The 144,179-nt window shown below is 41.1% G+C and overlaps 2 protein-coding genes across 2 annotated transcripts in view; both read right to left on the bottom strand.

Moving 5' to 3' along the window:
* The window catches only part of LOC131271170 (ubiquitin-conjugating enzyme E2-17 kDa-like), a 444-nt gene extending 365 nt beyond the window's left edge, over positions 1-79 (bottom strand). The window contains exon 1 of the mRNA XM_058272558.1: positions 1-79. This exon is cut by the window's left edge and continues 365 nt beyond it. Coding sequence (XP_058128541.1) covers positions 1-79 — 79 coding nt within the window.
* A 38,675-nt stretch (positions 80-38,754) lies between these two features.
* On the bottom strand, positions 38,755-107,707 carry LOC131271169 (tyrosine-protein kinase Dnt-like). The gene is made up of 6 exons (XM_058272557.1): positions 107,599-107,707; positions 40,222-40,588; positions 39,391-40,146; positions 39,090-39,309; positions 38,946-39,022; positions 38,755-38,872 (listed from the first exon to the last, which is right to left on the bottom strand). The coding sequence occupies exons 1-6, from the start codon at positions 107,705-107,707 to the stop codon at positions 38,761-38,763; spliced, it is 1,641 nt and encodes a 546-aa protein (XP_058128540.1). The 3' UTR covers positions 38,755-38,760.
* Positions 107,708-144,179: the final 36,472 nt, after the last annotated feature.

The following is a 144,179-nucleotide window of genomic DNA, read 5'->3' as shown; positions in this document are numbered from 1 at the left end:
GAATTGGACCTGCTGAGCAATGTGCTGGCGGGTCTCTTTGCAACTCTTCTAGTTCCTTGGTAAGCCTTTTCGACGCCATCTTCTGCTTTTCCTTATGCACTTCCGCCGTGCGTGACTGAGGTTCGATAACACTCTGCGCTCTACTACCGAATAATCACTTTTAGGGACTCTTTCCAATCTCGGGATATCTGACCCTGCTGTCCACCTGCTGCTGCCTTCTTGCAGTTGCGTTTGCTCCGCGCTTTGCTCTATTGCGCTATGCTCCACACAGCAAGCTTTACGATGTGGACTGAAGACTTGTATATTCTCGCAGTCACCATATGTTACACTCTGTTCAACAAAAGTTCATCGCAATACACGGATGCACTTTGAAATTCATCACCAGATCAACTAAATGCGACCACAGCAACGACAAAAGTAGCAATCGAATTCTAGATTTACATACGACCAAAAAGTTTTCCACAAACGTACTAGATTGAATAGCAAGAGTGAGATAACAGTATGTCTCACTGTCGGGACGAAGCTGTCACATTTGTTCAGCTTAGGAAATATTATGAAAGTTTTTTCAAGTCAATTTCAAATTCAAACGCTGCTTTAGTACAGTTTTTAGTACAATTATTTTTGATAAAACTCGTTCATAATGCAAATGCTAAGACTTTTAAAAAACTAAAATATTTATCTTATAGTTGAATCCCAATCAGAATACTTCTGTCACCCTATTTGTGGTTGTTTGGCGTTTATAAAGAGCACGCAGAGTACGTTTAAAAACTACTTTCGGTATATTGATTATGATTGAATTGGTTAAGCTCTGAAACATTGTACAATGTGTAAAATACATAAACTTGAGTTTTCACGGTTTAGTCTTTCTTAAATTATCAATTTGCGTCGATTTATCATCGCGGGCGGTTAATAGGCCCGGTTCTGTCTTTTACCGAGTCAGCACTGGATGCAAAGAAGCTGGCTGCTTTCGTGGCGCCCACAAGACAACCAAGAGGTGCGGCGGAATGAATGGAAGTTTGAGTACGATTCCCTTCCATCTTTTTGACTAAAGTTACCACGAATGGAACTGCCAGATTACTACCATTAAATGGTAATTATTATTATTATTGTTATTATTGTCGTCAGAACTCCTGCTCGTTGATTGTTTTCTCCATTCTAGTGTTTTTGGGGTCGTTACGGAAAAGAATGAACCTGTGGTCACAGCTTTGCGCAACCGCTTGCGGTTGCGTTTTTGATCTGTCAAACGAGCACAGCTTTTTGCCAAAAATACTTTAATGTTTGAATATACCACTTATATGAGCATACAATCTCATTAAAATCTACTAGAAGCAATATTTACTGTTGACATATAAAAACGTAAGGGTCTGCGGCAAGAATCAAACTCGTCTGATTTTTTAGTACAGAAACCGCAAGGTTTTGCATCTGCGGTGACAGCCCCTATCTCGCCCATGGGAAAAAACGCAACCGCTTGCGGTTGCGCAAAGCTGTGACCACAGGTTGAGTTGAGTTAATATTTGAGAAACACATTTTTTTCTTTATCCCAAACAATCTTCAAAATTTTTCAATCATAACAGTCAATTGAAATTTAGATGATTGAAATAAATAACGTAAGAATTCCATTTTCTTCATTTTCTATTTGAGTTTTCTTTATAAATTCTGCACAGCGAGAATGCTTAGGAGGTTATACCCGATGGAACGTATTCTTCCGACGTCGCTAAGAAATATTCTTCAAATATCCGGACCACGTTTCTGCAGAAGCTGTCGAGTTGGGGATTCAGAAAACTGCCTTGATCAGCTCACGATTGACAATCATTCTTTATTCTTTCCCAGCATCCATCCATCCACCGGATGGAACCGGCCTTGCGCAAGTCGTTCCTTCCGTTGCACCGGATATGGAAGCGTGCTGTTTATGTTTTTTCACTGCATTTTTCTTTTACATTTTATTGTTTTTTATGCTAATGACTGTTTGACGGCACCGATTTACTTGCCTCTGGTCCAGAATTTGTGTCACGAACCGGGTCACGTTTGTTTGACTTGACTTTTCGCTATTCGCACTTTTGTCTTTGGCAGGGCCAGTTTTGGTGTGGCAGTCGGGAAAATGGCGTCCCGACTAAGAAATGCTCCGTACATGACGATGGAAATAAGCTGGGCAGAATTTAAATATATATGCTCCCGGAAGAGCACAAAACGAAGCAAAAGAAGGCTCCAAAGCAAAAATAAATATAGTCCCGGATGGCGTCGCATGGCGGAAGTACGTTGGAAGGTGGATGCGAGTCCATCACGGGAGGACATATAAAAAAATTGTGATGAACCATTGATTGGATCTACGTCCCTGTCTGTCCCTACCATACCCTTCCCCAACACACTCACTACGTTTTTTCCCTTTGCCTTGGAACTATGTTATGCCGGAACTTACGATCGCGACTCACTTTGCATACTGGAAAAAGAGAGCTGTTTTGCCACCACGTTTTCGCCTCTTTCGTTGGGAAACTCGTCGATGGGAATGCGAAATTTGTGATCGCAATGTTCACGCCATCCTTTCAGGTCCATGGCCGCGGTTTAATCTATGCTGTTTGGGACGTTCGTGATTGACAGTTGAGTTTTTCATCTCCATTCCTTTTGTATTCCGTGCAGTCTTTTTCTAGTTTCTTCCTGTTCTGCACGCACACATAACTCAAATTTCGTGCCTTTCTCACAACATTTTCGATGGGCGCGGACAAACGTGTAGTAAATATGTATTATGGTACATTTGATTTGTTGAAATATTGTTTATCCAAATTTCGTTTTCTACTAGCTGCGATAACAAACCATCATCTTTCACAGTTCAAAGTTTATTTTTTTACTATGCAACATGTAAAGATTGCATTGATTTACTCCTCACTGTATGATGCAGTTTTACTGATGGTGTGTATTTTACGGTCTATTTTTATACTGTGTTTGTCATTTGGATTAGTTTCTTATAAAATGTTTCGAAAATTTATATTTCTTTTCTATATTTCAGGCAGTGCAAAAAGCATTGATTTTACCTTATCATTGATCATTAAGTTTCTATTATTTTCAGTAACAAGTGGATTTAGCTAGGTGAAAAAAAAAACCTTATTTGTTTTCAAAACTGAATCTGCCTCGCATTTTGGAATTAACAATCTAGTTCTAGTTCTAATAAAAGTAAATAATTTACATATTATTAAACATAATTTTAAGCCTCTTCATAATTTCTATACTTGTATTGCTCATAGTACTTGAAATACAAAAAATATGGAGTTGCGATGGGACAGTCTAAACATTGTGTCTTGGTTGATTTCCCGGTGAACCCAGCATCAGCCGCATCGTTTCCCTTCAATATACCTTTCGCAATATATACAACTGACCTCGAGCTGCATTGATTGATATTCATGAAATTATGCACACCCAAACAAACGAAGTGGCTGGAGGAGTACCATCCAAGGGGACAAAAGCATATGTATGTTCATCCTTAGACCATCAATCAGAACCGGATTGGCATCCGGAGTGGGGTGTTGGGAGGAAAATCAGTTTATCCTCCAGCCTGGGATACAAAAGGAGAGAAAAATGATCTTATTCTGTCTCCTACTAAGCGATTCTGCTTGGGGATCGAGGAGAACAAGGTACAGGGATACCGATCAGGTTCATATGTATATTTTCTTATTCTTTTTGTGCTCCTCTTCGTGATCAAATATTTTTTTCTTTAATTTATTCAGTGGCTGATGGCTCATGCAATATGTTTGCATTGTTGTGCTGGCCGTGTTTTCTGCTGCAAGGCTGAAGAACCATTTCTCGAAGTCACATTTATTCATTCAAAGCAGCTCGCTTGTTTGCCCAACTCCACCGACGCGGTGCGGATGGGGGAAAACCAAGAAACGGATAGCTCATTGCAGAGGCGGATCATACTGTAATCAAACTCAGCAGCTGCTTGGGGGCTCCGAGGTTTTAAAGGTTCCATCCTTTTGGCCCTTATTTTTTATTTATTATTTTTATTACCTTGCAAGAAAGTTGCTTGTCTTTTTGAATGTATAATGAGTTTAAACGTGAGAATGATCCAATTAATCTGAATTGTGTTTTGATGCATAAAAAGTATCGTCTTTAAAAAAAAGAGATTGAAGCACTAGCATGAATTAAACAGATTAGAGTAAAGATTTTAATAAAGATGAGGAAAATTCTCAGTATAGTGCGAAGATACCATGGATTACCAAAGGCCTGCACATTTCCTCATGTAGAAGTTCATAGAAAATGATATTCGTGGAAAAAAAAGAATCACGCTTGGAAAGTTATTGATGATTTTGCATGGAATAAGGTTTTGAAAATTAGGATTATGTCATTGAAATTTGTTTAACGGAATATCTTTGAGTTAAGTGTAAGTTTATTCAAATGTGATTCCTCGTTACAAATGTGTTGTTCAATCTGGATTGAAATTTTATCAATTTCAAAGTAAAAAATTGTATGGTTGATATTTTGCATGTTTTTGGAACCTGCAACTAATATTTGCTGGAGGTTCCTAGAACTCTCTATCCGCCTCTGACACATTGACTTTTCTTTGCTGAAAAAATGGTTTGTGAAGGTGGTTCCGATTGTCTTGAAAATGGTAACATTTATCGATCAATTCCTCTCATTCGATTGTACTCATTAGCTCGCTGTAAGGGCTATTATTTATTTATTTATTTATTTATTTATTTATTTATTTATTTATTTATTTATTTATTTATTTATTTATTTATTTATTTATTTATTTATTTATTTATTTATTTATTCATTTATTTATTTATTTATTTATTTATTTATTTATTTATTTATTTATTTATTATTTTATGAAATATTATCTAATAACTCGTTGTGTTTGTGACCGAGAAATAAGTTGTAGTTCAAAGAAAATGAATTTCGATATCGATTCAATTTTAATCATCACAATTTTAGTTACCTCCACTTCCCAAATCTCTCAGCATGATTTTCCTCTCCAACTTCGTTCCACTAATGACAACGGGTTTCCAATGCACACTCTCCACCCTAACTCAGTTACACAATCAATTTTCATCCGAAGATCATCCGTGTGTGCCGTTTCACAAATCATTACCGCATCACGAGCGGAAACGAACTGTTGTGTGGCGGAGCGACATTAAAATAATTTATTGGTCCAGAAAACCTCCTGACTGTGTTCTCTTCTTCACGATCGTCATCGACATCTTAGTCATCGTCGCTTTAAATGGTTATCAGATTTCTCCGGAAAATCCATTGTGGGAAATGCAGGGCAAGGGCTGGACTCTGGTTTTCTGCTCCTGCTCTTGTCAAAGAGAGAAATAGCGCTGATACGATGTCAAAACAAGAACCGTCCATCAGTAGAGCTGTTTTCCAAGGTTTTCAAAACGGCACAAGGCGCCATCGTAATGATCCATTTAACCGAAATTAACTACGATTATGAGAAACGATGATGGCTGGTGCGTGCAAGAAACGTGATGGCTGTGGTGAAATGTATCAAAAGTACTGAGACGCACATGAAAAAAGATTTTTATCGCACCCTCACTGAACGAAGCGAAAAGTGCGAGAAAACATATTTATAGCTTCCCGTCAGTTTATTATCACCGGGAAAAGGGGAGCCAAAGAGCAGCATTAAAAAATATAATAAAAAAAGAAACGCTTGATCAAGAGCGAACACAATAATAAAGAAAACCTTTGATTAGACTCTAGAGCGCTGGGACAAATAGTTTTCCATGGATGCATAAACGTGGTGGCATAAAAATTCCGATCACACACCGTGCTGAATAGTTCCATCTTAAACAACATTTCATCGTTGAACTCCAGGTAGTCTGCCATTCTATTCGTTAGCTGATGATTCCATATCACAAAGATAAAGAGGAAGAGAGTGAGGGTGAAAGAAATAGAAAAACGGAAACAAACGAATTGATCGATGCCGGGGTAATTTTCCTCCTGGCTTGCCATGACTCTAACAGCATCCCGAATTTCAAACCAAGATCGAGCAATTTAACGTGGACCGGAGTGCAACTTCGGACTGAAATGTTTGCACTTTTCCACCGAGCAGTTGTACCTCTGTGCACTGGTGAGGCAATATCCACCTGTTTTCCACCGACATCGGAAATATGTTGGCTCATTGAGGCGATCTATTTCGCTAATGTCAATTCGCAGTTTTTACAACTCGAACCCGAACGACCCGAACGGATACCTGGTGCTTCTGATTGTGCAGCATTGGTTTCTTCGAGGGTTGGGACGATGGGGAAGGTTTCGTTCGCTCCGAAAACTACTTCCGTCTATCGACAATCTACTGGCCCACGCTGACTGGCACATTTCGATTCGCAGTCTTGAAATGGTGATGACAGGGCAGTTGAATGGGTGAAGATAGTGAAAAACGTTTTCCACATGGGGATGAATTATTGCAAGGTTGTCCATGTCCATTCCAACTGCCAATCGTTGGTGGAAATCGTTTGAGAAAGAGTTAAGAAAAAATGAAAATGCTATAACCTGATCAGCACATTTTCAAGCAGACGCAACTCGTTCGGATCGGGAAGATAATTTTCGATACTTGATTTTATCTGTTTACACAAACCTTTATAACTATCGTGATGGGAATCGGTGAAAAATTCGAAAAATACAGTAGAAAAGCGCCGGGGCTCACCACCTCGACGGCGTGGGTTCGAATCCCAACCGAGACCGGACCCTCCCCTGTACGAGAAGGCTGGCTATCCACGTACAACAGGGAAACAAGCCTCGTAAACCCTTAACGGACAGGCATGACCAAGAGGTCGTTACGCCAAGAAGAAGAAGTAGAAATGTCTAAAGAAAATTATGTTTTTTAAGGCTTTCTCTTGTTGTGGAGGGAAAGGAAAAATGATTTCTTGTTGTGAAAAGAATAGAAATTGTAGTGAGCAACTGATTTGTTATGCTGTACTGTACTACACGCTGTCGGTTCGGGCTTAACTGACAACAATGGCGAATCAAATGCAATGGAAAGTATTTTCAAACAAGCCATCGTGCACAATTTGCCACCACCTTCATCGTAAAACAATTTTCGGTACAAATGCTTTCAATAGAAAAGTTATATCCTTAATACTCCATGAAATTGTTCCCAACAGGCGGTATTTCATTTATTTTCCTTAACAGGTGGATGTATTTTTCACCCTCGACTTGACTGACTGAGAACGAACAGAAAAAATATCTACAGAAATTCAGACAGTCAATTCAGTCATAGATTAAACAACAAAAAGGGAACAACAACGTATGGAATTGACGGAATAGTAGAGTGCTATACGTCCCCTTTCTTTTCGTCGCATATCCTCATGAGCCGCATCTAATTCTCAATGGAGATGCAGAATCTTATCAAATATTCATGAAGTAATTGTCTGGTTTTATCAGTTATCCTGACAGGGTTTCGAACCCTCAGTTGCATCCTTGCGTATGAAATTTGCTTAGTTGGAACTAAAGAAGAGGGGAAAAGGACCGTCTGGTGGCGTAGAGTATTAAAACCTACATGAAAACGTCTGTGGGTATCTGTTGTGAATCCTCTCGGATCTTATTTTTTGTTTTCGTAACCTGGCGCTATTTCTTCAATGCCACGACAAGCAACTCGTAGTCAATTTCGTACAATCTGTCAGGACATTTTCGGCACCAGGGGTTCGAGGAGGCGACAAAAGGCTCATGCATAATCGTGTAACTTCACTTTCTCACGATGTTTCCTGTTGACACCCTGCCAACGTTCAGCGAATGAGAAGTCAGTCCGGGGCGGAAGATATTGCGGAAATGATGTGCTTTGATGCTGTGTTTTTTTTATCTTACTCGTATCCTCGATGGGACAAATCCGGGATAAAACTCAAAAGATGAACTATGGATTTGAACTAAATGGAATATTTTTCACTAACTACAAGATGAACCTAAGAAATGACAAAAATATTAGAGTCTCCGTTCTTTTAGGTTCTGAGAAATATCCAGTGAAAGTCCAAATTTGTGAAAATATTGGAAGAAAAATAGAAAAAAATGTATCAAGTTTGAAGGTTTGTAACTTCTATGATAATGATCGGAATTTTACTTCAAGCACCCTTGTGGAAAAGTTTATTATCATGGTTTGAAACTACTGACAAATTGTATGAGATGAAGCTGAATGATATGAAATATTAAGCAATCCTGGAAAATGTTTCCATTTTCCGTTTTTAACCTTGCTCCATTGCTAAGGATTGTAAAAGATTGTATTATGATGCATACCAACTAATAATCTAGTATCTTTTTCAACAAAAAAATGTAAGTTTTTCTGCGCCCAAGCGCGACCTTTACCTTTTTTCATACTTTATATATGAAGCTTATAGTTTACCACCTACTAGGCGTCCCCATCATGTCATCATGTCTAGAAGTTTTCAAAGGATTTCTAAAATTTAGTTGAACAAATCATTTGACATAAATGCCTATACGGAAAACAAAAGTTGTGGATGTCCTAGAAAATTGTTTAGTGGTCTCTGCGTGCGGAATAAACGTGGAAGTTTTTCCAAAGACAAAGAGACAGAACTTATACTCTATGACAGGGATGTCAAACATGCGGCCCGCGGGCCACATGCGGCCCGCAAGAACATTGGGTGCGGCCCGCGACCCCTTTGAAACATTACATCGAAAGAAAGAAGATGACAAATGCGGAGCAATAAGTTAGCTATTATAATTATATACCTTTACTTTTCTAAAATCTTTACCAAAATACACAATAGTGTTGCACTGCAACATATATTTCAATAAACTTGATTTGAATTCGTTAAAATTTGGAAAACGATTGAGCAACAAACCCTCTCTTTTACTCAAAATTGGTAAATTTTATAAGAAGTAATATAATATGAAAAAATGTGAAAATGTAAAACTGTTAAGATAAAACCACATTGATAAGAACATATTTTCATCACTCCAATCAATTATATGGTTTGGCCCGCGAGCCTATTTTGGGAGAAAATGCGGCCCGCGAACCTATTTTGGGAGGAAATGCGGCCCGCAAGGTGAAACGAGTTTGACATCACTGCTCTATGAGGTTGTTAGCTTACGCTTTTGAAAAACTAGTGTAATGCCCTTGACGGATCTAGAGAACATTTAATAATGAGTAATGCATCATACAGTTATTTACTAGTATCGGGTTTAATGGCTATCCGTCTTTAGTTCATCAGTGACGATTCATATATCATCTGGATAAATGTTACGCTCCAAAGCGTTAGGATTTGCAAGGAAATTATGATTAAACTTGAGATAGAGTGAAACGAAAAATTTGTCAAACAGTTGAACAGTTAAAAGCTTAGTTCCTTATACAACATAGTTAAAAAAAAAACAATTTATGTGGCAGAAAATTATACATGTTACTTGAGTTTAGTTGTGTGTGTGGTGCCAAACCAACATTAATGTACAGTGTAGGCTACTTAAAAAATTAATTTATTCCAAATCTGGAGAATTTATCTTGTGAAATATCTCTGCTATTTGGATGAGATTTTTCGAATGCTTGCTACACACTTCGCATGGAATTGATTGAAAACTGGAAGGTTACTAACACTCTGACGTCCGGGTACATCTATAGATGTAATGTCTCCGTTTCAGTCTGCATCCTATCACATCATTTTGGTGTGTTGTCAACGCTGTCTCCTGACACGCATCACAGACAAATATCAAATGTAAACAAATATCAAAAGGAAAGTAAACAAATTTCGCAGGGCACGTTGCTGTTCGTACGTAAATTCTAATAAAGAATGAAAAAGGATAATCAAACAGGGCGGCCAGATACGGAGGAACTAGTGCAAACGCGCCGGTCGTAAAGCGTTGCGACACCGTGAATAGTACGGACGTCAAAGTGTTAAAAGTTATTAAAACATGCTGCTCAAATAAAAAATTACCGGCACAATAGCTGAAGATGGCACATGGCACAAACGCTTAAACACTTATATAAAATTTTCAATAGACTACACATATTGCTTTCGCTTTTCAAACAAACGGCAAAGCAACCGGAGTTTCGAAAAATCCAAGCGTAAAACAGTCGCCATGAACTACCCCATTCTGGTCGATACTAAAAACTTCGGCTAAAAACCGGCTATACTATTGAACCCATCTGCCATCCGTTGAGTTTTTCCGGACCCTAGCTTCGCGAGTATAATAATGGATTCTAACATTGTCCACTCATCCGTAGTGACATGTATTTATTGGAGTTGAAGTTTTTCATTTGCCAAAGTTTCCCATGGGAAAGCGTATAGAAACTCAAACGTCACCCCGAGAACATTCGAACACGAAAAACCGGATGTCCGGTGTGCTCTCAAACGATGTACACTTTACGCTCTAATGAATGTCGTTCCATTTTAAACTTTGAAACCACTCCAGTTCGCTACTACAGTAGCTAACCGGTTTCTATCACTGCACGGGGATTTGAATTTTTGGGTGGCTAATTTATGTGCGTTTTAATAAACTAAAACAATCTCCGGGCAGTGAAATGGACATACTTCCGGGCCTGGCTTTGCGAATGGTCAAAATGAGACGGTTGTAGCACGGAACTGCAATTGATTTCGGATATTTGCATGTTGGAAAGCTGTGGGGCGTTTTAAGTCGGGGACGGAAAATTTCTCAGCCTAGGCAGATGCAGCGGGCGGGTGCTGTTTAGAATATAAAATGAAGGATTTATGAAGCTTCCCCGCTTTCGCAGATTCCGTCCCAGTCTATTATGTAGCCGATGCCGCCGAAAGCAAAGTTTGCGGTTTAGATGTACCTTTTTATTGTGTTGATGAATACATATGCCAACGATCGGAAAATTCATGACCGTTGGAGTGGGGCAAATAGGTTTCTATTTTCCATTTTAACTGTTTTTAATATTTTTCATTTTAACCGAAAAATCTGCCCTTGTGTAAGCTTATAAATGAAAAGTACGAGCGCAACGAAAATCGAATGAAATGAAAGCTTCCCACGAGCGAAACCACATGTTTGGGAAACATTTGCCTCATTATAATTCTCCGGAAGCGAACGGCAGGGAAAACACACAAAAACCGAAAACCTCACACCATACAAGGTCCCTCGACAAGGGACGAACCGTTTTGACGACGGACAGTGTCGATGGAGCCATTTTGTCATTATCGTCCACCGGCTCGGACATTGCAAATCGATTCCCACACTTCACCCTGGGGGGCAAGGAACTGAGGAGGGGCTTTAATGTATCGAATCATTATCAACGCTATGAATACACTACGAATACCAGCTGCATTCTGGTTGGAGGGACGTCGTGTTGGAAAACGAGGGAAACATTTCCAAACAGGGAGCATTTTCGATTTTCCGTCCCGTCGTTTGTCCAGTGGCATCGTTGCCTTGGGTGGGATGGAAATCGAATGAAGCCAGCTGCGGCGGAAGCCAGATTGGCAAGCACGAAGCTGTACATTTTGTATCCGTATCCTTATTTTCCAGCCTTACATATACACACCAACGCACAACCAAACCCTGTGTGGCTGGTGTGCGTAATTTTATTATGCCGATTATTGCATATTTACAATCGCTCGGTGAAATATTATTCACGAACATGTTCGAGATCACGCGGTGGACACTGGCCTGCTCACGTATTGGGAAAACGTTTGCCATTTTCCGTACACCCACGATATTGGGAAAACGATTGCCATTTTCCGTACACCCACGGTATTTAGAGCACGCAACGCACGGGAACACGAAATTCGATTACAATGTTCGGTCGAGCATCATTTTGGGGCAGAAAATGGATCGTCGACGCGAACGCGGGAAAAACAACCAACGTTAAATTGAGTTGAATTTTCATCGAGTTTCCACACCGCAGTGTTAGAGGTGTGAAGTGCAGGTGAATTGAAACAGGCATATCAGAGTATGTTTCCCCTCTGCCTCTCATTCCTCCACAGTTCAACATTAACCAAAGCTATCAGCAGTCAAAACCAGAGAAAGAATGAAACCATCAACGGACGATGGGTTTTTGGAAGCGAATTTGTGACGCGACTAGTGTCCACGTAGATGGCACATGTTGGCACCGATGTTGCAGACGCGGAAAAGTGTATTGCTTTTTCCACCATCGTTTCCATGCCGGGAAAACCCCTTCAGTCGACTTCGGTTTGGCTCGTTGACCAACGGTGGCGTCGGTTTTTGGATGCCAACCGACTTCCATTTTCATCGCGTGGACGCTTCCGAGATGCGAATGAGGACCAATTTCCACATGCTACCGACCATCGGAGTGGAAAAGCGTACGTAGAGTTGAGCGGGAATAACCATAATTAAATACATGTTGCGAATCGATTTAATTTTGCCACCGCCTGCTCGGACGATGCGTTCTTTTGGAATCCTCATCCCTATCACCCCACCCCCCTCACCCCCTCAAACAATGCGACTTCGAAAATGTCCTTTACGCTTCGACTCGTTCCGCAATGGATTGGGAAGACACCGGAACGTGTAGAATGGTTTCGATGGGTGAACCACAGGATTAGGTACATACAAACGCATATCATTATATGTTTGTGTGTGTATGAAGCAAAAAGAAACGATGATAATGATGGTGATGATACCAAATTTGGGGACAGGATCTAGTGAGCCAGTCGTTAATAGTTTGAGAAAGGACAAAACGAATGAATTTTCTTTCGTAGGGCTACAACTTTTACACGAACCGAGGGAAAAGCGCAACAACTTTCTTTGAGTCGTAATGAGGTGAACATTTTTTGTAGTAAATAAAACACAATTACAAGAATTTATAAAAACGGTTTAGGCAAAAGTGGAAACTTTCCCAACTTTAGAATGGGTGTGATAAGTGATTATGGTGCCCGTGGCGCAGCGGTAGCGTGAGGAAACACCACGCCACAGGTGTGGGATCGAATCTCGAGTCTGGCACCCTCCGGTATTACGATCGACTGACCACCGATCTATAATATATCGTCTTGCGGTCACCGAAAATTCTCTTCGGAGAGAGGCCTTGTCCCACTAGGGGATGTCGTGCCACATAAAAAAAATATAATGGAACTGTTTTTGTTTGGTAATCATGATTTCTTGTTTACAAATATATGTAATTATTTTGTTGTTGATGAAACAATTAGTTCTGTATGAAATTTTCTTATTATTTAAACAAGAAGGCGTTTCAACACTTTTGTTAGCTTTCCCTTAACAAGACTATTACTACTCTGAAAATAAGCCTCAATAACTGAAAAAAAATTATTCAAACGTTTGGATCAATACCGGAATAACCGATTAAAAAAAATGTTTCATTGTGGCTCAAAAACATAATATATATGTTTTGATATAATAGTTCAAATATATATCGAGTGTGAAGATGAATGAAGAATTTGTTTTTCAATGGTTTTTTTGAATAAAATATTCCAGTGAAAACGTAGCAAAATTTTGCCAAAAATTTGCATTTAAATGTTTAAAATTGGTATTTAAAATGTTATCAACGCATTCGTGACCAATATTATTAATTGACAGATTAATTGCATCTGAATAGCTGGCCTTGCAAAGTAATTCGGTTGTAAGAATTTGTCAATGGTTTTTTATGTAATGCAACCACCCTCAAAATGATCATTTCACTATGTTACTAAAACAAAAATTAGCACACACATCAAACAAAAGCTATTGTTGATTTTCAAATTATAGACTTGTGTTAAACCAACGTACAGGAATAGTTTTTTGTTCACAGAACCTAACCGTTCAAAAGTGTTGAAATAGTAAAATTCTTTGCTTTATTCTTGATCCGAGGCTGGATGTCAAACTTTGCTAATGTGTTTCAAATGAATGAACTGCATGTCTTTCTTAACATTATCCTCCACTGCTGGCATGAGACGTCTCCTTTATTTTGTTTCATCCCTCTTAAGAGCACCTCCTAAGAGCACACTTTTCATATAAAACGAACATCGTGAATCTCTACTGGCTTCGACACAATAAGGTCGGCTGTTCTTCCAGAATACAACGGAAGAAAAGCTGCACTTTGCATCCTTCGAAAAGGCGTAAAAATTGCGCCGTGCAAACGAAAAGCCCTTTTCATCCAGAGCACGCCACATCCCCCAGATGTATGGAGGGTGAATTAGTGAACGAAGAAAAGCAGGCTTTTATCAAAATTAACCAACATCAGCGTCCTCTATGCAAAGATGCCACCCAAAAAGCAGCATGTAGAAGATGCTCATTTTATGCCATCCTAACCGCAACCCGACGCCCACGCTAGCAAACGCATTTGGAGCGTAAATATTTGTGCAAAAATATTAGTTCGAAACCGAGCCACTGCGCCAAGTGATGCACTCACCTTTTCGAGGTGCATCCGCCTTGCGACTTTCGGCCAGTGTTTCCCGTGCACTCTGCACCGTTTACGCTTAGACGAACTGTTTTCGTATGGAAATATATGTTCAAACTTCTCCCACAAGTGCATCTTTAATCCCCGAGAGTCTTTCAGCGGCATTCACAACGCTCGCTGCCGCTTTGTAGCCAGAATAGCTCACCTACAAGCTTCCTTCTAAAAGCTAGCAAATCGTCAGTGCAGGTGTATTAGATGAAAGACAGTTTGTTTAATACGGTTTAGGGAAGTGAGGTGGTGAAGCGTCTTGAATGGTTGCATCACTGATGGCTGCCGCGCATTTTGTATCGTTTCGTTCGTGAAACAAAAAACGCTAGAAAGAAAAACAAAGTGTCCGGTCAATGCATGGTAGATACAAACTCACATGCAGCTTCGTCTGCTTGGGTGAAAACAAGGCGTCATAAGAAAACCGACAGATACAACCACAACCACTACTACTTCAATTATCGTCATTTTGTTTTATCTATTGAAAAACTACAGTTTTTAATGGAGGAAACGCCACTTCTGGCTCTTTACTTCATTAAACCACGTGCTGTCTTGTTGACAATTTTAAACCACGCCTGATAGGCATCCTTCAAAGCCTCTCCTCTTGCAGAAAACTTTTGCATGTCTATCTGCGCAAACTATAAAACTCATTAACATCAACTTCCCAAATGGAAACTGACTCGTTCTATGCATTTGGGACACAAACTTTAAGCAATTATGCGTCTTATCGGCATCCAGTGCAAAATAACACGAGTTGCTTCTCTTTTATGGATGTTTCATTTTATCTAGTTTCAACACGTTTTGTGATTTGGATGACTCCATCAATCCGTTTCATTCCATAATCCAATGTTGTTTCACCATAAATAAGAGAATCCTTAAAACTCTTGTGGTATGCATCTGCTGCAGTGTCAGGGCAGCTTTACAGCCTTTTACGATGGATAGCATAAGTTGAAACGCGTTGAACGCCTTTGTAAACTCCGTTATCGCGTCTGGAAACCGGAATATGACATCTTGCAATCCTTCATCGCGTTTGTTACCTTCATTAATGATTCTTTAAACTCGAATATGATATTTGTAAACTTCATTATCGCCCTGTCAGATTGGAGGCCGGTTTGTTTTGGGTTTCATAGATGCAAATTGTGTACATATACATATATAGTCAACCATTCGAAAAAGACGTTACTGTTCACAAATTGTATCCACGCTGTGAATCAATTATTTTAAACGATTGAACGGTTCTATTGAATATCTGTTATGGAAATGGTATATTGTGGTATACACAAATCATAGGAGGGCCCATAGAAACGGAAATGTAAGATTTATTCTTACCAATCTAGTAAGCTTAGATGGGCTGCGGTGAAGGTAATTGCAAGTGAGAATTTCAGATTCCGTGATAACAAGCTCAGCGAAGGAGAAACAGGATTAATTTGCCCACTGAGGAGTAGTGAATTGGCCTTTTATTCCCCATTGAAACTGGAAAAGAAGTGTTGGCTCACGTTTACGCCAAACTCGCATATCGAAACTTTAACAATATCGAGATGGTCCTATGTAGCCTTTAAATTTAAATGTAAATGTGATATGCAACTAGTTCCTGTAAATGACCAGTGATTTATCAAATCATCCTTTGAATCCTTGCAGAATATAATAAAAACTATAGTTTGGTCGAAATAGCAAACAACAATGTTTTTCAGTGGTTTGAGATAAACTGATCCTCTGAAAATGTTTTGAACTGTGTATGAAAATGTTTTAAATCTAAGCCCTGCATGATTATTTGCATGGTATGCAACATTTTAGCGTGGGTTGTAGGAATTTATACATAGATCACCACAAAAATGAATAAAATATAAATAGCTTTCTTAGACTAGATGGGGTATCACAGATTTCTCAAAATAAACGCCCTAGTCCCTGCTCTTGCCCTTTGGTGTCCCCACACAGCATACACCTACACGGTAGTGCTACATGGGGGCGGGCGTCTGGCTATCGAGCCGTGGTTCTACTTATTTAGCCCCTATTGGGCCTCGCTCTACGCGATCCTAGCCTAGTGGGGTCACGACCGAACCTGCTCGTTCTCGCTCGATCTTGGGCCGCTGCCCGTACCGCTGCTTGTTCCGTTGCTCGCCGCCTGGCCGCTGCCGTCTGGCGCTAAGCGATGGCTTCCCTCTCGGTGGTCCAGAGCCGCTGGAGCTCGGAACAGATGATTCTTGCTGCATCCTCCAGTCGAACCCAGGCCTCCGTGCTATAGAGCAGGTGTTCGTGCATGTTGTCGGCGGTAACGGTTGCCAGCCCATGTCCAGACAGGAGCCGCTCGCGCACCCCGGCGAAACGGGGGCACTGGAACAGCACGTGTTCCGGCAACTCCTCGGCGTCAGGGCAGGCCGGACAGCCCGGGGATTGGGTAAAATTTTTGGCTGCGAGATACTGGCGGAAAAAGCCGTGCCCCGTCAACACCTTGGACAGGTAGAAGTTTACCCGTCCGTGTTTCCGGGCCATCCACCGCTCTACATCATCCGGTAGCTCCAGCGGACGAAAGCTTTCTTAGACTCGTCTTCGAACAATGAGGGTTCATTCAGAAAGCGGTAGGTTTGTTCGTGGCTTGTTGATTTCATCAAATCCCGTCGTTGCAGTGAAAGCTGCTGTTCATCGTCTTGAGCTGACACCATGCTTGTTTTCACATATGCACCCAGCAGGACCAGTGCCTCCAACGTGTCATTCTTTTCCAGTTTCAATGGGGAATAAAAGGCCAATTCACTACTCCTCAGTGGGCAAATTAATCCTGTTTCTCCTTCGCTGAGCTTGTTATCACGGAATCTGAAATTCTCACTTGCAATTACCTTCACCGCAGCCCATCTAAGCTTACTAGATTGGTAAGAATAAATCTTACATTTCCGTTTCTATGGGTCCTCCTATGATTTGTGTATACCACAATATACCATTTTCATAACAGATATTCAATAGAACCGTTCAATCGTTTAAAATAATTGATTCACAGCGTGGATACAATTTGTGAACAGTAACGTCTTTTTCGAATGGTTGACTATATATGTATATGTACACAATTTGCATCTATGAAACCCAAAACAAACCGGCCTCCAATCTGACAGGGCGATAATGAAGTTTACAAATATCATATTCGAGTTTAAAGAATCATTAATGAAGGTAACAAACGCGATGAAGGATTGCAAGATGTCATATTCCGGTTTCCAGACGCGATAACGGAGTTTACAAAGGCGTTCAACGCGTTTCAACTTATGCTATCCATCGTAAAAGGCTGTAAGGTGAGGATGAAGTTTGAAGATAGCAAACATCTAGCAAGGGTCAGCCGTTTTCCGAAGGACACGAGAACTATTGCCTCCTTTCCCATTTCCTTGTGCGAGTGTTGTCGGATGCATGTTTGACTTCTGCCAACCGGGCACGAACACTTTTCCTAGCCGAAAGTCATCCAGTGGCCGCTCGGGTGGAATTTGAAACCTCAACGGTTAGCTTGGTTTGAAGTGGAAAATGATTTTTTTTCCTGGTGCTACACCGGTTCAGATTTACTGGTTTGGTTGGGCCTTTGCGCAATGCCCTAGTTTAAAAAAAGTGTTAGAGCAAACTATATTATGCACAGCCTCAGGAGGCCAAATGCCCCTCAAAGCTGACGTTGGAAATATTTTTCGGGGGACTTGTTGACCAGGACGAACGAAGAATGCTAAACAAACACCGAAGTGATAGAAGACGCCTCGGAAAAACTGGGTCAACCTAATGAACAAAGATTGCATCAATTGGTGGAACTTCATCTTTTGCGTTAGCTGTTATTTATTTAGCATACATCTCCCCTAAAGTTTGTTTAACATCTCCCCTTGGATAGAGGGACTTCGACGTTCCGAGAGAAATAAATAAAACTACAAGAGGTTGAATTTATCATTATCTCCGATGAACTGGCACTTTAGTCCAACTATCGGTTCTTTATTTATACAAATTTTTTGGCTGTTTTATACCGGTCGGAAAGTATTTGTGATGATTATATAAAATAGTTTTTTTTTAATGTGGCACGACATCCCCTAATGGGACAAGGCCTCTCTCCGAAGAGAGTTTGTTTGACCGAAAGACGGTATATTATAGATCGGTGGTCAGCCGTTCGTAATACCGGAGGGTGCCAGATTCGAGATTCGATCCCACACCTGTGGTGTGGTGTTTCCTCGCGCTACCGCTGCGCCATGGGCACCCCCATATAAAATAGTAGACGATACTATTTCAACATCAACTTATTTTTTAATTGGTTGAAGATATATCGGAAAGATTTCTGGTGCCAGGTTGGTATATAGCCATTTATCTCAATTTTACAAACTAACTTGTTGATCAGCTTGCAAATGCTGATTGATTGGTTAACGCCTGTGTCTTATTCAACGAGTTGGGTGTGATTTGTCTCTCAGTTTTTGGCCCTCAAAACTTGTTGGTTTAATAAATATTTTAGGCATATTTTATTTCAAAAGATTGAACTAAAAAAGTGTGCTAAAAACGCTTGGCAGTCAACGTGTTAAATAGCACGTAAACTGAAGTTGAACTTGTACAAACAATTTTAGTGTTTGTTGAACAAGATACAGCGTAGTTTTCCTATCACCGTTGTCTATTTGAGAATAAATAATAGTTGATTTGATTTTCAATTGACATTTTGGAAGATTTAATTGATGTTTTAAACAATCAGTTAGGGTTTCAATAATATTTTGCACCAAAAATTGGGTAATTTAACGCATGCATCTTCGAATGAGCATTTGTTTTCTTTTTCTTGCTCCGTGTTTGACAATCGATACCATTTTCGATTCTTTTCGAAAAAATATGTTGGTCTTGAGTCAGAGGGAAATTTTTATTACAAAACTAGGTTTTTTAGGAGAGGTACCTGGCCCGTCAGCAGTCCCTTGCTCACCAACCGCCCCTTGGTAGGTTCCATCCCATCCCCGTTACAATTTCTAGGTCTTACTACAGAAGGTAAATTGTGTTGACAATTGCCGAGCGGTAAGCGGGTTCAAATACAAATACAAATTGCGGGATCAAAAATTACGAAATAATCTGACCCGCTCTCTGTTCGACCACTTAACTGAAGTCCCCATCGATATAAATCAGTGATGTCAAACTCGTTTCACCTTGCGGGCCGCATTTCCTCCCAAAATAGGTTCGCGGGCCGCATTTTCTCCCAAAATAGGCTCGCGGGCCAAACCATATAATTGATTGGAGTGATGAAAATATGTTCTTATCAATGTGGTTTTATCTTAACAGTTTTACATTTTCACATTTTATTTTATAAAATTTACCAATTCTGAGTAAAAGAGAGGGTTTGTTGCTCAATCGTTTTCCAAATTTTAACGAATTCAAATCAAGTTTATTGAAATATATGTTGCAGTTCAACACTATTGTGTATTTTGGTAAAGATTTTAGAAAAGTAAAGGTATATAATTACAATAGCTAACTTATTGCTCCGCATTTGTTATCTTCTTTCTTTCGATGTAATGTTTCAAAGGGGTCGCGGGCCGCACCCAATGTTCTTGCGGGCCGCATGTGGCCCGCGGGCCGCATGTTTGACATCCCTGATATAAATGAAAAGCACTGTTATATCGCAAAATGTTACCAAATACCAAACCAAACGCGTCTATCGAACAGATCGGTTATTTGGAGGTTTTTCAAAGACAGGTACTTGAACCGAATTACAGCATATTGTACCAGTTTCTGTGCTTCGCAGCACATGAAACCGGGTACTGCAATCTTTGCAAACGGTTAAATGCTGTCAGTTACTCAGTCAACTGTCAAAATGTGCGTAAATGTGTTTTCAATTGTCGAGTGACAAATAGATTTGCAATAATTTGCGTACCAGGTATTGATTGCAAGCGCATGGTAAATAGTGGTTTGCGATGATGTTTAATGTTTGTTCAAAAGATTTCGGTGAACACATTACCTCTCTGCTATTTTTTACTTTCATTTGGATCGGCTCACGAATAGTAGCGTCGACACGAAACGAAAAAACTGACAGCAAAACTGACATTCGCGCGTGTATTATAAATTAGAGATGGGAAAGATGATTCTTTAAAAAGATCAGGTGCGGTGCAGTTCGCTCAGTGAGATGAACTGAACGCGTGCGGTGATTCTTCCGCACGTCCCAAGAGCGATTTTTCGTCGAATGGGTTATAGATTAAACGACAAATATTGACCTGGTCATTACAACACCGTGAAAAATGGGATATATTGTAAGATATCACATACATTCAGAATATTTTTTACATAAATATTCGATATTAGAATATTTAACAAGAGAATACTTGTTATGTTTATTCATGATATTTCTGGATGTGATTTTAACAACCATAATTAATATCGTTGCCCACCTAAAACAGTAATTCATTCTAAATTATAGCGGTTGATACAATAACCGCTTTTTTTTGCTATCATTTATGTACGAACGAAAGAAAGAATGGTGTAAAGATTTGCCCCACACTTACATAGTAGGAAAGTTGATCAACCGTACGAAGAATCATAACCGCACCTCTGGCGTGCGATTGAGCAGGGCTAGCCAGCTCGTTGATCAATCGAATAAACCAATACCACGCCGCCGGTTGGAGTGTTGTCGTACACATTCATGATCAACCGTAGAACGAATCAATATCGCACCGCTGGCGTGCGGCTATAGCCGGCACGGTAGGTGACCGCACGAGGAATCAATACCGCACGTCTGGCGTGCGATTGAGCAGGGCTAGGGAGCACGGAGAACGATCGTCGTGCGTAGAACCAATACCACTCCGCCAGCGGGTAGCGTATTGTCTTATCCATTCATGATCAACCGTAGAACGAATCAATATCGCACCGCTGGCGTGCGGCTATAGCCGGCACGGTAGGTGACCGCACGTCTGGCGTGCGATTGAGCAGGGCTAGGGAGCACGGAGAACGATCGTCGTGCGTAGAACCAATACCACTCCGCCAGCGGGTAGCGTATTGTCTTATCCATTCATGATCAACCGTAGAACGAATCAATATCGCACCGCTGGCGTGCGGCTATAGCCGGCACGGTAGGTGACCGCACGAGGAATCAATACCGCACGTCTGGCGTGCGGTTGAGCAGGGCTAGGGAGCACGGTGAACGATCGTACGTAGAACCTATACCACACCGCCGGCGGGTGACGTATTGTCTTACACATTCATGATCAACCATAGAACGAATCAATATCGCACCGCTGGCGTACGGCTATAGACGGTAAGGAACCACCCCGGTGGCAAAATGATCATGCTTTCTCGTTCTGTCGGTATCAATTGTCAATTGGACAGATCGAGAGAGCATGCTGATTTTGCCACTAGGGCATCGTCACACAGCTGGCGAGTCGTGATTTTTCCTATGTATGCATAGTCGCGACCATCGGCGTGCGGAAGAATCATTTTGGTTGATTTGAATGTGCGGTACTCGTTCGCTCAGTAGAAAGATCAGAGTGAATCATACAGTTCTGATTCAATTTGCCCATGCCTATTATAAATCTGTTATGTCTCGTGCAAATTAAGCATCAAACTGCAGCTACGCATGATAATCCACATTATTGAGGTTTAAATTACGCTCTCTCTCTCTCTCTCTCTCTCTCGCTCTCGCTCTCTGGCTATATCTATCCCTTTCCATATGTCTCGCCTTGTCATACTTTCCATTTTAGGCTTTCTTTTTCTCACTATGTCTGCCTCTATCTTTACTGTATGTCTCTCTCTTTCTCTCTCACTCTCTCGTTCTACCTCTCCCTATTTCTTTCTCTCACTCTTACACATACTAACAGAACTAAATTCCAGCAATTACGCACAGAAGGATCGGTTTTGCTTAGCAGGCCCATTTTGCTAATTTTGAATTAGTAGCGACATCGAATCAGACTTCGATCGAATGATGGTTACTTTCCGCGCGCGTGTTTGTTGGGCCATGGTCGACCCTCGGAAGGAAAATTATTATATGGGAACTTTTATCAACTGTTTGATTTGGTTGCGTTCGACTAATGTCATGGAAAATGTAAATTTCAACAGTGATACGTCTACGAATGTCTACCGAGACCAGTCCCTACCCTATACAAGAGGACTGACCATCCACGTACCCGAAGGATTACGAAAGAATTTATACACCAATACGAAACGGAAAAAATATTAGTATCTTTCTTACATATCATTTCATTATCTCATCCTTACTTGGGTCCATTTTATTAACGCCACAGTGGTCCAGTCGTTAACAGTTCGAGAAAGGACTAAGCGAATGAATTTTCTTTAGGGCTAGGGCTACAACTTTTCCACGAATCGAGGAAAAATCGCCACAACTTTCTTTGATGCGTAATGAGGTGAACATTTTTTGTAGTAAATAAAACACAATTACAAGAATTTATGGAAACGATTCAGGCAAAAGTGGAAACTTTCTCAACTTTAGAATGGGTGTGACAAGTGGTTATGGTGCACCCAACACACCCATACAAAAACCAATAAATAGCGGAGCAGTAGCCTAACGTTTCTTTTGGTTCTAGGGTTAGATAGTAGGATTTAGAAATTTGAAGAAAGGCGGGAATGGCGAAAAGTCCTAACAGACAAAAACGTAATTTATCGAAACGGTTTGGAACGAAATCTTCAGTCTTACACCCAATCCCGAAACGCTAAAGCCACAATCGCAGAGCCGAGTCTCCAAACTCCATCGTGTGGGCGGTCAAAGCCGAGCCTTTAAACAATCGGAATCGGAAAAACACCATTGGAAATTCCGCCTGTAGCTGAAAAACAAATTCTCGTGCTTTGTTGTCCGTTCCGTCCGGCCCCTCGATGGGTGAATTTACGCTTTTAATAAAATCCAAGTGAATGAATGTATAAATGTAGACTCAAGGGATAGTCAGATTTTCCCTTTTCCTTCCATTTTACTAATTTTCCGTTACTCCTCCTGTCGGTGACCGAATGAAAAGGGAAGAAAATTACCCATTGCGTTGTCGTCCTCCTAGTTGTTGCCGATTGCGAGGGAACCGTTTTCGTGTATGCATAAGCTGCACACTTCAAATTCACACCCGTACCATAATTCATAGAAAATGGGTTTTATCATTAAGTTGTAAAGTATGCAACCGAGGGTTTCCACGTCCACAAGGGTCATGCGTGGATGGAAACGGATAAGGGCGGCAGGGGAGGACAAAACTCGTCAAGGAAAGTCGCCCCCGGACGATTTTAGATACTTCGGGGATTTACGCTCTAACGCCTTTGAACCATCCCCGACGGGATTTGGGTTCTGTGTTTGGATTTTCCTGGGGAATCCGGGTGAAGTTTTGCAATGGAATAAAACCCTCGACGGTTTCACCTCCGTCAAGAAGGTCTGTAGCAATTCATGGGAGAAAAACTTGATTGTAGGGGTTTTTGCTGCTGGGGGAAAAGACTCACCACTGTGAAAACTGCGCCAAACTGCCATCGATGGCTTGAAAGGTAAGCAAGCGTTTGTTAAGATTATGAATTTTAATGTGAGGAATTATTTATTCAAACACTAAACAACCTCATCGTCATGTCTTAGTAGGCGTATTTTCCCTTCTGGAAATTCTCTTGAATTGGAGTGGATAACTTTGGAAAAAAATTCTTACTACATGCTCATCGCTCCGTGCATCACTATCCTTTTTTGGAGGGAGCCTAGCCAACGAAAACTCGCACCTCGAACGAATAGGGAAATCCAACGAATAATTTGCATAATGACTCAAACCAGTTACTGACACCATCGAATCCCTGCGAGGCAAGTGTGTGCCGCCCGTGAAAAGTTCCCAGCGAGAGACTTCAACTACGTAAGTGAAAAACAGAAACGCTGCAATGAGCATGGTGTTTTAGGAAGGACAGGACAAGATACGGAGACGTGGAACTTGCAAGGACTTGGAATAAAGAAAAGTAGGATCATCATCGCCATCATCGCCCTCGTTGGCGTTGGAATCGGGAATCGTCCATAAGAGGATAGCACCATTTTTACGACTGCAACAACTGCTTCATCGGTCCAGTGAGAGGAGTCTTTCGGGGTGTTTTCCGGCTGGAAAAAACAGCAAACGACAAACAGACATTTGCCACGCCAACATGAATCCGGTGTCCCCGCGTGATCGAAGGAGTGAAAAAGAGAATGCTGAGAAAAGATAAAGGGCCAACAACTAATCCTGTGGTAAAGCAACATCTATGGAAAGGTATTCCCTTTTATTCATTCCCCATTTATCTCGGAAAAACTGACTAACAGCAAAACGTGCGCTTTCCGATAGCAACAGCAATAAAAAAAAATTTTAGAGCAAACTTTTATCACTAAACATGTACAGTTTGTGAAAAAAATGCTTGCAAATACACAAAACTGGCTCAGCAGCAGGCAACAAATGCATTTGGTCGTTTTTCATATTTTATCTTTCGCCAACACTCTCCCGCGGGAAATTGGCCATTAAAGCGAACCACATTGCTCCGCATTCGATGTCTTAATTCGAAGCGATCTCCTTTCCCCTGCCGGAATGGAATACATTACCAAGAAAGTGGGGAGGAAAGTTTAGAGCAAACTTACGACTTTCGTAACTTCTGTATGCAGTGACGGTGTATAGAAAAGGACACACAGATAAAACAAATAATTAACACCTGCTGTGAGAAAAGCGGTTATGAAAGTCGTACGATTGCTGTGTTAAATTCGTTAAATGGCTATAAAACAAATTATTGATTTAATGTAATTTATTTTTATTTGACTTTATGTAGCTGACAATCAGACATCGAAAGAAGAATGCGAGATTGATAAGCTGATTACTAGTGCCAAATTCACCAAATCTAAAAAGTATCCTGACAAATACGCTGCCTTAAATCCTTATCTCTGGTAAACATTGAAAATCTTCCAACTTTCAGACGATTGATCGGAAATAAAAATAGAATAAAGATCATAATTAAGATCTTACCGCAAGCAAACAGAAAGAACAACGTCTGAAAACGTGTTGCTTTAAAGTACCGTAACATTCGTGCATTAAATGAACCGAACCGAACTGATCCCAAATTCGATCCTCAGCAGACTGGTTTCTCTACCAAAACGACTATTTTTAAATGAGATAAGTGTTAAACCTCAACATTTTGCACCTCACAGCTCGTTAGAATGTGTACGTTTAACGACCCTTACGAGACAGACTTTATAGGTTAGATTTTTTCGTAATGTGTCCCACTGCAGTGACTTCCAATGAGCTGTAAGACGTGGAGTTATGCTCATGGTTATAGATTAAAATTCCTTCATGATGCTGTGTGTGGGTGAGATTATATAAATGTGATAAAATTATGATATGAAATAAAATTATGATATCTGCCCAACGGGGTTGTATTTTGAATCCTAAATTTGATTTCTTGTTCGTATATCTTGTCAGTCTAATCCCCTTTCCAAATCTTCACCGTAAAATGTCGGGAAATTCGGAAGCCCAACCAATATCCGGTCAACAATCAACGCCTGTTTGACTTCCTGGAAATGTTTTCTCCTCCTGCCGATCAAATTTCGTGGCACTCTATGAATTTTCCAACGGTTTCCACGGAGTTTCCTAAACGCATGGTGAGAAGCATAATTTAATTCGACACCATTAAAAAGCAATTTTCTATACAGGAAAAAGTTGGAAAAATGGGAACACTGAGCCGACTGAAAGTCAAACCCCCTTTGCCTTTGAGAACACCGCCGTGTGCGGAAAGCCGGAGGGATAGGAAATGATTTGAAAGCAACCGAAAAATTCCTTCGCAATCGCTCGGTACTTGGAAGCTCGTCTAGTGGCTGGTGGCAAAAATTGAATTAAAATGTTGACAGAACGTTTTCTCCAAGCCCCGAGTCTTGGCTGTCGGTATTTCGCATTTCCGATAGGAAAAAGATGAAGATCTAGTTTTAAAGGGCTGCAAACAGAAAAAAAGAGGGAAAGTGTAATATTATTTATATTCTCCAGGATCGGTGGAATCTTGTGACAAGGGGGCAGAGCATATTCCGAACACATTGCGATCCGGCACAATGTTGCAAAAAAGCCCCGACATTCGAATAGAGTCACGTTCGGGGTTTCATTTCTTCTTAAGCTATCCAGCCACCAGAAACAAGGGGCATCCTTCGTTTGGCAACGAGGCAATATGTGGAATTTGGCCGAGGACATCAAATGTGTGTGTGTTCAATCATATGTGATACGTAGCCGTCGACCCGGCTAGGTCTTTTCGGAAGAATATTAGTGGACTTTATTGCTTGTAAGCGAGCCGAATCGAAACCAAACGACGGGGGAATCATTTTCCACATTAGGATAATTCATATGTTTTTCCCACAACGAGACCTATACATTTTTGTTGCATGCATAACGCCCCGTATGGATTGTGATTCCAGAGTCGGACCAACTGTTGGAGGCGCTCCAGAAAAAAACCCCTTTTCCGAACGATTTCTTTCTGTTTGTCCAGCATGTCTGTTTCCCAAGGGACCGAAACGTGGAACGTACTAAAAAACAATCATGAGTGTGTGATGACGTCTTCGTTAGGAGCGAATAATAAAACAAGAATGCAACGCAACAGAATGGAGGGAATAGGCAATTTTATTTTCGTTATAGAGGAAAAATCGTCATGTTGCATTGCAAACTATTACTCGGCTTTCTGCCCAACTCGAAGTTCTGTTGAATCGTCAAAATAATGTCAAACATTTGTAAAAAATAATTCAGCTAAACAAAAAATATTCGAAAATATTGATACGTAACGGAAAATTCAAACTATGAAATGAAGGATCCACCTCTACAATCAACTCTTTGAACAAGAGCGCGCACAAAAGGCTCAGAAAAATAACTGAAATGAAATGAAAAAATAGCTTTAAGTTCGAAAAAACTACCCAGAAAATCTTACGTTAAATTTGTATAAGAATATGTTTGACGTCGACGCGTTTCATAGAAACATACACCGTTCAGGTGTATATATTGAATGTCAAACTTATACAACACATATAAAAAAACGATTGCCTTTGTAATGGCAGTAGTATTGACCAAATTGAGTCACGAGGTGAAAGATGTGTTTCTTCCACTCTTTAATAAATTTTTAGTATGCATAATTCAGCTTAAAACATACCGGGGCATTTTACTCCATCAGTGTATCTTGCCCCACTTTCTTCTACATTCCGTTTGGAGTAACACATATTTGCCATCGTGTACCATTTCGCAACCCGGCGTGTATCGATGCCAGATTGTGGTCGAGGTTGGTGTTTGCCGGGAAGGTGTGGGGCATATTCATAAATTGTAAAAAGAGTTCCCATTTTTATTTAAATTTTTCCCTTTCCATCGAGCGCCCGAAATTACCTTGTTGTGAGCAGACATGGATGCTAAAGTTGCCTACCTCGTCTCGTTTTTCTGGAAAATGTGGCCTGAGCTTGAGAAGAAAAATTAAAACTCTTCTCGGTAAGTTCCATATCTTTTCATAGGACGTCCAACAGTGTAGATGATGGGTCGCTCATCCCCACCAAATTATGCATGATCTTTGATCGGGCAATGAATTCCCATTTGAATGAAAATTGAAACACCCTTAACGCAGCTCTGTTTGTTTTTATTTTAATTCGGTGCAGCAATACTTCATCCCCGTTCATGGTAGGGAACCTCGAAAGGCACGTTTCGGGAATCCAGTAAATTTTCGAACTGATCCGCCCACTTTCAGTGGGGGAGGATAATAACCTTTATTAAAGCAGCTCGGGAAACGAATCCTTCCGTTATCGGTATCTCATCTCGAACGAAGTATTTTCCAAGTTTTCATCAACGTTGCATTAACACGATGAGCTGCGTTACCCTCGGATACGACTTGCCTCTTCCTATAGTCATTTCTCTCACACTTATCCAATGGTTTGGAAATCATAAATCAACTTTAAATTAACGACACCCTTGCCGGGGCTTGAGTTTGCATGATAAAAGGGAGGTCCCATTAAATCCATTGACGGTTGACAGACTTCCGTGTGCTGGACAGGACTTGTATTTTCCATTATCCTTTCGTGCTTCATTCACTCCGGACGATGGTGGTCAATTTTTCACTACAAGCGTCCGTTTATTTGGTGGTGAAGAGACAAATTCTGCAAAATGAAAGCAATCGAACGGAAACTCGTACTAGATTTCCACACTTTCAATCTGATTCGCACCAAAGAGACGTTGCAACACCGTGCACATGCCAGCATCGAGTTTTCCACATCGTTGTCCTGGTGATGATTTTTCACGTGACGCGCTTCCAACGAGTGGAGCGAATAATAAACAAGCAAAACGTCCCGCTGCTACTTTTGGAAAGAGCCGTTGCGATTGCACTGATTCAAGCCGATCTATCCATGACATTAACGAGGAAATGCAAGAACACGTTGAATAGTGAATCCATGTTTCCATCCTGTTCGTGGAAATACCATTAAAAAGCACACAACCGGTGGTACGCTGGACGGAAAAACAGAAGTCATAAATCATCATAACCGGTGATTGAAACATACTTGCAACCAACCGAAAAATCTTCTCCCAATTTTATTTTGTCGCGACGTGAATCGGAGTGATTCATATTTCGTCAAGTGATTAATTTGCGTACGTACCTACATTCCGTCTTCGTCACACCATTAGTATCGTGTCCCGATGCGCTTTATGGATTTTGACAACGCACCTGAGAGAGCATAATTTATGCATCGTGAATCATATGTTGGCGAGAAAATTAAATTTTGATTGAAGTATTTGCAAATGAAATACTAATGACAAAAATTCAGAAGGAAAACGAAGGAGGTTTTGACACACTAAACCAAACAAAATAATTTCTCCTTTCATTAGCTGTATTTCTTTACTATATCTTTGATATGGCTTCAAAACATACTGGATACACGTTTCTTTACTTTTTTACTTTACTTCACTTTTATAAACTAGTAAATGCAAATACATTCATTTGTTTACGATAAAAATAGTAATTGAAACGGCAAAACTTATTTACATGAAGAACATCAATATTGCTTTTCAAAGGAAATATGCTATATACAATGAAAATATATTAAATGAGAAAATAAAATATAGTAATTGTAGTGTGCATAACAATATCGCGATAAGTAGGCTAAGTAAAATTTTATAAATGAAGCAAGCTGTGCATCAGTATATAAAGAAGAAAATGCCAGCTTGCAAGGAAGTTCAATCTTGGTTTTCAACTGGGAAGCATTTCAATAAATATAGAACCCACTATATAATTTAGTGTTTTCCACTTTACAAGATACAAACGTTGTGTGAGAAATTTCAGATGATCTACGTGCGATAGAAGTAAAACCTACACCTTGAGGTTCAGTTTGCTATATTTTTTTTCTCCTGTTAAAACCGATTCATTAGGCTTATCTAGCAATTCGTTTGATTTAGTTCCTGATTTCTTTCACGTTAACCTTTTTTCCGATGCATCCCTCAAAGCCAGAATGTAGACAACTTCGTTACCTATGAGTCCAAGCTTAAATTATGTTGCGATGTTCTTAAATTTTACGCAAAATTATAACGAGAAGAAGGGGAATCAAACAGGATGCAAAGTGCTCAGTTACGCTTTCTTCAAAAACATCCGCTAGCAGGTGTGTTGCATAATCGCGTGAAGAAACTCGCTCAAAACATATCCGCTCTTTGCACAAACGAGTCTTATCTTCCTGCCAAGAAACGCCTGCTAACACCAACGAGTCGTAGCACAGAAGCCATTAGCAGCACAAATAATAGTTTGTTGTCACTAGAGATAAACGGTTCAGGTTAGTAAACTCCTGAACCACAGGATATTGGGAAATCGTTGGTCCGAAATGTGCACAATGACGATGGCCAAGGCATTCGTCCAAGACGACACTTCCGGAATGAACGCCCTCGCCCAATAAATTAAACGTATAGTCTCGTAAGGTTCCTCGTGAAGTATCCTCGTGATTTGATCTGTTTTCCGGTATAACTAGTTCGCCAGAACGCTTTTCCATTTATTCATGCCGGGACCGAGGGCACAAACCAATATTGCAGACTCTCCAAAAATAAATGCTAGACAAATAGCCATAATGAATCAGTAAAGATAGCAGCCAAATGTCCTGACGGTTGCAAACACCCTTTTCCATCCATTTCCTCGGACTCGAGAAAATGTGCCTTGACCCTTTTGGACGACCCGCGTAGCGTAGTAGGGCTAATGAGAGCGCCTGGGGTAAGCCTGGACTAAAATGGCACAAGTTCGGTCCCTTGGTATCGGACATCGGCGTCGTTGTTGTGAAGGCCTTTATATACAAGCCGAACAACTATGCAACTGGCACAGTAGGATATGGTGGCCCTTCAGTTCCGAGGCCAAGCAAACATCATTTCTTCGATGCGTTCGAGGACATCGACAACGTAAATATATCCTTCCTCCCTCGACTGACCAATCGAACCTTAGGGGCCACGATAAACCTACAATTCACCATGCGTAGAAACAATCCCGTTTTGGCGCATCCAGTTATTCGCTTCCGCCCCGGTCCGTTCTAAGGATTTACGAAGAGGCGGCGATCCAAAACGAGGGGCCGAAACATGCTTCTAAATTTAGTCCCTAAGCCAATCCGATGGCCATCGATTTTCGTAGCTAAGGGTAAAACTAATTAGACATTATAAAAGTGTCCCCTGGTCGGATATTTTACAACATCCGCAGAGGAGATTAATATTACCAATTTGAAGAACCATTCGATAGGTTCTTTTCTCGACTGACAACAATTTTGAATTCACCTCTCGTCGTTTTTCGATGGAGGAAAATCGAACCAAAAAAGCACGTACAGGTTCCGTAGAGGGAAGGGTCAGTTCTGATTTTGATATCTTAATCAAGGCCATCAGTAGGACTTCCGTTTTCCTACGTTGAAAAGCGTTAAATAAACAGTGGGGAAACACAAACCGAAAAGAATCGGGATGGTTTTTCCTGTTTCCCCTTGTCGAAGCAATGTTTTCAATGTGGTGTGTTAATACGATTGATCGAATAAATTATCCTTACGTCACCGAACTTTGGAGGGTTGTTGTAAAAGGAGGTTAGCACTCCATTTACGCTCCGTAAAATGGACTGTGCATTTGTTGCGGCCAATAGGTTGGTTGATGATTAGGTTTTCTTTTAGTTTCTCCTCCATCTTATTGTCTTTTGTCCTTTAAGTGGCAATGGCCTTGAATTGCCCATCCGCGCTGATTGATGGCGGTAGGAACCAATACACCGGGGGATGGTCTATTAAAAGGAAGGCCAAACGAATTACTCTTCCGTATTCGCCGAGTTTGTGTGGGTTATGGAAAATTGAAGTGGAGAATTAAGTTGCTAGTAGATAGCAGAGCTCGTTTGTCCTTCTATTAGGATTACGACATTCCTGTATTGAGGGACAGGCCCATCGTTAACATCTGTTACGCTTTAGAGTAGTTCATTAGTTTGTTTGAAAACCTTTTTGCCGGTAGAGAAATGCGAGAGAAGTGATTTCCTAATATGCAATTTTTATTGAACGTTACAACTATAATTTCAAATCATTTTCAAAGTTTACTTTTCGTAGTGAGTTTAAACATTTGTTGAATTTCGTGGGACGCCAGGAATTTTGAATTAAAAAATATTGGAACAAAGCAAAGCCCAATTTGTATAAAATTTTCGGTGTACTAGAAAAGAATTGGGTAGCCTTTATTAAAAACTTTTTTGATTTTCAATCAAAATTAAATACGACAAATCGTACTCAATTACTTATTTGTTTTTTTTTCATTTTCAAAATAATTAACAAACAAAAGGAATAAATCTTAATAACATGTCATGATTATAGCTCCATTTTCTTCGAAATGTTCAAAAAGTTGCGGAAATATAGATGACATCACAAATAGAATCTAGAATAATCATCATCATCATTATTAATCTTATCATTGTCGCCCTCGTCGGTTCTTTCGAATACACGATAACAAAATCCGTGCGCCCGATAGATGTTGTACAAATAAACGATCGGAAATCCCAAACCTTCGGGACGAGTGAGTGTTAAATGTTCTATCTTGCGAAAACCTTCTCCAAGGCGTTAAACCATAGTTTATGGGGGGTTTTGGCGTCCAATGCACAGTAGAATGATAATTCAAGCGAGATTAATGCTTCCATTTTAACATTCCATTACCACGCGTAGGACAATTTAAAAGAATTCCGACAAAATCATCGTATCGCTTGCAAGATTTCGAAGTGCACGATCCGGGAATATATCTTTCCATCGCTTTGATTTCCCGCTTATATTTCTGATGGCGGTTTGCGCCTTTCCACCTCGGTGAACTAATGATCTTCGATTATAGAATTTCTCGTTGGCAATTTCTTGTGCGCTTTTCTCCAGAGATTTCTTGCCTCAGTCTCCTCTCGCATTTAAAATTGCTTCGATTCCAAAGCGAAGCAAAAGGGAATAAACAAGCACTATTCAGAGCAAAAGGGCATCGTAATGACTTCTCCATGGTGGTAAGATGTTTGCACAAACTAGTATTGTGTATGTGTATGTAATGTTTTCGCTGCTCGTATCGTATTTTCTTATCTAATCAATGATCCGTTGAAGTGTGTTCAATGAATAAAAAACGAAAAACACACTCCGCGCAAAGCCACGGTACCTCACACTTTAATTCATTATCGTGTCGTCCGGCGAAAACAAATTTCTGGAAAAATAAACCACGCTTCGGCAGTCGCAACAGAAACATTGAACGATCTTGATACGAGGAAACAGAGTTCCTTAGGAGTAAGGTTCGCATCTTCCACGAGGACTTAGAGCAGAGACTTGGATGTAGATGAAACTTCCATTTTTATTTGCTTTGAGCGGCGAGCTTCAAGAACATCGCTGTTGGGAATTGATCACCGTTGGGAACACTCCCGACATTTAGCGAAACAAGGACAAGGACGGGAAACCGGTACAAACGGACAACGCTTTCCATCTCGACTGTCGGGCAGAATGTTTTCCGGTGAAATCGGCAAAATTGATTCTTCCGGCGCACCATCGGACATGTTCTGTCATCGATAAAGTGGAGTACGATGACAAGGACCAACTGCAGTTGCGGCGATTGGTGCAAAGGTGTTCACCTGTACTCTCGCTTCTGACCCGAACCTTTCCGTTCTTCTGCGTGACATGTCGAGCAGTTGGTCAAGGGAAAACGGCGGCTTGACGCACGGGGCTTCCGGAGACGCAGGAGTACGTTGATGATGATGATGATGATGGCGGTGGTTCGCAATGTGGTTGTGGTTGCGTGTGGAATTGCTGTTCGGGTGTCTCATTTCGTTCGCCCATCAACCGCTGTTGGCATGGAATCGGAATTGGAACCCGTCCGATACTCCATCTACACACATCCTTCCACTTGGCACCCCTCTCATCTTCTTCCCTAGGCTTATAGCAAGGTGCCACTGATTGTGACGGTGATGGGTTCGCCCGGTTCGTTAGTTTGCGTGTAGTTTTCCCGGTAAATAGTGTTGGCATTCGGCACGAAATGATGTTGCACTTGCCGGGCGCTTCCGGGGGGCAGGTAACACCACGCTACACTCCAGCCCCTCTGCCGCATTTGAGGGCTTGGATGTTGTTTTTGCGGTTATATTTTGATTTGTCAAAGGGAACACACGTTTCATTATGTCATCATGGGCGAATTTGTTACTTCCAACACACACATACACTGGGTCAGACTTGTTTTTCTGTTTTTTATGTTTCTATTGCAAAACAAATATGAATAATGTATGGAATATGTTACATATAATAGGAATCAGGCAAGTGGGACTTGTTTTCATGGCGTGACCTCTAGAGACCTCTTCGAAAACGAAACATTAAAATATGCTCTGATGAGGTGTTACATACAAAGTAACTTATCAGCATCGGACACGAATTGCGAAATCTCACTCAGGGAAGGCAACATCATCCATTGGACTCCTGAAAGAAAGAGTCGGAGTAGCAACGTCACCTAAACACCGGGATTGAGAAACTGGGCAGAGCAAGAAGGTCTAATGGATGGGATGATGATCCCCCCTCGATGATGTGGTTTGGGAAAATTAAGACCGCCCCGAAAAGGAAAGAACAATGACGATAACAATAATTATACGCACCGCAGCCGATGATGAAGATGATGATGACACAAACCCAAACCAGGACGTGAAACAGGGCCTTAATCGAAAGAAGGAAGATGATGCCAGTAACCATTACCATATGTTGGAATTAGAAAAAAAGCGATCCTTAACGAGCATACCCTCAAAAGAAAGGGGCGAACTTGAAACAAGAAATGCAAAAAGGGGTTAAGATTCATCCTGGCCTGACTGTATTAATTTTCGGATGCATTTTCCTTTATTATTCGAGGAGCGTGACATATTTTGATGCCAATTGAAGCTGCATAAACCATCCAATGGAAAAGGGAATATATACTCAGTTCTCCGTGCCTGTCATTGCTAAAATAGAGCAACAAAGATTGTGTGTGTGTTTACTTTCAGTGTTATGCCATGTGCCTCTTTCATCCCTCTGGTACCACGCTTGAAAAATCCATCTTTGGTACAGGAAGCAGTAGAAATTTTCCGGTTGAGCCCGGTGCGATGCTGCGTCACGTTTTGAGCACAGCATTGTTTGATGACGAGCTTGAAATGACGCGGAAGAAGAGTTCGTGCGTTCGCCCTACGGTACTCACAAGCTTTTCCCAACGACGAGGAGTTTTGCATAATTTGGTGCACAACAAACCCTTTTTAAGGGGCACGATGTGAGGATGCAGGTATAGCGCCAAGGAAAGATTGAGTTTTCATTGTTTTTCCAAACGTGCAGAAGCGTTGATTGATGCCGGGCACGTTCTAAAAGCCGTTTGATGTTGAACACGCTGACAGGCAGGTGCTGACAAGGGGAGGCCCTTGTAAGGAGTGGCAGTGATCGGGAAAAGTCAACTCGAAGGGTTATAACATCCCATGTTGAGATGAGTGGCACTTCCTTCAAGAGTAGACCTAGACATAAAAGGAATCGGGATACCAATTAGCCCGCGGAAAAAATAGTTACCGCTAATGAAAACTACTTTCAAGAATGGGCTTGAAAAATTACAGTGGGACGTGTGTGTGTGTGTGTGTGTGTGTGTGTGTGTGTACCAGGGAGCTTTAATTTATTTTTATCATTTTAACTACAAACCCAACACGGCACACCAATGCTACAAACATTACCGGTGCCAAGTGCTTTCTTGTGTGCAATTTTCTCAAAAACTCGAAACCTGATAACGATGAGCCTCTGACTTGATAACTTCACTAACTACACTTCAATGTAAGAGCATTCGGGGGAAAAATAATCAAACATAAGCAGACATTTTAATGCTTTACAGGGATGCGATGTTTAATTCTTTCGGCGAATTACTTTAAATAAATGTTGCTCATGCACACGTCGGCGTCGACTGGTTACAAACAGTTTTGATATGGAGATTTATGCAACGACACTGCACGTCATTGTTTGCCTTGCCACCTCGTTTTCCTGCCTAATTCTTCCAACAGTTTTTTCGTCTACCATTTTTATCAACACACTTTAGCTGTGACACTGTTTTTCTTCTCAAGTGTTTGCTCGGTTTCTCTTCTTTCTTGCCTACCTCAACATTTCCGTCAAGTGGTAATAGGACCAGGCTGCAGTGTTTCATAATATTTATAGAATCGGTGAATTCTTTAAAAATATTAAATTCACCGATTAAAAGTATTATTTTTTTTTTTTAAATATAAAATTAAATCAATTCTTTACAACCAATCCTTGTCACGCTTGTTGCGACCTCGCGCATTTCCCTCGCAAAAAATGGTAGTAAGTTTAGTGCCACTTTCCACTGTGATGCCGTGTTGTTGTGGGTTTGTTGTCGTTTTTGCCCTAAGAAGACTCAACGCGAAAAATGTTGCTCCATTAAAACATACCACCACCCAGAAAGTGCAATAAAATGTCTCCCCATGCTCTGGCCAGACCAGGTTGAAATAACCCGGTATGACACAACCGTTAGTTGTGCTTGTTTCACCAGGCGCCAAAAGCTGAGGTATGGAGCGAGGTTTTACATTTAATAATTTATTTATGAACTTAGTTTAGCATAATTGTGTGACCTTCCCCGATCCCTCTTCTCTGTCCCTTGCTCGTTTAGAACCCAGTCGTTGGTCGTTTTCGCGAAGGTGCTAAAAATTTACGCTTCTGGTTGGAAACGAGGAAACATTCAGGGTTTTCGATCGCGTAAAACAATGTTTACCATAATCCATTAGGATAAAGGCTAAATTTTACCGAACACAATTAAAAATTGCTTATTGAATTGTCGATTTTAAACAATATTGCTTTCAAGGAACAACATTTGAGCACAGGGTAAGTTTTGTTACTTTTCGCATTCCTTTTTTAATTGGGAATAACTTCAATTGAAAAACTGCGAAACTAAAAGATACTACTGGTTACCTACGTTTTCATAAAACATGTGTCTGGGCTCTGCATCATAAAGCTTCCGCCAATTTTTACCAGCCTCGTCTATCGGGGAGCATGGTGCTCGTAGAAAAGAGTAACATTATTTTATCGAGAGGATATTGGAACTAAAATGATTGCAAAAGATTTTTTTAGACCAGTAACATCGACGTATATTTTCGATACCCCAACTTCCGACCTGTTCAAAAACAGTTGTCACTGGCTTGTAGTTTTTTTTTGCAGCAGCAGAATCCACTAAGCAACGCAAAGGGATGCCCTTGAGGGTTTGCCCTTCCGCTCGAAGCGTTTCGATATCGATCTCGGAACAATAATATAATTGGTATTAATGCACAGAACCGCCGTTTCGTTTCGATTCCGGTTGTTGCCATGAGGGAGATTGTCCGGATTTCCATCCCCGTGCCAGTTTCCGTTGCCTCCCAGATTTAAGGGGTTGTTGCTCGATGCAGAAGGATAGCTTTTCAGTTCTAGTTTAACTCAAATGGAACCGAACTTCGACGTCGATCAACGCTCATGATGACAACGTCGACGACGACTTCAGCTGCCACCTTTTGCCGATGGTGGTTTTTCAATCGTGTTGGTTGCCAAAGCACCATTTGCATATTTGAATGCTAGTCACTCTTCCACACGGCAGCCACCATTTTATGCGTAAATCGTCGCTTTTGCCGAATCGAACGCACGTTTTCAGAGATCTGAATCAAATGGACTGCGAAAAAACAATGTACAACTACCGTTGCGTTCTGCAACGCTTCGGGAAGAACAGCATAAACGCCATTTATTTCCGATGCCGTTGAGCGTCGCGAGGCAAAAAAACGGGACACTAAATACCGTCTCATATAACAGAGAGTGGAGTGGAGTTTTCGTTCCACATGTTTACTACTGCAACCGGCTGAAAAGCAGGACCCTTCAGAACCCGACACGTCCATGACGATTGAAACGATTGACGTTCAAACCAGCTCCACTTCTGTCATTTACGGACAGCGGGGGAGGAAAAAGAACCGGAAGACCCCGACTCGCAGGTTAGTGCACGATTTAGTCCTTCGATTATACCCTGCGGACGATGGCGGCGAGAATTAGCAATGAATTGGTATATTGCGAATGATCGATCAATTAACAAAGCATTTTCAAGCTGCAGAGAGTATGGGGCTCACTTCTCCCATCACCTTCTCTCACCTGTCCTGGTGCAACTCTTTCTGCTTTAATAAAGCTAATCAGCTGAATGCATCGTACGCAGCTGCGGTTGATGCTAAAAGGATGGCAAATAATGCAAGAAGCAATACGACAGGGTGTGCTTGTCGTGTTTTTTACCTTTTGGATCCTTCACCGAGCGCAAAATGGGAAAACATTTATTTGGGGAAGTGATTGCGATGTTTTGATGCATATTAAATGCACTTCATTGGACTAATATATAAAAGGGAGGTTTAACACACACAGGGTTTGCCTTATACGACATACAGCGTTTGCCTGATTAGGTTTTCTTTCAACTCACTTCCTACCTCCAAGACTGAAGAGTAACATCGGTTTGATTTAGTTTTCATTTATTAATTCGTATTACCAACGCTGAAAGTATCCTAAATCATTGGAATGTGTTGTTATTGTATCATTGGCATGCGATTGACGGAACACTTTGAGGTTTTTACCAACTAACTAAATTATTGATCATATATTTTAAGGGTTACAAGGAAGACAATAAAACGCTGAACATTGACGAAAAGTTGCACATCATATTTACATTCAAACTTATAGACAACATAGGAACATCGCGATATTTCTAAATAATGATAAATAACAGAAACAATACTATTTATTTCTACATTAATTAATACATCTTAAATGCTATTCTATACAAGGCACATTCTTCAAGGGATAAGTTATGTCTTTGGCCATTTTCATTATGTAACCTCCGCAGTCTTGTTTTGTGAACATTCGTGAAGCATTTTCAATAGCGTCAATTAAGCTACCTTCATTATGAACATTGATCCTAGAATTCTCCCAATCGTTAAACATACTGTACACTGGATAGAGAAATAAGGGCGGTACTAGGACCAGTAACAGCTATCATGGCGGAGTTGGGCGATCTGTGTGTTTAATGGTGACGATATGGCGTAAGAAACACGTAGAACCGTTGACCGGAGCTAGCCAATCCCTAGACGTAGAGTGTCAGCTGTGCGTAGAAATCCTGCAGACAGATCTGCAGCTGTTCGAACGAGGGTCGCTCCATCGGTAGCATCGTCCAGCAGTACGCCATTATTTTGAATCTGTAGCGAGAATAGAAAGTTAAGAGTTTTTGAAGACTGATTTAGGGGTCATTTTGGGTAATGTGCAACTTACAGCTCATCTGGACAGTTGATTGGCTGCGCTAACCGATAACCATCAAGCAGATAGTGCTCCATCTCAAACGGATCGACCTATGAGGAAGGAATGCAAATGCTATAAAGCACACCTTTGGGAGGGTTTTGAGTGTGAGGAACCTACCTCTGCGTACGGCTGTCGCGCCAGGGTACACAGTTCCCACATGAGAACACCAAACGCCCACGTGTCGGAAGCTTCGCTGAACTGTTTGTACTGGATCGACTCCAGAGCGAGCCACTTAATCGGTCGGTTTTCGCTGTCCCCGAGGCAGTAGTAGTCGCCGGGAAAGAGATCGCGGGAAAGGGAGTTATCCGCCAACTTCACTCGCAGTTGATCGTCAATTCTGCACAAGCAAGGGAAGAAAGAAAAGTATGATTAGTAAATTGCCCTTGAAGTTTCGATCGTGCTGAGCGATAATACTTACACACAGTTACGGACCGCAATGTCCTTGTGGATCACACCGTGGCTGTGCAGGTGTCCTAGGGCTTGTGCAAGCTGGAGTTGAATCTTGACGATCTGGATCGTGGTCAGCGTTCGGGCCACCGGTTCCTGGAGGAAGATCTTCAGGTTGCGCGAGTTCTCTGGCGCGAGGTAGAGTAGGAATGGTGCCGTATGGTCATCGATCGAGACACCCAGGACAGAGAGGATACCGGGATGTTGTGCACCGTACAAGCTCATGCCTTCGTGTAGGAGCAACAAGACCTGGATTTGGGACGCGTGCGGTCCGACGGTTTTCACCAGCACTTCCTGGCTGTCGTTGTAGCTGCCCCGGTAGACTCTTCCGAAGGTTCCTTCCTGAAGTAGGCTGGAGAGGCGCACCCGGCAGCGTTGTACGGTCAGCTCGGAAATGCGTCGCTGCAGTTCTTCTGGTTCGGCATTCGCGTAGATTCGGGTGCGGGAAAGGGTTGCTATCGTGGGAGCAATAGAAGGTGGTGATAGGATCGACGAGGGGGCCGATGGAGCATGTGTCTGAAGGCGCTGGAAGCTGGAAGTATGGATCGGTTGGGCGTTATGTGGCTTGCGGTGGAATGATCCTCGGGTGCAATACGCAATCAAGATGATGAGTGCCACAAAAATAATCGCCAGAATCCCGCCGATTATGAGCGTGATCAGTCCATTCTGACCGTTGGACGCGTTTTCTAGTAGGTAAGGATCCGGTTGGTTTGCATCTGGATGTTCACTGAGAAACGGGGGAAGAAAAAAGTTCAGTTTCGACGTTCAGTTGTCAAAACACCTTCATGTTCGCACGACTTACCTCATCAAGCAGATCTTCTTTCGGCGAAACACCAACTCTGTTGCGTTTCCTGTGAGTCGATCGAGTGTCACTTCCACCGTTATGGTCACGTCAACCTCGGCCGTTTCTCGTCCACTGCAGCGCAGCCCGATGGCAAACGTTTCGATATGCTCCGGGATTTCACCCTGCTGGGAGATGTTCATCGAGGGCTTCGGCAGAGCGATAGGATCCGGCGAAACGATGTTAATCCGGTAAGGTAGCGGCTTCTTGGCCAGGCTCTGCCAGGTGAATGAGATCTCCTCGACGTCCACCGGAACGGGAACCGTGAAATGAAGAGCATACTCGTTCACCTGACCCTCTCGAATGTAGTAGATTTCCGCGGAAAGTCCTTTGGAAAAGAAGAAGGTTAGATAGGTTAGTGTTGTCATATGCGAACAACCTTTTTAATTACAATGAAACGGATAATAACGATGTTCCTGTAATCCTAGAACCTAACTGCTTCACAGTATGATAAAGCCACACGAAGGAGCAGAAGAGAAATAGAACCACGGGGACAAATCGACAGTGTATTACGGACGGTCTATAATTCAGGATTAATTTAAAAGTGGTTGAGCTCTTGCGCATTAACATTCTTTTCAGCGTTTTCTTTGTTTATCATCTTCGCTGTTTCATTCCAGTTGTAGGGCCATTTCTCTGACACACTAAGGTACTTTGGCGTTTGTAGTGGTCACAAACAATGCTGAATCTGGTTCTGGTGGGAGAAACAAAAAAAATGTGCAAAGATACGACAAACAAGTGGAAATAAAAAATGGTAAAAAATTGCAAGCTAACAAGGACGCAAACACATTATCCACCAATTAAGCATAACAGCGAAAAAATACATATTCCTGTGGGACAAAAAAGGGCGCGTTTGTTAATTTTTCCCCTGGATTTATATCGCCACCGTCCGCCGGCAATTATCGCCAGAGAATTACGAAGCGCTTGTGTACTGTTGCTTAATACGGCAGTAAGCTGCTATAAAATAAATTTTAATTCGCTCAAATTGCATACGTCCTGACCAAACAGATAAACAGTTATGACTACGTCGTCCATTTTTTTACCTGCAGTAAAGTGTAGGAGCTTTTCTACTATTTAGGTACTATTTTCAAATTAAGTCAGTTTATGCAATTATAAGCATTCGCACTTAACGCAAAGGATGTTCTGAGACATCCAAACACGATGAAAGCAAAATATTCTCATCGTCGAAGCGAGACGTTTTTGCGAGGGTTTTTGGCGAGATGAGAATGAAAATACATTAGACACGCACCGTAGCGTGTCATCATCATCATTATCATTGTTGGCAACCTCGTTGTAATCATTTGTTTTCTTCCGGTGCTGCCCCATTTCTACACTCAGTTTTCCACTGCGAGAAACAGCACAGAGAAATAAATCACTGCCAAAACAACGCTGGGACCGGAGGTGAATCTTGGTGACTTCTACATTGGATCATCCCCACCGTCTTCAGCTCTCTCAGTGAGAAGTAAAAAGCTGTGGTGACATTAAATGATGCATAGCATACTGTGAAGACAAGCGTGCCATTTCCAGTTGAACACGAGACTTTTGGACGCCACTTTTCCACCGGGAAAATCGTTCATCACCCGTGATGGTTGTATGTAGAGATACCTAGAGTTTAAAAATTCTACTGGCTATCTCGTTATGGATTTTGGGAATAAATTTGCTTTCAATCGAAGTACGGGAGAGAGGTTTTATCTTTAACAGTTTACCAAGGTCCAATGCCGTCCAATTTACACCACTATCACCTGGGCCCCTTTTTTCGGTGGGAAACTAATGGTGAAGCCATAGGGGAAAAGAAAACAACATAAATCTGATCCCTGGCTCTGGCTGGTTGATCCGTTGATTTATTAAAACCTAACTGCTGAAGAGAAAAGCAACTGCTGCTCCTGTGAAGCTGGTGGCTCCTGCCGAAAAGATAATAATAACAACCAACCAAAAAATTGAGAGATAATCCGATTAAATTGTAATAACAATCCTCCGCACACTGTCTTGCAAAAGGCTGCACACTCGGCTCCTTTCTTCGTTGTTTACGTTATCCCAATTGCATCCCTTCCCAAGTTTGCCGACCGATTAAGGAAGGAACAAGTTGACACTTCAACGACGATTTTACTAAATATGTACTTTATGATTACGCAAAACATAATCGAAATTCAAATTAGAAATAAAATCATTATCACAACTCACTTCGAGCACGAGGTTTAAAACGCGAAAGGTGGCAGATAAAAAAACGAAACAGTAGGAAAACTGACTGAAAACATAGAGACTTGAAATGGGAAAAAAACTTGAATTGTGATACCAGAGATTTTACCCACATTTTATTTTCTGTAGATTGTTAATGAACTATTGCAAATCTTTTGTTTCCTTGATTACGCTTAGTTCTTTATTGATTTTATTCAACACATAAAATATAGAATATCGGGCAAACACTACTTACTGCTTGATTTAATTTATACAAGTTTCAAAAGTAAGTTCATTAATTTCAAAAGACTCCGAAAGTAAACGTATTTCCCTGGAGATTGTGAGGATTTCTTAGTGAGGGAACGGAAAGTTTTATTTCGCTTTTCTGTCTTCGTGTAAACTCTTTGTTCGTTGCGGGTTATATTCATTTTTTTTCTCCTCGTCATTTCATTGTAACGTTAGAAAGGGTTAACTCAAACTTCTGAAAGGTGTGAAGTACGCTATCTTTGTATGCAAATGGCATGATTGTTTTTTGAGATTCGGTAAGTGAAATCTATTAAATTGTGCCTGTTTGCTGCATTTTTCTTGCAGTGTTGCTCTTATTGCTTTCCTTTTGTTGGAAGAAGAGCATTGCTTATAAGTTTTACGCCAGTAGGATTGAATTTCAATTCTATTCTCGGTAACCAACACGCTTCTCTCGTACACACAGGCACGCAGTCATCAAATGCAGGTCAGCGCGATGCCAGGTGCACGGTGGTAAACGGTCCTTCGTCCTGTTAGACGATGTTCCAAATATTTTTCAACAATACTATGTAATACCCCAACAAACAATAGAATAGAAACGGTTCAGCACAGAAATCGAAAGAGAAAAATAGAATGATCTATTCTTTCAATGAAATTTCGTCAAACAATTTGAAACCGATCAAAAAGAAAGATGGAACACAATCAAATAAGGGAACCCGAAAGAGAACTCAAGATGTACAATAATCATGAAAAAATGTTATGGCAAAGACCTCGTTGTGAGGCTTTGGATTAATAGAAAACCAATATATGGTTTGTTTGTAGCTTTTAAGACGCTAGTAGACGAAATATTTTATTTCATAATTCCATTGCTTCTTATTTTCATTTTCATTTTATCGACACCTTTCTGAATTTAGTTTAGTTCCATCGTTTTAGTTCTTGCTCCGAAGAAAGCATAGACAATCATAAACCAACAGTTGGGATTGTTTTTCTTTTATTTCCTCTGAACTATTTACATCACTTTGAAAAACCGTCATTGAATCGTCACCTATTATGATGAGCTAGTCATACCGGGTCTAAGGCTGTGTGTATGTATGTGTGGCCATAGAATTACCAGAATGATTTATTGTAGCAGGTCCAACGACTTTGCGAAGATGGTGTCTTATGTTGTCTTGAAAATGACAGACGATCCGAGACGGATCTTTAAGCGAGGATGGCACACACAAAACTTTCGTCTGTTCCTCCACAGATTTTCCACATTCACACACACAAACACAGAGAAGATGCTGGATGGTGACCACGGAAGTGTACGGAATTCAACACGGTTATTCAACGTGCTTCGCTTTAATTGGAATTAATTGCTTAATTTCCTCAAATCATGGGCGGTGCAAGCTGGGAAGAAAAAAGAAAAATGTCCTACATCCAAGAGAGTAATGGACTGTCAGCAGTTAATTTATTCCGTTCACATAATCGGTGGAGACGACCGTGACCTCACTTCCATCAGACCATCCATGAAAGATAAGATTTTTCGGTGACATTTTCAGCTGAAAACAGAAAGCCAAAAAAAGAAGATTGAAAAGAATTTTTGTTTCCGTTAAGAAAACGGAACTTTTGAGCAAATGTCTCAACGTCTCGAGTTTGTTGGCATTGGCTTTCAAAGCTTGATAAATTTTCCAACGAGCGGACAATGCAAGTGAAAAAAAACCCGACAAACATACCGTACGAAAAATGTTACAGTTTTCGATGAACATGGATGGAATTGACCATAATTTTCCACTTGATATGCATGGTTTGTACGATGATCGGTGATAGGTTTACAGTTCCCTTCTTTTCTGTAGATGGAGGGAAATCCTGCGAACCGAACGTGATCTAAATCACGGAAAGGAATCAAAAAATAAATTTAGCAGCCAAATGGGACGCGAATAGGAGGTACATGAAATGGACGGCATCGACGATAGTGGAGACAATGGAAGGAGCATCTTTTCAATTAATTTCCTCGTTTAATTAATTTCATTCGGAAACAATTGGAACCACACAAAAACAGAATTGGTTTCTGCAAAGGATAGCAGTGGTTGGAAAACGAGAAGGACGACGGAGGAAGAAGCTCGTCCATGTTGGGTTTCCCAGGGAGTCTGTAGGACAAGAAGCGAGGAAGCGAAGATAATGAGATAGGAATAGGATGGACTGCAAATCATTACCACCGATTCACCAATTGTTCTTCAACATTCTAAATCGTCTCAACAACGAAATGAACATCGCAGATCGGATTTTTTAAGTGAAGGATGAGTGCATCCAAAATGTTGCTAAGGGAGCTTACAACTTACTTTTGCTGAACACAACTAGAATCCTGAACCAGAAACACCTGTTGCTGGAAACTCCCTTGTTATTCTTTGGGAGGAAAAATTCGTTTTATTTTTAGCATGTACCATCTTTTTGACTTCAACTCGTCTGTTTTTCAATTTAAAAACAAACTGCGTCTCATGTGTTGAACTGTTAGACCCTAATTAAGTTAAGAATGTGTTTAGGCCTGCTATTTGACCACACACTTTGAATATAATACCGTAAAACCAGGTAATACCGTTTTATTTTTTAAGGTGAATCGGACTGGAGAACAGAATATTACCTTCAGACATGGATCGTCAAACTCTTGGGTATTTAAAAAAGTAAGACCTAGAGTAATTAGAAATAAAGGTCAGACGACAGACACCTACAATCGGAATTTCACAAAACCTATGTTGTTATTGTAACTTTTTTATAGAGTAGTTTTCAATAATGGGAGTGTTAGCCTAAGTAAACTAAACTCAGTATAGTACAACGCATAGAAATAAAGCATTTGGTGTTTCGCCAAAATATCTCCTTAATGTTCCAATGAATGGTCTCGTTTGAATCATTAAAAAATCTTTAATATACTCAAAACCAACCAACGACCTAGATTAGAGCTAATCTTTCCAAACATTATCCTCCAGATAATCGCAATCTGTAGAAAGAAATAAACTTCCGATAAACCCCAAATGAATGCTTGATTAATTGAAGACATTGCGTGACAGGAATATGATTCTTAGGCACCCTTCTTCTTCTCCACAAGATCTGCTCAGCAGTTCACCCCCAAATTTTCAGAAAAAGCCAGATTTGTACGAGGGGAGGACAGTTACAGCTTTGAGGCAGATAATTGCTGCACAAATCGTATACTGAAGGAAGACTGCAAATGATCCTCCAAGGTCCATCGTTTCCTGCTCATTTGGTCCGAAAATCAGCCATCGTTCAGATTGATGGGAAGGTTTTTGCAGTGAAGGGAACTGCGGCACTAATTACAGCCAGTTTTCCCATTCGTTAGTTTCCTGGCGTTGGCGTCTCATTGGGCAATTATACCCACACCATCGGTGGTGGTGGCAGACGATCGGAATATACATATATCCTCTCTATCATTAATTCAACATGCTCCAATTCCGTATTTTCTGGGTTTCTGAGAAAATTGCATCCCACCATTGAGGAGCGTCGCGTGTCCTCCTCCGCTTTCTACACACTTGAAGGAGGAGGACACCTAGGAAAATTGGCTCATAATAATTAAATTAGAATAGACATCGTCAACGACGCTAACGATTGATGACAAAAGGAAAAGCAAGATGAAGACACACACGCGGCTTTTATAGCACTACATAAATAGCAAATTCCATCACCTTTCTATTGCTTCAGTGGCCCTGTCACTAGACGATGTTAATTAAATGCTACACATTTCACTTAGCCTTCCTTCTTCCCTGCAAAGTTGAATCACAAATTCCTTCAAACGAAACAAACGAATGGGGCGGGACAATAAGGTGGGGAAATGGAGTACTCTCTCGTTGGGGAAGAGCATAACATACAATTTTTCTGCAGTGGAGATGAGTGTAAAGTAAAATCATCTTTCATCGAAATTGACAGGAGGCGTGTGTAGGACACGGCTTCTCGTTCATCAGTCAAGCAGGGGCAAAAAAGACTATAGCTTCAGCTGCAAGACGTTAGAGAGAACGCACATTCACGCCAGGAGAAATATCCCGAAATATTTGCAAAACCATAACGCGGGACGATGACATTTTGCTTGACGTTTACATAAAGAAGTGTTGTTTTTCTTCCGTTCCAACGGCGATTATTCAATGGTTTTTCATTTTCTATGTTTTATGATAGAACGATAATTTAAGCTTATTATTGTACAAAATTATGTCGCGCTTGGCGATAACACTAAGTTGGCCGCCGAGAGCCCAACAATTCTGATAGCTATTCTGGGTGGAGCTCTGAGTCGTGTCTGCTAAATTGGATATTTTCTCGCGCCTGGGAACCATGGAAACGATTTCAGGGAAAATGCCCATCAAACGGCCAGCTTCCTTAAGAGGGGACGTGGAATGTAATGCGCTTTGGGAATTAGTTTTCTTCGTCTTGCGATCTGTCGATGTAGCGGTAGTTGGGCAGGAAAGGTTGGAGCATTCGGGCAATGAAAGGGCGTCATTTAGTACATTCAAACGGCAAGTTCGTTCGTCTTCTTGGCCTGAAGAAATAAGCGTCGAAAAATATTCACAATCAGGTCAAATTGGGCTAATAACAATAATGCTGAAGCTTTGCTATTAACAAGAAAAACACGGGATTCCAAAAAGCAAGACTTCTTTTGTTGGAAAATTGTCCACTCGCTGGACTTTCCACACAATGAGCTTCAAATGAGATAATAATAAGTAAATTTCCCGGTACGGCCCAAGATATTGATCGAAGGAAAAATCGATGGAAAAGTTAAATTCAAACTGAGCTGGGAGCATGCGGGCTAAAGTTTAAGATAAAAACATTTGTCCAAAAACGAAGGCACAAAATGGTTTTCACAACAAATTTCATGAAACTTTGTGATGAAGCATTATTTCAGAAGCAAGCATAAGGCTATGTTATTTAGTATTATAAAGATTTGATTCTTTTTGAGAAATACTTAGGCACTTCACTTCTTATTGCTGGTTGGCCTGACGGAAAAATATAAACATATGTACATTCAATGATCAGTTAAAAATTCCATCGTTATTTGAACGCTCAAACAAACCAACATTAATACAGTACGTAAACTCGCAAACTTTCTCGACAAAAAAGGGAACATAAACCCATAATAAATTTGTTAAATCACGCCGCAAACCCAGATGATGATGGACGTATCCAACAAAATCCATCAATTACCTTCTGCTTGCTCTTCGGGGAAGTAAACCAAACGGACAACAAAAATAAAAAAAAGATCCAATAGCGAGTCTACGCAAATTCGATTTAACCACAATCTTCCCTCCCCGCATCACCACCATCGAATTGTTTTCTCGCTTTTAATCCAGCGAATGTCCTTTGGTGTGCTCTGTTCTCTTTGGGCCACACGTGGCCCAATTTCATGGTTCGTTTCCCTTCGTTTGCACACACGTTCCGACAGAGAGATAGAGAGAGTGAGAGTGATTACCATGTGTAAATATTAACTGCTGTTGCCGCCGAAGGGGCACAGAACCTCAGCTAAATACATTTTCATTGATCACTTCGCGGAAAATGTAATTACGCTAGTTCCTTGTCTTTCCTCTTTCCATCCAACGGATGAGATGAATCCGAAAGGGACTCATTTGGAATCTGTGATGTTGTTCGCACCCTCAGCCGAGGAAAAGCGACCTTCCATACAGAACCAAATGGTTGTCGACTATGGTTGGTTTTAATATTAGCCCGTCGCGATGATTAAAGACACCCAGATCAGCGAGTGAGAGGAGGATATGGATCACGGCGAAAGTATGGCAAATGCGAATTTGTTCGCTCCTATAAAATCCAGAGCTGTTACAGAAATCTAAATTTCAAAAACGCAAAATCCGCGCCAAGCCATTGTAAATCCGCGCCAAATATTCAAATCCACGCCAATACGAAAGCAACTCATACAATTATTGATCCAAGGTATTTATTACCAAGTAGCTTATTTCGGAGGTGTAAAAATGTTTAACAAAAAATATTAAGTGAAAAAATCTCTACCTAATCTAATAGCAACCACTAGGTGGTATCAGTGTGGAAATTTAAAAAAAAAGGATCATCTCTTATTTTTCTCCAGTTCATCTAATTTTTTCTGAACATCTGCCTCTTCACTCAGAAGTTTTTCGCGTTGATTCAACATGATTTTAAAGCATGCTACTTGCGGGTTATCGTTTTTCAGTTTCTTCAACTGAGCAGTGATAATATTCGTCAATTCCTCACTTGCTTTTCGTTTCTTTTTAACAATATTACTCTGTTCTTCAAGTTCGGGTTTCTTGCTGCTTGATCGTAAATCTTCTTTCTTCTTTTCTTGTTTTTCTTTTTCAATTTTTTCGTTGTGTGTCTGCCTTGTTAACTGCTTTTAACAATAATTCCTTGGGTGCAATAAACTTTTCTAAATCATTTTTATAAAATTGCATTCCATTGATGATATTTTTTAGATGATTGAACTTTTCGGACATGGATAAACTTTTTTCACGCATAACCAATTTCGAAGACGAGAAGTGAGTGGGAAATGGTGATGGCAATTTTAAACAGTTTCTTCAGCTCATTGACGTCGTGCTGCCGAAAAAGAACAGTATAAAATTCCAAGTCATCATTATAAAGAGGGATTGTATACTTCAAATTTTTTACTGCCACAATTTCTTCGAAAACGCGAACTTTGTCCAGATTAAAATCTACCTTTTACCATGTATGAAACGAGGTGGTAGAACTCGAGGGGAATTTTATTTTGAGGCAAGTATGTTTTTAATTTTACCACATAGTTTTTCATACCTTCTTTAAGAGAGGTTATGACCATTTGTTTCATACTTTGTTAAAGAACTAGGCAAAATTATTTCCTTAACTTTTTTAAATCCGCTCTCCAAACCTAAATGTTTTGTTTCAAAAACATTATCCATCTTGTCTACTTCGTAAACTTTCCCCAACCAAGCCGCCATAAAAGCTTTGATATGTTAATTTGAAAAAGAATGAAATCGTTGGTTTACAGGAATTTGATCAATCTTTCGGTATCGGTGCACACCTCAATAACAAATCGAATTATGGATTTGATACCTTCTATGGATAATATCCTGACAATAGCCTCCTAATGATAACTTAAATTTTTCTTTCCAGAATGAATTAATTTAGCTTTGAATGCAAAAGATCCTCAATGTTAAAAAGTAGAACCTGTGCATTGCCATCGCCATAACATCACCCAACGAGTTTCAACAAATTTTACAAACTTTTTTGGTTTTTCTTTACAACTTTTTGCAAATTCTTCCCACTTGGATGGGACATCAAAATAGTAGTAAACTACCTTTGCTAGCTTAGACACCTCAAACCCAAACTATTTCAAGGCATATTTTACAGCATTGTGAATTATGTGGGCAGGACATGACCCTGTATCAACGAGCTGAAATCCTCTTTCACGTATGAGCTTGCTGTTGATTTTACGCTCCAAGTTTTGGTTTACCTTTGGCCCATCCATGCTTATCATGAAAGGAGGTCTAAAGGAATCTTAGCAGCTTCTAGCCCTTCCAGAATTTTTCCCATAATACTATCAGCTGTTGCTTTACCGAGAAAAGCGGAATCAAGATGGAAGAACATGATCTTCGTCAGATGGCTTGAAAAATGTTAAATTGTTACTTCCATTTCCTGTTGTTTCCTTCGGTCTCATCAAACAACAACGAATAGAATTATCCTCACACATCCTTCAAAAAAAGGTCTCTGAAGAATGGTCCGATTGCGTAATTTACCATATCTGTCATTTTCTGCCGATATAAACTGAACCCCTTCAAATCGTTCAACAAATGTTATCGTTTTTTGCATGCTATGCCCCATAAAAAAATCACCATGTTTTCGCTTTCGCTCTTTAAGGTTTCAATTGTTAGAATGAGATGTTCGTCGATTTTGATTATGGTGATTTGCAGTGACTATTTTTACGCATGACTGACTATCCTGCTATGAGTAATCATTAGGCACAGAAAGCCAAGCTCAGTCACAAGCGTAGGCAGGCCTTGACCGATAACGGTTGTTGTGCCAGTGAAGAAGACGCTGGAACTCCGGAGGACGATTTCCGAAGTTGTTTTCCTTCACAAATTACTAACAGATCAAATTGATGCTCCGTCTCTTCTATCAGAAATCGCTTTCTACGCACCAAGTCGAGCCCTAAGATCTAGATCTTTGTTTCGTTTCTTTTCGTCGTAATGTTTATTGTGCTCGTGATCCTATGCTTCGGATGGCATCCGCGTATAATTTGTCTGCGCAGTCTTTGAACATGAATATGACTGCGGATTCAGTCAATCATCTTTTACATTATGTTCGCGTTTAATTGTTAAGTCTAGTCATAAGATTTATGTAGGCCAGATAAATTAATAAATGAATTTAAAATTGAAAATTAAAATTGATATTGAAATTGAAGAAGAAGAAGAAGAGATTTGCACTGATATAACGATAATTACGATTTTAGAACTTATTTTTATAATTTCCGCAAAATCCGCGCCGATGAAGAGTGAAAACGCGCGAAATCCGCAAAAAACGCAAAATCCGCGAGAAACGCAAAATCCGCGCCAGCTGTAACAGCTCTGAAAATCTCAACGTGACTGCGATATGCTTCAAGAAAGTCTCGACAGGTTCAGCATATGGTGCTCTGATAATTGTTTGTCATTGTGTGTAGAGAAATGTTGTGTCATTAGCTTTACGAGAAGACAGAACCCGATTCTAAAGGATTACAGGCTGAACTCGCGCGTTTTATCACGTAACTTAGAAGTTAAGGATCTCGGTACGTTACTTGACTCTTCTCTTTCGTTTCGAGATCACATCTCGCTTATTATCGACAAAGCATATCGCCAGCTAGGCTTCCTACATCGACTAACCACTGATTTTAGAGATCCTATTTGTTTGAAACAATTATTTGTCGCGCTTGTTCGATCCATACTAGAGTTTAATGTTGTAACTTGGGCGCCACACAATATGACTTGGTCTGCTAGGATCGAAAAAATTCAGCGGAAATTCACTAAGCTGGCAATCAGATGTTTAAGGTGGCGTATGGAGCAACCTCCGGTATACGAAACTAGAAGGCTCCTTCTAGGTCTACAATCTTTAGAGAAGAGGAGGGAAGTGACACAAGCAGTATTTATTGCCAAACTTATATTAGGAGAAATAGACGGGCCATATTTACTAGCTAGAATTAATTTTTATACCTCGGACCATGCACTTCGTCCCCGCCACAACCTCTTAAGACTAGATCTAGCGAGAACGGTCAGGGGCGCCAACGACCCATTTACCTCCATGTGCTCAGCTTTCAATACCTTCTCGCAGTTTTTTGACCTCCATGTATCGTCAGCCGTCTTTAAATCGACGTGTCTTTTTGCAAATGTTTAGTATTGTCGCTTTTGTTACGTGTTCTGTTATATTTAAGCATAGTTTTAAGCATTGCTGAGGCCCCTGCGTGTGCCATGCAATTAGGAAATAAATAAATAAATAAATAAATAAACAGCAGCGTGTGAGGTTAGGATGCAGTCGTTACCCTCATTTACGGCGACTTTCCGTTGTTCTTAGAAAGAGAGGATTCTTCATTTAAAAAGCTAGGACACACCGGAAGTTCCTGTTGGGTTTCAACAAATCAAAGTGATAATTAACAGTTAACATTTATTTTCCCGTCGAATGAACAATGTTTGTTTATACGTGCCGGATGTAATGTTTTGAGAGGAGTTTCCATTTGATTTCGCAGTGACGCTGGTTGACTTATCCATTCGTTACGGTGGACAGTAATTTTCATTCCGCTTTCCCAACTTTCCGCCCTCCACTGGCTCAACTGTGGAGAGAACGAGGGGCCAAAGCCAAAACCATGTTTCTACTTTTTCGATATATTTCTTGAAAGGGACACATGGTATTTGCTTCAGCTTCCATATCGTCCTGCCACCGTCATTCGAATATGAGCTAAACACTCCTATATGTTTTCTATGTGCAATTCATAACGGCCAAATGATAAGTATTAGTTTGCTGTGTAACAAAGGTGATTTTACCATTTCCTCTCCTTCCTGTAGGTATAAAAATACCTCCTGGGTGTGGAGAATCTAGTTGGTACGAGAAAGGTGAAGCGACGGAGTGCAGTCGAAAATGCATTGCGTTTCGCTGAAAATTATAAGTGTGAGTGTATTTGTTCTGCTACGTTTCTAAATTTCCTTTTTGTTTCCATCGGAACGCACCAGAGGGACGGGAAACGGACACAGAATCACTTCAGAGCCGAGGTGAACTCTTGAACGACCTATTTTAAAGCGTTGTGCGGGTCAACTATTTCGAGCTAAAGGGACATACGACGCTCGGGAAACAACGTTCGAGTGGACTCGCTCTTCTGTAGAGGGGTGTTGTAAAGTGTCAAATTTAATGGACTCAACTCTGACTGGGATCGGAAGTGCGTGCAGTTTTGTCTGCCTGCATTTCCCGGAAGTTCTGCCGCGTGAGTGCGTTTTAATGGAAAACCCGGCACCCGGAGTTGGTGGTATTTTTGCCTATTCACCATTTATTCCTCTTGATGCACTTTCGGTTTTTGCGGAGACAAACGGGTGGTTGGATGATTGAAGCGTAGTTAAAGTCTGCAAAATCTCCGGAATCTATGAAGTCAAAGGCAATTGAACAAATAACAAGATTATAAACAACATAGTGCTTTAAGCCAGGTAATCGATGGAGGATCGACAAATATTGAGTTAACGCATCACTGTTCATCTCCACATAGGAAACTCTGCTAGGAAACTGATGAAATGAGCATTGGAATGTTGGAGCATGAGGAAGTTTCCTGAGTGCGCTAGGTGGACAGTCTTCTTCTTTCTTAATCCGACAGTTATAAAACGTCAAAACAAATGGCTTTGGTAGTGCTGTCAAGAGTTTCCTATCAGTTTCCTACAAGTCAGTACAGTTTCCCGTCTGTTGCGGGAACCGAGTTTGTCAGTTTGTCCGGGGAGAGTGCGCTATGTGGAGATGAACAGTCAAACGTTAAGAGTCGAGTACTTTGTTACGAGCCACAAACCCCGCTAGATCGAAAGGATTTCAGAAGTACCGGTTAAATTGGTTTCAATTGGTGACGTAGTTTTGCTTGTTGTGACTTTCCACGTAGTTTTCTATTCGAATGGTCCAAAAATTAACGTACCGGCAAATAATTTGAGAGGAAAAGTTTACAACAATGGGCTTTGATTCGAGTTTTTATAACACCGTAAGTTTTGCGACTGGAAACAGAAACTTTGCACACAAAACCCTTTCATAAAGCACAGTTGAGAAGAACGTTGAATTGAGGTTTTCCCTTAGTTGACCTCGGGGATTAAATAACACTGTGAACCATTTGAGATGCACTCCATAATTCTACCATTTTTGATGCACGCACCAGTTTTCCCCCAAATGGAAACTTCAACCACCAGGTGCGGCGAATGAAAAACAATCAATATTATATTCACGAAAATAATGACCGTCAATTCATTTGACTCATTAATCATAATCGTTGCTTTGTCTCGCAGTATGTGCAATGCACTCAAACTTACACACACACTACTAGTGCATGTCGGGATTATAGTAGACCGTTGTTGTCATTCATTAAACCAATTAAAACCAGACACGCGGGGCGAGAAATTTTACCGAAACTTGATGGTGTGAGATGGGTTTTAATCGACGGCTGAAAGCGATTCGTATTTGTAACAGGCTCATTTTGATGGTCACCCATTGAAGTTTGAGATACCTCTTCAAAAGTGGCGAGGAAAAATCAAGTGAAAGTGTTTTTAAGTAGCTGATGCTTTACCTCTTCAGGTAAAAGCTTTTAAGTGCTTTCATGCCAACACGATTGCACTTGCTGAAACTACGAACTTATCATTTATTATAGCGGCTTTTTCCCACCTATTTAAACGCCATACACATTAACAAGCTCCCCAACTCACATCACCACATTTTAACATAACGTTACGAGCACGAAAGTCCATTGTGTTGCAGGGAGTCAAATTATGAGCGTCAACTAGGTTTTTTAGGCCAGGTACCTGGCCCGTCAGCAGTTCCTGGCTCATCTACCGGTCCATTAAAGGTTCCATGTCGTCCCCGTTACAGTTTCTAGGTCTTTCTGCAGAAGGTATATTGTGTTGACAATTGCCGAGCAGTTAGCAGGTTCAAATACAAATATGAATTGTGGGATCAAAACTAACGAAATAATCTGACCCTCTCCCTGTTCAACCAGTGCCTGGTCTTGGCGCACAGAATTTATCCCTTTAACTGAAGCCCCCATCGACATAAATGTAAAAGCACTGTGTTGTAACTACAACTTTCGGATTTCGAAGAAGTTCGAAGTGAATAATTATTTTAGACTTAGTCAACTGACTCGTCAAAATTAAGTTAATTCATCCGTTTTCCTGATCCTAACCCCCAGTCCCTTTCGGGTTTCCCTTTTATATTCCGTCCCGGGCTCCGGTTCAAACATTTGAACTATATAGTTCTAAACTAATATTAGTCCCGAGTGAGCGTTCCCGTTCTCACTCCTCAATTCTCACGCTATCACGCATGCAGCCCTGTCGTTTTGACACACTGTTATATCGCAAAATGTTACCAAAAAACTAAACGCGTCTATCAAACAGCTCGGTTAATAGGAAATTTTTCAAAGACAGATACTTGTACCGAGTTACAGCATATTGTACCAGTTTCTGTGCTCCACAGCGCATGCCCTGTGGTTGCACCACTTTTTATGCTTAGCTTACATGAACCGCAAAGCAACCTTTGCAAACGGTAAAATCCTATATAATAATTTTCCTTCCGAGGGTCGACCATGGCCCAACAAACACGCGCGCGAAAAGTCATCCATATTCGATCCATGACTGATTCGATGCCGCTACTAATGCAAAATCAGAAAAATGCGCCAGCCAAGCGACATTGTTTGTATGAATGAGAGAAATAAAAAGGGAGAGGTAGAACGAGAGAGAAAGAGAGAGAGAGAGAGAGAGAGAGAGAGAGAGAGAGAGAGAGAGAGAGAGAGAGAGAGAGAGAGAGAGAGAGAGTGAGAGAGAGGGGAAGGGGGGGGGGGGGGTTGGCTGTATGAATGAAAAATATGAAGTGTGAAATAGAATGTCAACACACCTTAAGCTGCGAATTGACGGATGCAATATGTAAATGCAAACAAATAAAATTTGACATTTCTTCCCACAATGACAGTCATTGCAATATTTCTATGCGTATTACATTGCAACATTGCTAACATCCAACTGGGGAGGTTAAGCATCGAAATATTACATTCACTGCCATTTTTGACAGAAATTTCAAATTTCATTGCAGCGAAATATTGAATCCGTCTATCCGCAGCTTTCAAGTCTACGTTGTGCGCAGGCAGTAAGCACGTACATTCCCATGCGCAAAGTAAGCGATGGTTTAAACACGCCACACGCACGCGATGGGATTGCTGCAAACGCACCGGCCGTTGTGAGGATATGCATTGTTCGTCTATTCTGTTCGCAATTCGAACGCGCATCCCAATACATGTTTTTGCGTGCAAGAAACAAACAACATAAACATGCGAGAAGTGTGGATCGCTTTCCGCGGCAGAGTGTTCGGCCAGCCGCTCCGGTATTGCTGTTGTGCGGGTTGGCCGATTTACCTTCCGCGAAACGAAGCGTATGAGAGAGAGATGGGGAACAACTCCTTCTACGAAAAACACAAGGTGGGGGATAGCAAACGGCAGAGTGTGCCGGTCTGCGAGCCGATACTGCGCATTTGACGAATCGTTTCACAAATGGAATCATCCGTCACTACAAGTGAAGTAGAAAAGAACGGCAGAATGTGTAACGAATGCGGAACGAATGCTACGGAGAGAGACGGTTGTGCACTGGAAACATTCGTTTTTCTGTAAGCTCAGGTAGCAAACAATCGAAGTATGTCTCTTTAACTCTTTGCTCTCTCGATGTAATTCTCTTTATCTCTTCTTCTAATTTTTTATCCCTGTTGGAGAAAATTGTCCTTCGCGCTCGAAATAATACGCAAATCGCATTTTAGTTGCTAATGTGTTCGTTCATGCGTAGCAAGCGTTTCAAACCCCGGCAGTGTAACAGGTTACAACTTTCAAGAAGTTTTGAAAAAAGGCTTTCATATAAGGATCATTGTAGCTCATCGTGCTATATTTATTTAGTTGTGTAGTATCTATAAAGTGTGCCAAGGTTTGTGTGGAGTGAGCTTTAGAATATTTGGCAGATTCTTAAGTATATTTAGACACCCAACACACCTCCAACAGCGATCGAGCAATTTTGGCACCCCTCAACATTGATGTTGATGCTATCAACAACATGATCCTGGACCGAATGCCGCTTACTGTTCGTGAGTATCTCTCGGTGGATAAGGTGAAGGATGACGATGGGACCAACCATGATCACCTTGAGCTACCACCAGAGTTTCTACACTCAATGAATCTGAGCGGTATTCCAATGCACCGGCTACGATTGAAGGAAAATGCACCAATTCTTCTTATGCGAAATCTTAATACCGAGCGAGGATTGTGCAATGGGACAAGGCTACAAATTCTCTCTCTGAAGGAGCACTGCATTTTGGCGCGGATCATGACCGGTCGACGGCAAGGAGATCATGTCGTTTTGCCACGCATTTATTGTGACAGTAACGATAGGTCCTTGCCGTTCCAGGTCCGACGGAAGCAATTCCCAGTGCAGCTTTGCCTCGGGATGACTATCAACAAGTCCCAGGGGCAATCCTTGAACCACCTCGGTATTTATCTCCCGCGACCCGTCTTTGCTCACGGCCAGCTTTATGTAGCTCTGTCGCGTGTTACATCACGTAGCAACGTCAAACTCCTCATCCTCGATCCTCAGCACAAGGACGATCATGGATCATATACACGTGACATTGTGTATCGCTCGGTTGTGGAGAATTCTGACCCGGAACGGCGAGTTTAAACACCAGGAGTTGCCACCGTAATGTCGAGCCCTGCAGTAGCGGCAGCTTCATTGGCCATCACATTGAGAAGCGTCAGCACCATTAGCGATAAAGAAAGAACAACCAGCTCGGAAAGGTTTTTAGGAGGTAGTGGTGGGTGTCAATCAGCGGGGGCAACCCGTCTGCTGTATCTCACAGAGTCCGTTCCTCAGGGCGTGGTACCCCTTACCTTGGTAAGGAGCCCGACAGTCCCTCAGGAACATTCCCTTACCCTCTTCAAGGGTCTGGGGGTGCTACAACGTCCGTAAAGAGAGATTTTTGTCCTTTCCAAACCCCCCTAATGATCGCTCCTACACTACGGTGCACATGCGCATAGGGAACCGGGGTACGATCGATCATAAAAAAAATTGCGATAAAGAACATGTCCCAATAGCCCCAAAGAGCGGAACCTTCTTCCAACATTTAGGACGACTTACCGCATCCTAAGGTTAAGGTCTATGGCAAATTAGTTTTAGTGGGTAGATAGTGAGCAAAAGTTAGTCGAAAAATATCTAATTGGATTTTTTTACCTGAAATAAAAATGGGCATCTTCACATGTTCTGATGCTGCACTCATGCTCACTTCACATCGGTTTGATCTCCCTGCGTTTATGAAACGTGTCGGAATATAACTACTGTGATATAGCTTTATCTAATTTTGCAAACTTATTTCTCTTTCGTGTAACTCTATGCAAACTGATAAAGGCACTAGAAGGGCTTCAGGAACAAGATGTCAGTTTGGGCTATTTGATTTTATTTGAACAGCCATAGATTGCCGACGGGCCAGGTACCTGGCCTCAAAAACCTAGTGTTGTTATAACTATAGTGAGTCAGTCAACGGTCAAAATCTGTGCACATTTGTTTTTCGGCCAGCGTGTGAAAAAAAGGTTTACAAAAAAATGTTTTTTGCGTCTCGTGTAAACTAAGCATAACACTCCTACTACGCATGATAATCCGGAAATGGGAATTGCGATGCAAACAGTATTAAAACAATTCAGAGATGCCAATTGCATTGCACCTCCTTCTCTCTCCATGCCATCCGTGCCGCATTCGCTGCAAATTCTGGGGCTCACTATTCCCCACGTATCAGTTTCTCCTTTCTTGCGTTTGTAATGAAGAATTCCTTCCATGTGTGTGACGATTCGCGAAAGGCGCAGTAACGACTCGACGTTCGGCACACTCTGCCGCTTTCTATCCCGCATTTCCTGTGTTTCGCGGAAGGACCGACCCCCATCTCTTGCCTTGTTCGTTTCGCGGAAGGTAAAGCTACCTGTCCGAACAACAGTACTCTCGGATCGGTCGTCCGTCTACTCCGCCGTGGATAGCGGTCCCCACTTCTTGCATTCTTCTTTTGTTTTCTTGTATTCGTAGATCCACAAACACAAGCATTGAGATTAGAATACGAATCGATTGGCTGCGTTATAAGCTAATCCTGTATGCGAGCGTGATTGTTCTCACTTCCTCTCACATAATCGCGAAGTGAACTCGGACATACCGTCCAATGCCGTTGGATTTCTCTCTCTCTCTCTTTTCTCTCTTTTTCTCTGTCTTTCCCTCTGTCTGTCTTTCTCTGTCTTTCTCTCTCTCCCTCTCCCTCTATCTCTCTCTCTCTCTCTCTCTTTTTTTCTCTCTCTCTCTCTCTCCCCCTCTCCATCTTACATTTCCCATTTCACATCTAACATCTACCACCTCCCACCTCCCACCACCCAACACCCACCACCCAGCACCCACCTCCCACAACCCACCTCCCAACTCTCATCTTTCACCTCCTACCAACATACCTCCCATCTCCCATCACAAACCACAAAACTCCTGCCACAAATCACCCATCTCCCATCTCCCATCTCCCATCTCCCATCTCCCATCTCCTATCTCCCATCGCATTCACACTGTCTCTCTCTCATAATCTCTCTCCCTTTTTATTCATCTCTCTCTCTCTTTCGCTCTCTGGCTATATCTATCCCTATCCCTATGCCTCACCTTGTCATACTTTCCATTTTTGTCTCTCTTTTTCCCACTATGACTGCCTCTATCTTTACTGTATGTCTCTCTCTTTCTCTCTCACTTTCTCGTTCCACCTTTCCCTATTTCTTTCTCTCACTCTTACACACACTTAAAACTCAAAATTCCAACAATTGCGCACAGAAGGGTCGGTTTTGTTTAGCAGGCCCAGTTTTCTGATTTTGAATTAGTAGCGACATCGAATCAGACTTCGATCGAATAAGGGTTACTTTTCGCGCGCGTGTTTATTGGGCCATGGTCGACCCTCGGAAGGAAAATTATTATATAGGATATGAAGTTGATATTGTGTCACTGTGATAAGTTGATCGGTTAACCGGTCAGCGTCCAAACGAAAGCAAATACCAGCGACACTGTAGGATGATTGGAAATTTAACCATTTCATGCATTTCAAATGAACTGATTAGAAAAACACATAGCAATGAAAAATGGAAGCAGAATTTGCACTGCATTTGGTTTTTGGAAATACGATTTCGAACATTAATGAAGAGAATCGGGTGAGAGGCGCATAATTTTCCATGGTAACAAAAAAAGTAAATTTAAAAAGGGTTTGGGATAATTAAATGTGTCCAAATCGAACATTGATTTTATTTATACCCTAGACGCTTCTGCTTGGTAGTAGCAGAAAGGGATGCCACCACCAGTAATGGGAACAATAACTTGTCATGCAACATACGAAGTGTGGATGAAGTATTGATTCAAATGGAAGATGTCATGAACGTTTTACAAGTTTACTTTGTCCAAATGAACCTTGTCCAGCAGCGACAAGTCTGTTTAATAAACTTAATAAAACGTCTATAGACGATGGTCCCAAAAACGAGAACGAGAGATTTATGACCAGCACTCGGGCGCCTAATAAGTCTCTCGCGTGGAAATACCTGTTAGAAAGAATCGCGTCTTCTTCCGGGAGCGCCGTTGTTGCCAAACCAACAAAAGACGGCGATTCTAGGGTCCCGGTGGTGACCGATAATCCGATTAATTTAATGAGTTGGGAACGAGAATGCGGATAGGCTCTGAGGCGACCATAAGGTCCCCCTATTTCTGTTGTATCTTGCGTTCTCTCATTGTTCCCTTAAGTTCGACGTAAAAGCGGCACGTCCGCGCTTGTTACTCCACAGGCAATAAATTAGTGTTCTGGTGGGTGTTTAATGCCTATAGCTGGCCCGACGAGCGTTTCTCAAAAGGTCTGCTACTTCTTACTTGGAGCTGCAACCTAAAATAGGTAGAAGAAATCTGACGGAATAAGACTTTTTGTCTAGTATCTCCATCAGCTGGCAGCAGGTTTGAGAAACAGGGCCGAAAATTGAATCTGCATGCCGATCTTCAACGAAAAACAACGTTGTCGATGAGGTTGTTTTAGGTCCCATTTAAGGTAGTCTCCCAGGCATGCAGAATGATGCGGGAATTAGATGAGCGATTCATTGAAGAATGGAATGTGGCGCTTCGGAGAATTTCGTGAAATTTTCGAAAGTGGTACGATTAAGGGGCACAAGATGCATTCCGGTTCGTTTCATGAGACTGCAAGAATAGTTAATATTGCTTCTCTGTTCTCTGATGTTTATTTTAATGGTTGCTACAGACTTTTACGTTATGCGTCGGTGGGGACGACGATGGGGATGCAAGCAACAAGCAACATCGTTCATGGAACAACCAGAAAAAGGGAGTGTAACACGCGCAAGAACTTGCCCCTTTCCAAGAAGCTTGCAATGGCATGTTCTAATGTTCTTTTTGATATTAAACTACATGCAGTTAAACAGTGCATAGGGAATGGGTAAAAAGCTTTTCAACCAGACTGATGGTACTGTGTCGTCTTCATGATGAAAAGTGTTGGTTGTTTGATTTGGTACGTGAAACAATTTCTTATCATTGACTGAGGAGTGGTAGGGGTACACGATTTATTTTCGAGGATTAAAGGAACGCCTTGCTTTGAGATACCTCATCGCCATGGCTGACTAGAAGGCAGGTTGAACAACGTTCACTTCAACTTGTCGAAACTTGTTAAACTGCTCTGCTCACTATCATTTATTGATACCCTTAAGGTAACGCAATCTATGCTTCTACGAAGTACCATTTGCCGTTTGGATCCCCTTTCAAACGAAGATCCATTAGAGAAGAATAGTAATTATTGCTACCGGATAGCAAGGTTCCGCGTTGATATGTGGGCGTCTAAATCTCTCGTCCTTCGTTTAACGAGGTTGGGCTGGTAAACGATAAGTAATAGCAACGGAATGAAAACTTTTACCGAATGCAGTCCGGACCCGGACCTAAGACTTTACGAGGAGTAGGCGATCCTGGTACTTGGATTGATTGATAGAAAAATGAAGTTTACTTATGCCGTTGGACGCATCTACAGCAACCATACGCTTATTTTTCCGGTAGTTTCTGTATCATAATCCCATGCATTTGGCTCACTCTCACTCTCTCTTAGGAAAACGCAAGAACCTCGTCCCGGTTGAGAGATGTCATTAATTTAAATTCCTGACACAATGCGACGATGCTGGCTACCATCATCGACTCCTGGTGCCGTCGCTTATTCCTGAGTGCGTGGCTATACCCTTTTATCTCTGCCAACCGCCGGAAGGATGGCCAGCTGGAGCAACTCGACGCGTCGAAGAATGGAGCAACTTCCGGCAAGTTGATAAAACTCCATCAAACAACGACGGGGACGACGACATTGGTGACCACTACCAACAACACTTTGTTGTGCCTCTTCTCTTTCTCGCTTTAGTTTCCTTCCATCCATAATTTCTCTTGGTATTACACTCCATCCGACGAGATTGCGGGATGAAACGTTCCCGGCGATTCACGTGCAAACGGTAGGAAGTGATTTATGGACATCGAAGACATACACACACAAGTGCACGCCGGTGTCTGTCAAATGGCCGAGAGGTAGTTGTGTCTACTTCCGCTAATAGCAAGTTACGGAGGAGGTTTTGCTGCCTTTGGAAGGCTTCGAAGCGATCGAAATCGAACCGTCCTGGAGGAAATGTTTATTCACCGAAGTTGCATCATTATTCAAGTGATCAGGAGGCGGACGGCTTGGTAAGGTATTTTCAGTGTGACCTGGGTCGATGGGCTTACATATCTGTGTGCATTTAGATAATCAGACAGACTAGCTCTGATATGTTCTTTTTGTCCTACTCTGTTGTTCGATTCCCTTCCTTTATCCGCTGATGAGCATCCGCCAACCAGTTCAGTACTGAACCACGTGGTGCTCACAGTTCGGTAAACCGCCGTCTAATAGTTTTGCAAAATCCACTCCACTCTTCCAGTGAGCGTTTTTTGCCGGTCGATTGGCATTGGGATTCCGATGGATTTTCGTCAAGAGTATCAATACTCTTCTTTCCGTCCATATGCAGGCGACGGAATGGAAAGCTTTTCAACGCGAACTCCGTTTTAGATATGCTAAATGCCTAACGCAATGGAGCGTCGTGGAGGTGAAATGTTTTGAAAACCGAAACGATACGGTTCCCAACTCGAATCGCAGCACATTCAGCTTTCATGAAGCGCTCTTGCACTGAGTGCAATTCATTTTGAGTAGGTAAACCGTGTATTGCTTTAGGTAGTCTTACCATGAGGTATTCACCAAGAACATTCGGACAAATTGTGATGGATAGCAGTTTTTAAATCCCGATCCTAGAATTTGAATTGGAAGAATGTAACGAATGAAAAATGTCACATGGGTAAAAACCGTTTACTGCAATTACAATTGACGGACGCACCATTTTACCCTCCTTTATGGATTTCACCATTTTCATGTTTTCCCCTCTGTTTGTCAGTTGTCCTCCTGATGGATACACAAACAACAAACAATGTGAAAAAAGACCACAACCGACCATGCCATAAACCAACATTTTGTGGCGGACCCTTGACTGACGTTAGGATAGTTTTGTAAATTGTTATTTCGTAACCACAGTAACTCGCCCACGTGACTTGGATTCTGCACACAGTTCCAAACATCAGCTAGGATGCGTCTCTGTTGCTTCTGTTCACCAGTTGACACAAGCGGAGAATCGCATCGCATCTGTGATCTGTGGTTGAGTTTATTTCTGCTTTCCTAGATTCAGTTGTTTGTTTATATTGTACATTTTTCTTCATCCCGTTTCTATCGTGTATTCCTGCGGACTTCGGACATGATTGTTAAAAACAAATTTTGCTGGGTTTCATACCGGTTGATTGCAATCCGCGGCAAAACCTAACAAAAATCGAATTGTCTGTGTTCGTCCTCTTGCTGCAGTTACCATGTTGACAAACGTGACATCCGCTTACCTGTAACGAAAGCAAAAAATAAAAATATTACCCACATCATATAACCAGGCAGCTGAAGTTGGCAACACGAGGTACAAAAATAAAACGGTGGTAAACGGAGTAAACTTGATTTCTCATTTTATTTGCAGTCACTTTTTGTATGCACTGAAGAGAAAGCGTCTTTCAACAGCAGCACAAATCGAATCGCTGCTGGAGCAATAAAATTGAATTACTCACCGAACCGTGAAAAAGCAAAAGCAAATAAATAAAATACTGTTCAGCACGCGAACCTCATGACAGAGGTGAATTAAAGGCTGATCATTTTACGCCTCACCAAAGAAACTTGCTTTATTTGGACACATCCTTGGGCGTCGAGAATAGTCACAACCCGATCCCCGATTTCTTATGGACACCTCTCACTTCCTCCTATGGACACCTCTTCCTTATTGAGAGCATGTGATCACTCGCAACATAAACTTTGCTCCTTCGAGGAAATATTGGAATGGTTGAGGGATCGATGAGTTTTTGTGGTTACAACCTTTCCTTTTTCGGAGAAGAGTGAATTCGGCCTTCGCCAAAGTGTTGCGATCGAGATAAGAAGTTTTGTTTTTGTTTTTGAATTTTCGAGATCGTTACGATATTGAGGATGTTTGGTTTCCACACACCATTTTCTTGATAGAACCTGCAGGCCGGGAAGGGGAGTGCGGGATATTTGATCAGAGCGCAGATCAAATTCAGAACACGACGACAAAGTCAGATCCCCCAGAAAGAATCGGAGACCATCAACGAGAACGCTTTATCATTCGCTTATCAAGGAGCACGACCCTTGAGGAGTTGTTCCGCTTCGCATTCATCGCCGGCGGGGGCTTATGATTTTTCAATTTACGATTGCATGTTATTATTTTCTCGATCTCCTTCTCTCTAGGACCTCCTGTTTCACTTATCTGTTTTTCTTCTCCTTGAGACAATGGAATGGGGACACGCAACCAACGTTTCCCAAACTAACCGACCAAATCGCGATTTGCGAATTCAGTTTCTTAGCACAACGCAGAGGATGAGGAATCCAGCCGACTTGGGGCCACACCCAAGCATGTTATGAATTATAGCATTATTTATTCAGTCTGATGTGATTTCGTGCCTTTGGTGTAGGTAAAACGCGCAGATGTTGTTGGATGGTTGGAAGAAGGCAAACTGTTTCGAGGGACAAGCAGATGTGAAGAATACTACAACACAAGTAGCACAATTCCAGGCTTATTAAAAGTTGAGTGTAAAGTAATGAAGGATTGAATAAAACAAATACGTAACAAACATAACTCAATTAAATTTCATTTCAATAGACAAATGGTTAACAAATGTAGACATTCGTGTCAGTCAAAAGTCGAATTTTGGGAAGAATCCAATTCCATCCGTCTTTATCACAGCTAAGCGAAAGCGAAATTGACGGCATATCATACATTCCCCCAAGCACCGCCTTCTTCATTCGTCATAATCGACGGGCTAAATTCAATATTCTCGAAAAGCTAGACGAGTTTCTCTTCCCAAAAGAGGCCACTTTTCTTTGACACTTAGACAGCGCCGTCATATCGTCAGAAAGATGAAATTGAGAATCGATCACCAATAACACCCGTTGGAAAAATATTAGCATTTGTTTACCTTCATGCAAACCCTCCACTCACGCCGCGGAAACCTGTGACCCCTTGCTCTAATTGGATTGCACTGGTGCTTCTCCAATGCAAATCAAATTAACCTGAAGCGACGGCGTCGTTGTTCCTGCGAAAGGATGCTGTGAACGACACCAGGCAGCATCACGCCGTTTGTGTTCAGACACGCGCTAACACATGCATGACACGTGATTGTAGTTATTGCGTTTCTGTTCCGTCTGTCACCAGACACATTGATAGTTTGGCATTTATTCTCTCCGGTGGTGTTTTCAATCCCGCAATCAACTACTTCTGCTCGGAACTCAGAGTTCTTTAAGGGGTGAATTTTTAAAGACCTTTCTCTACGGCCGAACAGAGAAAGCAGCAGTAATGCCAATAATGGCCGAGGCCGCCCTCCGTCTCCGTTTATCAGAGGTATTGAGGACGTGTGACAGTTTTAAATTGATATTTTAGTCTCCCTCTCTTGAGGGAGCTTCCAACAAGCGGTACCATGTTCTAAATACGGTTAACTCCTGGTGGAAGCGATAACAAGCCAGATTCATCCAGGCGGATGAGATAACTTTTTTTCTGAAATTCTTCAAAACGAGCTTCTTGTATATTTTCGTGGAGTTAAGAGACGTAATCATCAGTTCACAGAATATGCAAAACTGACAAAAGATTTATTGCAAACGCGTGTCACTTTTGCCCCTGTTCCGCTAGGAGTGATGTGGGGTGTACGACATTGCACCACTGCACAACTGAGGCTCATGTCGGTCCCAGTAGACCTCCTGGCGAAGGTTCGTCGGAGTGCGTCAATGCGCAGACCTCAAGGATGTTTTCTCAACCCAACCTCCAACCGTATCCGTTGTCTGGACGACATCGTGTTTTACTTGATGCTGGTCGTCCTTCACTTACTCTGACAACTGAGAAGATGTATTTAAATCTGATATGAAACCCAATCAGAGCATGGTCCAGGGTCTTGAGGTCTTGACGGGAATCGCTGGGATTGAGGTACACTCTGGTACAATCTTATGGCGGTGCCACTACTGGTTAAAGAGAGCACTCTTTATTGGTATGGCGGTGCAGGAATCACTTTGGATACTCTTTTGCTTCGTTGGAAAATATAAGGAGCTTCCCAACTATTGCCCAGCTGAAAGATGATGATTCCTGGAATCATGCTCTGAAATGTGTTCATCCTCGAGACAGTAGTTAAATCGGACAACCGGGGAAAGGGTTTTCGGTGATGGATGGCGCGCGGAGCAATAAATATTATTTTAACCGTCATATTCCTTGTCTTCCTTAACTAGGTACGGTGGCGGCTCCGATGTGGTTCCTCCTTCTATAAAATATCAGCGTGGTTTCAAAACCGCATTATTGCAATCAACTCAAGCAAAACGAAGGCAAAAATCAGGGAGAATAGAGTGTTGGATTTTGCTCTGTTCCAATTTGCACCAATAAGCTGCCCTTCATTTTCCTTCTCTGCCAAGAGGGAATCTTTTCTAATAAATTGGTCTACTTTTTATTCGACTTGACTTGTCTGATTGTCGCCTTTTATCTTTACATTTCTGTTTACGTGAAAGTAAATTCGTTTTATTGGGAGCAGGTTTTTGTCAACATCTTATTCCGGTTACGAGTGATAGGATTTCCTGCCCTTGATTTTTAATTTGAGCGGGTCACGGAATTTACCGGTAAAAGTCGCAATGTTTGCCGTTTAATTATGCAGCGATTTAAAGGTAGGAACAAATTAAATGTTGTTGAAATATTAAACTTTTTGTAATCCAAAAAACGCATTCTTAGAAAGATTAAAAATATATTCCTAATTTTCTCTATGTAATAAAAAATATCTAATGGATATTGCATCCTGGAGGGGGGGGTACAGTGCTGTGTGAACTCCGATGTTCCTGACATCCCATGAGAAATTCGAAAGCTGAGTTTTGATCATGATATAATCGATTGCATTTGTGTTTGCTCGCACCAATGCTAACCTCGGTCATATCTTAAGCGACGGCTAGACACAGCTGTAATCGCACGAATACGGGAAACTCCATATGAAAAAAACGGATTTCGTTCCCGCTATGTTTAAAAAACGCGAAACTACGACCTGGCGGGAACGGACGCATTTGCTTAATTGAAACGTTTCATGAAAAGTTTCATTCGCTTGCTACAACAACGTCGGTATGGGCAACGTATATGGATGCGGCCGATGTTGTTGGAGAGAAACCAAAATGCGAGTAGTCTTCTACGCAAAATTTTGGAGGAGGAACTCAACAACACCATTCATAAACTTTATATTAGATGATGATTCACAATTCCACTTTTACCTGCCGCCAATTAGGATCACGTAACCAAACTAAAACGTGAACAAAGCTTCACTTTGACAGATCGGACGAATAAGCTCGTTCCCGCTGGATATTCTGTCGAATCTGGCCTACTTTTTCCCGTTCCCGCCACCGGGAATTCCAGCTACGTTTAAACAGCGGTTTACATATCTGCATCCTTCGCGCCGCGTTATATCGTCAGGCGAAACTTCAACAGGATCATCAAAAATATGTCTTCGGTAGAATTTTTACACTTATTTCTACTATATTATCGCCGGGAAGATATACAATAAGCTGCATGCAGCTATGGCCATCATTGGCGCATCACTTCGTTGGCCATGCTAAAACGGTTTTGGAGACCACGAGAGTTAGCTTTTTGCTTATTTATATTTAGAATCTGGCTGCTTTGCCGGTTCCAGCACAACTTCGACTTAAAAGTATTTGTTTTGTCACGCTTTCTTCAATCGTCTTTAGGAAATACAAGCACGCTGTTTCTTCTCGTGCTCTGGTACCGATCGTCTTCGTCTCTTGATCATCGGCTCTTCGCCAAGAGGATGGTGGTTGATTGTGGTAGCCATAAATATTGTTGACTTTAGTTGAATACTCCACGCTACCAACAATTGAGCAAAATTGCTTCTGGCCGCGGGCAGTTGCTGGTAGAGCCACATCAAAAGATGATTCTTCAAACAGACTGCGAAGTCTGCCTTTTTGCTACGTCGGACTTTTGGCAGAAGAAATATATGTTCCCCTTCCATTCGGTGCTCCAGTGTCTCATATGTTGAATCGCCATTTAAAATTTATTTTACCCTCCACACGGTACCAGCTCTACCACTTATGCGAACGGAAATATTTTTTTTTACGATGCTGATCCTCTTTGACCCCTCCAGTCATATAATAAACTATTTTAGCCATATAAGAGAAATTTCATTTGATCGTTTGTTTGGTGCAATAAATTCGAGAAAAAAGTAGTTTTGCACATATTTTTAACCCAGTACAAAAAAATTAATTGGCAAAATGTTGTTTTGTAAACCAGCAATACGAAAAAATCCATTATGTGTTACAGCTATCAATGTACTGTTGAGTTATTCACGATCCTCTACTCGTAGCATCGTTCTACTCGAAATAACTCGTACAATAACTCGTATCTTAACTTGAATGGGTGGATTTTACGACCAGACTCGACACAGAATCGACGAGACCCAGTACTCTAAAGGAAATTGTGCAAATAGTATGCCCCATTACCACGATGTTTTACTGCTTCTTTTCTTTTTTTCCTTTCGATATCCTGTCCCGGAAGCAACAAAGCAAGCCACCGGCTACCAAGTCGCGTTGCAAGGAGACTTGGGAAAACGTGATTTATTTCAAATTAGTTTTCCCTACTTTTCACTCCACAGCCGCACTTTCCTACACGGCTGCATTTTCACTTTCGCGTAGTTTATGCTTTGCTATCTGATCAAGTTGGTCGTAGTTGATCATGAAAACGATTCGCGCGTTTTTTTCCGTTCATTCGGTTTTCTCAAAAAAAAAAAGAAAAATATATGTCTGAGGGAAACACCTGGGTAGAAACGGAGATGACATCGCAAGAGAACCTACACCTCTCCATCATGCGATGCAATCTAGTCTTTTTAAAATATTTATACACTTTCTCGTTTCTCGCCCAGTTTTTGCTCTTATTTTTCAGCAGTTTTCCCTCCCCATAGTTTGGGGGCATTTTATGACAAACCACAGGTGAGAACGGGCTTTTTCCACATGCAGTCGACTCGACACGATTCCGGTGGATTTTCGAAAGGATAAAACTGTCGTAGGATGTTCTGGGAAAATCTGTGCAAACGGGCCGAACCAATTTCACCTCTCTGTCCAAAAATCATAGACAATTCCTACTCCTCACTTCAACTACCATGCTTATTTTCTTCCTTCCTTACGCTCGATAAGCCTATAAAATGGAAAACGGCGTTGGAATCCATCCGAAAACAATCGACCGACCAGCAACGACCGGTAGTCAGGCTCTTTATGGGATGCAATCGTTCCCAAAACTCGCAGCACCGTCTGGCGATAGTGGTTTTTTCGTAGCAGCAACATTTCGTCCTTTTCTAGGCGGACCAAAGCCGTGCACCGTTGTGTCGGTTGCGAGGATTGCCTCATGTTGGTGTGGAATGAGTGCACTCTCCAAGCTCCTATATGTCCTCCATTACCATCTGGACTACGCGATCATAAAAAGCTTGCGGTCGTTCTTTACCGATTGGACTTGTTTGCAGCAGGCGAAGAAAATGCCAATGGTCGTAGTGTGTCTATGCGCGCCAATGCTCGCTTTCGGTCGAGTGTTTTGCTTCACAACCGGAAAGGAACCACCGTAAACGATTGTGTCCCTTTTTGAATCTTTTTTAATTTTGCCTCCCAAAAACTAAAAACAGACAGAGGCGTTCAGAGATTATAGAATGGAGAGTACTAGAAACCACTATACAGTTACATACTAACAGACTGCCCGAGGGGCAGTAGAGCTCATACAATAAGCAAAGTTATTAAGTGTAGTGTGGTTATTTATGACCTTTAGGTGCAATACGTATTACCGCCAATGTGCCACCGTCCGAGTTGAACGTCCGAGGAGGGTTCAGATATAGCCAGAGACTTCCACCGTTTTCTGGCTAGAAAGACCAATCCAGGAATGACACTTGCCAAGGTCTATTTGCCCCGGTGTTGCGGTTTTCGCCAGACACAGATGGGGAGGGAGATCACTACAACAGTCATCGGAAGTCATGACGCGGCGAGTTAAGAACCAACACCACCTGGAGACGACCCTGAGATTTAAAAGACAGTCATCCGGTCGTGGCGGCAAAGCCTTTTCCTATGAGCTGCGTCCAATGGCTGGGGCATTAAAGTGACCACACTCTTTAAAAACCATAAGTCCAGAGAGTTGTAGAGTGGGACGCACAGATCGTATCGCAGGATGGCGATAACCAGATGGTGAATAACGTTCATAAAATGCAGGTGATGAAACGGTCAGAATAGAACAACGGGCCGTCGCCAAAGTTTTGGTACGAGCTGAAAAATTTAATAAACGGACACACGTGCGAAACAAACTCTACTTCCCTGCCAACAAACCATGAAGTGAACTTGGAGCGTGGGGGCTCGAATGCCGGCTTGGTGCTTTCAGCTGCACCAATAATTTTTTTTTTCACGACATCCCCCCACGACGACATTTTTTTCACGATAGTGGGACAAGGACTTTCTCCAAAGAGAGACCGATACCTCGACTACCCGCTTTCATCCAGATAGAAATACATTTCAAACGGAAAGAGTGTTTTCATTCAGTATCTAAAGTTATACAATCTTCTTCTTCTTGGCGTAACAACCTCTTGGTCATGCCTGCCCGTTAAAGACTTACGAGACTTGTTTCCCTGTTGCACGTGGATAGTCAATCCTCTCGTACAGGGGAGGGTCCGGTCTCGGTTGGGATTCGAACCCACGCCGTCGAGGTGGTGAGCGCCCCGGCGCTAATGGGCCGATTATGTAACCGGCGCTACCGCTCGGCTGTCGCGGACCCCCTGTTTTAGATTAATTCCGTCATACTATGAATAGTTGAAAGGGGCTAATATTATAATGTTAATGAAAGATCTTTTTTCCCTACACTCAAGAGCACTGCGCTATAGAATTCCATTTGTTTTAAAAGTTCAAAGTTGAAAACCCGGGTAGATGCTATCATCTCCGTTGCATGTAATGGATTTTGATCATTCGATGGAAATTCGACTGAGGACAAAGATGTTTAAAACAAGAATCTGGAGCGAAATGAATTTCAACTTTCACCAAGGCCATCTTTTTCTAGGTCACAAATGAATCGACACGGGAATCAATCATGGAAACCAATCAATCAGATTCGAAAACGAACCGGTTTCATTGATGGACGAAGAGACAAAAAACAATTACAAATCTTGCTGTATGGCTCAGTATGGGAGAAAGAGTCAGGATGGGAGAAAGTAGATCGTTTTTGATCATAACATAATAGAAAATAAAGTGTTGCAAAAATGTGTCTTTAAATTTTTACTTGCAAATAAGACAAGGAATTGTAATTATTGTCTAGACCAGGGGTCGGCATACATTTCCCTAAAGGGCCAAATGATTCAAAGGAAACTGATACCGCGGGCCGGATACCTTAAACGATGACTGATTTTTTTCAAAGTAGTAACCTTTTCAATGGAGTTTCATTCAAAATGTGGTAAAAGATAAAATATTTGAAATTTTTGCATTAGACTTTTTAAAACATTTTCATTCTTGTTTTTGCTAAATTTTGTTTTTGGATCCCAACATAAAACAGGAACACCTCGTTGAAATCTTCATGTTTGCCAAGAAAACGAACCTGACAAATCCGATAAAAATTGAGATGGGTTTTTTTAATGAACCACTAAAATTTTATTACGGGCCGGATAAAATCAGTTGGCTAGCCGGATCCTGGTCTAGACCAGGGGTCGGCAAAGTCCGGCCCGCGGGCCAAATTCGGCCCGCCAACTGATTTAATCCGGCCCGTAAGAAAATTTTAGTGGTTCATACAAAAACCCCATCTCAACTTTTAACGGATTTGTCAGGTTTGTTTTCTTGCCAAAAATTTGATTAAAATTGTTCAACGAGCTGTTCCTGTTATATGTTTAGATCCAAAATCACAATTCAACAAAACCAAGTATGCAAATGTTTTAAAAAGTATAATGCTAAAATTTATATGACTTTATAACACTTTTTATATAACTTTACTATTTAGAAAGATGATACTCCATTGAAAAGGTTACTACTTTGAAAATATTCAGTCATCGTTTAAGGTATCCGGCCCGCGGTTTCAGTTTCCTTTGAATCATCTGGCCCTTTAGGGAAATGTATGCCGACCCCTGGTCTAGACCGTAATTCATTGAATACACCTTCTAAGACCCTCATCCAATGGTTGATTAAATAAACTCGACTTCAACTGGTTTTAAACAGGAAAACCGATTCATATTTGATTCATGTGCGATGAGAACGCCTTCAACTAATTTCGAATTAAAAGAAAGACCTTCTTGCGGTAGATACCGAAAAGGTGTCGCAGTTCGTTCGAAACGATTTGTTTTTGAGCATGAATAAACACACTTTTACACACCGGAGAAGAACTGCGCAAACCAGCCAAACCAAACCTGCTTAAAAAACCTTCTCTTCTCGCCAACAGTTGACCATTTTTCTTCATGACTATACATGCCATTCTTCCCGTTTTATCGAACCGTTTAGATCAGAACACGAACCAATTTAATGTTGCGCGTCCTGCGTCGCCCGCGTTTGGTTTCTAGTTTTCTTTTACACGAACCCCGCGCCCGTTCCAATGAAGTAATCACTTAAATCGATCTTCGAATTAATAATTTTCTACCGATCATCCTAGGTTCTCTATTCGAGGAGCGAGAAAAAGAGACACGCGGCGACGACGTTCCTGTACCAGCGCCTTGCCTAGGCTGGACAACATCATCATGTAGCTACATCATTTATTCAAAGACACGAGCAAAGAAGTTCCACCGGGTACATTCATCTGAGGGAAACGGACCTCCCTTGGTGAAGCGGCTCTAGGAACGTCATGCGTCGAGTCACCTCGCTGTCCAGTTCTCTCACTTCACTACTGAAAAACATAACAAAACGCTGGGTATAAGGGCATCGGCCACCAATCATTGAAAAACAGAAACCCCGAACCAAAGCAATCTTCCAGGCAAAAATTTCCAGATCCTCGCGAGTAGATTAGAAGAAACCTTAAACAAGATCTATAAACCCTATTTTAACCGATGCGCCTGTTTCCTCGGGACTTTAATTCTTCCTTAATTTTTTATTTTTTTGCTATTCCTTCTAGATCTACGAACATCTTCTACTCGAGACACGATCGTGCCGCGACATTTACAAGAGCAAGGAAATGCATTCCAGAGAACGTGAAAAATAACCTGCTACGGGCAACGAGTCGTTAAACTTCGTAGCGGTAGTTTTGCGGATTTCCCTCAAGAACGTCTTTTCATCTTCATTTCATTTTTTCCATACAATCGTGGTTCTCTCACCGAAGTGCACTTGAATGTCACAAATTCACTAATTTCCATAATGCTTCAATTACGAGATACACCTCTTCCGCTGCCCTCGACTCAGTGCTTGTTGAAAACATCTTACACAGGAGCGAGAAAATATTTCAATTCGACTTGAAGCACCACGAACGACGGGACCAGTAAGTGTTTACACATGAATTTACGAGGTGAATTCCTACAACAACCAATTTTCTTTTTTTCTCCTTGCTCGAGTTACTGTTTATTTGTTTTGCTGTACGTCTTTGCGAGCTTCACGACTTTCGGAGACCTGATGATTTTTTCCGTTTTCGATGATTACGATCGAAGGAAAACAAAAGAGCAAAAACGCCGACAAAATTACTGAACTTGGTGGAAAATGTAATTTGGGGATTTATAGAGAAACCGTGATATTTTACTCCTCAGTTTTGGGATAACTCTCTTCACGAACACACCTAGTGCAAACATCAAACATTGCATGTATTTGCTTGAATTAACTCTATTAATTTTGATGGTGTTGAATTGTCTAGACGACCTTCTGATTTAAACACATTTAGATTCGTAGGTCACAAAGGAAATATAAGCGTGACATATTGGAATGAAATTCTAAGTGTAAGTCACAAATATTTAAAAAAAAAAAGCCCTTTATAGTACAACAGTATTAAAAAAAAACCCCTTAATAGTACAAAACTTCATTTGGATCACCTTGAACTTCAAACTCCGTATTCTAGCAGAAAATCACTCATAAAGAAAGGTAATCAAATGCATGGTTTCAACGTTTCCAAAATGTATGCATTCAGATGAGCACAAATCATTGAATGGCAGAGAGAAATGTGGCACTTACTATGGTCAAATTAGTATCTGAACATCGAGACGCGGAATGTTCGCTTTTCTGAGGAATCCTTAACTGAAATATTCGCTTAAATTCCATTGTTTCATTTGAATTTCATAGTCGAAAGCTAAACTACCGAAATTGGAGGTACTATTTAACTTAATCAATCAACTTCACTCCTGAGTTCTCAACAAACGTCGGTACTTACGGTAAATTACCCACTCCATTCAACAATATGATGTTCGCAAAAAAGGAGCATGTGTGATGTGTACGCATCCTTTGGTCAATAATTAACTTAACCTGTCGAATTTCGCCGTATCGCTCGGAGTGAAATTCCTGCGACAAGACTACTGATGGTTCTAGTAAATAATGGTACTGTTTGCCAGAAGCGCCCAGTTTGCTCGTGTAGCCAGAATCCGTCCGCTTATCTAACAGAGACGTAGGTGCTTGAGTTAATTAGATCAATATACCAGAAACATACCTTTTCAACCGCCAGATTAATACAGTTGGGACCGGAGAAAAGCGATACGATACAACCTGGTTCAAACCTGGGCGACCCAAAACAGAGATGGGAGAGATGTGCTCTTACTTGAAGCAGCCTTAATTGTGCCCCGAAGCTGCCAAAATTCTCGTGGTCCAGTAAATTAGTGTTATCCACAATCAAACCACGCCTAGGACAGAAGAGGCAAGCAGGCGTTGTGGCTACCCGGCAACGGGGAAGATAGGGATATGAAGGCGTTCCCCAAGCAATTAAATCATCAATTTGCCGTCTTGTACACGCAAGCACTTTCCGTGTCGGTTTAACACCTTTACAAGCGATTGAAACGGAAGACGCAGCGCGACGAAAACGGTAGAAGAAAATACTCCTTTTTAGCGTAAAGGTCCAAGGGTAACCAGGTTTTGTCAGGACAGGTCGCTTTGTACAGCTCAAATGATTTGTTGTAGGATGCAAGGGATAAATTATACGAAAATAGAATTGGTGATCAGCATAACGATTTCTGAAAAGCTTAAATGAATGAGTTCAACCAAAAAAGAATTAATAAAACATTTATAAACAACTTCGACGTTCAAAAAAGGATATAATAAATCCACGAATTTACGGATCTTATCACAGAACAAATAGGAAATCGTTGCGATCGATGTTTTCAAACAAATTACCAACCATTTTATGTGATACAGCAAATTTGTAAATAGATTTGTGGACAGCTCGAATTGTGCAGGATGAGTAAACTTGACGCTCCAAGTCTTGGCACGAAACTTAATGGTCGGTGGTGAGGACGTTAATGGACACGTACATCCACAGTAGAATACTCCTAACCTCCAGTCTTCAAACCCCGGTGTGGAGAAAGCGGTAAAAAGTTGTTGGTAATTGAGTTCCCCTCGCGCACTTTATCAATCTTTTTGCTTCATATTTTTCTTTCAACAATTCAGCTTGCGGTAACGCCACCTTTCCTTGAGTGAAGATGACCATATCATTATTTTGCCGAAAGCAGCTCGCCGCCGCCACAAAATTCAACAAAAGGCATAACATTTTGACAGCTTGTTAAGCGTTCGATAGATCACTTCAACCCACCACGACAGGCGTAAGAAAAATGATGAGGTTGAGTGCCGAGAGGATTGTAGAGGGTTGTTGGTGGTTGGCGTGTTGGTCTGCCATGACGGTTGATTTCTTCGGAGGTTATTGGTTTCCGTTTACTAATTTACCAATTGATTAATTTGTACCGACATATTATTGGTAAAACTGTTCCAGCATTTCCTGTTGAAGTAAAACTTGAAGGATTCAAAAACAATTCCGATATCACACACCCGTCATTCATGTACTTTTATGGGTCATTGGAAAAAATATTTCCCATTAAATTATAAAAACAAAACCTGCACAGACTGCTAGGTTCTTCTGGTGATATTCTCTTATTTTACACCCCAAATAGCCAAAATATTGTGTTGTATAGCCAATTTTAGTCTTAAATAGCTTATGGTCCTGAAAGGGTTAACAAATAAGATTTTTTTTCCGTTCGAGCTTCAAAAAAAGGACGCGTTCAAACAGTTTTCGATATGTCGATAGGAAGCCAGTTGATAGTTTTCAGTTGTCCATCTCGCTCGATCAAGGGCACATTAATGCCGGCTTCATCCATCCTTGGATCAAAAAGCGAAAAGGAAAGAAGGACAGAAACATTGTCAGATCCAAGATCTTCGACCTACGCGCTCTGTCAAAAATTTGAGAAATAATGGGCTTCGTAAAATCGATTATGGCTAACCCTCGTTAGCATCCAACATTATCGGAACTCAATCAGAGCCATCGCGTTTTTTTCGTCCTCACGTTATCGTAAGTCGGATCAAGTAGAGGCGCCTCTTCAATAAGTTTGGGGCACGAAAAGACGTAGCCACGGTGTACTTTTATTGACCACACACTCCATCGTTCGATCGCGGATTCGGATTGTACCCGAAACCGTAGCGAGAGACGAAAAGGAAATCTTGAAAAATTCTTATGCATCGTTATGAGCAACCAACGTCAAAACGGTAAACCTAACTCAGATTCCAAATCAGGCCTCATTATGTTTCCTTCAAAAAGGGAAACAATAAGAAAATAATTCATTAATCAATTGCTCAAAGCTTTCCGTCCAGGAAGCATCGTCCAGAAAATCTGGCCCCACTTTTATTGTGCTTCCAACATCGGTTAATTGATTCTGTGAATGTTAAAGTCCAGAGGCATCAGCACCTGTGTGCGTAGAAGATATAATCAACTATACGCCTTATCGGTTGCGGTAATTTCGAAGCAACCACCTTGTCAGAGATGCATCCACTAGATGCCCGGAAATTTGCACACGCTAACCCCAATCCAATAAAACACTACCATGAAATTACCAACCTCGATCAAAATGCCATCAATGTTGTCGTCTCGTGTGCGCATGCAGATGAAAGGTGGTGGCTCAATCAACGCTGCCACCACCATTGGCGAGGTCTTTTGTCCGGTAAGGTGGTGCTATTGAGGAAAGTTATGGAAAATCACTGCACTGAAACCAGAAAGGAATTGCACCCAATCGTCGTCGTTGGCGAAGGTTGCGGTTTGTTGAGGTCATCAGAAACTTGTTTGGGTGAATAAGGGGGAAGGGGACGTAGCAGGCCCAAGGGCTAAAGAGATGAAACCCAATCCTCAGCCTCAACGTTTGGTTAATAGTTTACACGCTACGATGCAGTGCAAGAGAATTACAAACTTCAAGAATGATTAATACGATCCATGAAGTAAAAGCAAGAAAAGTTGGCGTTGTTCGAATGCCATATGGCTTTGCACATAAGGGTACACTCTTTCTCCATTCTTTTCTCGAACCGTCAATTTATGTGGAAATACATGCAGCGTTTATGGCGAACGCTTTCTAAAATTATTTCCATCCTCAGGCAGGGAATGGCGCGTTGACAACGACTTGTCATGGCGATACAGATTTTCGTTTTGGCGTTCGGTTGGCGAAGTAATAGCCGACAACCGAAAGGCGACGATGGCTTGTCGATGTCATGTTCTTTATTTTATTTCCTCCAGCCTTACACCCCAGAATCTCCCTATTGCAACCCTTGCGCATACAAAAGTACTGCACACTAATTTTTGACCAAGAGTGCTATCAGATTAACGTCAGAATGCCGGCATTCTCGACTCACGAAACGACTCGTCAATAATAACAAGTTCGTTCAAGGCCAACGAGTATAACGTCTTCCATACTAGAACCAAAATCCTAATCAACATCGAAAGCAGCCAGGAGGGATATGGAAAATCTAGGCCCGCGTTCCGACAAATGTTTCAGGAAGGAAAAGTGTCGTCTCATGATCCGATGGCGCTAAGCACGCGATTCTCGTGTGTCTATCGCCTACCGACCACCTGAGCCAACTGTATGACGTGACACATCTGGAGGCGGATTTGAGGAACGGTCTGAAACACAAGCGTTTGTGAAGTGTGCTCACATTACACAGCTCATCCGAGAGTGTCTAGATAAGGATCACTCAGGACGTACTCGAAGGACAAGGATACCGCGAAGAGCAAACCATTGGGAGGAGAGTGCGGAAGCGAGAGACTGTTGCTTTTAGTTAATGCTTGTAAACACGCACTGTGGGTGCAAAGGATGATGTGGTGTTGGATCTATTCAACGGATTTCCAGTAAATCGTTAATGTAATGGCACTGAGCAGAAGATTCCACATCGCCAGCCTACCAACGGCATAGGATTTGTAGTACATTCCTGTGGGAATTTCCTATAGAATGAATACCGTCATCGTCAATCGGTTTCGCGACGTTATTCCTTATCATCATTTTCTTTTACTCGACCGTACACAAAAATGTAACCAACTGGTTACATGTAAAAATGTAACCAACTGGACTGATGGCACTGGCATCCAAAGGGAACAAAGAAGGAAAATAAAACTGTATTTAAGCTCCCCTATGCGCTCACAGGAGAACAAAAACGACCTCTAACCTTGTGCTCTCTGATCTCATATGTCCCTTTTCAAAATGGCATCATGTTAGCCTAAAAGGAAAAACGCCGTCGCTGGAACAACTTTGACCAGATTACACCGAGGGCATGATGGCGTTGTTGAAATAAAGACTGACGAACAACCAACAATTTAATCGGAGTGTGAAGCAACCAATACTTGCAGGTACTGAGCCTCATGTGTAGACAGCATCATGGCAGGATAATGGACCTATGAGATCCGACGACTATACAAATAAATAAATTCAAATTCAAATAATAATAGATAGGATAAAGGCAGCAGTAATTAAGTCTCGAGACAAAACGATGTAATTTTTAATGGAATTTGCATAAAAATTGGATGACCCATCCATGACATCAGCTTCCACAACTGGGCCTTGGTATCATTTGGGCCGATCCAAACGATACGATTCAACGTCCTATGAAGGTCTATACTTTTTGTGCTCGTTTGCTTAGCACGAGGATTCGTGAGCAAAAGCAATAGATTTAAAAAGATTCTGTTGAACAGCATTTTATAGGGCGGAGACTTTTAATGGATGGACGATAATTATTTTGCATATACCTTACGTAAACTATGCTCTTCTGCTGTTCATTAAAACAAGTATTCATGAGTTTTGGTTTGAAATATTCCTCCTGCAGATAAATAATTTACGAGAAAAGTGAAGTCTTAAAGGAAAAAAAATCACAAATACAAAATTGGAGGACCTTTTGTGACATAATATTAATCACACCTGATGAGAACTAGTGGATTATTATTTCTCCTTGTACAGAAATACGATATGTTTTCAATGACCGTCCTCGAGACGGACACTTATGTCCTGGTTGTTACCAAATGCGAAATTGCGAGCATTTATTTAATAATTTCGGAAGCGCCCCAATTTACTTCAGTTGCACTAGGCTAACGCTTTGCAGTACCTCAGTTGAATGCATAAACGTTTCCGTCACATGTTCGTGCAGGGTGAGAGGAGAAGCAAAATTACTATTTGTGCAAATTCGCACAGCTGGGATTCTTCTGTGTGCGTGCTACAAGTTGGCATGGTTTTAGGAATAGAAATAATAATCCTTAGTTGCGACAGTACGCATCCTTAAAACAAGATTTAAAAGCTCATCCAGTTCAAGACACGCCATCGTCGTTTCTTCGGCTGGCACCAATCACCTAACCGGGCATTTTCGCAACCTGCACAATGCTCGAACAAACAACCGTTGAACTACCGTGCCGTCGTCGTCGCCTTCGAGGAAGTGGATCCTGTTGGCGCAATGAGGGGGAGAACTGCACTGTGCCCAAAGATATCAGCTGTGCAATCGAGAGATTGAGTCTCATAGCTAAAGTAGTAAGAGGTTGCGCGGCTATGTAGGTCCGTCTGCTTGCATCGTGATGAATGGCCTTTCTTGTCCGTGGACTAACACGTTAATGGGCCTCACCTTCCTTAAGAGCTTCCTCTAACCTCTGCTATAACAGAACAAGTCGGAACCCACCGGACAGACCGTTGATAAGTGCGTAATTACTCACAAAACCACTCATTTTCGACGACGTCGACGGAGACTAACAAGCTCAGAAGATCGGTCGTCGCTTGGTCGGGTGGTTAGCCAAGTTGGAAAAGACGTTGTGAATTACGCCCGGATCTCTTGCAATACGTTGACGAGTGAAAAGAAAGCGCGATCTACGGCCTTAAGAAATGGGTTGAGGTTTGCGTTTTGTTTGGTCTGCTCTTTTCGACCGCAACCCAAGAATGACGCCCGAGGAAAAGCAGCAGCTGAGCAGACCACTGCAAAAAAGTGGAGACGTAAAGAAAGGAGGGCCAATCTTCTGCTGGTGTAACCAAGAAGGTGGGAGAAGTTGTAGAGCCTTCAGCGTAAAAAGGAAATTAATTACGTCTTCAAACGATCTTGGGTTCACCATTATAAATTCAGAAGTCGTAATCATGAATATTGGAGTACGAATTTGTTTGTGGATATTTAAAATTTCCTTTACGCTATTCACTAAATCAATTTCTTTTCCAAAAGCCTTGGGACCAGCAGCATGTAGAGCAGAGACTGTATAAAACAACCAACGCTAATCGCTCGCTTTGATAACGCACGCTTCGATTCATCCCGTTGTTGGAATCAGGCACAGGTGATCGTCAGTCATAATGGAATTAATCTCAAAGAAACATAAGTGGTAAAAAGAATGTATACCTTGCATATCCACCTTGCTTCCGGCCGGTGGCTCTCCTCGGCAGATGGAAGAGAGGATAGAGAAATCAACAGAGCATTGGATGTTTTATTTACGGAGACGAAAACAATGCTACTGATCGATAGTACATTGATGCGCACATTATGCTGAAGTGCTGTTTGTGTAGTTATGTTTTTCATCGTCAGTTTGCATCAATCGCACCCTTTCATTACATGAAGAACGCCCGAGGGTTGAATAAAAAGGCGGACAAAAACAATATAGCCTTATCGCCACTTTCTTCTTTCTGCACGGTTGACGAACAATAGCTTCATTTATAGATTGATTTCGTATGCTTCGACAACAAATCTTTAGCGGAACGTACGTGTTTTCTATTGTTCTCCATGTTTTAACGTGCCGGAAAAATAGATTTTTGATCACGTTGAGCAGATAAGCTTCCCCATAAATCTGAGCATAGTCGATAATTTACAGGTGGAGGTCACACGAAATTCGTTCCGCTTGAAAAGGAAGACTGAAACGACGAATGCACAAATGCAGATTTATTCCGATGCAGACCCTAAAGTGGCATAAACAGAGCCGTACGATCGATTCCGCCACAAAGTGGAACCCTACAGGATAACGAATTGCATTCGAATGCCCTCGTTTCCAAAGATTTCCCAAATTGCTCGATGCTCGATGTTTATTCTAATAATTGAGAAATTAACATATAAGCAATCATGATTTCGCCTTCCTTTGTTATCCAGACTCCAAAAACCAGAAACCCAAAGCAAAGGACGATTATTGGGTGCGAAGAGATGATGCTGGAGGGGGAATCAGGAAGGATCTCTGTATCGTTGCAGCGAAGGTTCTGTTTGAAAACGGGGCGATGTACGTTGGTCCTATTACGGGATTATGCAAAATTCCGGGATGGCGAGGCAGGCTCCACTACTCAGCCCCTGCATCTTGTGTACCGTCAAAAGAAAACTCAAAAGAAAACTACTGTTCTGCATTGATTTACCTTTTCGACGATCCGCTTTTCTTAAAATTTAATTTAGCTATTTACAAAAGTTGCATTTCAATTTCCGTGTTTAAAAATAAACAGTCATATACCTTAACAGGATCCACTATTTCTAACCAACATTCCTTGCTCTTGCTCTTGCTTGCTTGATCTGCATGCTGTAGGTACCATGCTTCGTAAAATCATTTCATTGAGCCGGTTTCTTCAAATAATACTTCTTCTCTATCTCTTAATTAAAATTCGGGACTGCTGTGTGGATTGCCATTTCGGAAACCCAGAAGGATATCTCCAGGCTTCCATAGATCGAAACAGACACTTACCGAATAAGGGACGAAGAACAACGTGCTATGAAGCAGCACGACACCAACAAAGTAGAGTAGAGGACTGCGGGATCAAAAAATAAAATGTAGAAGCTAGAAGGAAACTTCCAAGACGTTGACGATACACAAAACAACAACGATAACAAAAAGAGCAAACGAGTGTCGACCGGCCAGGAGGAGCAGTCCTAATCGATAATCGAACTCAAACCGGGTTATGCATGAGAAAAAAAAACTTGAATCTGTGAAAAAATGGACAAGTGAGAAGACAAGCAGGAAGAGCAATGGCAAGCAGAAGCGCCACCACGGGAACTAGTTTGAATAAGTGAACAGCAACACCAGAAAACGTACCTAGCATGAGTTTGAGATGCCAGCTACACCGCAGGAAGAACAAAAAAGGTGTCGGATATGATTGGCTTAATGCCGGCGGGAGAGCCCTGGAACTGCAGGGAGTTATTTTGTGTCGTATTACGTGATATCTGGTCGTTCAATCGAGACATACTCGGTTGGCCTCCCAAGGTACGATGCAGCAGCATATTGGCCATATGACACAAACATCGTCAGAGAACGCAGGAGGACACTGTGCAGCTAAGGATAAGAGAGCAGCGTTTGTACACATCCACTCATGAAAGGTGATACGCTAGGAACTGTACACCAGCCGGTTTCCTGACTCTCCTACTACACGAAACGTGGGTCTTAGTCCCCGGCGTGTGCAAAAAACTTTAAGGTGATTGACGTTGGTGTCGGAATTCATTTTGTCACCTTTTGTGGGCCGAAATTCAGCCCGGGGGAAGAGTTTTCCTACGTGTTCCTTTTTCCGCTTCGCAAAAAGATAACATAAAAGACGTAGTTCAACTTTCAATGTACACGTTTGTAAGTGACAGAGAATGTGTCAGCACAATCTAATGACTAATTAATGTGACCGGGCCTAATACTGACCTCGTTGGTTCTTGTTGTAATTAAAACTCTCCGAAAGATCTCCAATCAAAATATCTAAGCATTGATGACAAGTCCTAGAAGAGTAAGCATTGCTTAATTCGTCTTACAAGACACGTCGTCTGCTGGTTGTCACCCACCGAAAAAGGTTCGAATCCATAAAAATCTGATTATGTATCTGAAGGGGTTCTCCTCGACTAAAACAGTTGAGAGATGCAGTTTTCCAATCCGTTCGCACGTTTCTCTGCGCTCGACTCGAAGCTGGACGTCCCGTTGAGTGATTTAGAATTACTGCAAAAATTTTCCAAAATCGCTTTTCTTACTGTTAATAGATGCTAGTAGGTGAGATAGGGACGATATTGAAGAAGAAGTGAGTAGTTTTTATCGCTTTCAAACACAATACCGTCTTCGTGGTGACCTTCCACAAAATCCTGCCTTTTCTTCGACGTAAGAAGACCTCCACCGGCTTGGATAAAAGATTTATGGTTGTATGTGTCTCGACTTTTTGATCACAATTCTTGCGTTTTTCCGCATTGCCGGAAATAGGGGCTCTAACGGGCAGATTCGGGGTTTAAAACCGAGTGAACCGTTTCTTCTCGAGCAAGTGGAGCTCAAATAGCGGCAATAGCTAACAGAGCATGAAGTTAGTGGCAGACATAACTGGCCTCGCAGCAGACTATCCAGGGATGAAAAAGGTCGGATACCTCTTCATGCGGAATCCTGAAGCGGAAACGAAGATTGAGGAAGCTTAAAGCTGTTAGCTTTAAAATTTATATCCTTTTTAAGACTCTATCCGAAAGTCTGCGGGAGCTTAACCTGTGTTTATAGGGTTTACGTTCTCGAGTGCCATGCTTGGAAGTTTACCCTTTTCATTCTGTTATTCAATTTCAATATCCTGTGTGAGATATCTGGGTGGAAACAAATTGAAAATATCGCAAATAAACACGAATCAAGCGAAAAAACACGGTCAAGCCACTAACACGAAGAAAAATAATAGATTTACAGATTTATGCGTTTGCTGCGCCTATTAACACCGTCGATTGTTTGTGGGAATACTCGAAAAATGATCCTTGCAAAGAACGCCTCTACAATGGGTTTCCAACCAACTGTCTAGAAATACCGAGAAAAGGTCATCCATTAACACTCAAGCTGAATCGATTCATCTTGTCGATTAACGACCTTGTCTCGCTTTCGTGCGTAAGAAGACACTGACAACGACCCGACGAACACAAATTGTCTCCGGGAAGGATCAACACGGATGGATGAAAACGACACAGTCAGGATCATCGGTGACATCGGAGAGCTTCATCCTGTGACGCATGACGAAGTGGGCCGTTTTCACCTCCGCCTTCGCCTTTGCTTAAAATATATGCTAGGAAGAAAATTCGTTTGTCCTTCGGCGCGTGCGACAGGATTTGTTTGTTTGTCTTATTTCGTTTATTTTATTTATGCTTCATTAAAATCCGTTCCGGTTGCTATTCGTATGCGAGGAAAACGAGAAGGACGAAGTACGAAAATGAAAGCAAGACCGTTTCCCTGCTCAACAGAGCACTGCCGGAAGTCGTGTGTTGACGACGAATTTTGAATTACGGGCGGTTTGTTTTGCAACGGTTGGTTTATTCAGGGAAGGAACTTGGAAAGACGGAACAAAAATGTTCTCGGCGGGAATTTAGGATTGTGCCAGGAAGCAAAAGCCGACACACAAGTCATGGGCGGACCGACACTATCAGCTGCCGTTAAAATAAAGACAGAAGACAATAAGGACTGAGGAGAATATCTTTCCATGAGGTCAATCCCGAGAAGCCATGCACAGTGCAGATAGTAGAAAAGTTTCCGTGCAAGAAAGTGTACCGAACCATGAGAAATATCTTTCGCCGTTGCAACGGAAAGATGCATCCGAAGTCAGGCGAACTGTAAACTTCAACTTGGACGATCGTAACTCTTCTCGTCTGATTTTTACACTCCAACACGCGTCCATGGGCCAGGTGTTACGGTGCTTCATCTCTCCCTCGACTCTTTCCCTACCGTTAAATGCGGGCGTGTATTTGCATATGGAAACAACATGTATGTAAATGAAACATGGCGACACCGGAATTAGATGCCCATGTATGCACAGATGCGTGGGCTAACAATCCTGTCTCCTGGAGTTGCTCAAGGAAGGACGCATTGACAGAAAAGTAATGAATACCAGATGATTCCGGGACACATTCCCCAAAGCGAAACCAGCGTGCCTTGTGTCACAATAACGCCGGTTGATGCTGTTTGACACTTGGTGCTGCTGTCAAGAGATAAGATTGGCTGACATCCCAGTGCCAGTGGGGTGAACTGAACAAAGCTGATTTAAACTCATGAAAAAGAGGAAATATGTCAACATAGGGATAGGAAACGAGTTTTGAATCGTAATATGTAAATTCTACACATCCGATTGAATTATTCCAACTGTCAATTGACTTCTTCGAGTTTTGGATGAAACCGTTCCATAACTAAGCAGATATGGTAAACTGTTTATGGAGCACCTGTCGTTTGGAAATGGCATTTACCAATGATTGCTAAAGTAATTCTGCTTACGAGCGGCCCAACTTATTTGCATTATAAACTGAACTAGATTAACATTGAACTGACATTAACAAAATATTCAAATTGATCGCTAACCCAGCTAATCTTTGTTAAACTCACTCAATAGATTTCATTCTCAATGTTGGAAATCATATTACCTCGCAGCAAAATACTTCAGCCATCTGGTCGAAACAATCAATATGCCATCGTTATAGACTCACATACCTGGAAGTAAAGAAAACAAACAGGAAAGAAAATGTAAGACAACGAGGCATTTAAAGGATTAAAGTGTCGAGTGACAATTCTAAAACCTACTACCAGCACTGGAGAAATCCAAAACAAATAATTTACGGTGCTGCTGCTATTTGTGGGGCTGCAAGCATCAGCTACCCAGCGCCGGACCTTGCCAACTTTAATCAGATTAAAAAGCCTGGTCACGATGAGCACAAAAGATCTTCTAGAAGTAACCGCTTTTTATTTATGTTGTTTGAACAGTCGCCAGCCAGCAACTTGACCCTGTTTGTGCTCACAAAATTCCAGTAGTAATTTTTTTATATGCCTTAACTTCGGCATATAAATTTGCTCGTGTCGCGCAAAATAGAGCAAAACAATTTAAACCCAAATTCTGCAAAAGAAACCGAGAAAAGCTAACAAATCCTTTCACCATGCTCCTACGAAGAGCGGGATAAGAAGGAATATCAATTGTTTGCTGACCGATCGGCGGCGACCACCGCTCACGGGTGTGCTTTATCGATTGTGTATTTAATTTTTCAATTTATTCCCACGAAGGACATGAGATACATCCTTAGTCCGGCCTCTTTTTCTTGGAATATTATCTGCTCCACGAAACATGTCCCCACACAAAAAGAGCACTCACACCCAACAAGACATGCCCGAAGACACCTCTCTGCCAAAAGCGCACGCATCGAAAACAAAAAACATCCAGGAAGGGAAACCAAAAGTGCATAATGATCTGTTTGGATATAAATTTTCGCGAGCTGTGGGCCGTTGTCGTTGTTGTTTCTGGCACCAGCATTGTGTGCGCGTGTAGATGGTAAGACAGTGTGAAGTAAAGGAAAAAAGATGCGTGTAGAAAGAAGCACCGGTCTACGCTTCTGTAGCAATTCCAATTCCTGTGGTGGCTTCTCAATACGAGAGGGAACAAGGAAGAAAAACCTTTAAGAAACGGGAGGAATCTTTTTACCAGAATAACAAATCTACCCTGGAGGGAGGACAAATGTTTTTCTTAAACGAGACACCATAACCGATAAGACCTAATGCAAAACATACATCAAGCAACGGGATCAACGGTTTATCTATCCGTTTACAGTTACGAGTACATGTAATTTACATATTGACCATTGAATACTGTACAACAAGGCAGCACCAGTCCGTGAACACTGAAAATTGTTTAAAGAGGATTAAACACGACACCAGCCCCGATTCTACAAGGCAGAAGAAAAGAAACCTAAGAAAAGATTGTCTGCAACTGATAGGTGGCGGTGCGCGACACCATAAGGCACAAGACAAGAACCTCGCAGAATATCCATCCACCATCTTCACCAGGATCTGCAGCTGCGGGTTCGTGTCCGTTTTCTATTTGGCGTTTAATTGTCTTTTCCTTGCGGTGGGGAGTAACGATCCCCTCGTTAGCCAACGACATCGTGATTTCGACGTTTCTCCCCTACTTCATTAATTTCTTGGGTTTTGTTGTTGGTCTGGAACAAAATCGTGCGAATGCAGCATCATTTAGTCCCTTAATATCGGAGGAGTGCGTCTTTTGCCTTCTCTGGCTAGTAGGAGTTTACCTCCTCCGCTGATGACGCTTAAGGATAAGGTGTTTTACTCCTCTAACACCCAACTTTCAACACCAAACCTAATCTCTTCCACAACATCCACACTCCTGGATAAAGGACAGAATTACTTCTTCTTATTACACATTTGATTGCTCCAAGCTTCCCAGCAGCAGCAGTTTCAGGAGTTGCAAGAACCCAACGGTCGCCTCCTGCTGATGAAGATGAGTGACTATGGTTATAAAATTACCATTTTATCACAACTGACCATAACTTTTACTGCAGTTGCTTCTAAAGTTGCTGGTGACGGCTGCGAGAGGGTGGTGGATTGTAGACAGGGGACTAGAAGGGGATGAAGGGTGAATTTCACTAACCATCTCTGCTGGGCGGCCCTGTCAGCACGTCCTAATTATTCAGCACGAAATTCTTTCGTGCCGTACGTGTTCCTTTTGGGTGAATGATGATGCGACGCAAAGCCATAACTTTTTCTCCGGTCAGTTTCGTTTTATAAGAATGAAAAGTCTATCTCCATACATATTCCAGTTATTTCACTTTTTGTCCTCCCATCGACAGTGACAGTTTTTCCACCATAATGTCTCACTGATGCATTTTGCAGAAAAAAATCCGCGAGGACGCATACTTTTGCCACCAACTTTCACCACCAACCACAGACACCTTCCGCAATGAAAGAGGAGGTGAACAAAAAGTTAGACTTACCATGCAAATAGCGTAGGAATAAAGGGACGGAGAATAGGTAGCGCTTGGGAAAAAACAACCCTTCTACCATTCATTCGAGATCCGAAGAACAAAATGCACAATCAGGAAGTTGTGAGCGGAGGCCGAAAGGACGCATGGTGAGAACGTGCCTACGGACATTCTAGGATAATCAAGGCCCAGCTGTTACAATGAAGCAAAATGTTAGTCTGTTCTTCTCACTTTTTCTCCACAAGGAACGAAACACAATCAAGCGAAAGCGTATGAAAAACTGGAAAAGATGCTGGACCTTCTCGTTTTTTAGTCCGCGTCAAAGTTTGAGCATTTTTTGTTCCGCAACCTTTTCTGACTTTGCTACATATGTTGCTCAGTACCAGGTTGATTAATTAATACCTCAGATGAAATATACAGACGTCTTTAACATTCCTCAACCGAGGGTCAAAATAAAAAAGCAATAACTAGTACACGATTGTCATACACAAACATGAACCATTGGAAACAAGTGACCAAAATTAGGTGAATGATGCATTGATAATTTCTTAAAAAAAAAAACAAAACCCTACAAGACACCGGGCCCCAATGACTAGTTTGGTATATCAACTACCATTTTAAACGTAAGCTCAATTATTTGAGCACATTTCACGACATGAATATACTCCAAAATGGAAAACTTTCCCGTCCGTCGGGACCGAACATTGGACAGTACGCAAAATAGCATTTTCCTGCAGTGAGAAATTCTATTGAAGTGCAATTTTTGAAACAGGCTTTTAAAAACACTAATGGAGAGCTACGGTAAAAAATCATTAGGTGTAAATATTGTGGCTCGAGTTTTCATTCGTTTTTCCCAATTTTCAAACCGATTACGACAGTTTTGCTTGATCTCCAAAAACTCTCCCGAAACCCTTCTCTGGCCCACAAACAAATATTATTATTAACACCTTTTTATTATCTTTTTGGGTGCTAGCGGAAGTCGTTTACAAGATTTTCATCGATATTTCCTTCCCCCGAAACAATGTTACCCCTAGAGCTTTATGAACTGTTTTTATTGCTCAGTGAAGGTATTTGCCCCAAGTGATATGCCCCAAGTTGTCATTTTTCGTTTCGCCAGAATCAATTTCTTTTGGCTCTTTTAAACACGGAAACGGTAAACCTTAACAATGGGCTGCTGTTGCTCGAAAGTAGGTTAAATTTTGAAGTGTACTTTATTCTAAACTTTTTGGAACAAGACATTTCCATTTCGGTGGTAAAAAGATCATCGACCTGAAGCGCACTTATCTTTCTCTTTTTACCGAAAGCATCCAATGGACAGAAAAGTATCTCGCCATGTTCCGTTCGGTCGAGAAATCAGCCAGGAGAAATAAGCCCGGAATATTTGTGGCGTCACCAGACTTTCACGATTTAAGAAGTGCGAACGATGAGTTTATCCGCGGTGAAAAAAAAACGTTACTAGAAAACCTTTTGAACACATCGCAAATACAGAAAGAAAAAAACAGAAGATTACTTCAGATGCAACAAATTTTCGGTTGGGTCTGGTAAAGATAGTTCGTTCCGTTGTCGAAAGTCCGTTGAGAAATAAAGCCTGTTGTACCTCTTCTCAATTCCAGAGACCGTGACCTCCGGAAAAGCCTCAACAAAAACAGAAACGGAGGGAAAACGAAGATTATTACTCTTAATGGTTCGGGTGTTGATGGATTTATCGCTCAACGACGACGATGCATTTTTCTTGGTGTCGTGAGGTTTTGAAATACTCGGATCCGGGATAGTGTACTGTTTAGGATAGAGCTTGGAATGTCTCAAATTGCATCGAAACTGCATCAATCAGTTACATCGGGATCGTATCACTTCCCACCCCAAATCCAATGATACTACATTCCAGCTCTCCCCATGTAAGGGTAGACAACTTCAATTTAAAATTAATCTGACTGACACCAACCGCTCTTCGATGGCTAGGAAATCGTGGGCTTAGTTTTGCTTGGCTTATGACTAATTGTTGTTCACTGGGAAAGAGATAGACAATCGTTTGAAAGTAGGTAGAGTGGAGGATAGGGGGTTTCAGAAAAATCCGTTGACACCGGAAATAAATACCGCTGATGGACAAGTACATGGAGGATGGTGCCATCATCACTGCTTTGTCAAATGCTAGCTTCTAAACGAGCCGGAGGTTCAGAGGGTAAGAATTTAGACAAGATGACTTACTATCCACGTAGCCAAAGGGAAATAGTCTTGTATATCCATTAACGGGCGGGTATGACCAACTCGGTCGTTACGCCAAGGAGAAGAAGTGAACATAAGATGGCGCAAAAAATGTACAAAAGATGTATGGTAACGGCCGTCGACGACAGTCCGGCGCGTGCACTTTCTCACCGGAGTGATCCTGGCGTTCCAAGGCGAATTCCGACCATTCTCAAGGCACACTTTTATGATCTCGTCTGGCCCGAGGCGCCAGTGACATGTAACACTGACTCTTCTGTCCATCCACGTGTTTGCAATAGCGTCAGTGTATGCGACCAGTAACCCCGTGTTTCACTTCGTTCAAATGGTATTTCGGAGGTCCCTGAAGAGGTCGGAGGACAGGCACACGCACAAACAAGCTTCCAGGTCGCCGGACGGAACCCACTCTCAAGCGGAAAAAAGACACGATCTGGTATAAATTTTCCGTTGACTGTTGACGCACTGACGCGGTTTCATGGAGTGTCACCAACAAGAAAATAAAGGGAGTCGGAGGGCAGGAAATAGTACCAACGAAGAAAAAAATAGCGACAAAAACTGGAAAGCTTTCTGTGTCCTTCGTCCTATATCAAACTATCGAGAAAGAGAAAATGAGAAGCTACAAGGACTAGAAGAAAGATAAATGGAAATGCAATGCCTACCCAAAGCCTATATTTCAGCCACGGTCGGTCGTTACTGTTGTCTGAGCGCGCACCGGATACTCTCACATGGCGAAAGGAAAAAAAAGCAATTGGCAGCCGATAAGACAAAAGCAAAAGGTCTCGGGAGTAGTTAAAACGAGGTAAGGGGAAAAATTTGCTATGTTGGAGGCGACAAAGTACGAAACGTATACTCGAACACTAATCATCTGCAATCTCAATTAATGGCTCCATAAATGGTCAGAAAAAACATGAATCTCGACCCTAATGGAAATATTTTTGTGTGAAATAATCTCCAAAACGCGAAAGCAAAAATATAGAAACGGAAAAAGCCCATTTGCGAAACGAACAAAGAATGCAATGCACAGATGCATCCGTACAAAACTCCAGATTCAAAACCTGGGTAAAAAAGATGAAAAATTGTGCATGCTATCTATCCGTCGTTTGGGGTTTCGAAAAGCGTAACACGGTGCTAAGCTTTCCGAAAATCATCACTTCGGGAGAAATACACATATCATTGAAGTATGTTTTACAGCCCAGCAATCGTTCAATTTCACACCCGACATTTACATAAATAGGAAAAAAGGAGTCCTCACGGCGCGATTGGTGTCCATGCGAGATAAAAAGAACAAGAAAAAAGCAAAACCGAAATATACGCCCCAAGGCACCCGACAGCTCTATTATGAAACAGCAAACAAAAACATGGTTCTGTAAAGAGTAATAGACAAATATGGTCCATATGAAACACGTTCGATATGCACTCGATTTCAGTAGGTTTTTTCGGCAAACGCTATTTCGAAACTATATCGAAATGGAATAAAAATAAAAATATAAAAACCATTGCTTTGCTCTCGAAAGTGCATCAATCAAAGTCAAGGGAAATGCATGTTGTAAGGGTAATATAACAAATAAGGCATTCACATAATACTGCATAAACTAATCAAATCTTAAATTATATACGGAAATTTTACTACTCAAGTTCATGTTTGCAGTTCATATTTGCCGTAAACACGGATTCACTCTACGCGCGAAACGTTGTCGAAAAGAGAGATCTTTACCAAATTACGCCACTTAAAAATTATGCTACAAAAGGAGCCAGTGCCAAAAGGATAGCGTTTGCGTATAGTCTTTCAACATATCGACCACGAAGGCGGGGGTTGTGGTTGGCGGTACAGATTGAGGGTTTTAATTTGCCCGAACCAATTTCCCCCACGAAGGGAACACGCGGCATACCAGTGAAATGGCAAGCACGATAAATTGGCGTTCTGCCAAAGAGAGGATACCCAGCCAAAACTATGGCAGCAGATCCATTGGGGATAAACGGTGGAGAAAACGAAGGGAAGAATACGTTCTTCAATAAACACAACGAGGTTTCAGAGAGTTTTTTTACACTGGAGGTGCGCCCAGCCCAAAGCGTTCTTCTCTTATCCGTCGTCGTTTGCCATCATCAATTTCCCGGATCGTTTGCTCGTAAGATCCGGTAGTCACGCGCCCGTGTGTGTGTGTTTTGTGAAATACACAAAATAACCACCAGCTAATTGCATATGTGGTGAAAGAAAGGTAAACCCGTGGAGAGGGTTCCTTCGGTACCGCCGAGCCAAAGGACACCACAACACCAAAGGGGCGAGAAGGTGATGATGAGAAAGAAAATCATCATCGCCGGAAGAAAGAATTGTGGGCAAAGAACGAAACGTGCACACGGCGAAATACTAAACAACAGTAGGGAAAAATACAACAAGAAACGCTTACAATCAACTTGTCGTTTTCTTCTGTCGGGAAGATCGCCTCGCCTTGTAAAGGAAAAGCAAATAGAATAAAAATCAATCCCAAGCGCGGAGCGGGTCGATTTTAACGACCGCGCGCGACGAGACAAACGAATCTCCACAAACTATCGTTTTGTCCAGAAGGCAGAACCCCGCAAGGCACGTTCGTTTCGGGAATGTCTTGGGCCCATGTTTATTTAAAGAACTTTTGGGCATGGCCAGCACAGACACACCTTCTGCTCATCGCTCTGTTCCAAAAACCAAACACAAATAGTTTACTACTGCACCACCGGTGTAAAGGTTATCTCCCACAAGAGGGAACCCCGAGTTTATTGCAGTTTTATAGTTGAGGTAGTTTTCCGCATCCCTGATTGCACGCTAATTGTGCCATGCTTTTCTTTTCAGTAGCTCGTTAATAAACGTCGACCATTTAAAAAAACGAGAGGTTTTAATTTCCAATGCAGTCGTGAAGGGCAAGAATTGGTAAGAAACAAGCGGTACGTATTGCTTCTGTAATCACTTTTTGCAGAAACAAAAATCAAATGACCAATGGAGAAAGATCAACGTGGCATTCCCATTAAGTTTGCCTATGTTATGTGAAAAATTGAGGACTATTTAAAGGATCCGTTACAGAACATTCTATGGCTTCACCTGACCACAAGCCCAAAGCAAGAATCACCCTTTGATGCTAAAACTGCTTCTCATAAGCCGTTGGTCATTAGAAAGTGTTGAGTACAAGTTGTCCTCATCATCAGCTCCATGGTATGCCACCACAAAAATTGCTTTGCACAAACTAAACGATCCCTGCCAGAGGGTGTGTGTTTGAGTGGATTAGTATCTCCAGAACGCAACATCGCGAGGGCTAGCAAGTGACAAGCGGGCCGGATTCCATGGGAAGTTCCTCTTGGCTCACCAATGTTTAGTGGGGACGAGGAAGCTCGCACAACCACTTCCCAACCTCCCAACCGGCTTCGAGGCCCTCGGAACGTGAAATCGAATGTACACAGGGTGTGGTATTGCACACCTGAACGGAAATCTACACCGTGCTGCCGAGGCCAACACTCTGCACTGTCGAGTGTCGAGTGCATGTCTACAACAGCGACCTGATTTTTTGTTCTTCTGATCCGCAGACAAACACAGACCGACGAATGGTGTTCATGGTGTGAACCTTGAATAACTGGTTTAAAAATCCCAGGTATGGTATGACGACACTACTCCGGCCATTTCTCGTAGACTGGACATTCGCGCCAACAATATGCTAGGGCCAGTACTAGCGTGGAATACGCAGATTCTGTTTTTCTGATTCCTCCCATCGTATGGTTCTTTTTTCTGCGCCATTCTATTTGCTTCCTGCATGCTTTTCAAGTGTTCAACTGCAATACGGTAATTCAACGTTCAATTCTTCTTTCGGTCTATGATAACTCGGGCTGGGTTGGCGAGATGAGGCCAGAATAAATAAGTGATCATGCAATAAAAATTATACCATCATGTTACTGCACTTATTGGATCCGTGTATATGTCTATATGTCTGGCCGGGATGTTTGTCTGCACGTCGAAACAAAAGCTCGACTATAGGAGTGAGCGAGAATCTTGTGGAACATCGAAGTCGAAAACTGCATCACCATAACTGCATATCATGACTCCGGCCTTCCGCATGTTCGATGATTTCTCCTTTCTCTCACCCCTCGACTCGCTTAAGCGCCATCAACATATTCTTTGCGACAAACAAGTTCCGCCAGATCTTCCGCACAGTTCGGCTCATCATCGATGGCTTCCTTTTCCGGAGTTCAATAATTTTTCCTGCTGATTTCCCGCACACGGTCAAGTGGTTTTTTATTGAGCATTTCCTGTACGTTGGGAGGGGGTACCCTCCGTTGGCTAACGTTGACAAAGAGTTGACCAGGACGCGAAATTGTGAACAAGGAGGAAGAGCCTGTTATCTGTGATGGGGATGTGTATCCCACACATGGAAATGCAGTTCAACTTTAAGTGGCCGTATTTTTTGTCTTTCTGCTTTGTTTCCATCTGTAGACGCATAGATTCCAGTGTTAGTCTCTTTGTTTCATCAACTGGTAGTTAGGAGTTGTTGCTGCAGCAGAAGAGTTCGCCGCAACTTATTTGCGGCTCAACGAGGAATGAATATACTGAAGGTGGGCGTTTTCCACGCCACGGTGCCATATGCAAATATGCACATCTCCGTTTGTCCGGCAAAAGGCAAAAGCTTCCACAACAAGAGTAAACAACAGACTGTGGGTAGTCCTACCATTACTCGTTTTTAATTTTCTTTTTTTTATCACACAACAGGTTAATACACACAAATTGCATCAGTGCAACCGACGCATGGTCGATTGGACAGCAATCTTCGCTTTTGTGAAGCGGTACAGCCACGCAACAACCACTCACCCATCATCACCCTACCATCCCTCTCCTGCCACGACTAATGAACTTCAACGATGTTCGAGTGAGTTATATCGATGATAATCCGGTTGTGGTGCATCAGATCGGGCGATAAATTTATTTTTCTAGCCAGCAGCAGCAACGGCCGGTTCGATTTTTGCCCGAAAGGATAAATTGAGTTTGCCTCACCAGAGGTAGGAAGGATCTGTTGGCTTTGATTATGCTAATGAATTGTTAATGCCTCGGCCTTTAACGCGGCTATGCCTCTGGCGATATTGGAGGACTAAAAACTAACTAATAGGATTTTTATCATAACGATAATTCGATCGATAGCGATTGTCAACTTAAATCTGACTGTAAACCAGTAGAATGAAAACAAAAACGCATTGTACACTCTATACTTAAAAGTCGTAGTACACACAAACGGCATAACAAACTTGGTTCATGTTTGAATTTCTTCATTGAAACGGTAAGTTTAACTTTCAAACGTCCCTCAAACATACTTCAGGTATTAAAAAATAAAAAGGTTAATGAATTAATGAATCTACATTTCATCTACGGTTTGATTTGATTGTTTATCAATCTAAATAAACAAAATTTCATTTATTTCATAACTATTTCTGCAAATAGAAATCTTACGTGACGAATGATATTCCATGTCCCGAAAACGTCTTGAAACACCATTCCCAGATTTATGTCCATCGAAAGAAAGGACCGATCAACGGGAAATCAGCTGATGCTACTTCATAAACCTCGTTGAGTAATGATTGTTTTCCAGCGTGGGTAAAATTAGTCTGATCAAAATATTCAACCCATTTTTCCATTGGACATTAAAAAAAAAGTTGGACGTAAAATTTTCCCTCCTAATGTAACCAAGTGTATCGTATTTCCAAACCTTTCCCCAGGGAGGAAGAGCGACGAAAGAATGTTTTCATTTCTTCTAATGAATGACTTGTGCGTTTAAGTGTTTGGAAAGAGTTGTTGAAATACCGCTTCGCTTCAAATTATTTAATGATTAGCTGGCGTTGTTTGGAAGGAATAAAGTGAGGAAAAACACATGATTGCCCGCTCGGATGACGCAAATCCACCTGTCTGTCCTGCATAGCACCACCATCTAGTGGAAATAATTGCTAATCGCTTTGAGACAACATCGCCATCGAGCAGGAATACAACAATTTTCCCACCGGGAATTCACACATGGACAGACCACCAGTGGAAGGGTTGCCACGCACACGTTACCTACGCAGAACGAATTGGAAATGACTTTTTTTGTCCCAAAGAATGATTCCCAAGGGCATTTTCCTAGTTTTCCAACACAACATGTCCACCAGTCGACATGATATTACTTAATCGCAGCTATTTCTCGTTCCTTTGATCTGCTCGCCTTCGAACACACAACGCAACGAGAGTCTTTTGGAATTCGATTTTCTACTTGCTTTTTGAAGTTGGAGCTTGATAAATGCTCGACGTATAACGGCATTCAACCATAGAACAGTATGGAGTTGAAAGCAAGCATCTAAAAATACGTTGTATCGTTTTCTTTGATTATTTTGCAAGCTTTGCTTCGCCACGCAATGTATTCTTCTTTGCGGTGATTGACGGCGCAAAATGCAGTCAGAATTTTCCTCCAACCGGAAGACGCTGCTGAGATGATACTATGCACGATTAACAATAAGATAGATGCAGGTGCCTTCGGGTTGTAGAAAAATGCAATGGCCGCTGATTGATGCTGTGAGAAACGGTATTTGCTTTGTTAACGATTCACACGCAAAATACCGCAATATGATATTGGCTTATTCTTTCAAGATTTTCATCAACTAGAATGACTTTTTATAATGTTTAAAAAAAACAGACATAAAAAAATAAATCAATTAACTATCAATTTTAAAATTTGATTCCCCGGAAGCGACGTTTTCGAGTCGACATGTCATGCACTATTAGTAATTGAATTCAGCAGCCATAAAACGGATGCGATACTTCACTTAAGTCCGGCGAGAAGAGAGGAGATGAAATAGTCGCTATTCTAGTTGCTAAATAGTTGTCAAAAAGCTATGTGTAAGCAATTAGGTGTAATTAAAATTGCTCGAGCTTATTGTGTTATCGATCGTATATCATATTAACGATCGGTCATGAAATTCGTTCGGGATACCTTTTTGGACGATCGTCTTTTTGCTATACGATCGATTAGCTTTGACGACTTCGTTCCCAATAAGCCCTTTAGTTTCCCGTTAATCTTTGTCTTTCCATTTCTTGAAACAGCATCCTGTAACGACGGCCAGTGAACAAACCACGGAAACGATGCTTCAAGTATAATGAGGAAATTCTAGCGGCCAGCAGCTTTTTTAGCATTTCTTATTGTAACGAATGTTGCTCTGCGCTTAATTTGTTCTCAAATATTTGCAAACAAACGTAAAAATACTCCATCTAAAGAAAGCCGTAATAGGAGAGTTGATCTATGATTGATGGATCGTAATTTATTATTAATTTTAAAACGCTCACCGTAAAAAGAAGCCTGGTGCATACTAAAGTGTATAAAATTGATCAAGTGTAAAACAAACAGAATACAAATGGCCCAAGCCTTACAAATTAAATAAAACCCATGCACCTACAATGGACATCCGTTACATGGAATAAGGAAACGGGGCGATCCTCGTGAATGCTTCCTTAAGATTATCTAGTGAGGAAGGTAGGGGTTTCGTCAGAGAGATAAGCCGGGCTAAATTAATAAATGTTCACTTTTCATATTCGGTTTTCCACGAGCTGATCCCTTGGTGATCTATTTCTTGTCCTTTTCCTAGGAGTTCTATGTTCGAGATGGAACGCAGCTTTTATTTGTTTCCTTGCTGCCAGTGTAACCGATCTCTTGTTTCGGTGCGTCTCGTTTGCAAACGCAAAACAATTAAAAACAATAACATTTTAATTTATGACGTTATTACATTTTGCTCTTCCGAACCCGGAATTCTGACGGTTGCATGTAGTCTCTCACTTTGCGGTGCTGTATTCTTCTCCTACAGATCCCAAGTAACGAAAGAACGATCATCATCGCAGATTTAAAAGCAAAAAATGTTTCAAGACAGACACTTTTTCTTCAACTTCGGCTCTGGGAATAACATGGAAGAAATAGTGCAACTAAACCATTGAATAATTGAATAAAGATGTCCCTTTTCTCCACGGAACCGCGAAAAAGGAGAGCAAATGCCTCTGAAACTGATCTGAGTAATAAAATCGTACAGATCAACATGCTTGATGCGCAGCTACCAAAAACGAAACTCCGTGAGCCATCCACGTTCAGAGGAAATAAAAACTGGATTGACCCACACGGAAAAGGTCACCAAGGTTTACGCCCGGCCCTGGTCCAGATTATCTTCATGGTGCATTGGAGTGGCGTGGTTGCCCCAGGGATAATGATTTATGGCCCAGGCGGGGTTTCGGTGGTTCGCGGTTAAGGCGAAAGGTTGGAGAACACCGCCGATGTGAGTTGTATATTCCAAAGATTTTTTTTCTACTTCAGAACCAAAAATTTCGTTTAAGAAGAATTCCTAACCCTGCTGGTGGTACGTACGGTTCAAAGAACAATAAAAAAGGAATGCATGGAAACAAAACACAACAACAGAATACTCAAAGTAAGCTCAGGAAAGATAAAAGATTGTATCCTGGGGATACAGTATTTAAACCCATAAATACAAACACTCAAACCAACAGCCAGCCACTAACCTTAACTAACTATCACTGGTATACTTGTGTGGGTTTCGAAAGTTATTTGCAGAATATAAGTTGGGTTATTGTTTAACGAAGGAAAGAAGTTAAACGCACCCCCAACTACTAAATAAATGCCCAAATCCTTTACATCCCTTTTTCCTTGAGAAGATTCATGGATATTTTATCGTATGGAGGGTTTTTTTAGCATTGATTGTAGTTCGTCGAAACGGTTGCGGATTGAACTTTCATTACATAGAATAAGAATTGCTGGACATGGAAACATTGCAAATAAACATCATTCAGTTGTAAAAAACCGGTAAAATAGCCGTTGAACGGATTTTAAATAATTCTACTTCGTTGCTCTTCCCAAATTTATAAAGAACGTTTTCTGATTACTGTCGAAGATTTTCTAACTTTTTTTTCTTAATACATACAAACTGAAACACCGTGTCTATAAAATGTATTTTCTAAACAAGAGACATGAGCCAAGTTGCGTTGACAGACGAGTGCAAAATTCCTGTCGTCTCAATACGATTAGTTCTGGACCAGAAATGACACATCGGTGTAAGAAATGAAAATTTTCTTTCTACTGGACATCCAATTTTGCTGTTTTACGAAACCATGATGAAAAACAAAAACGACACATTATGAATTCAATTCATTGCATATCGATCGATCCGATGGGACTTATAGGGAGTATGGGAATAGATCTGACATTCATCCAGCAACTGACCAGCACATAAGAATAGACAATTGACGTACTTTCCTTTTCAATAACCACATCACGTGGCCTGAGAAAAAGAAATATGTGTGCAAGAGAGGACAGACTTGAAATATCCTATTCCAGCACGTGGTTAATGCGCCCCTGGTGTACAAGAATAACTTCAGAGTGCAGTTGAATCAAGAAACGTGAGAATGTCTTCCATCGCTGCACGCTTTCCACCACCCTGAACTCGTAAAGAAAACAATAAAAACATTACCTTCATTCCAATTCCGAACAGTGAACACACGCCGAAGAAAACAGAAGAGTAACAAAGATTGGAAAATCCATGCAACGCAGAGGCTGACAGAAGGAGACTGGTCAAATATACCTGAGCCACGTATTCCTCGATTTTTATTTACTTTTTGTCAACACATGTATGCACCGTGCACAGAAGATTGTTCCTCTTACACACGCCTCACGGTCCAATTTGCTATCGCATGTTTGGTTTACTGGTTCTGGCCTAAACAAAGATAAAATCATATCTGATCGCGCAGGTCCTGATCCGATCTTCCAAATAACTGTCATAACTATTTGTTTCAACTGGCTTTTAGACGAATTTCTCTGTAGACCTAAACCAATAAAACGAAATTCCCAATCGTCTTAGCTACGTTTTCAGAAGTAGATCATCGTTACAAAGTTAGATGTATGGATGATACACGTATCAACTAGAAAATTTATATCAGAAAACACCGGAGTTCCATATCGTGGACATATGTTCGAACTTCATTAACCATTTGGGAAAACAATATTTAAAATAGTATACAGCAACTAAACACAACAACCCTCTACAGTTGAGTTTTATGAGACTTTTTGAAATCATTCTTCCAACGAAAACACGTTGTGGTATGGCCTCGCACCATCGTACATCATGGCAAGTTAATGGAGAACTCCCCGTGGAAATTTCGTGGAATATGATGGATTCGTGGGTACAGTATACTATTCTAACGTCAGAACAATGTTTCAAACTTAATGGAAAGGTTTCGGCACAAAAACTACTCTTCTGTAGCGGTAGCCGACAATAAGCAGTTATGACATACGGTCGATCATCCCAAAATTGGTCCCCCCGCGGTTTCTAACCCTTCGACAGTTCGTCGCTGGCGATGACTCCAGATATGTGCAGACTAAACCAAATACGAAAAAAGTAATATCTTTCTCCTCAGGATATCCAAAATCAACACATTAAGACTGGGGGCTCGGCACGCCTGTCCGGCATGTTGGTTTTGTTTTTTTTTTCTGGTTATAATAGCCCCAAGACGGCTTCCAAAATATGCTACCAGAGACAGAACGATGGTAAGTGTGGCAAAAGAGTTTCGATTGTTGTCGACAAGTTGTCTATCGACCATGTCAATCTTGAGGGGATGTAGAGGAGACGGATTGGGTATCCGTGGAAGGTTCTCCATCAGTGATGCTTATCCTCCTCCAATAAGAAGTCGTGATGTATTGGAAACGGATTTTCCCTTTCGTTTCCACCGTCATGTTTGGAAGGAAGGTTCGCGTGGGCACAATTGTGTGTGACGTTAGTGTGCCACACTAAACTGACACATTTGTTACGATAATCCGAGACCGAGAATGCGCCGCAGTGATGGAATCTATACCTAGGATCTATACCGTGAAGGAGAGTGCGGTAGGAATTTACGGTTATTTGTACAACACCACAGGTCTTCCTCTTCCAAGAAAAAAACGTCTTAAAGTCTGCCTTTTCGAGGATGATGTGAAGCTTGTCGCACACCACCACCTATGAGGGCTTAATCAACGACTGCAGAAAAATAGAAGCGTATGGCAACAATACCACGTAATGGGAAGGGATCCGTATGTATATCCGCTTCAACAATCCTTCCGATGTCAGAAAAATGACTGACTTTTCTGGGGGGGCCAGAAAAAGAAACAGCAATAAGCTTTGATCCATCTTCCGGCTATAAATGGTTATAAAATGTGATGAGTTATTACACCACAATCACATCTTGAGAGTTGTTATACGTTGTCATTGTTCTTAGTCTTGTTTTCATCGAAATTAAATCGAATGCTGACCAAACTTTAGTAAACAATACGCCTTAGAAACGGGCATCTTCTTTTTTTTCATTCTTTTCCAATATGAATCTCGTAGCAAGTTCTTTTTATTGAAAGCATGGCCTACCACTCAGGAAAGTCATTTTGCGTTTCACAGACATATCCATCACAATTAACAGTTCTTTTGCTGAATTACAGGATCGTCTCTAGAAGCAGAGTGTCTCGGACGCTGATCATAAACTCTAACCACGTACTTCAAGTACACGGATAAAAGATATGTGTTTCAATAAGTGGCGATACACTCTACAATAAAATCTTTATAATAGGTCATATAAATGCTCCGCACTGCGGCGCTGAATACGGCGAAAGATCGACGTCGTCCTTGTTATAAATAGTCCACAACACGACAGAGGCACACACGCATTTGAGATCTTTTTTCTTCTCTGATCGTCGCTCATTGCAGTCGAGTTTTGACCAAAAAGGGTTTATTGTGCCCAGTTTTCCTTCGCTAATGGTATGGTCAGACCACATTTCTCGGCCATTAACGATGACTAAAACAAGCAAGTGTCCCGGTCAAGTCCCATCGGATCGATCGATATGCAATGAATTGAATTCATAATGTGTCGTTTTTGTCTTTCATCATGGTTTCGTAAAACAACAAAATTCGGCAACAGTACCTAAACAGGGTTGCCGGTTGTGAGTTGTAGGACTTGCTCGAAACTCTTGGGAACAGAATAGAATACAAAATAAACTTTGTTGCGAAAAAAATTGGCGCAAATCAGCAGGAACAGCATCAGGGAATTGTATGTCTCCTGCGCTCATTTATGAAAGCCCCAAGAAACAGCTCTCCAACATCTAAAGATGCTTCATTTAACATAAAGAGGAGAGAAAACCATTATGAACGCACCACAAAGGGATGATAATGGAAAGACGGTGGCAACACACAGCCGTTGTGAACGCATTCTTAATTATTCCTGCCACAAACCATTCGCACCGACATGGAATATTCGCAATCGGTACAAACGATCGTTCCGAAGGTCCTCGCTATGGTTGACATCTCGACAATTTGACAGTTCTTCTGTCGTCGCGCCGACATTGGTCAGCATACATTGATTTTTATTTCCAGCATCTATCCTTTGGAGCACTCAAAGAACGTATCGAGACGGGTTTGGGATGAAGGTGGCGATTTGTATGTTTGGAATTTAATTGGGACTGTTCATGGTTTGAATTCGTCAGATTTGTCACTTTTCTTTCGACACTTTTTCTCGTTTTACTAAAAAATTTTCCACGGTTCAAAAGATGGCAAAAGTTTTTATATTGTTTTTCGAAGTCAACCGTCCAATATAACTTTTCCTTTTCCTTATTTTATCATTTCAAAATGACTGGATACTGTACGCTCGTTATCGGAAATTTCTTTCGAACGTACGCCCAACCATTCCACACCACAGTCTGGGTATTCTCGCGAGTGTGAGCGAGCTAGAGAGAGCAAAAGATGTAGCCACGAAGTCAATTGACGACATCATCCCATGCTTCGGTTTTCTTCCACTTTGGCTCCACGATGCCCACGGAATTCCGGAATGTCAAAAATGGCTGTTGTGTGGACGCGCAAATTAAAATTCATACTACGAATTGCTGCGGACATTTTACGAATACAATTCTGATGGTCCTACGACGAGTCAAGTTATGTCACGTGAGGGGAAGTGGGAGTGTGGTGGTAATGCGCAATTAATGGAAGAGGAAGCATCAAACGGAAGGGATGTTCAATTTTTATTGCTTTTCTGACAGTTCAAAGATGCGATAGTGACCACATTGCTGGCATAATCGATTGAAGCTAGATTTTTTGGCTTTTAACCGTAACGTAAAAGAAAATAATATGACACGCTCTGATCATTGGATTTGAGTGTGTGAGATAAGATTTGCTTATCACAGCAGAAGGCGAGGGAAATTGGTACTTGCATGGGAGCATGGTTTGATTTTTTGAGCATTAAAATTGTTTAATCTTCTTCCCAAAATTTATTCCCATCGTCCTAAACCTTACTTAGAACTGTTTGGGTGGCGTGAATATGTTGCTCATGCCTTTCAGGCGCCTTGAAATAAAACACCAGCCTTATCTTACGGGCCAGAGTTCACAAGCTACTGCTTTGATTCGTGATATTTCGAGTGGCACTTGTTGTGTCAACCAACATATTAACGTAAAAATAAAAAGTCCAAACTGTTGAGGTGTTGGATAAAGTAATGAAAAAACAAGTTGATCATACGTTCGATAAGTTCGTGCAAATAACGTAAACATATCCTTCTGCGTTATAGAATGAAAAGTGAGCAAGACGCAAAGGGGTATACTCAAGATATTTAATGTATCCAAATCAACAAAAACATAGTCCATGGTAATAGTGTAACCAAATCAAGACACGGTAATTGGGCGAAGAGAAATTTCAAAACTTTCGTGGGCGTAATGAAATAAACAGTTATGAAAAGGGACAATTTCTTCCGGTATGCCAAGGAATGTGTATGCGTGTGTTCCCATGGGTACAGTGGTAGAAAAGGATGTTGTTGAAATATCATAAAACAAATTTTCGACGATTTTGTGGTGACAATATGTACCTATCGTGACTTCAAAAAAGAACTAAGGATTCAATAAGGGCAAAAAGGTAACAAACACATGAAGTTAACCAGATGGACAGGAAGTGGAGAAAGGTGATTTGGTTACCGGTCCTTCGGTAAAAATAGAGGAAAAAAGGACACATTATTTGCCTCAAAACCCAGCTCATACGGAAGGGGTATCAGTGACGCAGTGATAATCATCGGAATCGCCTTCAGGTCCATGAGGACACACTAGAAACGAAAACGTAGGTTATGAAGCTACGGAGAGACGATTAGGTCAACATTGTACCTGCCCTGCTATGGGTTCTTTCTGTTTGATTGGGTTTGGGGGATTGAGTGTAACCAAAACTTTCCAGGGTCTTGGTGTGTGAAGTGGAAAAAAGGAAACTCGTAACCTGGGCATGATAAACTTCAGGTAAGCGGAAACCGGAGATGGCAATGGAGTGGAAAGGAAGGCGTTGGGACACACATTGATGAAAAGTCCTTTAATTGATTTATCACACACGTAGCCCAAAAAAAGGATACGGGTTTACCTGTTCTACCACATTGCTTCCTAAACCTTTCTCCTCCTTCTGACAGCCCCCGTTTTACCACTCCCCAGGATCTACAAGCCGGATAGATAAGAAAGGAAAATGTGAGAGTTTCCTAAAAAGAAGATTAGAGGATTTTTGTCCCGGTTTGATTGAAGCCGATTGATAGAGAAACCCACGCCGATCGAGTTGATACACCTCCTGGTAGTTTCTCGATATTTTTCAAGCCATTATCTTTCCATCGAATGTTTTGTTGGGTTTAGATTTTTTTTCGTTTACTGTCACCTTACTTTTTTCATAAACCTTTCTTCGTCTGTTATCCCCAATGACACCTATGCACCGGGAAGAAGGAATCGAAAAACAGTTCGGTTCGGTTCGGTCGAAAAAAGCCTCGTCCAGTGCGTTACGATATGCATTGAAGGACGCAAGTAAGGGAAAAACTCTCGCAAAGAAGAGGATAGGTGACGGTAGGAATAGATCCATTAGGAAAATATCCTGGTTTAGACCTAATGAATAGAACTGGATCCAAGGATCAACGGGGGAACGGAGATGAGATGCAAGAGGAAGCGCGTGCTAAAGAGTGATATCTTATTAGCATGCAGAAAAGGATCATGATTAGCATCTAACAAACACGTCATCTTCAATACACATAACCAAAACCAACATTTGAACCAATAGCGAAAGAGGTAGTGACTCAGGCCTTTTTTCGGATGTTGCCTTTTTTTACACAGCCGACAATTTGCTTTCGTTGAAATGGGTTATGTCCTAGCTTTATTCTTTGCCGAAATAATATAATTCTTTTGTTGTGTTATTTCTTAAATTATATATGAATACAATTTACTGACAAGATACCATCCGCTACTAAACAATTACTAGGCAAATTCATTGGTAACCGTGGAATTGTATGAATTGCTTTTCTCATGCAGGAAAATAACTTTATGCGTATGTTAGCAAAAAAGTGAGTGTCAAAGCAAACGTGTCATGATCGGAATGATGCCGAACGCAAATGTGTCTGAGCCTTTTGCTCTACACCAGGGATGTCAAACATGCGGCCCGCGGGCCACATGCGGCCCGCAAGAACATTGGGTGCGGCCCGCGACCCCTTTGAAACATTACATCGAAAGTTTGGATCCTTGAGTATTGGCTTATAGCAAATACCAATATATTTAATGTAAATTTTTTCACGATCTGCGAATTGCAAGAGAACTGAACGAATGTCAATTTAAACAATTTCAATATGAAAGTGATATGCAACTTTGCAGCAAAGGTTTTACACAGATTTTTCTAGACAAGTGGATAAATAGTGTTTATAGAAAACAAACGTGATGAACTACAAGACCATTCCATACAAAATAACAAATGCGGAGCAATAAGTTAGCTATTGTAATTGTATACCTTTACTTTTCTAAAATCATTAACAAAATACACAATAGTGTTGAACTGCAACATATATTTCAATAAACTTGATTTGAATTCGTTAAAATTTGGAAAACGATTGAGCAACAAACCCGCTCTTTTACTCAAAATTTGTCAATTTTATAAGAAGTAATATAATACGAAAAAATGTGAAAATGTAAAACATGATTGACTGTTAAGATAAAACCACATTGATAAGAACATATTTTCATCACTCCAATCAATTATATGGTTTGGCCCGCGAGCCTATTTTGGGAGAAAATGCGGCCCGCGAACCTATTTTGGGAGGAAATGCGGCCCGCGAACCTATTTTGGGAGGAAATGCGGCCCGCAAGGTGAAACGAGTTTGACATCACTGCTCTACACCATCTTTCCTCCATTAAGCAAAGAAAGCATCTTATAACATCCTAGCCCATCCACACCAAGCTAATGGAAGAAGTTGAAATCATTTCCTTGTTCTAGCATGTTTTTGATTTCTACAATACTGAGAAATCGTTTCACTCTTTCAGCACGCGCCCTGGAAACGTCAAACACTCGTCTCCAAAACATGGGGTCGTGAGCTGTCAGAATACCGTTTCTTGACTGAAGAAGTTTATACGATAGGATCCTGATTATGTTTGTTGTAGCGAAGCACTACGCAGCATAGCTAAGTGCCAGTCGCAGTTCTTCAGGTTGACTACTAACCTTAGTTTAAAGACGAAGGTTTGAACCTCGCTGTAACTTTAAAATCTAGGTTAGAGTCTCCAACAACCAACAATCTAACCTACAAGCCAATGGATTGACCATTTTCGAGTGTGACTATAGTTCACAAACAATAGCGTTCACGCCCCGTGCGCCGCTGTTCTAAAGACGAGTTTTTAAAACCATCCAGCACATAAACTCGAACATCCAGCACAACCTCGAATGAATGGAAAAACTCTTACCTAGTAATCTCTGGACTTCGATCTCGTTGAGGTACAGATTAAGATGAGCCTGACCAGATGCCACCAGCAGGGACAGCAATAATCCAACATAAACACATAAATTTGTCATTCTGGCGTGGGGGTTTAAACTCTTTCTTCTTGCTGCCCACCCAATTGCTACCTCAGTTGTCTTCGTCGGCTGCAAACTATTCAACTTCTTTCCTTTCCGTTTTGGCTTTTGTTGAGGTTTTTCTCCGGTATTTTATCCTCTGCTAGCCTTTACTTCCCTTTCCATTCGCGATATGCTTTGTTTTCGGTTCCCGAATTGCTTTTGGTTATTCTTGGTTTCACTTGGTTTTCTTGCTTCGTTTCTTCACTGCCTTCTTTTTACACACTACCTCTACGTTGTATTGCACACTTAACACTTCATCACACTGTGTATTTTTTAACTCTGGAAGATATGACGAATGCCTTACACGTAATACCTAAGAACGGAAAGGAAACTGCCAGACTCAACAAATCAATTAACCGAAGGAAATACACAACACTGGAGGCAATGCAGATTGACGGCGGACGTTTTTCTGATTTCTGACTTCAACTTGAACCACGACGAACTGGACTAATTTGGATCTTCCTGGTAGGAAGGTTACATACTGCACTTCACCAACATCCGTCCAGAATCTTTTCTGGGAATTGATACAACACTTCTATACTTAATTTATCAACACGTTATTCTTGAAATGCAAACAACGCTTCTTCGTTTTGATTTCACTTTGGCACTTTCCACACATTTCCACTTCATAATTGCTGCTATGATTCCACACAAATTTGATTATATCTATCCGTGTTGAAAACACAATCGAATAACCAATGATTTTCTCTCAATTTCTTCCACGAGAAACTGCAAATCTGCAGCAGATGATTGCAGGTTGTGAGTTGCGCTCGACCAGAACAAGATGCACTTCATAAACGGCCAGCTGCGAAAACACAACACTTCGCGACGAAGCAGATCAAAACAAGTTGCACTACGTGCACCACGACGAAATACAAACTCACTTACACGACGGACGAGAGTAAACTGATCGGTGCATGTGCGTTCAATATCGCGGGAGCCGTCAGGGAAAGAGATGGAAAATGTCTCGTGTCGCATTTTCGAAAATACGGGCTTCGGGCGATGTTTTCGCATGCCGGCCTGCTTGCTTGGTTTGTTTTCTATGTTTTATCTATGCTGTCAGTTGGTGTGGCGCGGGAAGAGAGCATGCACATGGAAACTGGATGATTGGATTTTAGGAGGCATGTCTACGTAACATTAACGAAATATAAACCGGAATGTTTGAAAAGTGAAGATGACATGCTTTTGATAATTGCGTTTTAAATTTTGATCCCGCAAATACTCGTATGATAGATGCTTGGTCATCTATCGTGTTTTTTATTCCCATAAAGTGATAGATTTGCTAATCGCATTGATTAAATAATATTGATTTGTTGTTCTCATGGTTTTATTTCTATGAATTGATTATTGTTAGGATATAATTAAATAAATAACACTAATTTTTTTTATTAATTTTAACGTTCCACTTATAAATTATTCTATGTACGCAACTAAATTCATCCTACAGTTTTAGGGCAATTAGTAGTGAATTGTAGAACACTAATAATAATATATAATAATCTAAATGTATCTAGTTTAAACTGTCAAATGTTAAATCGATAGTTACACATTGGAATTTAGAATTGGATAAAAGAAATGAAATATTTTTAGACTCAAAGTAAATGCCATAGGTAACTAATATTAAAATTTATCAGGATGTGGCAATCTGAAGGTGAGATATCTAAGCATACATTTTTGAGCAGCGTCGATGTTAGTTGCAGCCAAACATTAAAGATTGGTAATCTTTTTAGTTGATGTGAAAATACTACTCTTTATAAAAACTACATCAAATTCCGCTCAAATCAATGACATTCTATTAGCTATTGCTATTTAAATGACAAATGACACCGGATACCAGGTGGGTTAATAGTTGAGTAGAAACAAAGTTGCTTCGCATGCATTTCATGTTCAAGGAAAAATGTTATATGATTGTAGTTCGAGGCCTCCATACCATGAACATGCTATTGGATGCAACACATGGTTTTTTTATTTCTTATAAAGCCCACACTAGTGAAAGTGTTTTGTTGGAATTTTTAGTCTTGAGAGAATTTAATGAGAGAGCACCACTAAAAGGGAGTAATAAATTTCATCCATCGCTGTTTTATTTATATCATCCTTCAAGAAATCCAGGCAATGCTAGGAAAGGTTGTGTGGTGATGCTTTCTGCCATCATTTTCACGTGTGGAAAAGCTCACGAAACGTTCCCACTACCATAAGACTCGATATTTGGCTAAAAGCTTTTCCTCCCTTTATCGCTCACGTTGTGCACAATTTGTTGTTGTGCCTGCGTAACAAATGGACACCCATTACTGCCGAACAAAGCTCGATTTTCCTCCATTTACTCCACTGCCGCTTTTCGGTCGCAGACATCAAATTCTCAGCTCCTCTTGAACACTTACAATTTTTCTCATCGAAGAAGCGGCGAGTCAAGTTTGCGCAAAGTTATCTTAGCATATTTGGTGCCCTCCCTGTCTGCCAGCAGCACCTAGCCTCGTTTGCGTTCTGTATTTTTATTTTTTGCCTCCATGACAGAATCCAAATTTTCCAATCTCTAATCTCTTATCTTAATTAATGACTATCACTTTGGTTTTCTAATTTAATTCACTTTCACTACATGTTTTACGTGTATTCTCCCGACCAGTGGCCCACCAACATCGCGCAAAACATAATCATGAATTTGATGATTGAAATACCCGGTGGCCGGCTGTCGGAAGCGAACAGTGCGTGCTTCCCACAAATGAAAGTGAGAAGTTTTTCCTTATAGTTTTTTTTAGTCATCTTCGTACTCTTAGCCTCTCAAGGATAGTCTGAGATAGAAGAACATTGCTTCGATGGACTGGCTGGCTTCATGGTGGTGGTAATTTTGAATGAGGATATGGCTGCGTGTTGAGTGCATTCCACGATATGGACCTTTTTTCTTGGTGTGGAAAATTACGATTACCGAGCATTAACAGTTTCGTGACTTCCTGGAGAAGTCGGAGAGGATCCATAGAGATGTCAATCAAAACCATGGGCATGCGCTTAAGCCCAAAAACTTGGTCAAGGTGAACGCTTTCTTTACTCGAGGAAAAAGAGAGACATTAAATGTGTGTTGTTTTCAGGGGGTTCGTATTTTCCACGAGATATTTTTCCATGCTGGAACGCTGGCCATCAATAAGGTTTGACTTTGACAACGATCAAAATGGCTGTTGGAGTTCTTTTCATGCTGGTTTCTCGCTTGAACTTTTTCTGTCTCTTAAAGAAAATGTCCTCGAGGAACGCACGAGCAACGAACGTCGAACACCGGAAGAGTCAGAATCGAGAGCAAAATTTAGGGAAAGCAATGAAAAACAAGACAAAAAACCTAAAGTTAACCATAATAAGGCAATGTGTGTTGTTACCACCGGTTCATTAAAATTTCAAATATTTGTTAAACGCTGTGGCGCATCGGCTGCGAACCCCACACTTTCAACTGCCATACACGATCTTGTTCCGGTATTTCTTTCGTTATGGGGTTTTCTCCACAAGTTTTGATTTTGTATCCTCTTTAGAAACCGGAGGCGAAAGTAATGCGTGGATTGTGCCACGAATTCAATCAAATGTTTAAGTCAAGGTCGAGAATCAATAAATTAATCGAGAATTAATATGAAAAGGTTTAAAAAACTTGTACCATAAAAATTTATAATATATTATCTTGTACCACTTTTTATATAATTACTATTAAGGACACGGTAAACGAAGCGTAATCGCTGGTTTCTCGTGTATCGTCGATATTGAGACCTAGCGTCATCTTTGCTTTGTTTATGTTTTGCAATTTGGTAAAAATGGCTACATTTCTTGAAGCTACTGCTATTATTTTGTTGTTAATTGTTAAAAATACAAAAACTACTATAAATAATTACGGATGAATGAATTATTGATTCGTTTGTTTACGTTCTGACAAGATTACGCATGCGATTAAAGGTTAGGTGAGCCAAATTTTTTTTTTCAGATTGACCAGCAGAATAACACGATTACGCTAGCGATTACGCTTCGTTTCCCGTCTCCTTTATAAAGGTTAATAATCCATGCAACAGGGTATTACTTTGAAAACATTAAATCATGGTTTAAGGTATCCGGCCCGCGCATTCGGTTTCCTTCCGGCCCTTTTTAGTAATTGTATGCCGAGCCCTGGTTTAAATCGACTGAAACGGTAAAGTAGAACGACAAAGTGGTAGTCATGATGAAAAGGATACAGCGGTCGTGAAAAGTGAAAAGAAACCAAAAATAAAAAATAAAACTCCGACGAGAGCGTAGGTCAATGATCACCCCGTGGACTGCAGCTGTGATGTCCTGGAACATTGACGTATGCAAACGCGTTTATTTTTTACGATCCCGACTTTTCTGGATGATGAGCAGTAAAAACTATGCGGCAGCAACTATGAAAAGAGAAGAATCTTCTTTCACTTAAAATATTTTTATCAAACACATAACATTCTTTGATTTCATTACCGACGCTTCTTTTATAGATTTCGACGCTACAAGTGTACCTCAATTATATTCGATTGCATTTTTATTTTCTAGCTTTTCGCACATAACTTCAGATGGTGTAATGATTAAAGATACTCAATTATTCCACAAAGGATTAAGTTTTACCTAGGAAAAGCTAGCTAGCACCTTCTCGTTCTAAAAATACATAGCCGAAATTGAATAGTCATAAATAAAGTGTCCATGTCTGAGAAGTAGCAAACGTGTGCCCACCAAGAAAATGATGAATCTCCCCAGCCACTCAACAAATAGCAACGATGTCCTCTCGGGTGCATTAAGCGTTTAGCTACCAGGATGGGAACGGAACCAACGAGGGAACGTAGGAGAAAAAGGGGGATCTGTGGACGGAACAAGGCGGAAAAATAAGGCCAAGTAGCACTTCAGGAGACAGGCCAAGCAAACAGTGGCATGAAATGTAAATCAAGGCACCGTGTGTGGTTTCATCAGAGGTGCATCCTTTCCGGTTTGATGGCGACACACTAGGATTTACATCTAGACAGAAAGTATACATTCTTCTTTCTTTCATGTTTTTCTTTCTTGAACAGCAGCAGCTCCAGCTTGTTTAGAGTGCATCCCCTGACGTACGCCGAGTTCGACAAAGTGCAAAGCCTCACGTGCAATAGAAGGAAAACGAAAATGTCGTTGCTGAATAGATTTCATTCGAAAACATCAAAACACATGTTTCCGTTTTATTATGTCTGGAGAAGACCGTCATGCCGGGTAAAAAGAACCGCGCTACTGGATTGACCTACTTTGCATACTAAGGGACATCTGATTAGAAGTGCTAGGTTCAAGAATGTCACATGAACATCATATGAAAATTTGTCTTGGAAACCCTTTCTAATTTGAATTCGTTCAGCAAGCGAGATAAATGCAAATATTTCTCAATCTGGGCAATTGTAAACATTTCGACAAAAACATTTAGAACTGAAAAAAATCCGTTTCCTCCTCGTGTTTTGTGAAGCAATTTTCTACATTCGTTGTGGGCATAAGGCAGAAGCGTTTAACTTCTGTTTTTGAGGAAAAGTTAAATAAACGTTTCCTAGCTCTCGATAACAATCGAATGAAATGAACTCGATCTCAAATCTCAATGGTTCTCTTGGGCTGTTAATTTGAGTCACAAATTGAGGAAAACCCCTCTGGGAAGAAGAATTTCTGGATTGGGGAAAGAAGAAATAAAACATTCACTTTCCACTCCATTCTCCGCTTCACTTGACCCCAAAATTCCCAATCAAACTCGTGATCGACTTAGCAAATTGGATTATCCGTCAAGCAAATCCTTCTTAAGTCACTTCCCACAAGGATTACTTCAACGGGGAAGAGTTTTCCGCCAATTTTGACCAAAGTTTGTATGTTTGAATGATTCCTTACAAGAAACCAGTTCCACCATCGAGTGATTGGGATTCGTTTTAATTGATTTACAGAACACCCTTTGCCTTCAGGCGAGACAAACTGAAAAACTTAAATTTCCTCCCCACTTGAAGAACTCGAGCCAAACAACAAAAGGATTTTTAGTTGTTTTTCCGGACTTTAGGACGATGATAGAATGTCCTTAAGTGTGTTACAAAATGGAATGTGACGTTTCTCCAAATTCTTCCGGGGTTTGTTATGACAACTTCATCGAAATCCGATTGTTATCGGTCCGAGCCGAAGGGATACTGTATTTACAAATTTTCACGGCCTCTTGAGACTAATTGGATCTGGAACACATTTCCTCCAGTGGATCCACCGTGGTTGTGATTGATAATCCAGCGTAAGGTCCTTTGTCATTTGTAGCGAATAGCCACAAAAGAATCAATGAACGCAATGTATTGATGCGGTGGCTTTACTTTTTTGTATTTATGTCTATGACGAGAATAATTTAGATTTCGATAAAAATCATATTGAACTAAAGACATTATTATTGTTTATACCTCACCGGACTAAATGTTATTATTGTTCATAAGGAAATAGTTGTTTTAACTAAGAAAACAAATTACTCATGACTTTCAGCCTTCTGTCCTCTCCTGGATTGCAAGCTCATATTCTATTTTTGCATCCGTCTACATAATGTCCTTCAATTTCTTCGACAAGTGAGATGCACTTCGGAGAATTTCAGGTTTTTTTTATCACACTTTCCAAACACGAATTGTGAGAGTGAAGATTACACAACTATTCAGTTGCAAGCCTCGAGCGAAAGACCTGCAGGCTCGTGCCATTGCCACAACGTATTAAGTGACAGAACATGACGCGGCGACTCGATGCCATCTGCCATCCGTTGGTTGAAGTATTCAAGGGTGATAGAAGGCGATTGAACACACATTGTATCAGGTTTCCTCTGGAGCAGTGAGTGCGTGCGAGAGCTGGAAACCAATTCGTTGCCATTGGCTTTCCGACTCCCTGTCAAACAAGTCAAATTGCATATGCTGTCCGACTAAGTACGACCGTGGGACTTTGTGCCGATTGTGAAGGTGTACTTTTTTCGTTACGCGTGAGAACAAAGCACTCGTGACCCCCTGAAAGATCAAGTTGGAGTTTTTGTCTAGATACAAGAATAAAGTGAATTTTAATGAAAAAAGTGCTTTGTGTCTGCGTATCTGTGCATAAGACAGCTTATTTATCCGAAGGAATGATGGATTACAAATGCTTCAAATAAACCTCTCAAATGGCAGATTTTACATACCAGTTGTCAGGCCTATTCAGGTCAGGTGTCATCCAAAAATTATCGAGGAGTGGAATGTAAAACGTTAACCAATCAGGTGATCCTTTATGACTTAATTTCAAAATATACTTATATAAAACAGAAGTTTCATTGATCATCCTCGTTTTCCTGTGTTAAGAATGGAAGCGACTAGAAACACTATCACCCGATCACCAATCCTCTCCCTTTTGATTGTTTGTGTGGAAAAGTTGCTATTATAACAGCCCGCATTCTGAGGGGAAAACAGGATAAACACATTAGTTTTGTGGGTCTATGTTTCACCAACATTCAGAGCAATGAGTCAGGGCCATGGGTGTCATTGGACACGGTCAGTCCTTTGACACGTGGGTATGTTTGGCTATGCCTGCCCCGTTCAGAGATGTCATGTATTTTTAATGCTTTTTATAGAGGGGTGAATTGAATTAGATTACTCCTTTTTACGATACCAACACCTGCCACCGGTTGGATGTGTTTAGTGTAATGCTAATGTTTATTTCCGTCCCTAAATATCTCCTTCAAAGTACGCGTGCCTTATCGATATTGGATGTGATGAAGGGATAGGTTTTAATTTGCTTCCGTAAGACACAGGATGCCCTTTGGCTCAAGCCGGTGAAACGAGGTATCAGTCGTCACATTCGATGTTATCTACGGTAAACTTCTACGGCTTTTACTGATGAGTGCTATTAACAATCAATCATTGATGAAATATGTTTGTACGGAGATAAGCAAAATACTGGTGTTGTTATCCACACTTAAACCATGAGGTTAGAGGGTTTGGTATGATAAAAAGAGATACCAAAAAGGAAGATAAGAATGCATTTTCGTTGAAAAACTAGTTTCGTAGAAAAAGGTTAGACGAGTGAATGGGACCTCAAAGTGGAACAAAACAAATGAGAGTCCTCTGATGTAAAAATAAGGTGAAACGTACAAATCATATTATCGGTTTGTTCAGTCAAGACAACGCCAGCGTATACATTGTGGACAACGCCATCGCATACATTGTGGACATCGCCAGAGCATACATTGTGAGTCAACATTCGATCATCGCGACGCGGCCCCCGGACCACAACATTATGCTGAGTTGCAGCTTCCCATAGCAACGCGGACCGCCCGCATTATGCTGAGTTGCAGATTCCCGCAGCGACGCGGACCACCTAGAATCAGAAAACCGTGAACCAACGATCCAGATCGCGAACCGATCATCAGTTGGTATCCAGCATCCGAACACGATAGTTGGGTATTAACCCGCACATATGTTGTAGGAAATAAAGTTTAAGTTTTTTTAAAACTCAAACACCCGCAGCAGTGCGTTAACTGGCGCCCGAATAGGGACCGCGCTATGTGAAATTAAGTACAAGTGAAAGTGAAAGTAACCACGCTAGAGTGATAGTTACCACCGAATCCCAAACTTAAAAAGACTTTCCTGATCGCCGAGTGCAGCCGTGTAAAATGGATCCCGAGTCACCTGTGCAGTTAGCAGCTCACACAGGACAAAAAGGAGCCATCCATTACACCGAGAAGGAAGTCATTCACAGCCGGTTTTCCAAAAACTAAACTACGCCCGCTAGAGGAGCAGTAAAACACAACGCCCGTCAGAGGAGCATCATAAATCATAAAACCATCGCCCGATACAGGATGCGTATGGTACTGTAAGTAACAAAAAAAACAGTAAGTAAAAATTGTGAAACAAACATAAAATTGTGAAACAAAAATCAAGTGATTACAAAAACGCGATTAACAAATATTAAGTAAAATTACCTAGTGAAGTGAAAAACGTGTTAAAACAAACAAAAAATCCTGGAGGATCTTATAAATTCATTACAATCTTTTTCCTTCAAAATGTCGAGACCAGACCTTGACCAAATTATTAACCGCATTGCCGCACTCGAAGCGTGCAATGTCGCCCCCGCTCAGATCGATTATTCCGATCCACCGCTTTATTTTACAAAGCCAGATGGAACAAGTGTAAATCCCGAAAGTTTTGAAAAAATCCCTGATTTGGTAAAGGATCTACCAAATTTCACTGGGGATCCCAGCGAACTGAATAGCTGGTTGAGTGACGTAGACAGCTTGGTAAAACTGTACCAAACTGAAAGTACAGACACACTTGAACGCCAAAACAAATACCATATGATCTGCAAATTCATTCGCAGAAAAATCCGCGGTGAAGCGAACGATTCACTCGTTGCTTCAAACGTAGGCATAAATTGGAACCTGATCAAAAAAACATTGGTCACGTATTACGGTGAAAAGAGAGATTTGGAAACATTAGACTTCCAACTTATGAGCGTGCAGCAGAAGAACCGCTCACTGGAAGTATACTACGACGAAGTAAATAGATTGCTCTCGCTTATAGCAAATCAAATAAACACTGACGAAAGATTCACACACCCCGAAGCCTCAAGAGCTTTAATCGAAATGTACAACAAAAAAGCAATCGATGCTTTCATGAGAGGACTAGATGGAGACGTTTATAAATTCATTAGAAATTATGAACCGACATCCCTTGCAGGAGCGTACAGCTACTGCATTTCATTTCAAAATATTGAGTGTAGAAAAATGCTAACCAAACCAAGGCCATTTATCCCACCAACGGCACCAAGGAATATGATTCCCTTACCGCCACCAACGCCCATAAGATATACAAATCCAAATCCGCCACCAAGGCCTTACCATCCCAAACCGTTCACGGGAAACAGAAATTTTAATAATTTCGCCCAAAAGAACAACCAACACTACCAACAAAAACCATTTAACAATTTTCAACGTCAACCGCTACCAGAGCCTATGGAAGTTGACCATTCCATCAGAACACAACAAGTGAACTATGGAAACCGCCCTAACTCAAACAACGTTCGACCCCCAAAACGTCCCAGGGTCAATAATATCCAAACACAGCCAGGACACTCAAATACGGTGAACCACATAACGGATGCCAATCTACCACAACAATTCGAAAACGGTAACCCCGCGAACAACACAATAGATAACAACACATTACAATCGTTCGAGAGATACCTCCGAACCATTGAAAAACAAGAAGGATGCAACTTCAGTGACACTGTCGAAGTCGCAGAACTTAATTTTTTAGACTAAACTCGGCGTTGCCTTATTTTCTTTTTTACGGTAACGCCTCGGAGCCATTAAAAATGCTCATTGATACCGGTTCTAATAAAAACTATATCCACCCGAAACATGCTAAAATTTCCCATAAAATCGATAAACCATTTTATGTATCTTCTGTAGCAGGAGACATAAAAATCGAAGCTTATTCACAAGCCCGTTTATTCCAACCATTTTCAGATAAAATGTTAAAATTTTACCATCTTGAAAACTTGAAATCATTCGATGCCATAATAGGGCACGATTCACTGAAAGAAATCAAAGCAGTTATTGACACAGCCAATGATGAATTAATCATTGACGGCACAAATGTAATACCCCTACAACAATATGAACTACAGGAAGTAAATAAAATAAACATCCGCGATAGTCATCTTAACCAAAACGAAAAAATACAGCTACATAACCTATTACAGGAATATCAGGATCTTTTCCAACCACCTGATTCTAAATTACCTTTTACCTCACAAGTAAAAGCTACCATAAGGACAAAAAATGAATCGCCAATCTACAGTAAAACTTATCCTTATCCCCAAGCACTTAAAGGTGAAGTTAACAGGCAAATTGAAAAACTACTAAATGATGGAATCATCAGACCTTCAAAATCCCCATACAATGCACCAGTGTGGATTGTTCCAAAAAAACTGGACGCTGCCAATGAAAAAAAATATAGACTTGTCATAGACTACAGAAAATTAAATACTCAAACAATAAGTGATAAATATCCTATTCCGGATTCATCTACTGTTTTAGCCAATTTAGGCTCAAATAAATTTTTCACTACCCTTGATTTAGCATCAGGATTTCATCAAGTACCCATGTCGGAGAACGACATCGAAAAAACTGCATTTTCGATAAACAATGGAAAATATGAATTCGTACGCATGCCCTTTGGATTAAAAAATGCACCTTCCATATTCCAACGCGTCATGGACGACACTTTGAGAGAACATATCGGAAAAATATGTCACGTTTACATCGATGACATTATCATTTTTAGTGAAACAGTTGAAGAACATCTGCAAAACTTGAAAATTGTCTTAGACACATTGCGAGCCGCAAATTTCAAAATACAGCCAGACAAATCCGAATTCTTAAAAACAGAAGTAGAATTCCTCGGATTCATTGTCTCAAGTGAAGGACTTAAGCCAAACATAAAAAAAGTTGAAGCCATAAAAAAATTCCCAGAACCACAGAACCTTAAAGAACTGAGAAGATTTTTAGGACTGTCAGGATATTACCGCAGGTTTATTAAAAACTATGCACACTTGGCAAAACCCATCACAAAACTCCTAAGAGGGGAGGATGGCCATCGCCAAATTTCAAAAAACGAATCAAAAAATGTTCCAATTAAATTTGATCAAAATGCAAAGAACGCATTCCAAACCTTGAAAGACATAATATCTTCTAATGATGTTTTAGTTTTTCCAGATTTCCAGAAGCCATTTGAACTGACAACAGATGCATCAGATAAAGCACTAGGAGCTGTGCTTTCACAAAAATGCCACGACGGAGATAGACCAATAACCTTCATTTCCCGAACTCTTTCCCAAACTGAGGAAAATTATGCAACAAACGAAAAGGAGATGCTTGCCATCGTGTGGGCACTACATACACTGAGAAATTTCATATACGGAGCGAAAATTAATATCCATACTGATCATCAACCATTAACATTTGCTTTATCACCGCAGAACAACAACGCAAAGCTGAAAAGATGGAAATCATTCATAGAGGAACACGATTACCAGTTATGCTACAAACCAGGAAGATCGAACGTCGTAGCCGACGCCCTTTCCAGAATACAAATTAACTCACTAACACCAACCCAGCACTCAGCTGATGAAGACGATAATTCATATATCCCTTCAACAGAAGCACCTATTAATGTTTTCCGCAACCAACTAATATTTAAAATCGGAACTAATTCCTCTTCCGAACTAATAAGCCCTTTCCCGAAATTTAAAAGGCATATTTTCATTGAACCAAATTTTACTACTGATTTTATCAAAGATAAATTCAAAAAAATTATTAATCCAAACGTAATTAATGGAATTCATACAGATGAACAAACAATGGGAATTATCCAAGAAGTCTATAAAAATCTTTACAATCCAAAAACAGTTAAAGCTAGATTTTCTCAAATACAAGTCGAAGATCTTTGCGACGTAGAAAAACAAATCGAAGAGATTAAAAATATCCATAATTTTGCACACAGAAACGCTAAGGAAAATTCATTGCAATTTATAAAAAAATTCTACTTCCCCGGAATGAGAAAAAGTATTCAAAATATTGTTAAAAATTGTGAGATATGCAAAACCGAAAAATATGATAGAAAACCACAAGTATTTATACCAGTAAAAACACCAATACCGACATATCCAGGAGAGATAATTCATATTGATATATTTGCATACAACGCAAACTTTTTATTTATCACGTCAATCGATAAATTTTCAAAGTATGTTAAAATTCGACCGATAAAATCGAAATCAATTGCTGACATAAAGGAAGTATTACTACAACTTTTATATGACTGGGACTTGCCAGCCCAAATTGTTATAGACAACGAATGTACTTTTGTATCGAATGTAATCGAACAATCAATATTAAATCTAGGAGTCAAAATCTTCAAAACTCCAGTTAATCGTTCAGAAACGAATGGTCAAGTAGAGAGATGTCATTCGACTATCAGAGAAATAGCGAGATGTACGAAAAAACTCAATCCAGAAATGAGTATCATAACATTAGTACAACAAGCCGTTTATAAATATAATCATACTATTCACTCATTTATAAAGGATACACCAAGAAATGTGTACGTAGGAGAACGATCAGATGATCCACAAAAAAGAGCAAGAATAAGAGAAGCTACAAATGAAAGAATACTCGAAATATTCAAAAAGAATGATGAAAAACTCAAAGATGAAAAATATAAAGACTATGAAGAAAATGAATACGTATATGAAAGGAAGAAAACAAATAATAAACGCGAAAGTCGTTTTAATATAATAAAAGTAAAGGAGAATTATCCAACTTATATAATCGATTCGAATAATCGAAAAATTCATAAAATGAATCTAAGAAAATAAGGAAGAAATATTAATACACTCTTTGAAATTCTTTTAACTATCGTTACAGAGTGATTACAACCCTGTTGATCAAGCTTATTGTAGCAGATATAAGCATATATGATCTAAGTAATAATCCCTTAGCTATAATACCAATAAGTAAAGCTAAAGTTCAAATCGGATATGTAAGGACGATACATCCAATCGATTTATCAAACATAGAAGAAGCAGTAGAAAAAACGTTAGAAGAAATTCCAAATGGAATCTATACAGCATCAATTGAAAGTTTGATTAATATAAAAGCTAGAACGCTACAGGAAACCTTTAGAAAGATTAGACCGTTTACAAACAGAGAAAAACGATGGGACACGATCGGAAAAGTTTGGAAATGGATCGCAGGAAATCCAGACGCCGACGACCTACACATTATTAATTCAACGATAAACTCCCTAATTGCTGAAAACAACAAACAAGTAGTTATCAACCAAGGTTTAAATGAACGACTCCAACAAATAACAGAAGTCGCCAACACGGTTATCAACATTGAAAATCAACGATACGAAACGCACCAGACAGAGATTCGTCAACTGATCCTGTTATCAAACATGAACATGCTACAAGAAAAATTAGAAGTAATTGAAGATGCCATCATACTCGCGAAACACGGGATTCCAAGCAGCAAGCTACTATCCCTAGATGATCTAAACTCCATAGCCCAATTCCTAGAGAGTAACAACATTACTTACCGTACTCCAGAGGAATTGCTAGGGCAATCAACTGCGCAAGTTGCTGTAAACCAAACGCATATTATCTACATACTAAAGTTCCCCAAAGTAACCACACAAATGTACGAATACGAATACATTGACTCCATAATCCAGCACGAGAGACGGATTATCGTAAAACAAAATTTCATAATACGAAATCGAACGCATGTATTCGAAATTACGGAAAGATGCCAAGAGCAGGAAGATTTCTACATATGCCAACAAGTAAATCTGCAACAACCCACCAAATGCATAGAAAAACTCGTGAAACGAGAAGACGCCGAATGTCAATACGAAAAAATTTACTCAAAAGGATTGGTGAAACGCATTAATGACGCCAATATTCTCATTAATGATGCAATCGCAGAAATATCGTCAAATTGTAGTAATGCAAACCAAGTATTGAACGGGTCATACTTGATACAATTTGAAAATTGCAACATAATCATCAACGGAGAAATTTATTCAAACAATGAAGCCATCATTCCCGGTAAACCATACTACTCGACAGCGGGAATAAAAGTCAACATAAGCGAAATTGAAGACAGACCACCGATAGAATATCTAAACAATCTTACGTTGCAACATCGAGAAACGCTACAAAGTATAAATCTACAGAACAACTCCATCAAATGGAAAATTCATGCATTCGGAGGAACTTTCATGTTACTATTCATATGCGCAACCGTAATCTGCTTATTTGTCAATCGAAAGAGAATGGTAAAAGTAAACATAAACCAAGAACCGCAACGCGGAGAAACATTCGTAAGCAGACCAACATCATTCCACGCAGCAACAAGACTTTGAGGACAAAGTCATTTAAGAAGGGAGGAGTCAAGACAACGCCAGCGTATACATTGTGGACAACGCCATCGCATACATTGTGGACATCGCCAGAGCATACATTGTGAGTCAACATTCGATCATCGCGACGCGGCCCCCGGACCACAACATTATGCTGAGTTGCAGCTTCCCATAGCAACGCGGACCGCCCGCATTATGCTGAGTTGCAGATTCCCGCAGCGACGCGGACCACCTAGAATCAGAAAACCGTGAACCAACGATCCAGATCGCGAACCGATCATCAGTTGGTATCCAGCATCCGAACACGATAGTTGGGTATTAACCCGCACATATGTTGTAGGAAATAAAGTTTAAGTTTTTTTAAAACTCAAACACCCGCAGCAGTGCGTTAACTGTTCATTTAACTAAAAACTGACACCTCATAATAACGAGCCTAGGACACTTTTTCACACATTCAAGGTCCTAAACAAACCCACATCATATCAAGCAGCGCTTAGGTGTCGTGGATTCATTGCAAAACTCCCACTCCCGCTGACCAATGTCAACAAAATTTAATTGATTTAGGTATTAAAACGAAAATTGGTGGCAGAAACGTGTACTGATGTGGTTATGTGTCAATCCAAAATGTGACTGCTTCGTCTAATATACCACATAAAGTGGTCGAGTCTTATTGCGAGAGTTGACCGAAAAATCGGGAAAAATATAAGCGACCGAAACAAGTTCTCCTATCTGGAAGTTTAGCCTTAAACGGAATTCAGTCCCGAGAAGACACTTTGATGAGAGCATTGGAAAATTAAGGTGGAACAGAGGCTCGTTTTTTATTGTGGCCATACAACTCTCATCAGCACATTGTCAAGCGATCAAAATTAGGTAGGCTCTCTTCGGGATGGACGAAATTACCCAACCGATGAATCAAATAAGTTACCATAGTTTAGTAAAGAATCCTTTATCCTTTATGTTACTGGGACACACAGGCAATACGCCATAAATAACCAGTAAGAATACCGAATGATCCAACTCCGCCCGAAGAGCATATCCGAACTATTTCCATTCCATTTAACTCGAGCAATGGATAAAATTGACGAACAGACACCAACGATGAGCAATGGGTGTTGGGCGTTTGGATAAATGAAACTGTCGTCGATTCCTATCGTCGAATATTTCGGGATCCGGGGACGATCGTGTTGTTTGCGGGAAAAAAGTTTATCTGCGAAAGTGAGCCGTTCACGATGGATCATCACCATCCGGTTCCTTCGACAGTGAAGGTTCTGTATGGGGCGTTAAGCTTTTATCGGAATTGTGTCCTCTCTGGCGCAAACACACATCGGCATCCAGCGAACACCCAGGACGAAAGGTGCCTACTGAGCAACCGAAGCGAGCATCATGTAAGTGCAAATATTTGACAACTAGAGAGTTCCATCGTCCGTATATCTATCGTGGTATATCCGCTATATCTGGTGGATCCTCGTCTTCTACCAACGATTTCGTTCACTACTATCGAGGGTTTTTGCCTGGTTGTGCCGCTGGGAGTAGATTTTACGATGTGACCATACATCCGAAAAAGAACTTATTGCTATTGGGTGGGTCGGGCACGCTCGGAATGACGTGGTTTTTCCCTGGACACCAATCCATGTTGTTAAAGGAAGTGTTAATTGCATGATAAACATCTCGAAAAGCAGTTGCAGTTGTGTTTGCACAAGTTTTGAGTTTATCGTAAAGAGAACAACATTAGAAGTAAGCCAGAAAAGTGTCTTTCTGTGATGGAAGATGTGGTCAATATGGCTAACAGACAAGGCAGGACTCCCTTCTCTTCAATGCAGTTCTTGTGAGAATCTGTCTGTAGGTCAAGCGGAGGACAAGAAATATTATCTAAAAGTAGTTTGAGATTAGTTTTGAGAGGTATTTGAGATTAATTCTAAGCTTACCAGAGCGCTATGCTATCAGAGGTTATTTTGTACATCGTTGAAGCTCCCCAGGAATATAATCTGATGGAGTTTTGTTGATTTCGTTTTTCTTCGTCGAAATCCTATAAGATGGCAATAAACAAAATAGTATCATTTGACAAAGTTAAAGCGCAATGTTATATCGCACCATGACAGTTTTATCTGCCGTAGACGGGAGATTCTCCTATCCACAACACAAAATGTAAAGCGGGCTACCACAAGCAAGCTTGACACGGCCACATTTGCAAAACGAGCATCCATCCTTTCAACTCCAGTTCTGTCGGTTGGTCGCGGTCTGGTTGATAAGATTATACCGGCTAGAAGGTTTACGCTCGTTTATGTGACTTTTTATTGCTTTCCCTCAGCGCCATGCCGCTGACGACTGCCACGGGAAGCTAATTGCATTTCGTGTTCTTTAGAAGCGCTTCATCGCCGCGACGCCACAACGAATCGCGGTCGGGTTGTTTACTTAGCCTTCTGGTGGATGCGATAACTGGTGGCACCCGCCCATCCGCTTCCGGACTCCGGACATGAGGGATGTGGAAGCGAAACACATTTGAGCCAACGTGCGAGCCCTTCAGACTTTGACATGACAACCGAGCCCTCTTGTCAGCGAACCGTGACTAAAAGCTCGAAAAGCTAAGCCCTTTGTCTTTACCCGGGTGCGGTTTCGCTCTTCTTTTTCCTGCCTTCTGTGTGGCAGAATGGCTCCTGTTTCTTGTTTTTAACTGGTCCGTCCTATTATCGAGCACTCCAGGCCGGGATAACCCAGGAACGTTGTTTGACTGAGAGTTTTGCATCTGGAACGCAGAAACACGACCGAGAGAATAAAACAGAATCTGCAGCTAATTACGCGCAATTCCACAAGTCGTACCCCACGAGGAGCTCCTCGAAGAGTCACCGCAAATCCATTGAATCAATCCTTCTGTATCCAGAATGCTTTGTTTGAACATGGACTTGAATAAAAAAAATATCGTTAGCAAACAAAGACTCCTTTCCCTAGACGAAACAATGCAAACAATGCCACTCACAATAAAATAATTAAATAAACTTTTCAATCACTTATGGAACATGTTTTAAATTTAAACCAATTTGTATGTTCTTCGTAAAATTTACTTTCAAATATGTTCTGCTATAAATCATTAAACTTTTGGTTTCGTTGCGTTAAGTACTGTACAAACAGTCCACTGCTGTTTCATCATTTCGTAACTTAACTATTTCGAACACCCCGTGTGCATCTTCCCATACAAAATGTGTTTCCACTTGTTTCTCATCGCCAACATCCCGAAACATCCTGGCCAAACCATTAAATGATCCTTACAACGAATGCCATCGTTGTCGTTTCGTTTAGTGTTTCCCCCGCTCTTTTAGCGCAAGGTGTGAGCTCTGCAGGTTCCGGATGCGGTTTCCTGACAGATACACACCGCCAGGCGCCATTGTAAGCTTCCAGTACTTTTGAATCGGATTCTCGTCTTTAGTTCTGAGCAGATTGTTATCTTTTTAGCACACCTCGCAGTGTTGTTTGCCCCTTCAGAGGCATCTCCATGGGTAAAGTTCGCTGAGAGACACTAAGCAGGAAAAAAATGAATATACCATAATAGTACATGACTTTGGCTCGGTAGGCAGAGCCTATTTTCTAGGAGCAAAAGTAGAAGCCCCATATGCCAGACACTATATCCGTTAACACACTTCCGTTTGCAGTGGCAAACCGAGGCACATCCATGCATGAACTTGTCGCGAAGAGGACACGATAAGATAGAGGCTGTCCCCTGAACCAGCTCACAATCGATTTGACCGATGGAGCAAATGTGCTTGTCGTTTTTCCGGGTCCTTCAAACAGTACCTCAAAATTTAACAACGATATAATGGAACAAAAGGAACCCAAAACAATTGAGTTTTTACCACTTAGCGTACCTTTGGAATTATCAAAATGAAACATTGTGAAACATCCCTCAATTAGCCTGATTATGGAAGGAGCTTTATGTATATGAATCCATTCAATCCACTATACACAAGTATCTTTTATCGAATGGCGATAAATTGCGTGTAGATGGTAGCGTTTCGGCAGATACGAGAATTCATGACTCTTGTTGTAAGTTGATTTTTTTTTGTCCATACATACCTCTCTGCCGCTCTAAACCAATGGCCTCGAAGGATCTCTTCTCATTATGTGCTGCAAAAATGCCATTAAAGTGAGTGTGAGAGTTGTGTGGAATGTCTCAATTCATTTGAAAAGCTATAGCACGCTTGCGGTAAACTATATCCGTGCGGTGTCGTGCAAGATATTTTTTCCGGCGGCAATGTTTTTCCGGTGAGGTTATTGTTTGCCATTTCTTTGTCTACCATTGGCTCTAGTTTCTTATTTTTCAATTCCTCGCTACACGAATCTGTATCTGTAGTTTGGTATAATTTAAATGCAACGTCGAACGTGTTCGTGCACCTTAAAAAGTTGCAAAAGTAGAACCCGTCCGTACGAATTTACTCCTGCTGGAGACCACACAGAGGCCAGAAAACAGAAAGCGGTGGTAGCGTGCCAGAGCAATGGTGAGAATTGCGGATTTCGAATCACGATTGTTAGGTGTGTGTAAAAAATTGCACGACGCGCCAAACTTGTTAAGATACTTGCATGCTGGATCCAGCCAAAAGGAGATCTCACTGATTCTGCTGTCGAATAGCGTTCGGTGGTGTATGGGACGAGAATGACTTTGGGCAGAATCAGAAAACTCGAATGCAACTTCCTGCCACCATTATTGTTGGTGATATTATATTAAGCCGGCTATCAAAAATATCGATTCTGAAGCAGCTCGTGGACTTCTCGAACATGCCTTAGAATGGCCCGCTTCCGAAATCCTGCTTGGAGAAATCCCTCAAACCTTTCCTGTTGAGCGGTAAGGAATAAATTCAATTCCCGTCCTTACTAAAGCATACAATTTCGTCCGAACCTTGAACTAATCATCCCGGATTATGACCGGTCTTGTTACTTGATTACGGCTGATTGACAATCGTTCCGGTGTTCTGTTGCTGTAGCTGTGCGGCCGAAGGGATAGGAGCATTTGATATCATGCCGTCTCATGTGAACACCGTAAGGCTCATCGGATCAACATAAGAAACCATTGAGCTACATTCGAAAAATATTCATCCATGTAAAAACCTGGTTTTGGTTGATGGATTCGGTACACCTTCGCTAATATTGTACTCCAATGATGATTAAAAATACGCACGCTACCTTTTTTCGTCACTGTTTTTTTTTCTTGTCACTATTACACCGACTTTCGATCTTTCTTCTCTTGGTGGATACCCCATCGATGTCAATATTTGACTTCTTTGCTGATTTTTCTCTCCGAGTTCGTTTTCGTTAATCTTTATTCGTAGCTTTATTCGTTCCAACTACGATGATGAGGGTGATAATTTGAGAAACACTGCATGTCACTGCCACAGCCCTCGGATCGACGGGATTCTACAGACGGACAGGGTTCTTTAAACGGCTTCATTATTTTGTGATTATCTTGCCGTTGACAGCAAGCAGCAGGTTAGGAGGACGTATGTTTCTATGTCATCACTGGCTCTGTTCCGAGGCGGGCATACTGAAGAGGTTGACGTTAGTCAATCAAATGTCTGAAGGGTGGCGGATGAGAACATGAGGGCATGGCGGTAGGATTAGCGCTTCCGGAATTACTCGTGTTGCCATTTGCCTTGGTTTCAAACGGGCTCAGACCACCGCGTGAAAAACCCCGATCCAGACACACTTGGGAGCCGCAGATCCCACAACAGACCGATCAATATGAAAAGTGATTGTTGTCTCTAAATTAAGAATGATTTATCACTTCATAGAACGGCTTTAGCTGCAACGGTGGCAACTCCATAATTGTTGGTAACACCAACCGAGACAAGATAAGCGTCGGTTTGTTCCTACAACCAACAGCAGAGATGACTTTTGATTAAGCAGCAGTAGCTCAAAACAAGTCCCAAACTTTCCAACTTCGTTTGAGTAAAAGCTCCCGAGATGGGCAACAACTGTCAACGATCTTAGTCCCAAACAAGTTCTCTCAATCCATCATCCCGCGCACACAAACCTGCCTCAATCAGGGTGAATGTACTATTGAGCGCGCAGTCGCTATCGACAAAACTGTCATACCTACGGATTTGTTCGAATGTCTCATTTAAATTTTCCCTCACCACGCGATTTGCTAGCGCCTTACAAAACCTGTCCCTGTCAAAGAACCTCCCGGCTTTTAGTGGCGTCGGCAAGCAGTCAAAACAGTCGTAAGCTTTTCGAACGGATACCCGTCAACCGAATCCGCGGAACGAGGGCCGGTTCTTGTGCCTTTCAAATTTTGCTTCTGGTTTTGGCTTTCCATCTTTTCCTTTCCAATTCTTCTCCACTCGATCTACTTCTTCTAATCTGGTGAACCTCCCCGAACCGGCCTTTCACAAATCACCGCCGTAACCAGCTGTTAGTATTCGGACTCCACTGACCGAATGAGCTAGACGGTCACCAAGAGGAAGAGATTCCGGGAAGAGTTATGGAACTAGGAAAATCGTTCCTTCCTTTCGTAGAGAGGACGAAGAGACGTAGAGTTCTATTTAAAGGACCAATTAGTTCTCAGGTCATAGTCGAATTAGTTTTGTTCTCTTCCGTTCGTCTCGTTTTCCTAGTGCTAACTAACTTCCTGATAGGCATCGCGGCATGGTGCAACCGTTGGTTTAATCTTTCAAATGATTTTATATTTGTTTTCAAAATTGGATAATATATGCTTTGACCGCACACTCGATGCACCATCCCCCGCATTAGAGTTCGCTCTCGTTTCCTCCCATCGTGTCAAGTATCGTGCTCAATTCACCGGGATTCCTCACTAACGGGTTTCATGCTGTTCTGGCCAATTTCTCTTTCCAACTCTGTTCTCGTATTTGGATATCTGCCTCCACAGCAAAGGCCGAAAACGTCGGTTAGCAAGATTAACGTTCTGACAACGGTTGATTAAGTTGCTCGTCGATGGTTGTTCTAATGATGTTTGCCCCGAGCTCAACAACGGTGTGTGGTTGGTGACAAGGATAGTCAGAAGATTCTCAAATCACTTTCTTGATGCCGAAATTTGCCGAAGTTTCGTAGGTTTTTTCTTCCGCTCAAGTGAAGGCAGCAACTACGCAAAGCGAACGATCAAATGTTTATGCAAATTGAATTTGGAACCACTTCGAGAAGACGAACACCAACACAACAGTTCCAACCCTAAACAAGCCAAAAAAACACCTAAACTTGCCCGTTTGTACCATCGCTTTTTTGTGTTTCCTCCTTTTTAGGTTTTAGGTCCTTGTGCGCTTCCACCGGAACCACCAAGTAAAGATTAAAGATTTTTTAAAAAGAGTTGTTCCAAAAGTTTAAGTGCGTCGCTTGATTGCTAACGTTCAGTACTTTCTTTAACGAGAAAGTACTTTACAAACTTCATAAACTTTGCTCGCAAGAAAACTGAAGCACTTCGGTTGAGCATCGGATGGAAAGCATTCGAAAGCGTTCAGCTGAACATGTTTCTTCTTGGAAGAAACTGTACTTTGGAGGGTAATAACGGTACCTTACATCAAGCGTTCCAACCAAGTAGTGTGACGAATATTTTAATAAAAACTTCAATAATATAATAAATCGAATCATCCGAGTGCTTCTAACGATGCCCAAGGGTCATGTGCATCGATAATAAAAAATATCAAGTGTCGAAACTAACTTACACACCACTTTAGCTAACAAAAGTACGATGAAATATAACTGTCCGACTTTGCGATTGGCCGTCAAAATTCTGACTTTTTCCACTCTATTGTTTTTTGCGCCGCTTTGGTACGATTTTTTTCACCGTTCTTTTTGCACGTACTTCGTACGAAGGTGCACCAAGAAGATGCAATGAACAAAAATCATTGTTATCAATTCTAAGTACTCTAAAATCGACCACAAAGTCGGACGTATGCTCATTTTTTGAACGTCCGGATTAACTTTGGGCCCAGTGTACGTCCAACTAAGAACATTTCGTCATGGGCCAAACAGTTCCTAAATTTACGGGAGCCCGGGAAAACCGGCTTTACCACTGATAGTTATTTGTTATTCTTTCCCAGCATTCATTCGTCCACCGGATGAAGCCGGCCTCGGGCAATTTGACCCTTACGTTGCGCAGGAATGGAAACGTGCTGTTTAGTTTTTTCTTCCTCGATTTTTCCGTTCTATTTGATTGTTTTGTTGTATGCTAATGGACGTTTGACGGAACCGATTTACTAGCCTCCGGTCCGAGTTTTGTGTCACGAAACGAGTCACGTTTGTTTGATTTAATGTTTCACTATCAACGCTTTCGTCTTTGGCAAGACCATTTACGGCGCAGTAGACGGTTAAACGGCCTCCCAACGAACAAATGTTCCGTGTATGACGATGGAAAGAAACAGGACAGAATTTAAATATAATGCTCCTGGAAGCCCACAAAACGAAGCAACAGAAGGCCCCATATCAAAAATAAATATACAGTGGGCCAATCGGTAAGTGGGACGGTCAAAAAAAGATCACTTGTCTGGCTTTGCGATCAATTTTAGGGTACTTAGAAATGACAACAATGAAATTCGCTTATCACATTTTCTCTGTCTACCTTTCTACGAAGCATGTGCAAAAAGAGAGAGTAAAAATCGATCACAAATAAGCGCAATGATCAAAAAAGTGTAAAAAGTCATAATTTTGCCAGCCAAACGTAAAGTTGGACACTTGCTATTCAGGTTTAATACGTGGTTTGTTGAACTATTTTCAGAAGTTTTTGATGTTGTTATTTCTGTTATATTCTATGACTGTTTGTTGATGCTTGACAATAGTTTTTTTCAACTTTGTTGCACATTTCTGCTCAAATTTATTCTTTATGTTCGTTTTAGCACCAATTTATACTATCAAATGTTTGTAACATAGTATACTGTACAATTTTGCTCAAATCGGCTATTGGATTTCAAGCTGGAGATTCAGAAAGATTCTTTTGAACTTTGAGGCTGATTTAGAGAAGCAACTTTTGTGTTATTCGTAGCTTATAGTGAGCATAGTTAACCTGGCGGAACTCTTAATCTTGGAATAGTCAAACTATATCAACAATATCCGTCATAATTTTTCATCATATGAAAATTGTAATGTGTATCGATCGTACTTTAATTAAAAACAAGTTTTTCAGTTAATTCTGATCACATGAACACCTACAACATTATCAAATGACCCCCAAGGAATAGAAGTTAAAACAACCATTTTTTAAAACGCGTTAGCTCCGTTTTGCGTTAGAAAACTGTCCACCTTTCTAACCAAAACTGTTTATGTTTGCTTCATATGTAAGTCATACTTACTGTGACGACAATTACCACATTAAATTAACGCATTTGAACGAGATATGCAGAGTACCTTTCAACATAATCTAAAATCATCGTCAATATAAAGTTTTGAAAAGTAAAGGTGTTGTTTGCGGGTTCTGCGGGTATGTTCTGGAAATAATTTCGAACCTTCTGAATCCTTTCATTGTTTTATTACATTCTTAGACATCTATAATAGAGGAAAAGACTTCAATTCAGTTGGTTTTTAAATCAATCTCACATCATCGTCCTTTAAGTTTATTGTAAGATGACCTATTTCAAGTTATATTTTTGACAATATGGGCTTTTTTATCGATTGTTGGTGTATCGCAAAACAGTAACTTTGGTTAAATTGATAAAACCATATAATTTTTGGCATTTTTAATCGATTAATATGATAAAAAAGATAATATTTCATTCCTTTCAGTGGTGTAACATATATCAACCACAAAGTGTAAATAATTTATCACAACTCATTTTTTGTGTACATATAACAATGGTTAAGTATATGATAGATCATTAGAAAATGTTTTTACGTGCCTAAGCTAGCTTCCACAACACTTAAGCCGCAGAAATTCTTGGTAATACAAAGTGTCCAACTTTACGTTTGACTGGCAAAATTATGACTTTTTGCACTTTTTCGATCATTGCGCCGCTTTGTGGCCGATTTTTACTCTCTCATTTTGCACATGCTTTGTAGAAAGGTAGACAAAGAAGATGTGATAAGCGAAATTCATTGTTATCAATTCTAAGTACCCTAAAATTGATCGCAAAGTCAGACAAGTGTTCTTTTTTTGATCGTCCCACTTACCGATTGGCACAGTGTAGTCCCGGATGGCAACGTATGGAGGAAGTATGATGGAAGGCGGATGCGGGTCCATCACGGAAGGGCAAATAAAAAAATTTTGATGCACCATTGATTGGATCTACGCTCCCGTTTATTCCTGCCAAACCCTTCCACAACACATACGACACTTTTCTTCCCTGACAGGGCAACGCAGACTGCAGCAGCCATCTCGCGTATCATATCGAACACCGCAGGACCTAGCAGTAGTAAATACTGCCTCTTAGAGACGGTGGCTACGCCAGCGTTACGGTTAACGGCACCAGTGAGCGCCAAAACGTACCAGGAAATTATCGGAAGGGTACATAGGCTACTGGCTAAACGGGTATCCTGTGCATACCGGACGATATCCTTGGATGCCGTCGCGGCAATTGCGGGAATTGTTCTCACGTGCTTGTTGGTCGAGGAACACGCCGAGTGCTATCGGGGGAAGGCGGCAGGAGGTGGCAGCTCTAGTGCTGTGATATCGGCGGTCAAGCAGGGGACGATCCGGAAGTGGCTAAGCAGATGGGACAGTTCTAGCAGGGGACGATGGACACACGTCCTTATCCCAGCGTCGTGTATAGGGAGGAAACACGGAAAGATCAACTTGTACACCGCGCAGTTTCCCTATGGTCATGGGTGCTGCCACCTGCCTGCACCGGTGCAGCAAGATGGTGGATGACGCAAAACATGTCCTGTTTAAGTGTCTTCGTTTCCTCGAAAAACGAGTCAAAATGGTGCAGAGCTGTGGAGTAGTGCTGACGACGCGAAACCTTACAGAAGTGATGTGTGCTTCGGAGGAAAAGATGGAGGCAGTAAGAGCTGGAATCCGGACGATGGCGTCGAAGCTGCAGGTCATGTGGGAAGAAGAGCAGAGGCTGGCCCGTACTGGGCACTGACAACGAATTGGAGCCAATAACCCGTCAATAGGTGTGTGACGTGTGTTTTAAGAAATATTATTCACTAACATGTTCTATATCATGAGGTTGGACACTCTTGCTCACTGTTGGGAAAACAATGACCATTTTTTGTACCACAGCTTATAGAGCACGCACTACATAGGTGCACGAAATTCGTATATGATGTTCGGTCGAGTATCATCTTGGCGACAAAAGTGGATCGTCAACGCGAGCGCGGGAAAAACAACCGACATCAAAATAAGTTGGATTTTCATCGAGTTTCCACATCGCACACGGCCTGGTGTAAGAGGTGTGAAGTGAAGCTGAATTGAATAAAAAGGCACATCACGGTATGTTTCCAATTCACCTCTCATCCCTCCACAGTTCAACATTAACCAAAGCTAAACCATCAGCGGAACGATGGGTTTTTGGAAGCGAAATTGTGACGCGATTAGTGTCCACGTAGATGGTACATATTGGCACCGATGTTGCAGATGCGGAAAAGTGTATTGCTTTTTCCCACCATCGTTTCCAAGCCTGGAAAACCCCTTCAGTCGACTTCGGTATGGCTCGTTGACCAACGGTGGTGTCGGTTTGTGGATACCAACCGGCTTCCATTTTCATCGCGTGGATACCTCCGATATTCAGAGGCGGACAAATTTGACGCCGTTAAATCCTATCGACCACCGAAGTAGTAAAACGTAAGTTGAGTTGAGCATGTGTGTGTTTCGTCCAACCGGGAATAACCATAATGAAATACATGTTGTGATTCGATTTAATTTTGCACCGCCTGCTCGGACGATGCGTTCTTTTGGAATCCTCATCTCTACCCCCCCCCGTCAAACCTTCCAACTTCGAAAATGTCCTTTACGCTTCGACTCGTTCCGCAATGGATTGGGAAGACACCGGAACGTGTAGAATGGTTTTGATGGCTGAACCACAGGATTAATCACATACAAACGCGTACCTTTATGTGTGTGTGTATGTAACAAAAAAAAAGCTATATGAGGGAGGTATAGGTACGTGAGAGCTGAGAGCGGCGTGCAGACCAACGATCCCTTTCCTACCCTCTCTTCAGCAGTCCTTATTCTCCTGCTTTTCACCAAAATCGGTATCACCTTCTGACTGCCCAAAAACTAACCCAATACGTGTTCGATCCGGTGCTTAATGTCGATGATGATAATAATGATGATGGTGATGATAGGAAATTTGGAGACAGGATCTGGCAGAGATTATTGCTCCCGAATTCGTTCCCCTTCCTACGACTTCCTCCAGGCCCTAGAAACGGAACAAGCAATGTCCTGAAAGTGTAATGGTAATGGGAACAAGTGGCACAAAGGTAGCTTCTCCTTCCCCATCGCATCCAAGGGGAAGCCAAATGGGACATACGAGCATAGTACACACATCAACAACATGCAATTAACGGAAACACGCACTTTGTGATCGTTCCTGTGCTTTGATGACGGGGACGAGGCCTCGTTACGTTTCGGGACATTATTGTAGCATGAGAAAACTACGAAACGTCCTGTCTGGCTTGTTGTTCCAGGAAGTTTTCACCATAGAACATATTTTCAGCAGCCGATGGAAGGAATTATTATCATACTGCGGGTTTTAAATCGAAGTTGAGGCTATTGCGAACACGAAATAATGAATACATTTTATATTTTAAAACCTTAGATTTCAAATCAAAATTGAAAAGATTTTCAAAACCGTCGCAGTTAAGCCAATTTATTATTTTTGTATGCGTTTAAGCCTCCTAATAAAAACTTTGTTCCAATAATTTTAACTTGTAATGGAATTATTACTATTTTGTGATCATGAATTCTAACTGACGCATATAATCAATATCTGGTTGGTGGAAAATATTCAGCTACTACAATTTTTTATGTATGATATTTTCTTATTTTAAAACAAGAAGGCGTTTCCTTTCTTTTGTCAGCTTTCGCTGGACGAGATTATTAGTTCACTGAAAATAAGGTTCAATTACTGAAAAACAAACAAATATACAAACGTTTTGAAAAGTGCGGGAATAAAAGATTAAAAAAGAATTTTTTTTTAAATTTGTTGACCAATTGTTTCATTGTCGCAGAAAACATAAATATTCTGAAATCTAAGGGTTCAGATAAATATCAAATGTTATTTTTCATAGGTGTTTTTTAAAATTTGTTTTTAAAAGATGTTTTTCATTATAAAATATTCCGGGTATTTTCTTTGCTTTGGTCTTGACGCGAGGCTGGATGTCACACTTAGCTAATGTCTTTCAAACGATCGAATTGCATGCCTTTATTTGCATTTCCCTTTTCTGCTGGGATGAGAGGCCTCTTTTATTTTGTTTCATCCCTCCTAAGAGCGCCTTCCAAGAGAACATTTTCCACGTTTGAAAAGAAAATTATAAAACGCGCATCGAGAACCTCTACACACTTCGGAACAATAAGATTGGCTGTTATTTCAGGATGCAACGGAGGAAACGCTGCACTTTGCATGCGTCGAGAAGACGAAAAAATGCCGAGCAAATTAAAAGCCCGTTTCATCCAGGGTTCGCTCCTTCATCTAGATCAGGGATCGGCAGACGTTTTTCAAAAAGGGCCAGATGATTAAAGAGAAACCGAAGGCGCGGGCCGGATACTTTAAACGATCCTTCCATTTTTCAAAGTAATACCCTTTGTAATGGAGAGTGGAACTTTCTAAATAGCAAAGTTGCATAAAAAGTGATAAAAGATAAAATATTTAAAATGTTATCGAAAAACATATAACAGGAACACCTCGTTAAACAATCATCATCTTCATTTTTGGGAAGAAAATAAATCTGACATCGTCAACAAATCCGATCAAAATTGGGATGGGTTTTTAGTATGAAGCACTTAAATATTCTTACGGGCCGGATAAAATCATTTGGCGGGCCGGATTTGGCCCGCGGGCCGCACTTTGCCGACCCCTGATCTAGATGAACGGACGGTGAAGTGGCAAATGACGAGGATGAAGCTTTTATCTAAATTAACCAACACCAACATCCTCTATGCAAAGATGTCCCCCGAAAAACACCATGTAGAAGATGCTCATTTTCTAACATCCTGACCGGAACCTGAATCCTTGTTTTGCCTGTTGTTGGCAGTTTTTGCGTTTCGTTAGCGAACGCATTTGGAGCGTAAATATTTGTGCAAAAATATTGGGGGAACAGCAAACGAATCGAATCGCTAGCGTAATCGTGTCATTCCGCTGCTCAATTTGTCAAAAAGAATTTTGGCTCACCGACCCTATAATCGCACGCGTAATCAATAGTTCATTCGATCGCGAATATTTATCGAAATTCAGTGATTATTTTGTAACTTTTATCAAATTGCAAAACATAAACAAAGCACAGATGACGCTTGATCCGGATATCGACGATACACGAGATACCAGCGATTACGATTCGTTTACCGTTTAGTTCTAAAACGAGCCACTGCACCAAGTGATTCACTCACCTTTTCGAGGTGCATCCGCCTTGCAACTTTCGGCCAGTTTTTCCCGAGCACTCTGCATCGTCTACGCTTAGACGAACCGTTTTCGTATGGAAATATATGTTCAAACTTCTTGCACAGGTGGATCTTTAATCCCCGATAGTCTTTCAGCGGCATTCACAACATTCGCTGCCGCTTTGCAGCCAGAATAGCTCACCTACAAGCTACCTTCTAAAAGTTAGCAAATTGACAGTGCATTAGATGCAAAGCGGTAGCTGGAACATGTAGCTTCGTCCGCTTGAACGTAAATAAGGCATCATAAGAAAACCAACAAATATGACCGTAACCACTACTACTTCATTTATCGTCATTTTGTACTATCTGGTGAAAAACTACAATTTTTAATGGATCCATAAAACGTCACTGCTGGCTCTCTTTGCTTAATTAAACCACGTGCTTTTGAGAAGAACTTTTGCATGTCTATCTGCGCACACTATAAAACTCATTTATATCAACTTGCTGAATCCGACTCGTTCTACGTATTCGGGTCACAAACTTCTTGCAAATATGCATCCTATCGGTATCCAGTGCAAAATAAAATGTGTTGCTTCTTTTTCATGGATGTTTTGTTTTATTTTGTCTAGTATCTACACGTTTTGTGCTTGGAATGGCTTCCTCAATCCGTTTCATTCCATAATCCATTATTGTATCACCCAAAATAAGAGAATCCTTCAAACTCTTGTGGAATGCATTTGCTGCAGCGTCAGCTTTAAAGTGCGGATGAAGTTTGAAGATAAAATTCCGTGCTGCTTGACACCAGCATGCTCGAAAGGGTCAACCATTTCCCGAAGAACATCAGAACTATTGTCTCCTTAGGTATCGTCTGAGTGATGTTGGTGGGATGTTGCATGTTGTTGATGAATGTTTGCCAATCTGTTAAACTCGGTTATCTCGGTTTCAATAGAATAGAAATGAAGTTTGCACCTATTTTACACGTTTATTGGTTAATTGAATATGCATGGAACTCGTGCTTTGTTATCCGCTGCGTTAGGCACCAAATTGGGTAAGTTTACACTTTTAACAAAACCGGCGCATGGAATGTGCACACAAGGGTTTTGTCAACTTTTTCCCCTTTTCTTTTCATTTTCCTATATTTCCGTTTCTCCTACTGTCAGTAACTCAATGGAAAGGAACAAAAATTGCCAATTGGTTTTCATTGTGTTGTTGAACGTTCCCGGAAAAACGTGTTCATGTATCCATAAGATGCACACTTCACACACTCAGACCATAATTCATGAAAAATGGGTTTTATCATTGAGATGTTGAGTATGCAACTGAGGGTTTCAACGTACAAGGGATCTGTGTGACGAAGGAAGAAGACAAAATGATACACACAATGCGCCGGGGAAAGTTGTCCCAGGAGCACTGTTTGAGAGTTTGAAGATTTACGCTCTGACGCCTTCGAACCATCCGTCCCGGTGGGAATTGAGGGAAAGTTTTGCGATGGAAAAGAATAGGACCCTCAACGGTTCGTCACATTCACGGTTCGTTCGAGGGAAAAAACTAACTTCTGCAAAAACTGCGTAAAACTGGCCTCGATTGCTTGAAAGCAAGTGTTTCTTCAGATTATGATTTTTAATGTGAGGAATAATTTATTCATTCTCTTGCACGACGTACGGCCTTGGCCGTCCTGTCTTAGCAGTGTAGTGGATGGCTTTGGAAGAAATTTTCCTTCCTACATGCCCATCATTGCGTGCATTATTATCTTTTTTTGGAGGGAGGCTAGCAAAAGAAAAATCTCCCCTCGATGGAATAAGGTAACCCATCGAATAATTTGCATAATGACTCATACCTGTAACTGAACACCACCGAATCCCTGCGAGGCAAGTGTGTGCTACCCGTGGAAAGTTCCGTGCGAGAGATTGCAACTACGTAAGTGAAAAACAGAAACACCGCAATGAGCATGGCGTTTTAGGAAGGACAGAACAGGAAATAAAGATGACTTGTAAGGACTTGGATTAAAGAAAAGTAGGATCATCATCACCATCACCCTCGTTGGCGTCGGAATCGGGAATTGTCGTCCTTAAGAGGATAGCACTATTTTTACGATTGCAACAACTGTCGAGTTTCTTCGGTCCAGTGAGAGCAGTCTTCCGGGGTTTTTCCGACTGGAAAAACAGAAAACGACAAACCAACATTTGCCAAGCCAACATGAACCCGATTTTCTTGCGTGATAGAAGGAGTGGAAAAGAGATTGCTGGGAAAATAAAAAGGACCAACAACTAATCCTGAGGGAAAGCAACATCTATGGAAAGGTATTCCCCTTCTTTCATTCCCCCTTTTCGCGGAAAAACTGTCTGACTGCAAAACGTGCGATTTCCAATAGCGACAGCAATAAAAATATTTTTTAGAGCAAACTTTTATCACCAAAAATGTACCGTTTGTGAAGAAACGCTTGCAAATACACAAAACGGCCTCAGCAGGCAGCAACAAGGCAACAAATGCATTCAGTCGTTTTTCATATTTTATCTTTCGCCAACACTGTCCCGCGGGAAATTGGCCATAACATGTAAAGCGGACCTCATTGCGTCGCACTCGATGTCTTACTTCGAATCGATCTTCTTTCCCCGATCCAGAATGGAACTACATTATAGGCTATAGCAAACCACACACAGATAAAACAAATAATTAACTCCTGCTGTGAGAAAGGCAGTTATGGAAGTCGTACGATAGCTTCATTAAATTCGTTACGAAAAGGTTGTCCTTAAACATTGCTGAAAAATTAAGGGATGAACTCATATAAAAGGGGGTCCGCGACAGCCGAGCGGTAGCGCCGGTTAGAAAATCGGTCCATGAGCGCCGGGGCTCACCATCTCGACGGCGTGGGTTCGAATCCTAACCGAGACCGGACCCTGCCCTGTACGAGAGGACTGACTATCCACGTACAACAGGTAAACAAGTCTCGTAAGCCCTTAACGGGCAGGCATTACCAAGAGGTCGTTACGCCAAGAAGAAGAAGAAGAAGAAGCCTTTAAGGGGCAGGCATGACCAAGAGGTCGTTACGCCAAGAAGAAGAAGAACTCATATAAAAATAGAAAATCCCAAGACATTTATTTATTTACAGTCTGTTCTCGAGTTACGCGGTTCTCGACTTACGCGGATTCGGAGATACGCGGTTTTCAAAATTTGACAGTAGATTGGGTTTATTACATCGATTTAAATTCCTGAGATGTACAACCACACGAAAAAATGTGTAAATTACACATTTGCATAACTTACGCTTTTAATTTCGTTTGTTGCAATTTATGTAGTTTGAATACGCTTGCATTGCATTCATATTAATGGACAAAGAAAAATTTTGAATATTCGATGATACATGTACACAATAGCTCGATCTCTTAACTCCTAATATAAACTATGTGTCATGCAATATTCGAGATACGCGGAAATTCGAGATACGCGGATTTCTGTGGAACGCAAAAACCGCGTAACTCGGGAACAGACTGTAGTTCAATTTATTTTTATTTGACCTGACGTAGTTGACAAACAGGTCCATAGAAGACTCAAGGTTATTAAATTCGCGTGATTGATATGTGGATCACTGGTGCCAAATTCATTAAATCTGAAAGGTATCCTGACAAATGCTCTGCCTTGAATCTTTATCTTTGGTAAACATTAAAAATGTGTTTTCTTTCGGACGATTGGTGGGACATAAAAATAAATAAAAAAACGATTAAGATATTACCGCAGGCAAATTCAAAGAACAACTCGTTGCTCTAATTTGGCGTGACTTTCGTCCATCAAATGAACCAAACAGAACGTTCCAAATTCGATCCTCAGCAGTCGGGCTTCCCTACCAAAACGACTATTTTTATCTGAGTTAACTGATTAAGGCCAAGCGTCAATCATCTGCTCCTCTACCGGTCGTTAGAATGTGAAAATTTGCGACCATATTTTCCGACCCTTACGAGACAGACTGTATTGGTTCGATTTTCCCGTACGTGATTTCTAATGAGCTATGACAAGTTGAGTTATGCTCATGGTTAAGGAGAAAATTGCTTCATGATGCTGTGTGTGGGTGCGATTATATAAATGTGATAGTATAAAATTATGATGTCTGCCCAATGCGGTTATATTTTTAATCATGAATTTGATTTCTTGTTCGTTTCTTCCTATCAACTCGATCCTCTTTCCAATTCTTCACCGTAATATGTAGGGAAACTCAGAAGCCCAATGTATGTTCGGGCAACAAGCAACGGATGTTTGACTTCCTGATAACGTTTTGTCCTCCTGCCGATCAAATCTCGTGACACTCTATGCTTTTTCTAACGGTTTCCATGGTGTTTCCTAAACGCATGGCGAGAAGCATAATTTAATTCGACACCATTAAAAAGCAATTTTCTATACAGGAAAGAGTTATAAAAATGGGAACCCGGTGTCGACCGAAAGTCAAAGCCCCTTTGCCTTTGAGAACACGCAGGACGAAGCAGGCCTTTTATGTCGCACCGGAGGACGGATACCGCCGTGTGCGGAAAAGGAATGATTTGAAAGAAACCGAAAAATTCCTTCGCAGTGGTTGGTGGCAAAAATTGAATTAAAATGTTGACAAAACGTTTGCTCCAAGTCCCGAGTCTTGGCTGTCGGTATTTCGCATTTCCGATAGGGAAAAGATGAAGATCTAGTTTTAAAGGGTTTCAAACAGAAAAAGAGGGAAAGCGTAATATTATTTATATTCTCCAGGATCGGCGGAATCTTGTGACAAGGGGACAGAGCATTTTCCGAACACATTGCGATCCGGCGCAATGTTGCAAAAAAGCCCCGACATTCGAATAGAGTCACGTTCGGGGTTTCATATCTTCGTTAGGGTTTCATATCATCCGTTTTCTTTCATAAAAAACGCATACTTGTAATAGCTGAAGGCTTGTTACCGTCTGATAATGGGGCAATTGTGGAATGTAGCCGAGGACATCAAATGTGCGTGTTTACCTTACACTTACTCGTAACCCTGCTTGGTTTTGTAAGGAAAATAATCAAATGACTCCATTACTTCTCAGCGTGTCGATTTAAACGCAAACGAGGGGAAAGCATATCCAACATTTCGAAAATTAATATATTTTTCCCACAACGAGTACTAGACATTTTTGCTGTATTCATATCGCCCCGTATGGATTGTGATTCCAGAGTCGGACCAACTGTTGGAGGATCTCCATAAAACCCCTTTTTCGGACGATTTCTTCCTGTTTGTTCAGCATGTCTGTTTCCCAAGGGACCAAAACGTGGAACGTACTAAAAAACAATCATAGGTGTGTGATGACGTCTTCATTTGGAGCGATTAATAAAACAGGAATGCAACGCAACGGAATGGAGGGAAGAGCCATTTTATTTTCGTCTGTTCGAGAGGAAATATCCTCATGTTGCATTACAAACCATTACCCGGTTTTTTGTTCTACTCGACATTCTGTTGAATCTTTAAAAGAACGCCTTCGAAACAATCTTTATATTTGCACGATAAAGGTCCTGAAAAAATACCTTTTCAATCGATGGTCGAACAAACTTTCAGTAAGAGTGAATTTCGATACGAATTCTGAGCAAATGAATAAGGAATAAGACATACTTTTACAAAAGGAATCATTAGGAGGAAGAATTTTTGACGATGAAAAATTATTTCGCTTCCTCCTATTCTAGGAAAATGAGAATCGAATGCATTTTCGCCTCTTTTCACAATTTCATCCTGATTACATGCAAAAACCCGTGCTTTTTAATATTTTCCTGGAACCAGATTGCATGAACAATATATTCCCGGGTATTAACATCCTTTTAGACATAGGTTTTTATTTATTTTACTTTTTCTGGTGCGTCCCGTGAATGTGCTGGAAAGTTGGCGATAAACGGAAAACTCGTAGGAAAACGCCAAATTGTGCCTTCTCATCCGAATCGGGAAAGCAACCTCCCTGGGGAGTAAAGCGGTCGTTCGCATGCAAAACTGGTGTGTAGAATATAAAAACGAACGTGTATTTGTAGTGCATAGAGGTTTGGGCAGACTCGAAAATCATTGCTAACGAAACTGTACTCAACACCACCAGCATCGGCTTATCTGGTTCTACGGAGAGCAGAATTTGGTAAGGCTAGATGAGGGAATATGTACCCGTAATGCAAAAAAGCACTCATTTCGAGAAGACCATTACACGGTGAAAAATATATTACCATTCTCTATTTTCATTAACGACATAGAAAAAAATCATAAAGAAAGATCATAACGTGTTTGAAACAAAGGAAAAACCTGCAAATACAGCTATTGAATTACAGCATTTGATTAGTTGAAGAGAACGAACAACTTGCCTGAATGTTTTATACAGGAAGATTAACCTCCTGACTGACCAGATCTCAATCTAATGAATTATTTCAACTTACCATATATGCTATTGATGAAAACCAAACAAAAGATCTCAACTTTGACCCAGTTCAATACCGCATTCCATCGAATTTGAAAAAAAACGATTAGAAGACGTGCAAGTCGAATGATTCGGGTTTCAAACACATTTCAACCAGACAAAAAATTTGGTGATGATATTATTCGAAAACTTGTGCTGTAACTGAACTCTTAAATTATAGCTTTAAGTTCGAAAAAACTACCAAGAAAATCTTACTTTAAATTTGTATAAGAATATATTGGACGTCGTTTAACAGTCCAGTGTCTATTTGGTTACCACAATATATCAATAAGATAAAAAATAAAAATAAAATGCAAAACCAAACTTTTTCAAGATCAGATCAGATTTTAAGAGGGATCTTCGGCGTTTCATAGAAACATACACCGTTCAGGTGTATATATTGAATGTCAAACTTATACAACAAATATAAAAAACAATTGCCGTTGTAATGGCAGTAGTATTGACCAAATTAAGTCACGAAGTGAAAGATGTGTTTCTTCCACTCTTTAATAAATTTATAGTTTGCACAATTCAGCTTAAAACATACCGGTTCAGTTTAGTTCATCAGTGCTTTTTGCCCCACTTTCCACTACTTTCCGTTTGGACGAAAACATATT

This window comes from Anopheles coustani, unplaced genomic scaffold (assembly GCF_943734705.1).
Source record: "Anopheles coustani unplaced genomic scaffold, idAnoCousDA_361_x.2 scaffold_103_ctg1, whole genome shotgun sequence".
NCBI classification, from domain to species: Eukaryota; Metazoa; Arthropoda; class Insecta; order Diptera; family Culicidae; genus Anopheles; species Anopheles coustani.
Note: the sequence above shows the minus strand (reverse complement) of the source record. Positions and strands in the feature narration are given on the sequence as shown.

What these genes read in the sequence shown, in the direction of transcription:
- LOC131271169 (XM_058272557.1), bottom strand. Translation starts at nt 107,707, where the DNA reads ATGACAAATTTATGTGTTTATGTTGGATTATTGCTGTCCCTGCTGGTG. An exon ending in CGAAGTCCAGAGATTACTAG is followed by an intron (nt 40,589 to 107,598) that starts GTAAGAGTTTTT and finishes TCTTTTCCAAAG; the next exon opens with GACTTTCCGCGGAAATCTAC. An exon ending in AAGAAGATCTGCTTGATGAG is followed by an intron (nt 40,147 to 40,221) that starts GTAAGTCGTGCG and finishes CCCGTTTCTCAG; the next exon opens with TGAACATCCAGATGCAAACC.